This window comes from Mauremys mutica, chromosome 11 (genome assembly GCF_020497125.1).
Source record: "Mauremys mutica isolate MM-2020 ecotype Southern chromosome 11, ASM2049712v1, whole genome shotgun sequence".
NCBI classification, from domain to species: domain Eukaryota; kingdom Metazoa; phylum Chordata; order Testudines; family Geoemydidae; genus Mauremys; species Mauremys mutica.
The window spans coordinates 12,582,081-12,726,259 of record NC_059082.1 but is presented as its reverse complement, the minus strand read 5'-3'; the positions used below and the strand labels follow the sequence as shown (position 1 = coordinate 12,726,259).

The 144,179-nt window shown below is 46.0% G+C and overlaps 1 protein-coding gene and 1 long non-coding RNA gene across 7 annotated transcripts; one reads left to right on the top strand and one right to left on the bottom strand.

Moving 5' to 3' along the window:
* Positions 1–50,204: 50,204 nt before the first annotated feature.
* Positions 50,205–101,428, top strand: SV2B (synaptic vesicle glycoprotein 2B). Of its 6 annotated transcripts, none has more exons than XM_044980653.1 (13): positions 50,205–50,267; positions 58,952–59,841; positions 76,545–76,725; positions 78,903–79,054; positions 81,586–81,719; positions 82,683–82,772; positions 84,957–85,067; positions 85,938–86,026; positions 87,468–87,632; positions 94,022–94,155; positions 96,133–96,333; positions 97,831–97,990; positions 99,849–101,428. In XM_044980653.1, the coding sequence occupies exons 2-13, from the start codon at positions 59,319–59,321 to the stop codon at positions 100,030–100,032; spliced, it is 2,124 nt and encodes a 707-aa protein (XP_044836588.1). In that variant the 5' UTR covers positions 50,205–50,267; positions 58,952–59,318; the 3' UTR covers positions 100,033–101,428. The 6 variants fall into 6 exon arrangements, with proteins under 6 accessions (XP_044836588.1, XP_044836589.1, XP_044836593.1 ...); XM_044980654.1 differs by lacking the exon at positions 50,205–50,267 and adding an exon at positions 58,257–58,275; XM_044980657.1 differs by lacking the exons at positions 50,205–50,267; positions 58,952–59,841; positions 76,545–76,725; ... (1 more) ...; positions 81,586–81,719; positions 82,683–82,772 and adding exons at positions 84,307–84,413; positions 84,540–84,623.
* On the bottom strand, positions 81,737–84,133 carry LOC123344437. The gene is made up of 3 exons (XR_006572551.1): positions 84,060–84,133; positions 83,631–83,710; positions 81,737–83,049 (listed from the first exon to the last, which is right to left on the bottom strand). It is a non-coding gene; the product is annotated as an uncharacterized LOC123344437 (long non-coding RNA).
* Positions 101,429–144,179: the final 42,751 nt, after the last annotated feature.

The window sequence follows — 144,179 nt, the reverse complement described above, 5'->3', positions numbered from 1 at the left end:
TAATTATCTCTCTTTTGGTTGACATACTACGAGCAGGAGGTCACTCAGCTGCCACTTAACTTCTTTTGCTGCCTTTGTTTCTCCAGTATGTTTTCAGAGAGAGTTTGAGCTAACATGGTAGAGGGCAGGCACCAAGCTTGCTTTGTTGTGCAGCAAAGACATGGGAATAATAAATCTCCCAGGAGCGTGCTCAAAAGAGAAATCGCCAGAGTAGGAACATGGGTCTCAAAGGCGCGAGGGGTTAGCTAGGGTGGGGAGGAATGACACAGACCTTTGTCATTAACATTTCCTCCACTTTTACCTAAAAGAGCCTGAGCAGCATTAATGCTCATGCTGTGGCACTGTGCTTTGTTTGGATGATTTAGCCAGACCTCCAACCGTGTCCCTGTATCCCCAGCTGTGCCACCAGCTGTGCTCCTGAGTCCCTAGCGGTGCTGCTGGCAGTGATATTTTGAGGATACCTTCGTCTCCCCTTAGTTCAGGAGTAAATGGGCAGATCATCTGCCAAGAGCAGTTGTGTGGCTAACTGATTTTGAGTGGCTTTATAATAGTTTCTCTGGCTTACACTGCTAAATAGAAAGACCTCGGCCCCCCAACCTGCCCTCTTTGTGGGCCTCAAATTCCCTTTGATGTCACTGAACATAGAGAGTCCATGTGGAATGCGGAACCAGGTTCCCTGCAAGTACCATATGGCGTGAGAGAAAATGGGGCTGGCTTTGTCCTTGTCCCTGTGCGTTGCTCTTTGAGGTACCTGCATCCCGCTGGCAGTCATTAACACAGGCAGTGGCTTCACATTCCCACCGAGAGAGCATGTGTAAGTAGGAAACAATGGTGCTCACAGTGCAATGGAGGAGAATATCTCCTGGATTTTTATTTTCCAGGCAGCCTCCTTCCGAGTGGCATTAAAATGGAGTTATGAGGGCATCGCTGGGACTATCCAAGAGCTGGCTTTGGGAAAATATCAATTACAAAAGGTGCTGCACTTTCTGCGTGTGACTCATGCAGGATGTGGTGGAGCTGACACACAAACAGAATTAATGTGCTTCCAAGAATGAATGCGCTGGGGAAGTCGCAGGCACAGTGACATGTGAACAAAATGGCCCTCAGTGGGGCTGCGATAGATTGGCTTGCATAACATTGCTCTCCAGTCTAAAGGCCTCGCGACCTAGCCTTTTACTTATAATAGTAATAATCATCAGTTGACTTCTAAAGCGCCCCCACTCCAAAGCGATCAGTGCACTGTACAATGTAAGAAATGCAATTAAGCTAATGCAGTGCACACGGGAGAATAAAATGGAGCTTCACATGCAAATGTAATGCTCGGTTTCTAAATGAGTGGGTGCAAAAAACCGTATGGCCCTGATGTGCCTGGGGGCTCAACACACCTGGTGTGTCCAGTCACAGAAACTGCACCTGCAAACGACCGGAGCTGGATATAGTTTGCAGGCCCAGTCGTACTATTGGAGGCATTAAAAAAAAAAATTGGTGTCTGAGATTCAAATCAGATGAAACAAATAGAATGAGTCAGCTGCAAAATAAAGGACAAAAGAGAGAGAAAAACAATAAAAGGGAGTGGAGAGACAGGGTTTGCAGGTAAGGAGCTGGGAGAGGTCAAATTAATAATACCTGCTTTTATCAGCAGTAGATCTCAAAGCACTTCACAAAGGAGGGTAGTATCATTAACCCGATGTTACAGATGGGGAACTGTGGTGAAGTGACTGGCTCAAGGTTATGCAGCTGGCCAGGGGCCAACCCAGGTCTCCTGTGTTCCAGCCCAGGGCTCTATCCACTAGGCCACGCTGCCTGATGCAATAGAGAGGGGTGGCTTTAAGGCATTTTTTTAAAAACTAGGGCTTTGTGGTGAAACCCAGTCTGTGTGGACTGCTTGAGAAGTCTGTCTCCTCTCAAGCTCGTGTTCTGTGAGCAGCCCGTGACCTCCCTCTGGCTCTGTGAGGGCACAGGCAGTTCCTTCTGCACAGCCAGGAGCTAGCAGGGAGTCTGGGGGTGTGTTATTCCTCTGTCAAAACTTTTCCTTCTGTTACCTGACACTGGATCCGCTGCAGATCTCTTTCCACAAGAGGATGGGCTGGGACAGAGACAGGGGTGGGGAGGGAGGGAGTTCCACACACTAGCACCCCCATGGCACATGCCTGATCTCTTATGATAGTGGGATTCTAGGAGGCAGGTGGTGACTGACCAACGATACCTCTACTGATGAGGTTCCGAGGGGAGGCCAGCGTTGGTAATGAGTTCAAGTGCCGCATAGAGGCCTGTGCAGTTTTAAGCTCTGGGGAAAAGCTCTGGAGTTTCAATGTGGACAAGCATCCAAAACGTGGAGGCTTTCTCCTCAGCTTACATGGATCTTTTGGGTGTGGAGGCTTTCTCCTCAGCTTACATGGATCTTTTGGGTGCGGCGAGCTAGCTGTTGAAGGCAGATTCCCCCCCCCCCCAATGATGGATCGCAGCCCTTCCAGGCGCCATCCGGTCTGGCAGTGCCACAGGGTCAGCCCCTTCTTCAGTGCTGTTGGAGGCCATTTGGAGGGTACTTGCAGAATTGCTCCCCCTAACCCCAGAGCAATACAGTGAAGGTCTCCTTGCACGGATGCCCTAAGTGAGGACTGTTCTGTGCCCTGTCTCCCAATCAATAGAGCCGGTTGATGCCCCATGTTTGTCCCTTCCCTGGTCTCCTTATCACTTTCTCGCTCCCATCATCCCCATTTCTCTTGTCTTCCCTTTCACCAGGAGAAGGAACTTGTCTTCTGGTTGCCTGGCACCCCTGACAGTGGGCCTGGGTTCCTATGGCACAGCATCATCCAGCCACCCAGATTCTCCTTGCTCCGGGGACAGGCTCCTGGCTTGTGGGAGGCAGAAGGGGCTTTCAGCTGGACAGCTTACTCTGGAGCAACATGGCACACAAAAACAACAGCCTCTCTGATTGGGGCTTAGAGCCACCCCTGCAAAGATGGCTCCAGATGTGGTGGTGGCCAGCAGTACCAAATGTGAGACCTCCTGAGGTCTCTTCCAACCCTAATAGTCTCTGATTCTATGTGGAGGTGGAGGTAATAATAATGTGGTCGCCCAAATAAAGCAGCAAGGAAACATCCAGGATCCCATTTAAGTCTAGAGCCAAAATACGTGTCTGCATTATAGCAGTAAACATATTCCCCTGTGTAACCAAGAAGCTCGCCTAGAAAATCTTTAATGTTCAGGCAGTGGTCTGGTTACTTTATTACCCTGATTAAATTACACAAGCTTTTCCTTTCTCTCTCTGCCTGCCTTGAAATCTCTCTCTCTCTCTGCCTTTGCACACTCCCTCCCTCCCTCTCTCTTTCTTGCTGTGGGGGCAGTGATGCAGGTATGACACAGCCCTGTTCTCCCTCTGCTGGGATCCCCTCTGGTGCATCATTAACATGCACTGGCTGGCTGGACTGCATCATTGTTACAGGAGATTCCAGTGCAGTGCAGCCCTCATTCTTGGAACTCCGGAGCTGAACTGAGCACAGAGCAGCAGCAGAAGCAAATAACTTCACATTACAGGTAAGAGCAAGTCATTTCTCCTACAGTAGTAGAAACAGACAACAGACATTTTACAGGGAAAGCTAATGGCTGATGGGATCTCAATCCCCAGCATTAGTTAGCTGAGTGCCCAGCTAACATCTGAGTGCTGTCAAGAAACAGGGAAACCAAATAAAAGAAAAATGTCACTGAAAATAAGGAGGCTCAAGGGCAGGGGCTCAGCAGCCTGGCTGGGATGAAGTAACAGGAATCATAGGGTACTTTGTTATTTTAACTAGATCAGCAGTGTCAGAGCAGTCAAGACCAAAACAACAATTCAGCCTAACACCGTTTCCCTCCCTGGCTCTGTTTATCCTCGTCCGAGAGTGGGAATGAGCTGCAGTTTGTAGCTTTAGCTGTGTTGAAGGTGCTCAGGTTGAAGTGAGACAGGGTTATTTTAAAATACACGCCGATGGTGTGTGTCTGGGGAAAGCGGTGGGCTGTGGGGGTGTGCATGGGTGAGGTGTGTATAAATGCATATGCTTGGGGGGGGGTGTACAGATGTGTTTGTTTGCATCTGGATGAGTCGTGTGTGGGTGTGTAGGGTCCCCACCCTCCCCCGCCCCAGGCACAACACAGCAAACATGCATGTTAACTGTCCTTTTTAGATAATTCTGTCTACCTCAGGGTATCATAAACATAGCTGAAACTAAAATCAGCAGCTGGTCACTTCTGTCAGCAGAGAATAAAGGCAGCCACTGAGGGCAAGGTAAGGATTTTCAGTTTGAACTGTGGCTGTAATATATCTTGGCTTCTCTGCCGCACCTGATCTGGTTAAATAAACCTCTGTGTGTGTGTTTGCACACGTGTGTGTGTGTGTGTCTGTGCGTGCATGCACGTGTGCCTGGGGACAGGTGCTGTTCAGCAGAGATTTTCATTACATATGGAGACTGCAATAATACAATCCATTATACTGAGATCCCATAAAAACCGCAGGCATGAACTGGATCCATCGAAAGGCTCCTTGACATGTGTGCCCGTAGCTCTGACCAAACCAACAGACTGATTGTAGCAGAGCAGGGAGGAGGGGACCCGGACTGTAGCACTTTCTCCTGTGTGCAAAGGGGAACTCCAGGTGGGTTTTGATCAGGTGCTTTTCACACAACACCTGAATACGTGGGCTCAGAGGGCTTTCTTCCCATGGAAAGCCTAGGGAGAAATGAAAGGCAGGTAGGGAGTGAGTGATGTTCCTGGCAGGACTTTAAAATTGCTGCAAGCCATAACTATCCAGGCTCCTATTGCTTGTCATCTGCAAGAGGAGAGAGAGAAAGAGTTAATCCCATTGCTTGGCTGATCAGATTTAAATATACAATAGTGCTACATTGTTCACCTCCTGGTAAAAAGACCCAGCCACATGCCTGCTCCTCAGCTGGTAATTAACTCTACCATGTCTGCAAGAATTGCACATCAGGCTGCCAACTTATCCTGTCGGTCACTTGTAATCACAGCCAGGTCACCTCCTCCCACAGGATACATGGGCGGGGGCTTTGAGGAGAGGAGACTGCCTAGCATTTCCTCCAGAGTCTTCCATTGGGAGGAGCAGGGTCGCCCTCCACCCTTCAGTGGAAAAAGGAAAGTGTTTGCCCACAAGCCCTGCAGATCTGAGGATTCTCTACCATCCTGGGCCATCTGCAGGAGGACCTCCCTCCCCAGGCTGTAAATTTCCTAGGCTCCTGGTGGTGTGGGGAACACCAAGGGGCTTTGGGCTCTGCTGAGCAAAGGGCCATTGGGATGTGCCACTCTGTGGGTCACCTGGACCTACAAGAATGAAAGTTTCTTACAGCCTTCCCTGCATGGGAGGGTGGACAATGCCTTCCTTGTGCAGGGGTATTTGGAAATATAGGTTGCCCTGTGATGTGGGGTTTATGCATCAGCTTTGCCAGCGTCTCCTGCCTGGATCCTGTGTTATGCTGAGCATCCTCAACTCCCACAGAAGTTAGCAGGGGTGCAGAGGGTCCAGCAACTTGCAGGAATTGCTCAGCACCTCACAAAGTTGTGTACCAAGTGTCTGGCCCCCAGTTGCATTTCCCCAGGCTGGCTGGAGAGCGGTCCATTGCCAAAAGGAAAGATTGCATTTGTTTGGGATTTATCCACCCAGCACTGATGAATCTGTGTCATGCTTCTTTTCTACAGAAAGTTTTGGGGGGGAGGTCTTTCAGCCAGCAGACTGGGAGCAGATGCCAAAGACTGGGTTGCATTTCTCCAGACCTCTGACCATATAAGATGCCTCTTGTTTTTCTGAAAGGGCTGAAACACTGATTGTGGGTACCCTGGGAATGTTACCGGCGCATCACTGCTGTACAGACAGAAAGCCACCAGGCAATGAGGCGCTTATCTGGTTTGCCATTCAGCTCCCTCAGTTGGCAGAGGACGTTTTATTTGCACCCATCTGGGGTCTGTGACGTGCTGCAATGCAGAGGCCAACATCAGACAGATCTTTATTCAGGGAAGTGATCTGGAGAGATGGGGCATGCGATCATCAGTTCTCCCAGCAGGCTCTGATTTTGCACTCCTACTTGTAAGAGCACAGCAGGGTGCGGCCCCAAAAGCAGCCATGCACCCATCCCGTGTGTGCAAATGTACACAGCGTTTGTGTGCGCAACTGGCAGGTAGCTTGCATAAAATGTGAGCGCAGACACTTCCTGGGGTGCCGTAAACAACTGGGACAAAAGTGAGTGTGCAATATGCTATGGTAGGAGTGAGCATCTGTGTCAGGGCCTTTATTATCCCGGGGTCGTGAGCGTGTCTGCATACTTGAGTGGGGGACTGCCAGGAAGAGGCAGGAAGCTGGAGAAGGGATGTACACAGGTATGGAGATACGTGTTTACCTCTGTACATTCTGACACAAGAACGGAACGGAGAGCCAGAGCTGGGAGGAAGGGTGGAGGTTGGCAGGCAGAAGGGAGGGAGAGGTAAAGAAGTTTTAAACCCCCATCTCCCATGTGACTGTGGTAATCCTGCTGACTCCAAATAGCAAATCATGGGGTAAAATGGCACCTCTGAGCAATGGGTATCTGGAGTTAAAGGCAGAACGCACGGGCTGAAGGGGCTGTCTCTTATTTGATGTACAATAGCTAGTGCCGCTATTTAAGCTACCCTCATTCTCCATACCAAGTCTGAGAGACACAGACTCTCCCGCCGCTGCTCAGTGCTGGCAGTGAATAGTTTTCTGGCCGCGGTACAAAATCCCAGGACTGGGAACAGCCCTGACAGGGGAAGCCCAAGACTCCGCCTGGAGGATCCCCCTTCCCATATTGTCAATTCCCCAAATTAATTTTCCAGATCAGGAGCTGAGCCTTTGAAAAAGGTTTCGTCTGAAAAGATTATGGAATTACTCCCATGCTAATGAGCAGTTTAATGTTACGGCAGCTTAAAGTCCTGCAAGAAAAAAGGAGCCTTAGCAGTGAACTAAAGATACTATGAGAACAGGGAGCCTGGGGTGTCTGGGCAGGGGGGTGGAGGGGCATGCACTGAGTCACTGAAACACACAGTTTGCAGGGCCAGCCTTGACTTAAGCCCTTCACTGTATGGAGAAGAAACTCGGTGGAAAACTAAGCTGAAGAGCCCTACAGTAATATCTTCAGCAGCCCCTAATCTTATCCTCCTTTCTGCTGCAGGGACCGAAGGGGAAGGCAACCCACAGATTGATTCTTCTCCTCCAAAACGAGTGTACTCCAGCCAGCAGCAAGAGACAGCTCAATGCCTGGTCTCCTTTTTGGTCTGGGACTGCAGGGAAAAGCAGCTCCTTAACTGATCTTCCACTCCCAGGTCCTGACCCCGAGGTCTACTCAGTGCAGGCCCTGAGCTGGGTGGACAGCAGGAAGGCAAGGTGGCTTTACATCATTTTTGTGCTCTCCTGGTCTTGGAGTCAGAAGCGGGTCTACTTAGTCTGTTGATGCAATTTAGAACAGCCTCAGGGCTGCTCTAGCCTACATTGGCTCCAACAGCCCCCAATGGGGCATTGTGCCAGCAGGAGATTGCTGGAGCTCAGCAGCACGTTGGCATACCCTCCTCCGTGGCCACATCACCAAGACCCTTATTATGATGGAGCATGTGGGGGGGGATGGTGTAGAGTTGGCTTAGCTCCTTTGTCCCGCCACACTGGAACGAAGGGGGCAAGTGTGGGCCCCTGTCATAGGTCTCACCCCCACTTGGAGCTGTTGGGTTCACAAGATGGGGACCTGCATGGATCCTTCTAAACTTAAATCCTAGTTTAGATTTGGTAAAAGCTGCCACCACCCAATAATGTACGTGTATTGGGACACAGTCCTTCCCCAAAATCCTTGGGGATCCCAAGAGCCCCAAATCCATGGAGTTCTTACACCCAGGAGAAATAAACCATTCCCCCCTGCTTCCTCCCCCCTCCCTTTTCCTAGGAGAGATACCGGGATTTAACTACAGAGGGATGCCTTCCTTCTCCCTCCTCCCCTTTCCCTGAGAATTCACCCAAGAAAAGATCAACCAAGTCCTTAACAGAAAAGATTTATTAAAGAATAAAAAGAAAGTAACTCTCTCTGTAATACCAAAATGGAACAATACACAGGGTCTAAACTTATCAATCTCTGGAGAGAATCCCCCCCTCCTTTCTTTCTCAGTAAAAGCAAAGTAACAGCAAACAGAAATAAAGAATTTCCTTCAGCAAACACACAATTGCAAATGTAGAAATCAAATTATAAGACTAATCCGCCTTTCTAATTAATACTCACTATTGGATAGTAGGAACTACTCCAGGAGAACTTGGAGACATGACTGGCCTCTCTTAGATCCAAAAAGAGAACTCAGAGCCAACAAGGAACACAGACAAAGGCTTCCCTCCACAGAGATTTGAAATTATCCTGTCCCTTGATTGGTCCTCTGGTCAGGTGTTTCTCAGGTTACTGAGCTTGTTAACCCTTTCCAGGTAAAAGAGACCTTAACCCTGATCTGTTTATTTATGACAGCCCCCCTCTCCATAATGTGCACAGCACGCTATGCTGTAATTTCACATTGCCAGCGTGCCCCAGGAGCTAGCTTTCATCTTCTAGAGTAGACCATAACTACGGACTCCAAATACGCACCCTGAGGCCCCAACGAACAACCACTATGTGGCTTAGTCAGTTGCTTTCTCAGTAGGAATGCGCACATCTGGGGATTTCACTGCATCCGTCGTGCTGCCTTTGACATTCTGACAAGGGACCTGGTTCTGTTCTCGCTGACACTGGTTTTATTCCAGTGTGACTGGCCTGACTACAATGGGGTTCTCTGGATTTATTCTGGGGCAAGTGAGAACAGAATCAGCCCTCTGGGACTGAGTGGGGGAAATGTCGCTGTGCGAGATGAAAAGGAAGGGCCAGTCTATATTTAGGCGAGGGCTCTGTTCAGAGCGGGTAATCCTCTTTCCGTGAATTATCCAGCCTGGGGATTAGACCGCTTTAAACTCCTCACCAGGCCTCCCCCGCTCCAGGAGGCCACCATGGAATAGACTGGCTTTACGGACACATAGGGGGCAACAGATGGGAGGAGGATGGTGGAGGGAAGGCTGCTGCTGGCAGGCTTGTGCATCCCTCGAAGAGCTTGCTCCCGGCCCAGATGCGCAATGACACAGGAGTGACGTGCAATGCTACACGGAACGTCAAGGGGTGACCATTAAGAAAGAACGTGGAGCTTTCTAAAGGATTGTGGAGCTGAGTGCGGCAGCAGATAAAGGGAGGGATGACAGGCACAAAGCAGTATTCCTGCTTCCCTGTCACATGCCATTTCTTATGACGAGGGGAAGGGAAGCTCCCTGGGTTGCTTATCAGGTGCATTGCTCTCCATCTGGAAGCTGTTCCTGACCTGCCTTGCTCTGCCAGCATCTGACCTGCTTTGGCTGGCCATAGAAACTAAGCCCTGGGTCTGCAGGTCCGTCCCATCTGTCTTGAGTGGGGATGAATCACTATCAATATTAAATGATGGGTTTGGCAGCATGGGGGCAGGAAGGTGACACAGCCAGGGAAAAGATGGGGTCAGAAGGGCTGGGATGTGGTGTCAGGAGGACCAGATGGCATTAGGGAAAGAAAATCCTTCTCACCACAAGTTGTGTGATGGCTTCCTGTGCAATGAGCTGGTGGGTCTCAGTCTGGTGCCTAGTGAACAAATGTCAGCATAACAAAAAAGTGTCCCTTGTTGACTTTCCCACCACAAAGACTGAATGTGCCATAGAGAATAAACTCCCCTCCCCTCTAAGGGTGGGCTCCCCGGGTCAGAGTTTTGGTGGGGTGACAGGCGTGGGTGCACTGCCATTGCACGTGTTGTACGTGCCCTAGGGATACATGACTCGGTTCTCCAGGGCTATTAGGCCAGCTCCTTTTGCCAGCACTAAATTCACTTGAAACTGGAGATCCATTTCTGAAGCAGCAACAGGGCCACTCTTTGGAAGAGTCAGAGGCTATTGTTAGTTCCCCTGGGATTTATTTGAGCTGAGGCTCTGCCTCTGCTCCCCAGTTCTTAGGGTTCACTTTATATCCCCACCCCCACTGCCCTTTATTTATGTATTTATTCTGCCTCTCCTTTCACTCAGAAATGGCTAGACATTTATTATTCCCCTAGTTTCCCTCTGCATGTTCACCACTGGCCTCCGACGTTGCTACGATGTCGTTTCAGCCAGGAGTGAATTCTGATGACAACAAAAGCTAACTCTTGTCAGATCCTTGAGTGACAGGCTCTGGGTGCAGCTGCTGTCCCACAAACCCATCCTTAGAAATCCAGTGCCTGAGAGGGCTTCAGCTGCATCAGCGTTAAACTATGGGGAATGACACTGAGCTTTTCATGGGGAAGTTAATTCAGTCAAGGGGCACCATGGTTCATGCCTTTAAATTGTGTTTAACATACTCTCAGCTCTTTGTTTTACGTCCTCAGAAACTTAAATCTGGCATTTTTGGTCCTATTGTAGTTTCTCTTCCCCAAATTAAGGCAAATTTTGTGCCCTATCTTGGCACTCAGTATTTTGGTCCAACTCTTACTGAAGTCATCTGGATGATGTGAGATAAATAACTTCGGTGGGAGTTTGATTAGAGCAAGGAATCCATGCCTGGCCTCGTAAGTAGCTGTTGGAAGGGAAATACCTGTTTAACTCTCGCCTGAGACCCGGCTGGCAACATCAGTACTTGCTTTGCTTTGATTGACAGGTAGAGTCAGTGCTGCCAGTTATTGCTTTTTCGTGCTAGAGCCAGAATTAAACCAAAAAGCTCAGATGGAGCAGAGAGAAGAAAAGGCCACCGAGCGCAAACAGCCATTGCTTTTAATATCAGCTATTGTCTTTTTCTCTCTGTGTTGAGCATTATCAATTTCCTGTTTAAATTAAAGTCAACACATCTGTCACTTCAGCATCTCCGGCTGCCTGGCACCCTCCCTCCCCCACCTGCTCTCCCACTCTGTCTGCAGCCTCCCTATCCTCCACCTGCTTTGTTGCTGGGGTGGGTGTGTTTTTTTGTGGTGGCTGATGGACTCGTCCACTGCTGGTGCCTCCATTCCCTTTGCAGTGGGATGATCGGCTTGGCTCGCAGAGCATTTACTCCTAATCCCCAGCGTGTGACAGCGTAGTGACAAAGGCAGCTCTTCCAGGGGCTGCTGTGGGTGAGAGCAGTGGGGGAAATGATTGGCAAATGGCTGGTGATTCTGGGATGAAACATCTCCTAGTTCTGGTAAGAGATGTTTTTCCATTTGGTCCCCTTTCTGGGCATTTGGTTACAGTGAGATAGCGACGAGGGTTAAAGAGATAAACGGCGGAGAGGGGAGAAAGTTATGAAAGAGACGGACAAACAGCGGAGTCAGTATAATTTAGACAGAAGCTTTTCCAGGAGCAAATGTTTATTAGAGCAATTTATTTACTACTAGTGCATGGCTCCAGGTGGGTCAGATCATACGGTGATGAAGGCAGTTGAAGTACCTAGCCAGGTACAAGGGCAGTAGCTGACGTTATGTTTTCCCTCTGTGGATGTTTCTATGCGCCTTTTCCAATTAGGTCTGGTTATTAGATAGATCCCACAGCCGGACCTAAAAAGCACTCTCTGTCATGCAGTTCTGTGGGTGTAGCTTGTGGAATGCTCTGTTTCTATCCGATGCCTTTCATAGCACTGGCTTTGGAAAGTCATTCATGAATAGGTGTCTCTCAGCTGAGAAATAAAGCCCTTCAGCTTTCCTGTGTGCTAAACTTTCTCCTGGTCAGCGAAGTCTGCATTAGTCCCCGGCACTGGTCTCCCCAGTATTGCATGCGTTTAAAATAGAGAGAGAAGCAGTGAGGTAGTTGCAGACAAAAATGAGAGTCTAGTAGAACTGTGAGATATTCTGTGTCCCAGACATCTGCTTATGTTGAATTTGAAGGCATTGAGCTGGTTTAATTTATGAGGCTCTTGAGCTGATAGACAGCCTGGGCCAGATTACAGTGAAGCCAGCGCAGTTATGCCATGGGTGAACTTGGCCTCATTTGCTTAAAGAGGAACAGTGAGTAGTAACCTTAACAGCAGTCTGGCTGTGTTGGGTCAGCAAAGGTCTGTCCATAATATACCTCTAGTGGTAGGAGGGAAATGAAAAGTGTGATGATGCAGCTTCAATTATTCTGCTGATAGATGGGAAACGCTGACCCTCTTAGCATCTCTGGATCCCTTCCTAAAACTGGTGCCTTGGTCTGGGAGTTCCCGAGACTCTTTTGTGAGAGGGGCTAGCAAAAGCTTTCGGTTTGGTGATTCCAGGATGGGTTCCTTCTGTGTTTCTGAGATTAGGGTTAACAGAGATCTGCCTAGAGAAAACAACCAAACTGGTTTGCTCACAAAAATTAAATCACCATGTGCACAATAACCTCCCTCCATCACAGACATTCTTCTAATTGTTTCTACATACCGTGAAACTTGCACTAAGGAGGACCCCTGTTTTAAGTGCTAACTTTAGAGCCTCCCTATGGTTTCCAGCACAGTTACATTAAACTTTTAGTTAAAGACCCAGCTCTGCTAGGCAACTGACTTTTGTTGAGCCCGTGGGTGGTTGCTTCAGACGTATTTCAAAGTAACAGACTTTGTATCAAAGCCACCAATAAAAATAGCACTGGAACAACAGCTGAAGAACAAGCACTAAAAGTGGAAGGGTCTGCATGCCTCTTGCCATCCAGATACTGTACAATGAGGGGATAGCACAGTAACTCTAGATTGGGGTATTTGTGGGCCTTGGCTATTGCCTCTGTGATGCCACTGAACAAACGGAGAGACTGCAGAGCAAAGTTTCTAAGTGCTTTGTGTATGGCCCAGCGAGAACAGCCTTTGTTGCCTTTAATAAAACCACAAGGCTTGGTTTCTAAAGGAGCATAAATCTTTCTTTGCTATGTGTTTTTGGAAAGACACTGTCAAGTTAAAAAATAGAAATTTCTATCAATTAATTCCCGTGCCTAGTTAGATTATAAAAATGGAAGGAATGTAGAAATCCAATTCATTTTTAATTATCTATTGTGTGGGATTTGTTTACTTATGAAATTTCTCTCCACTTGAACTTTGAAAAGAGAGTGGTCAATTTCAATGGTTTTTTTGTCCCCTAGTAAATTTCACCTAAAGGTTTCTCCAATCCCCCAATGTTGCAATTTTTTGGGATTCCAGGTGCTGAACAGGAAGGTTAACTGCATTTTAAAAAAAAAAAACACCTTGCAGTTGTAAAATCAAAGCAAAAAAAAATCCTGGAAACATCCCTCTTCGTGTTAGAATTGATACGTGCTCAGAAGTGTAATTTGGGGCCAAATTTGACCTGACAATGAGTCTTTAACTCTTCAAGGTCTGCTCTTTTTCAGGGGGACAGTCAAATAAATGCTACAGTAGGGTGTGTGTGTGTGTGTGTGATTTGTAGCATCCCAAAGATATTTCCTTGATGGCAATGACATTATGTTTGGGGGACGTGTTCCTGTATACAGATGGGAACAGAACCTGATGTCTTCCAGATGCTTTAATGTCCAATCAGGACTCCTGTTTGAAGGTTGGTCTTTACTAAAGACCCAAATGGGATAAAATGGATGGATTTGTCCCCTTTTAAATATCTACCCATGATGATCAGCGATTGCACTCAGAAACGACCACTGCCATGGCAGAGTCTTGAACCTTCCCTATGAGATCAAGGCATCCTGAACAAAGAACACAGTAGAGTAAGTGGCTGGTCCAATGGAGGTCTGCGGTACTGTGCATTGATGCCATGGGATATTTAGCCCATCAAGAGGATGTAACTGAGAAACTGTAAAGAGAAACTTTCATAGAGGGGAAAACTTCCACATTTATTCAACATAAATATAAATCCAATCACCTCATGCCCGTCTCTCTCTCTCTTGCTCTTGCTTTTTTTTAATCACATCTGCTAAATTATCTCAAGCTATTTGTGTTTTAAACTAGGGCTTCCTCCCTCACAGCCCATCTGCTCAGCCTGTTTCTTCCTCCAGCAAAGTCACGATTCTATTATCATGTTCAATGACTGTGGAGGGCAATGCTGCAGGGATGGGACTGCAGCTTCACTTTGGGATGGGATAAAATGGGGAGGGGTGGGCGGAAAGGGGGTGAGCCATTAGTGAAAAGGGGGAGAGAAAAATACCAGAGCAGACGAGTCAGGAAGTGCTGGCCACAGAAAGATCCCTCATTGGTTTTTGTTGTATAAATGTTTCTTTTTGTCAATCTTGTCCTAGCATGAAAGTCACCTTTACACTCAAGGTACCAGAAAGCCTCCACTGGGTCTGATCCATTAGAGTTGACTTCAATGTGGGTTTTGCCTCCCTAGGGAATACAGGCTCAAGGCTGTTTTGTGTACCGGATAGGCCTGATTCTACTTTCATTGACATTATTGCTGTTATTATTATTTATTTGTATTATGGAGCACCTAGGAGCCCAGTCCTGGACCAGGACCGCATTGTGCCAGGCACTGTACAAGCACAGAACAAAATGACAGCCCCTATCCCAAAGACCTTATAATCTAAATATAAGGTGAGTAACAGATGGATATGGACAGGCAGACAATGGGGGTGCTGGAGATTTTTGACTTTGGCTCCTGCTGTGCTGCAGACCCAGCCAGTGCCGCTCATCGCCTCACCCACCCTAAGCCAACGAAACATAAGGCTCATCTGTGAGGGGGCCGCTTGTGTAGGGAAAACTCCTGGCGGGCCGGGCCGGTTTGTTTACCTGCCCCATCTGCAGGTTCGGCCAATCGCGGCTCCCACTGGCCGTGGTTCGCCGCTCCAGGCCAATGGGAGCTGCAGGAAGCAGCATGGGCCGAGGGACTGCTTCCAGCAGCTCCCATTGGCCTGGAGCAGTGAACTGTGGCCAGTGGGAACCGGGATCAGGTGGACCTGTAGATGTGGCAGGTAAACAAACTGGCCTGGCCCGCCAGGGGCTTTCCCTACACAAGCGGCGTCCCAAGTTTGGGAAACACTGGGCTAGGGGAAAGGTGGCTAGAGTGGTTGGACCTAGCAGAACCCTCCATAGCTAAGGACACCAAATAATTTCCATGGCAACATGCCATTTTCCAGCCCTGGGCTCTGCCTAAAGGTGATCTTTGGTTTTTTGCAAGATATGGGAGTTTGAGCAAAACCCCTTCAGCTGGTGTTGAATGCGGAGAGTATGGAAGAGACACAGGAACCAGCCCCTTGGCAATGGATTTTCTTTCTGACTCTTTGTGTGGACTGAATGTAGTTTTTGTTTGGCAGGATATTCCTGCTGCCAGTGGGAATTGAACCCATCTGCTGCAGCCAGACTCAGTGAACAACTGAACATAGTTCCTGCTTGGTGGTTTGGGCTTTTACAGCCAAATGGGAGCTGATGGATCACTCTTCCTGTCCTCCAGCCCCATGGCCACACATGCTCTCTGTTTACCCTCTCACATGCAAACACCCTGTCACGCGTATAACCAGAGACAGCATGCCTCAGATGAGGGGGATTTCTCCTGCCCTTTCTGACAGGTGGTCAGACTGCGGCAGATTGCCCAGTTTTCACTGCTTTAATGATTAAGACTTACAAGCCTCTGGCCTCCTGAAATCACATGTAACCTTTCCCAGAGTACCCTTCACCCACTTGCCCACCCCAGCAGCACCGTAACAAAATCACTGAATGGAACAGGGAGGCCAGTGGCCCTGGGATCTTTACGGAGTTCTTTACTGTACAACTCTCGGACTGAATTCCTGCAAAGGAATATGGGTTTTAAAAATGGAATGGGGTTATTTTTCTAGGGCACCATTGTCTGTTAGCTGCTGAGTTACTAGAGTGATGTGCCCAGTAGCACCATTGAAATGCCTAGGTAGACAGACAGGTAGGTCGATTCTGAGCGCAGTCACGTGAGCGTAAATCCAGTGAAGTAAGCAGAATTCCTCTGGATGTACATGAGGATGCTGAGACCAGCGTCTGGCCAGCGAAGTATGTAGCAATGTAACTGAAAAGAGAGGCTGTCCTCTGGGTGACGCACCTTTAATTGTAGCGGCGTCTCTCTGCCCTCATTGCAGGTGAGTTGGCTTTAGGTCGGCTTTGTGCCTTGCACTTGGGAGTCTGGATTTTTCTCATAACTGGGGACAGATTTTCCAAAGACCTCTGCACATCATGTGTGGGCGCTGCACACTTGGAAATCTAGCCCTGTGCCATCTCCTGCTGAAACTTAGATGGACACCGGAGAAGATCAGGCCTCACTGGGGAGGAAGTATTTGTCTCTAACTGTACCAGAACCAGGTACATTTGCAGCCCAAAGGCAACAGTTCTACATGTATTTTTAATTGGGTTGGTTCATCTCAGGAATCTGAAGTCTTTTAATTAAGATCCTTTTTAGATGGAATGTTAAATTATTGATACGCAGGCAGAGATTGAGGCATTCCAGTGACTTCTCTGCCTGATGTAAAGCTGCCCCTGCCAATTAGTCAAAGTTTCCAGGGACTCAAAGAGGGTTGCAGGGCCCTTTGCCTCTGAGTTACTGACCTGGCTGCAGCCCAGCATTGCTGTCTGAAGGCACTGTGTGAAAATAAGTGTGGTGTCTATTTCTATGGGGCAGGTGTCTACCTGCCGAACCCTCCCCCCTTGGTGCTCATTGGTTCTTGTGATGACAGTGGAGAGGCTAAGGAGGGTACTTCAAAGTCACATCTCACTCCAGAGCATGGGTTGTTGCCTGTTGCCTTCTCCAGGCGTGAGAATGGCAAATTGGAGCGGAGTGTTTCTAATGTGAGTAATGAGATCTTGCATTTATTATTTATTATGAATTATCAGTATGTGCACATAGGCCACTGTGCCATCTGGGTGCCCCATGATTGCATGTAAGACGGTTTCTTAGTTAGCGCCAATTATTACTAGTTATTTAATAAGGCCATGGAACCGGAGGCTTTCACCCCTAAGGATCCCAACCGTTATAGATGCAGCTATAACTGCAGACATCTCTGGGGTGGAAGGCAGCAGCAGTTTCAACAGCCCACAGTCACACTAAGAGATTAAGGCAGGAAGTGAAGGAGACCCCCAAAGCCAGTTGACACTGCAGAGGGAATGTAGGGAAGCAGGGTATAATGACCCAGGCTGGAATTTGGCCAGAATACTCGGGTTCTTGCAGAAAAGGCCAGGGGAACATTACTAACCAGAAGTCATTAGGACTGTGGTTTTTCATCTCAACTGAAAGAGGGTCCTATGGGCACTTTAGCTAAAGCAGCTGTGTTAAGTGATATATATTATTTTATTGCAAAACAAGCCTTCTTTGGAGGGCTAGGGCTGAGTGCACAACCCACTGGTGAGTTCCCCTCTGCGACGCTCCACAGAGAATGGGAGTCTGTTATAACCCCAGTTCCTGCCTCTTCAGTTCAGGCTGTAGCAGCTCATGCTTTTAGCTCTGAGGTCCCTTGTGTTTCGGGGAGGGTTTGGGATTGAGCGCTGGGCCTTTGTACAGCGTGATCTGTCAGCACAGCGCGCTGAGCACAGCAATTTCCCCGCAGTCTGAAGGGCAGAAAGTTAGAGTCACACCTGAGGGCGGCTGTGCGTCTGGAACCGTCCGGGAATCAGAAATGAGGTTGCTTCAAAGAGATGCTGGTTGAAACCTGCCTGGCTGAGGCATCAAACAGGCTGCTGTTCTGCTCTCCGCCATGGTGAGTGCGCAAATGAAAGGCGTGTTCATTGTATAGGGGAAGGATTCATTAGGGAGGTATAAGGAAAAGGCGGCTCTCTGTCTCTCCTCCCCCACCTGCGCAGCGCCAGGCAGCTGGTGCACTCTGTTTACAGCTGTGCTGCTGATTAAATATTGAAAGGCTTTGGTTGCTTTTGTGCAGAAGCCCAAGTCCAGATGAAAATGAGGCTGTTTGAGGACAAATCGGCCCTGGCAGAAGGGGCCTCTCCTCTCTCTGGATTTATATGACAGTATGGCTCCCACTGGGGCAGGTGCAAATAGCCATTTGGGTGCTTGTGTGAAGACTCAAATGGGAGTTGGGAGCCTGGAAGATTTTTGTTTGGTCACACCTGAGCTGACTGACAGCCTAGGGGGATGATGAATGTTGTAGGGTGGTGAGGCAGACGGGTGGACTGAGGGAGCAAACAGTATTTCAGAGGGACCCAGTGGCACTCAAAGGCTGCCCAGAGGTTAGTCATGACTGAGGCTAAGCCAGAAGGCCCAGGTTCAAGCAGCAGCCCCTCATAGGCTGATCTGGTGTCTGTATTCACCTTCCTGACCCACACAGCTCCAGTACACACCTCCAAGAGAGAGGCACAGGGTGAGGAATGGAGACAGAGGCAGAGAAACAGAGAGAGAGGATTTGCTGTGGGTTTAGCAGGTTAGAATGGGAGAGGAGGAGAGTCAGGAATAGGGTGGGGCTAGAGGAGGTGAGGAGGAGGAAGAAAGGACTGAGGCACACCTGTTGGGATTTTGGGCAGAGGGTCACTAGGGAACACAGGGACAGCACTGTGGAAAGGCTGCAGGCAAGCATGTTTCTGTATTTGAGAGACAGAGTGTGTGAGTGTGTCTGTGCGTGTGTGCACCCTCAAGGTAGAAGGTTCCTTTTCCTGGGCATCCGGAAGAGCATGGTGTGAGGGTGTGCACCTGGTAGCACGGGCGGCGCATGTTTATCCAGGGAGTAGTTACATACTTGATTTTAATGCTGCTGTATTCTGTAATTACTCTGGCTAGATTGGCATCCAGACATCTGGTAACAACTGGATGTTACCAAACAAACAACAGTGAATGGAAAGGTAGCCTGGCCACTAGAGATGGGAAACAACAAAAATAATGTCTGGGGATAGGATAAATAACCCAAAATTCATGTAGTGTATCCAAACCTGAGTGGGTGCCACCAGATTATGGAGAGGAATAGAGCTGGGAGACTGGTTCCTCTGGAAGGAAGAAATTTTTTAAGGAGTGAAGTTTATGTATTTCTTACAATGGACAGTTAGCTTGGGCAGCAATAATTTCCCCAGACTGCTTCATATGTGCATTGTTTTAGAATATAAATGGCATTGACAGTAATTTATCATTTGCCTATGTAATTTCAGTCAAGTCTGTTAAACCCAAGCTATTATCCCTTTGAGGTTGATGGTAAAATCTGATGGTGATGGGTGCTATAGAAATGCCTACACATAAATAAAATAAATAAATGAGCTATGTTATGTTTACACACCTGCAAAAGTCATCTAGATGGGGGCCAGCCTAGATTTCTAAGGTACAGTACTTTGATAGTATTTACTATAAAACACTCAATGCCCAGCATGGTGCTTAGAAGGCTTTCTGATGTTAGATGTTTACAATACAGTGGAAGAAGGTACCATTTTTATCTTGCTTGTTTAGAATGAAAGAAGGCATCTCCTGTGGGGAATTTGCTACTCACTACATGTTTTCTTTATTCTAGAGAACCAATTACAACCCCCTGAAAGAACTCTGGGCTTGATTTCAGAGATTATATTAATCAATTAACACTGTACCAGCCTCTAAGAATTTGTAAAGTGGTAATTGCTAGTTATCCATGATTAAAGGGACAATGCCATGATAGAAATGATGAAACCTTTTCAGTTGGTCTAAATCAAACCAATTTATACCAGCTGAGGTTCTGGCCCATGATCTACTTAAAATTAAATTACAAATCCATACCACGCTATCCCTTTTATTGTTAAAACCCAGAAGATCATTCAGAATATCAATCGCTTTTCACCATTTCTGCTTTATACTTTCCTCATTTTAGTGTACCTGGCCAGTTTCACTTTCTGTTTCTAGTCAGTTTCCATTTCCTGTTCTCTTGCACTAATTATCAAAAAGTCTTTGGCTTTCCAGTGCTGCAGCAGAAAGTTGATTTCCAATACGAAATACTTCCTGTCATATTTAAAAGTCAAACTATTGAAAGAGATTTCTTTTTCTATTATATTTTATTAAATCCTTTGTTTTTTAAAAAACAACCCAAAACAAAACCGACAACCCCAAAACCTCCCCCTGCACTAGAGCTGGTTGAATATTATGTGTGAAATACATGCTTTGACAGATTTTGCCATTTTTGTGGGGGTAATCATGTAAGAACTAATTCGATTTTCTCCTATATAGCTATAAAAGTACTCTAATTTGGGGACCAACTTTACAATGTCTGAGAACTTGGGAACAAGGCAGAAACACCATCACTTGACTGATATGATAGATCCTATTCTATTCTAGGACACTTCTGCTCGTTATTAGTTGAGAGAGATGAGACACTCCGCTTTGCCTTTTCCATAGCTGAAAGCACTGATAGCTACTAATGTTCCTTGCATGACAGTGTAGCCTAGTGGATGGAGGACCAGCGTGCTATTCAATAAACTTGTGTGCTAGTCCCAGCTCTGTCACTAGCCTGCTGGGTGATGTTGGATAAGTCATTTGAGCTTTCTTGGTCTCAGTTTTCCCAGCTGCACAGTGGGGATAGTTATATTTCCTTTGTAAAGTGCTTTGAAATCTTCTTGATGAAAAGCACTACATACAGGTTAGGTATTACTGTTTATACCCACAAGGCTACCAGACAGCCTAGGAATGAGATTTGAATCCATGTCCCCTGTAATGCAGTGTTTCCCAAACTTGGGACGCTGCTTGTGTAGGGAAAGCCCCTGGTGGGCCAGGCCAGTTTGTTTATCTGCCGCGTCTGCAGGTTCTGCCGATCGCGGCTCCCACTGGCTGTGGTTCGCTACTTCAGGCCAATGGGAGCTGCTCGAAGTGGCGCAGGCCGAGGGACGTACTGGCCGCCACTTCCAGCAGCTCCCATTGGCCTGGAGCAGCAAACCGTAGCCAGTGGGAGCCACGATCGGCCGGACCTGTGGACACGTCAGGTAAACAAACCAGCCCGGCCCACCAGGGGCTTTCCCTACACAAGAGGCATCCCAAGTTTGGGAAACACTGCTGTAAGGAAATGAAGAGTGCTAACCATTGATTCAGCACAATGCCTCTTTTAGCTCCAAACGGACAGCTAGCTGTGATACGTATTTGTCACGTGTTCTCAGATGGATACCTTCATTTTTACAGTGCAATTTGCCCACCATGTGTGTATCATCAGTAGAATGGGTTGAAATTTTTCACAAATAATTTTTTCCAGCTGGAAAATGTGATTCTGTCAACATCAACATTTTCTGTGCAACAAGGTTGACTGGGACACCACTTCTGACTTTTCCAATCAGGAGAACAGAATAAACAAACTGATTTTGAGTTGACATTTTGAAATTAGATGATGTTTTCATTTGGACTGTGGATTTGAAACAAAAACACCCCCTCATTTGGAAATGTTGGATGGTTTCATTTTGATGGAAAACATTGATATTTTTCCCTGGCCACATTTTGGATTCAAAACTTTTTGGAATTTTTCATTGTGTGAATTTTTTTGGTAGTTTGACTTTGCCATTCTGATTCAAAATGGAAACTACTTCTGAAATGACAAGGGGGATGAAAAATCCCATTTCCTGACCAATTCTAGTTATGTGCTTTCCCCAGAGGAACTGCAGTAGCAGAATCTCTTACCTGGTGAGAACGGACAGGGAAGGTTTTTTTTCCAATAAAAACAGCAATAGAATTTTAAGCCATATCTGAAACTGAGGTACAGGAAAGCCTCCTGAGAGGTCATTTCCGTGCTAATGGAGGTCAGGATGAGTTCTATTTGCAGGGCTGCCCAGGAACATTAGCAGAGTCTGACAAGAAACACAGTTTATCGACTTTCTAATTTGACCACACAGATCATGAAAGACCCACAGCTGCTGCCTGAACAAAGAGAGGTGTTCAGATCAAATGCTTATTGTGCTGCAGCAGTCAGTGAAGGCCTGGGTGAGAGGTCTGGGCTTTGTGTTATCTCCTCACCTTCACTCCACTCGGGCTCTCCCACAATCGGATTCAAAGCCCCACCATCCCCTCAGTGTCAGGGTGGATTATGGTTTTCAAAAGAGCTCAGAGCCAGTAATCCGAGTGCTCAGAGCCCAGATTCTCAAAAGAGGTCAGCCCCGTCATGCCTGCAGCATGCTCACCGACCCTGCTCATGGATGCTGCTGAGCCCTTCTGAAAATTCTGGCCACGATGCCATTGGTTGCATGGCCCTTGGCAGATGAGTCAGGGGGGCTGATCTCTGTTGGGCTGGTCACAGAGTCAATAAATGGAGGTGCTTGCCAGTCTTTGTAGATGGTCACATAACACACCAACACAGCGTGTGCAGTCACATCTCTTTCTAGTGTCTGGACCCAGAGACTATAAAAGCCTGCTGCTTACAGCTAAAAGGAACCTCTTTTAGCTCAAGTAGGTCTTATGTGCTGAAGTTCCCAGGTTCCATTTCTGCTGTGAAGCGTGGTGCCTGTAGGTGAATAGCCATAGCTTGTTACAACATGGGACTAAACCCCCTGTGGACCTCACATACTTGGGACTAGCTTAACAGGTGCATGGCCTGATTTTCCAAAGTGCTGATCGCCAGGCAGTAAATAGTGAAATCCGTGGGAACTACTGGATGCTCCACTCATATGGAAGTCAGGCCAGGAGTGCGTAATGCAGTGGCTTCGTGCATCTGATCCTGTCTCCCTCCAACAGATGACCCCACTTAAAGGAGTTATTTCAGGGCCGCCCAGAGGATACAGGGGGCCTGGGGTCTTCGGCAGCGGGGGTCCCCGGAGCGGAAGGACCCCCCACTGCCGAAGACCCGGAGCGGAAGAAGCTCCAGGGGCCTGGGCCCCGCGAGAGTTTTCCAGGGCCCCTGGAGCAAGTGAAGGACCCTGCTCCAGGGCCCCCGAAAAACTCTCGTGGGGGCCCGGGACAAATTGCCCCACTTGCCCCCCCCCCCAGAGCGGCCCTGAGTTCTTTAATGCAAACAATGGAGATCTGAGTTCTAGGACGTTAAGTACCACAGTGTCTGTAATATATGTGGCCACTTGTTTTTATATGAACTCACACTTAGCTCTGCATGTGGCCCTAGTTCTGACCTGCTCTCTCTCTCGCCATATATATATATATAACATCTGTGGTTTAATTTAGTTCTTGGCTTCAAAGCAGGTAGGTGGAGAAGGGGGAATGCGTTGTCAGAGGATTGCTATCAGGTTGACAAAATTAAAGTGCTGTGAATGCAGGAGAAGCTTTTGAAGCAATAGGTCAGAGCATGACTGTGTGTGTAGAACTGGGACTCTGTGCTAAGCAGGAAGGAGAATGATAATTCAGTCTGCCATTTATTGGCAACAGGGTGACTTTTCAGATTGGAGTAATAAATGCATTTGATACCTTTGAACTGGAGCAGAATGAGTACTTTCCCACTCCTGCCATCACACTGCCTAGTGCAGAGCCTGTAACTGCCAGCTGGAGGATTTCTCTCTTCTATCCAGAAGGGCTATAGGGGATAAAGGAGCAGTTTCCGTAATTAACTCCTGTGGTTGTTGCTGTGTTAATTAGTGGTGGAATCTAGGATGTTGGCAAAAAGGTGTTACAAATTTGGCCACAGATGCAGCCCAAAGCTAGAGAGGTTGTGGGTGAATTTCATTAGCAAAAATCAGCTAATAGATCAGTCCAAGCATGAGGTCTTTGAATAGGAAATACTGGGAAGGTTTTCTCTACTTGTCTGCATGACTTTCACGACAGTGGGTTTCCCTGCATAGCTTTGCTTTGTGTCCATCTGGCATGGTTTGCTGTCTCGTGAACCTGTCCTTCTGGTCATTCTGAGTCCACCATGTCCTATAACTCTAGAAGACCAAGCACAAGAGAGTGCTGAGTTTGTTTTTTCACGTTACTTTCTATTCAGCTAAAAGACTTCTTCTAGCAAGCCTTACTTGTAAAGCCACTGCTATGTCTCCATGATAATGAGATTCAGACATGTTTCACTGTTCATTTTCTAAATGTTCCAGGTAGCCAGATGTTTTCCTTGGGGGTGGGGCTTATAGAAAGTGCAAATGATTTGGACCCAGGTGCTGACGGCAAGATCACCTGTTTTGCAGAAGATAGAAAAGTGAAGAAAAGTAAATAAGGAACAAAATGAGCCAGACTCCAAAGGCAGCAGGCAACTTCTGTGACTGGGCCGACGCGGTTCAACGTCAAGAGATTTACAGTTGTCAATCTGAAAGCAAAGATTAAATCAGGGAAAAAGTGAACCTAATGCACCAGTTTTCTGCCCAGCTTCCTTATCTCGCTAGGTCCCTTTGTGTTATTTCTTTGTCCTTACTAGCATGTGCAACTCCTCCCCATTTAATACCATCTCTGAATTTCATCAGTGTCCTGGGCGCTTCCTTTCAGATAATTCACAAAGCTGTTAAAGGAGAAGAGATCAAACAGTGGGCTCTGAGTTACCCCAGCTGGCAGCTCACCCCACTCAGGACACGGCTTTATTCCATTACCCTTTGTTTATACCCTCTTAGTCAGTTTTCAGTCACAACGTAGTGTTCCTACTGAAGCTGAGTAAGCTTTGGTGAGACACTTCATTAACTACTTTACAAAAATCCAATAGTACCCCTGTGGTCATGTGACAGTGGCAGAGACTCCCAGAAAGAGTTGCTTTCTTTTGACATTAGCCAAAGAACGTGATTAGAATAAGGAAAAGACTATCACTAAGGATAATGCCACACTCTCTCTCCGGTTCAGTGGAGAACTTCTGCTTAGTAGCTTCCCCAGCTCCCTCCCTGCTACAGGGTTAGAGGAAAATGCTCCATATTGCATGGCAATAATCTGCTCTTTATAATGCCCTTCGCAAAATGCTGCTGCTTGCTCATGGAGCTGATGAGCATTTCATTTGAATTTCACTCAGCCCTGCTGGAGAGAGAAGACACCTGAATCCAATACCTTTGCTTTCCCAGGGCCTGTTCCACAGTCTGTTAAAGTCAATGCAAGTTTCCCATGGACTGTGATGGGCTCTGGGTCGAGCCCCTAACAATTGCTATGCCACACTGTGAAAAAGTTTAACCCTTCATCCTCCAGGTTTGCACGCCCATTCAAAATGCATGAGTAAGTGTAAAACAGGGATTTTGCAGTCTGAAGTGGAGGCTTGTCCAGCCAAAATAAAAAAAATCTGTTCAAAGGTCTGCAGGATTAGAAACTTTCTGAAGGAAGCTGTTCCCCTCCTGAGTCACTGACATTTGGAAAAATTACAGGTGGGCCTAGGGCTGAAGCTCTCCAGGTCACCAAATTAAAATGCCATCTGTGGTGGGATTCCACATGCATTAACCAATTCCGCACACGAGCAGTGAGATTTGTTCAGGGCAACTGAGCAATAAAAGCTTTTCCCATAGCACGAGGCAGGGCCTAAAATAAGCATCCCTTTTGAGGACACCTCGCTGCCTGCATCCTTCTTAAGAACTCATGCTTGGGAGAGACGCAGGTATCTTCTGAAGCAATATTCCCAACTGTCAAGGGTGGAGTGGATTAGATCCCCATTATGTCATTGCATCAGCCTGGTGATGACATGATAAATTAATAAGCAACACTTCTAATAATTAGCATCATCTGTGACCGAGTTTCTTCTGCATGCAGGAAGCTTCCTAAGAGGGGCTGAGTACTAGCAGTGATTCTTGTGGGGGCTCAGATCCTTGCTCAGCATTTGTTCCCCTCTGATTTGGCTTTGGGCTTTTGAGTGTACATCAAACAGCGGATCTGCTGCATTAAACATCACTGCGGCATTCAATTTAAGCACAGTTGCTCTTTCAGTAGGTCTTCTGTCCTCCAGTGTTTAAAGGAAAGAAGGTGGGGTGAAAAGGGGGCTAGGGTTGAGGCAACATTTAACCCTTTCTGCACCCTAGGGGCACGAAATATACAGAGAAGAAAGCGACCCCAGTGGGGCCCTATGGACTTGTGCTATATGTTGTGTTGTGTTTCATTCTAATCAAGTATGCAAGCATCTGACTGGCCCTGATCCTGTCCCAAGAATGCATATGGGAGGGCAAGGGCTGGCTGCTCCTGGAGCACCGAGAGCATTGCCATCTCTTAGATTTGCCCTGCAGAACAAACTCTTCCGCCTCATCGCACCTTAATATTGTGATGTCACATCATGATGCAAGGTCGCCATGATAATCCGTGGAGTTTCTCTGTCCCACAAGCCCACCTTGCAGGACTGACCTGTGAAACTTGAGACAGTCCTGCAAAATGTGGGACTTGTGACAAACGATCCTGCTTCTAAGATGCTAACATCATAATTGACTGTGATTTCACTTCTGATCCACTAACATTTCACAATGTCTATCCTTACCTGTATGCTGCCATTAGGTAACGGGAGTCATGTGTTTCCTCTAATTTTTTCCATCCCTGTGTGGAATAAATTTTGTTATGTGCACTGAGGTATGTGGGGATGTGCGCCACCAGTAGAAACAAAAAACCTAGACATAATATATATTAAAAAAAAATTACCATAGGGCAGTGTTTCCCAAACTTGGGACGCCGCTTGCATAGGGAAAGCCCCTGGTGGGCCGGGCTGGTTTGTTTACCTGCCGTGTCCGCAGGTCCGGCCGATTGCGGCTCCCACTAGCTGCGGTTTGCTGCTCCAGGCCAATGGGAGCTGCTGGAAGTGGCACGGGATGAAGGATGTACTGGCTGCCACTTCCAGCAGCTCCCATTGGCCTGGAGCAGTGAACCATGGCCAGTGGGAGCCGCGATCGGCCGAACCTGCGGACATGGCAGGTAAACAAACCAGGGGCTTTCCCTACACAAGCGGCATTCCAAGTGTGGGAAAAACTGTCTTAAAAAAGGCGCTCACTCACTCTTCAGCGCAGCAGCTGTGGAAGTCCTGAGCCAGGCTGTATCCCCTTTGCCCTGCTCTGTGGAGATGGGGTACAGGGGCAGGGGGAAGGGGACACCCTGACATCAGCAGCCTCCTCTCCCGCCTGCCCTCCCCCCACTCTGCACACCCAGCAGGAGGGTCCCGGGATGGAGCCACATGCGGGGAGGGGCACCTGAACACGCCCTGCTGGCCGTGCGCGCTCTGCTAATCAGCTGGGCGGCATTTGAATCTCTCCTGGGCAGCTACCCCAGCACGCAGTTTACAGGGAATGTTCTCTTCCTATCTCTCCCGCTGACTTATTCTGTGACCTTGAGCAAAACATTCCACCCAGAGATCAGCAACCTTTGGCATGCGGCCCATCAGAGTAAGCCCCCTGGCGGGCCGGGCTGGTTTGTTTACCTGCCGCGTCTGCAGGTTCGGCCAATTGCAGCCCCCACTGGTCGCGGTTCGCCGTCCCAAACCAACTGGAGCTGCGGGAAGCGGCGCGGGCCGAGGGATGTGCTGGCCATTGCTTCCTGCAGTCCCCATTGGCCTGGGACGGCGAACCGCGACCAGTGTATATGGTGCCCAGGTACTGCATGGACAGGTATTTTAGCTGGCCCATGCTGTGCTGATGGGTCTCTGCTAAATAAGCAAATTTGTCAGGGTTGTGCTGCTAACAGAATGAGCAGTTACTGAATCAGGCAAGTCACCCCTGCCTCCTTATGCAAAACATTTCTTGTTTGAAGTGCAGATGGAGCCAATTACAGTGTTTGTATTTATCCAGTGCTAGGGTGCCTGCCTTGCTCCCTATCTATATTTCATGACTCCCTGGGCTCCCTGAGGCTTGCGGAGCTGTGCTCTGCCTGCAGTGTCTTTGAATGGCTTCAGAACTGGAAGAGGAATGGTGGCTTAAGATTTCTGTAGGAAAGCCCATGGACAGGTGAAATATGTGGGGATCTCTCCCCTTCTTGCATTGGATTTTGCCCCCAGTGCTCAGGGCTGGATGTCGTTTGGCTCTGGACTGGTCTCTTAAAATCTGTCTGTATTCAGATATGCCTGGGTGACCGGCTGGTTCGCCCACCCCCAGGTCATTAGGAAGAGTCAGAAAACAAGCAGCTGTGCAGCACTGAATAGCAAATAAAAAATCCAGCGATTCAATGTCTTTCCCATCTTTTATTCATCTAGAGGTTAAATATGTAACAGGCCTATTGTTAGCTCACCTAGCCCAGCTGTCTAGCCAGTGAGAGGAGTATCCCAAAAGGACATTGAATAGCATCTTGTCCAGTCTGATTTTAAACCTCCCAAATGATGTGGTTTCTGTCATTTCCCATGGGATGCTGTTCTTCAGCTCAGTAGATCTCACTCTAAAGAGGCTTTTGCTGATAGCCTGCCTTTGAATCTCTTGCCTTCATTCCTACCTGTGATGCCCCCACCCACATCTTTGGTGGATCCCTGACTAGTATAAATGGATGTAGGTACACTGATTTCAATGGAGCTGCACCACCAGTTCAGGATCTGACCCCTACAGCACACTAAGGCCTGGTCTACACTTACAAAGTAGGTTGACGTAGCTACCAACCCCCGAGAGTCGTAGCTCTGACGACTAGCCCCCAGTTTAGATGCAGCTTGGTCACTGGAAGAATGCTTCTGCGGACTTAGCTACCGATGTCCGGGGTGGTGGAGTTCCTTCAGCAAACCCCTTCTATCACTGTAGACATGGTCTAAATAGCTCTCCTCCCTCCACCCCAAAATGCCAAGCAATCATATCTCATTAAAAGAGAAGCTCCCTGTCTCTTCCTGAACCCGCTTCTTCTGCTGGAGCAGATGATGGATTTTTCATCAAAGTTGTTCTTTTTGACAGAAAATGGCTTTTTCTGGGGATGATGAAATTCAATCCCTGCCTCCCCACGATTCCTGTTCAGAAAGCCCTGCAGGATGGCTCTTTCAGTGAAGCTAGAATTTGCTTCGCAGCCTCTATTGCTGAGGCCGAACAGCATCCATTGGCCTTGTGTCCTTGTGAGTTGCAGTAGGACGTTAGCGACACTCCAGATTCCAGTTCTGTCTATTCTCATACACCCACGTGAACATTCAGCTGCTTCAGTGGTAGCAGGCCAGACCACATCCAGCGTGCACTTACAAATGAATGTCCCTTCCACCTGTCCCACTCCCTGGATCCCTGAGACAGAGCCCTGGGAATTACCTGACTGAGTTGGGGCCACCCATGTATCACTCACTCATGTCTCTCCGGGTGGGGTCTGCTGAACTATTGAAAAGCCTTTGAGATCTGAGAGGATCAGAGCACAGGGTGATTTGGCTGCAGGCATTTCTTGGGTCATTAAGCAGTGACACTATCAAATGTTACTGTGCTACAGCTGTGTTTCATGTCACTAGAAAATAACTTCCACCACCAGTCTTTTGGAAATTAACCTCCAAACTTGCTGTGACTAGGAAAGCATTTGTCTCCGAGGGTCCAAGTTCTGCTCTTAAATGTCAGTGTAAATCGCTGCAATGTGCTGAGAATCCAGGGGCAGATAATGTCAGGCTGGAATAACTCTGCTGAAGTCAGGGGAGGGTCATCAGTGGAAAACTGGTGCCCAGGTGAGAAGTGGTGCATGTGAGAGAATTATCAAACCCAAGTGGGCCAAATTCTGGCAAGCTCAAACACATCTCCTTCAGACTGGCTCTGATTCCGACCCAGTCCTACTCCTATGGTCTCGTTTGCCTCCCATGTTTATAGTAAAGCACGTAACATCAGAGGCCAAGACAACATAAATTATATCGTCATTAGTAATAACAGAGACTGTGTTGTACTGCACTCGGTGATAGCTTGAAAGGACTCCACCTCCATGGTAATAAAACTAAATTGGTCCTTTATTAAGAGAAATATTTAGTTCTGAATGCTGCAACAGCTGCCAGCATTCCAGCCATGTGGTCACAGACTGAATTCCTTTTGCCTCCGCCAAACTTGTCCCTCTTGCAAATTGTGCTCCACCCTCCAAGTTACATGCAGATTGCTGCACTGACAAGGAAGGTGACAGTAGCTTCTGCTCCTCTCACTCAAGGAGGTGCTTGGAAAGAACCAGAATTTGACTCTCTCTAAGGGAAAATGATGCACAGAGCAGCAGTCAGAGCTCGTGTTCCAATACAGAAAATTAGCTGGTGGGATTTCAAGTCTCATTCCTAATGCTTCAGGAGCAGGTCAAGAGTGACATTGTATGTTGCAGCCTCCAGGACAGGTCAAGCCTGGTGCTAGTGAGACTGCTGTGTGTATAGTAAATCCTGCAGTGGTGTCCCAGAACAAACTGAGTTAGACACGGGTGTACAGACAATGATAGATACTGGAAGATGAAGCAGACCATTAAGCATGAAGGGCTGCAGTTATCTTCAGAAAGCTGTCCACCTCCCCACCCCCACATCCCAGTACTGTGGGGTAGAAAGCAACATGCACACACCATTCTTAGTCATGGGAAGCTTCCATGCTCCAGAGTTCATCTGCCCCTTAAATTCTTCAGAGGAGGCAGGGAATGGAAAACTTGACTGTTTCCCTTAGGAAATAAAAGGTCCTTCTAAAGATCCTATTTAAAAGCAAACAACCACCCACCAAATACATCTTGTTCCCATTTCCAGGAGCAGATCCACTCGTGTCTGAATAGATTCAGGCTGTACTTAGACCTCTTTCAGTGCTGGGCTGGCAAGGGCAGAAAACACAACTGCCATGTAAATCCCTGTAGGACACAACTATTTGTGCATAATGCAAATCCACCTGTGGGTCTCATCTGCACAAGAAAGGTAGACACTGAGCTACATAGTGACTACCAGGGTCCCCACCTCCATGTCTCCTAACGCCAGGCCCAAGAGTGAATTTAGTGCTGGTGCAAAGCACCAGATTTACAGCCATGGAGTATGATGTTTTCTATGGTGTAGCATGGGCAATGGTGGTGCCAGCTTCCCCCACATGCCAGCTCTGCCAATACCCCTTACCTATCTATATCAGGTGCTTATCTGGCCCTCTGTAGTATCTGAGAGCCTGACAACTTTTAATGTATTTACCCTTGGAACACCTCTAAGAGGTAGGGAAGTACCATTATCTTCATTGTAGAGAGGGGAAAGAAGGCACAGGGAGACTAAGTGACTTGCCCAATGTCACACAGGAAGTCTGTAGCAATGCAGGGAGTTAAACCCAAGTCTCCAAAGTCCTACCCTCAAGCCTTAACCCCTGGACTATCCTGCCTTCCTCTATGCTCCCTCATGCCCGGTAGGACCTGTGGCAGGGATGTTGCTAAGACAGCCGAAAGGGACCTGTTCCTGCCAATTGTGGCAAGGGGGTTTAGTACTTCTGGCTGCTTCTCTTCCAGAAACTGGAGTGAGACTCACCAGCTCATTTCAAATAGGTCATCAAACGGCCATCCCAGAGTAATGGCTTTTGCTCGCTATTGATCCGGATTAGATTAAAGGTGCTATATGTGTTATCAAGCCTGAGAGCCATTCTCCAGTTCCTTACATTACACCTTGACTGATGACTCCTGAAAATCATCGCTCCTCTGCTGGCTCTCTGTGATAGTACGCCATCCTTCCTTCTCAAATGTTACGCGTGTAGTCTGGCTTGAAGTATTCATTGTCCGCCTGAAATTCTCCAGTGAATCTCCCTGCCTTGTCACATCTGTGTCACTTATTAACATACTCTGCTGCTTGGCTGCTTTCTCACCCAGCATGCCTCCTGCCAGCACTGTCCTGTATTTATTTTATCTCAGCGCTATTGGGAATGTGACAAGTCATGTTTTTCTCTTCCTTCGCAGAAGTAAATGCCACTTATTCTGATATCGCTGTCTTGTGGTGTCCTTTCTGCCTCAATAGCTTCAGTTCAGTTACAGGGCATGCTAGAAAACCCCATGACAGCCATTCTGATGCTACTCTCCAACCTTCCTGTCAGAGCCACGCAGGGATTATCATACAGAATCAGACTAGTGAATTGAGTAGTCCAGGATCCTGTCTCCAACAGTGGCCAGTGCCAGCTGCTTAAGAGGCCGATGCAAGAAACCCCACCGCAGATAATTATGGAATAACCTTCCCCAAAGGAAAGTTTCTTCCTGACCCCCGTCGGTTAGTGGCTGGCTTATGTATTGAAGCATGAGGGTTTATTTTCCTTCTAAAAAAATAAATTACCCTAATTCAATGTAAATGTGGAAGTTCCCATTAGCCGTATAAATGTCCAATCCCTATTTTGAAGCCTCTCTGCCTCCATGATATTGGGTGGCAAGGCGTTCCACAGGTTAGTTATATTGTGTAAATAGGTATCTCCTTGTATCAGTTTTGAAATTGTTGCCTTTGAATGCTCTTGACTGTCCCCTTGTACTGTGAGGCAGTAAATAAGAGTGCCTGATTTTTCTTCTCTAGCCCATTCCTATTTTTTTTGATGTGACCATTAAGTTTCCTGTCATAGTGCCAGCAAGAACACAGAGATCCTGCCAGGGCCAAAGGGAATGGTGCTGACATTTCACTGACATACATTTGTTGCTCTGACTTGTCTCCCACTACCACCTGTTATGGGGTCCTTGGGTGCTCTGCTATTGCAGCTGCCTGGCCTCGGGTGCAATCTGCAGACGTGTACTTTTGGGGCATTGTGCAAAGATGCAGATGTACTTTTTTTCCCTGCCGAAAGGTTGCGAATCAGTTCGGGGTCTGAGTGACAAATGAAGATTAGGGCTGTACAAAATGGAAGGTCCCATGATCTCTGGCCGCCGCAAAGCTCCCAATGTGCTGAATGGCAGCAGTGAGAGTTGGGAGCAATCAGCATGTCCCAGCAGGCACTCGCTTCTTCAGGATCAGTCCTCAAGTGCCAGATACTGCCTGTGCTTATGTGGGTACACTGAGGAAGGTGGGAGACACTGGGAACTCTGTGCTCTTCCTTCCCTTTGCATACTGTAGCGGGGGTCACCAGAAGCAAGGTGTAGGTGCCTGGGAGGCCGAGCACATCCTGTGGAGCCAAACACCCCAAGAGGGAGAAGACATACCCGGTGCCTTCCTAAACAGCTTGCTGCCCAAAGCACCCTTCTAAAGGGAGGAGTACTTACTGATCCTGCTTCAGGCCTCGTTCTGCCGGCCTCAGTCGTGCACAGGGAATGGGCACGTTGGCACCTCTCCTACAGCCCATCATAGCCCTAAAGCGACAGAGAGCCAAAATGGCCTTGAGAAGCCAGGGGAGGTTTGATTCGAGAGTATAGAATCATAGAACTGGAAGGGACCTCGAGAGGTCATCTTGTCCAGTCCCCTGCACTCAAGGCAGGACTAAGTATTATCTAGACCATCCCTGGCAGGTGTTTGTCCAACCTGCTCTTAAAAATCCCCAATGATGGAGATTCCACCACCTCCCTAGGCAATTTATTCCAGTGCTTAACCACCCTGACAGTTAGGAAGTTTTTCCTAATGTCCAACCTAAACCTCCCTTGCTGCAGTTTAAGCCCATTGCTTCTTGTCCTATCCTCAGAGATTAAGAACAATTTTTCTCCCTCCTCCTTGTAACAACCTTTTATGTACTTGAAAACTGTTACAATGTCCCCTCTCAGTCTTCTCTTCTCCAGACTAAACAAACCCATTTTTTTCAATCCTCCTCCATAGGTCATGTTTTCTAGACCAGTGTTTCCCAAACTTGGGATGCTGCTTGTTTAGGGAAAGCCCCTGGCGGGCTGGGCCAGTTTGTTTACCTGCTGCGTCCACAGGTCTGGCCGATCGCAGCTCTCACTGGCCGCGGTTCGCTGCTCCACGCAAATGGGAGCTGCTGGAAGCGGCGGCCAGTAAGTCCCTCGGCCCGTGCCACTTCCAGCAGCTCCCATTGGCCTGGAGCAGTGAACTGCGGCCAGTGGGAGCCACAATCAGCCGGACCTGTGGAAGTGGCAGGTAAAGAAACCGGCCTGGCCCGCCAGGGGTTTTCCCTACACAAGCGACGTCCCAAGTTTGGGAAACACTGGTCTAGAAAACATGACCTATGGAAGAAGATTGTTCTAGACCTTTAATCATTTTTGTTGCTCTTCTCTGGACTTTCTCCAACTTGTCCATATCTTTCCTGAAATGTGGCACCCATAATTGGACATAATACTCCAGTTGAGGCCTAATCAGCACGGAGTAGAGCAGAAGAATTACTTCTCATGTCTTGCTTACAACACTCCTGCTAGTACATTCCAGAATGATGTTTGCTTTTTTTGCAACAGCATTACACTGTTGAGTCATATTTAGCTTGTGATCCACTATGACCCCCAGATCCCTTTCCGCAGTGCTCCTTCCTAGGTCGCCATTTCCCATTTTGTACCTGTGCAACTGACTGTTCCTTCCTAAGTGGAGTACTTTGCATTTGTCCTTATTGAATGTCATCCTATTTACTTCAGACCACTTCTCCAGTTTGTCCAGATCATTTTGTTCATCATTTTGTTTTCGAGCAGAATATTAACTCACAGGGGGTAGGGAGAGGATCCAGTTGTCTGAATGGGGCTGAGTGCAAATAACCAATGCCAGCCCACGATGCCCAGAATGCAAAGGAAGGAGAGACGCCTGCTTCAGTTGTAGAAGTGTGCAGGGAGAGGGAGTTGCCAGCTGCCAGTTACCTCCCCAGCAGTCACTTTCACTGAGCGGTTCTCTCAATCAGGCTAATTAAGATCGGAGCCCAGCTGCCTGCGTGTGAGCAAACCGAGCCTTCAGCCTGGTATGAAGGGCCCTCGGCCTAAAGAGCCCTGCTGCTTGTCATGCACCAGCAAGCTCTGAAGTGACAGTGGCAGCTGCGGCACAGGGAGGGAGCCAAGAACCCAGCTGAGCTAAGCAGGTGCCACTTCACCTCTTTCAACCCATTTGAAATGTGGAAGACGAGGGTTCTTGGCCCCTTGCAGGATCAGCTCCTCTGATTACAACTGTCTGCAGCTCTCTAGGTCCCAGTAAGGGCTTTATCCCTCTTCCATCCACCTCTAGTAAGACCATTATCCTGTAAAGGAATTTTGGTCTTATGACTCCACTGCAGGACGGAGCAGGACAGGAGGAGATTGAGCCCAGATGAGGGAAAATCCTTTATTTCAGTGTGTTTGTACTGAAATGAGCAATCAGAAATTAATCCAGGGGCTGTGCCCAGCTCTGCCACAGCTTCCCTGCACTCTGACTGGCTTTTTCAGACCTCTTCCATCTCTTTATGGCCGCCACAGACATGGCTGATTCAGCTGCTTTGCTTTACTCCCAATTACAAAATGCAAACATTAGTTTCACTCCCATCATGGCCCCTCCCAGTATATTTCATCATTAGACAATTTATCCTAAGAGTCATCATAAAGACTTGAGGGTACTTCCTTTGACTCAGTAGTAATCGTATCCCATGCTAATAAACTCACCACTCTCCTTATTACCATCGAAACAGGAAACACCCTCCACTCACCATCTCCATCTCCTTATAACTGGCTACTGAAGAGAATCACATCATGTAACCAAAGTGATGGATGGGTAGAAGATGGATGGATCTACCATAAACTGGCTCTGTCTCCTGCCCCAGAACACTGTACCTGGTTAGTTTATTACTAACTCTCACTCGGTTCCTTTTTGAAAGTCAGTCGCTTGGGCCTGTATGTTCATCATGCATTCTCCCAGCCCGTGGAGATTTTTTTGGGGTGTTTCCCTCACCCCCTTGGTTTACCTGAGCCTGGCTCAGGTGGGCCCAGGCCTGCCCCTCAACCTTAGACAGCACCCACTTCTTAAAGGAGCCCAAGGAGCCCATGGACACCGCCCAGGGAAACTCTGCCCAGATGCGTGAAGTGATAAGGGACTGGAATTTTATTGGCAACATTTTGAGCCAAATCTTGATTCCATCAAAGTCAATGATCAAACTCCATTGGGACAGGGTCTGGCCTTTATTTTAGTATTTATCAACCAGTATCTGCAAAGCGTTTATGGTGCAGATCTGTGAAAATCCTCTATCCAGCATAGATTATTATAAAGTAATGGGACAGTTCTTAAAGGGACCCTTCCATATATTTTTGCTGAAGATTTTAAAAATCTTCATTTTTTTACTCTCAGATTTTAATATTATACTAACTACATCTTACATTTATAGGACACCTTTTATCCCAGCATTTTACAAAGCATTTGATCTGAAGTTTAGTAGCAGTGATAGCCTACCAGCACACAGCAAGACTACACAGCAGTTTAGGACGGGAAGTGAAGAAGAATGCTGTATTCAATTGAAACAGGTGGGGCTATTTAAAGATCAGAATGTAAAGACCCAAAGTAGATTTTGGGAAGAGGTTTGGGGCTAATGCCCTTACCCTGAAAAAGTCTCACAGGATCTTCGGTAACCACTAAAGGCATTGTTTTACTTCTCATTGCAGTCAGCACAGCTCCTCCTAACACAGTGCAGAAAGTTGGCTCACTAGTGATTCTTTGGGAGGAGCTCCACCTTTTGATTCCACAACCCCTCTTCCTGCTATTCCCTTGGAGGTCACCCATGCAGGTACTCACAGAACTGGGCTTTGTGTATCTTGGGAGAGTTGATAGGACCAGCGCCGGAGATAGCAGTGTTGTGGTCTGTGAGGAGCTCAGAGTGAGCCCCTCCAGGCAGCAGTGAGCATGCAGCAAAAATTCCAAAGTTCACTCCAAGTTCAGATGAGGGAGACGTGAGCCAGTTCAAGTAAGATGAGAGCAGACCTTCATCTAAACCTCAACTCAGACCAAAACCTTCTGGGAGCTGGACAGGATTTAGCTGCTTTTTGTATTTGGTTTCACTGGTGTCCATCCGGTGGGTACAGATGAGTCGAGAAGAGGAAATGCTGGAATACCAGGACCAACGCTCTTGGTATTTCGGACGGTAACAGGGCCACTGCCTCCAGAGTGCCCACTCATGGTCCCTGCAGCATCCTTGCCTCAATTTCCTTTTCTTTAGGGCTCCTTGATAAATTCCACCCAGGCTTTTCTCTGGGCCAGTAATACCCTGGTTTATTAACATAGATCGCTCCAAATAAAGTCCTCAAAGTCCAAATGAAAGTTCATACATTCTCCCATCCCCACTTTTCATCAAGCCCTCTCAGTCTTTCCACCTGTTCTCTTTCAAGCCTCTCCCAGCCCCTCCTGCCTAGAGCCACTCCCAGCCCTGTCTAGAGGGAGTCTTTTCTCCCCTGGTGTCTCAAGGTCTCCCACAGGAGCCTTCCTATTCTCTGAAGGCCTCTATCTCACTACCCAGGCCTCTCCCTTATCTAACCTGAAAGCCTGATTGAGTCACATGACATTCTTTGTTTTCCCCACCAGGGGAGTGAGTTGGCTGTACTACAGGTGAGGTTGATACCTCTCTCCCTCTAAAGGGCCAACCACCCTGGGCTACTGAGTGGCTTGCAGAGACTCTGCTCCTGTGAGAGTGATTTCAGGGTCACAGTGGTCCTGATGAGCAGCATCTAAAGTCTTGAAAGCTGAATCTCTGAACTTGTCCATCGATTGTTAAGGCTTTTATGTTTCAGCTATTGACAGTATCTATCTGGTCCCCATCTGAGCACCTCATACTGTTTAATTACAACACCCCTAGGAGGTAAGGAAGTGCTATTGTCCCCATTTTACACATAGGAAACTGAGGCACAGAGAGACTAAGTGACTTGCCTAAGGTCCCACAGGCAGTCTGTGGCATAAGAAGGAACTGGAGCCATGTCTCCGTAGTCCTAGCCTGACATCTGTCCTTCCTCTCTGTCCTAAGTAGTTGATGCACATGCAGTAGTTTGTCCTGTAGAACACGGCTCACCTTGTTAGCCTTCTTATACTGAACAGAAGATTCACAAGTAAAGTATAAGCAAAAATAACCTGACTGCAACTCTCCCTGTACACGATACAGTAATAGCTAAATAGCTAAATTGCAGTCAGGTTATCCACACAAGGCCCCTCCCCACAAGCACTTTGGTAGGCAATAAATAATGGCTTCAGGTCAGATGCAAAGTATCAATAAATCTGCCTGGGCTTTGGTAGGGAATTCTGAGGATGTTCTATTTGCATACACATCAAGTCACTGTAGCATGTACTGCTGAATATATTGCAGCTATTCATTTCCAGAGCTGAAGCTTTCTCATCATTTATCTTAATGTCCAAGCTAGGCAGGAATTTACTAGATTGTATGGAGGCAAATGCATAGCCTTCTCACTGGAAATTTAAAATGTCTATTGAGTATTTATTGTGCCCTTCTAATGGCTCAAGACAATGTTATTTTCAAACTTCTGAGAGGATTGCATGGCAGACAGCACCTCATGCTGTGATCCCATCAGATGAGCTGAGCTAAATGGAGATGAACCCCATCAGTATATCCACCAGGTTGGTGATTCTAAACCTTTCTTCTTAGAGATTCTCTTGGGATGGATGACAGCTGGACATACCCTACCTTCCACTACTTACTTCCTCTCCCACAGACAATGTCCTTGTGTAACCCACACACCTTCTGGGTGTGGTGTTCTGGCCCATCTCATGGCACTGAGACCACTTAAAGAGAGATAAAATGAGCATCTCCTACAGCCTTACCTACAAGACAGCTGGCTTTTAGCTCATGCGGTAGAGGCTCACGTACTAAACTCCTGAGGTCCCAGGTTCAATCTCACCCACCGCCAACCAGTGTCTGTCAATGTTACACCTGCACATTAACTGCTGCCTTTCTCTCCTCACCTCAATGTCCACTCTCTCTCCTTCACCCTTCTTGTTGTGGTCCTACACCTTTCCTACCCTGGGGTGCTTTGTCTTGTTCTTTGTTCCCTGTTCCTTTGTGCCAACTTCTTCCTAGGTGGCTCCCTTCTTTCTTTCCCCCTTTTCCTGCCATCCTTTCCTCTTCCCACGTTGCCTATTCAAGAGCGGACTAGATGCTGCTCTGGAGGGAGGCTGTAGGGTGGAATGGATGGTGAGTTAAGATGTCTGTGCTTATGGTTGAGTGAGAGCCACAGGACCAGAGAGAAAGAATTTGGGCTGGCAGGATGCTGCCTATGCCAGCCAAATGAGCTGCTTTTATAACCAGCTGCCCTAAGAGCCACTATGGGAGCAGGGAGGGAATGCACGAAGCTGTTGAAGAGCCTTTGTCAAGCATGTTGTAGGCATGTCCTGTCACCTCCTGCTATCGCTGTGCAGTGTGCCGGGTGCCACCTGCCCAGCCAGCTACCCCAGAAGTGGCTGCATTTCCATGGCGCTGTATGTGTGTGTAGTTTGCTAAGCACTGTGGGCTCCTTTGAGTTGAAAGTTGACGTCTGAATGTAAAATGTGACTATAAAGAATACATCATTGTGAAAATAATAGCCGTGTAATGTTGCCTCGTGTGAGGCATTGGGTTATCTGCCAAGTCAATGCAGGAGCTTGTTCAGTACCCTGAGGTACCTTTAACTTGCCTACCCAGTCATGCGAATAAACATCCTACCTTTGTGAATTTCAACAAAGAGGTTGTGTCAGCCAGGCCTTTAGGGACTTATGCATGTGAGCCATGCAAGGTGCAATTCCCAGAGCCGCTTCCGCAGGCTCCGTTAGAAGGAAACTCACCATGTAGGTTTGTTTCTTTTGGAACTTGAACCCCAGCTGCAGTAATGTGTCTGATGCGCATGGTGAGTCTGACAACTAGATAATGGACTCTGCTTAGTGGCCATGTCTGCTGCAGAGTGTAGGTCCTACCAACCAGCACACTGTCCCGCAACAGCATCCTAACAGAAAGCACGGGCTGAATACTGATGAAATGGAAGCCACGGTCCAGCACTTTTCCTGCTAAGTAACCTTGGAGAGAGCCTTACAAGTGAATGCCTGTTAAAATATGCTGCTTCCTAGGTTTATACACCTGTATAGATAGAATGCATAATGGACTTTGATTGCTAACATGGGCACAAGGCAGCTGTAGTCAGTCGAAATGCTGCAATAGCGGTGGGGTTACATAAAAAAAGAAAGCTATTACATTTTAGGTCTAGAACCTAGCTTCTTATCTGATCTCATTCTTAGCATTGCAATAACTTTGCTTCCTGAGATTTTATTGTATAACAGCACTGAAGGGAAACTTAAAACAAGAATCCTGTGAGATAGCGTCATAGAAACATAAGGTTGGTTATGATTATTATGGGCCCAGGCACTTCTTGGAGTGAATTTGAATTCTGGGGCAGCTGGCTGGCTCTGTACATGTCACTGAAATTGGCAGCCTTTTCCTGAGACAGTGCCTGAAAAATTATTTTTGGTTATGAAATGTTTGTTCTCGATAGCAGGGAATAGTTGCTAACAGTGAGATCTCTTAGCCTGTAGAAACCTCCCTCAGTGACGGAGTCATTTACAGCAATTCCTGCTAGAGAATGCGCGAGAGGGAACAATCCTGCACTGGCCTCTGAAGAGGCACAGGATGACCACATAGATCTTTGCCCTTCTGTAGTGTCTATCAGCAGAAGTCATGTGCATATGTGTGGGTGGGTGAAGAGGGGAAGGGAAAGGTGACAACAATCCTATATAGTAGCTGAGGCCCCCAATTTTAAGTATAAGGAAGTAGCTCAGATACCACACTATGGTAACTCTTGGCAAATGATGACTTTAATGCTGCTCACCGTACACAACCCCCCCGCCCCCGCCACCATTCATGGTGGGTTACTGCCGAAAGGCCTGGGGGAAGAAGTGTGTCTGAGGGAGGGATTTGAATAAAGTAATGGAGGTTGCTAGGGACAAAAGGACAGGGAGGCAGTTTCAGGTATCAGTGCTGACCTAGCAGGAGGCAGAAAGATGGGAGAAGGATATGGAACGAGGAGTTCAGAAGTGTGGCATGGAAGGAGAGCAGGCAGTGGATGCAGGGAGCAGACACAGTGCACTGTAAAGAGAGGCAAAGGCTAACACTGATATCTGACTAGCAGGAGACAGCATAAATGGAAGTATTTTAATTAGGTATTTAATAAAGATACCTCATCAAATGTAAGTCCCTTCTGATAGAGGGTCATTTGGAAGCCTGCCCAGGGTTGCAAGAACCTCCATGGTAGACTGTCATTGGAATGGATCTATTCAATATTGTCATGTCTGAATGGATTTGTCAGTTAAGTGGCTCATTATTTTAATAACCCAGATTGAAAGGGTGGTGAAATAAGTCTGCCAATAAGGCAAGACGTTCATTGTTAAGAAGGAATGTTTGACACGGGCGGAACTTGCTGATTTGCAGACAGTTGGTTCAAAGGCTGCAATCTTACGGTCATATCGCCTTAGGCAGTAAACAGGTCAGAGCTCCTGAACCAATGAGGGTTGGGCTCGGTTAAGATTCCCAAGAGGAAACCTCCAAGGAATGCCCAGAGACTGGCCAGAAGAGAGACTGGTGATCCAGTAAGTGGCAGGATTCATTCTGAATCCGTGCATCAGCGTGACACTGGCTGGGTGCTCTGTTCTGCTACAAGTGCTGTCTTTTTATGAGCTGTAGAACTGCAACAGCCCTAACTCCTTGCCCTCCAAGAGATGAAGGATGTTACGGTGCTAGCCTAGGACTTGGGAGACACGGACTCATGGTCCTGCTCTGCTACAGACTTTCTGAGTGACCTTGGGTAAGTCACTTAGTTTCTGTGTGCCTCAGTTGCCCCTCTGTACAATGGGAGTGTAAACGGGCCGGACTCACCCCTGCGGCGCCTCCTGCTGGTGACTCTGGGAATTAGCTCTGTTCCAGCGCTGGAGCAAGCTCTGCAGGCTGGTGATCCACCTGTCTTCAGGCCCCCCGTGTCCCTCCCTGGACCCGGTGCCCTTTTATTGGGGGTGCTGCCCCCTGGCAGTAACCCCTATTCTCTCAGGGTTTCTCCTCTCCTCAGGGAACCCTCACCCTCTATCCCCACCTTGCCTCAGTATTTGGCTACTGCCAGTCATTGTCTAGCCCCACACTCTGGGGCAGACTGCAGTATCAGCCTACTCATCACTGGCAAGGAGGGTTTGGACCTGCTGCCTTGGCCTACCCCTGGGCTGCCCTCTGCAACCCCCAGTACCTGTTGGCCCATCGCTAGGCCGCAGCCTGGGGCTTTCTAGGCTGGAGCTCCCCAGCTCCTCAGCCTTTCCCCAGCCCTGCTTCACTCAGGTATCCAGTTTCTAGCTCCCTGCAGCCAGGCCCTTCTCTCTCTGAAGGCAGAGAGAGACTGTCTGGGCTTCTGGCCTCCAGCCTTTTATAGGGGCCAGCTGTGGTTCAGTTTGGGGCGTGGCCTCACCTGCAGCCACTTCCTCCATTAGCCCAGTCTTGAGAACCGCCGCTCTCAAGCCCTGCCAGGCCACTTTTAAACCCCTCTGGGCTGAAGCAGGGGGTCCCCCTGCTACAGGGAGTAATAGCAGTGCCCTAACTCATGGGGGTGTTGTGAGGATAAAGCCATTAGAAGATTGTGAGGTGCTCAGATAGGATGCAGGGGGTAGGGGTAGGAGGGCAGATAAGTAGTCAAGATACATTTAAAGACACCATGGCACTTTTCTCAGGATTAATGGCGTTAGTCTCAGTGGCCTGGACAAATACCAGTTCAGACAATTACATTCTGGTTATTTCTACATTTCTCCTGCATAAATTACTCTTCTCTTACCCCCCAAAAACTCTGGAAGGCCTCACCAGGCCTCATGCTGTGATTATCTCTCTGTCCTCCCTAATTCTGTTCTTTTCCCTTTCACCTCCTTCTTTTCCACTGAGGTCTTTTGGTTCTTGAAGTGCCTCTGCTCAGATTTATCAGCTGCTTTTATGCCGTCTGTTTCAATTCACGACACATATTCAGCTTCTCAATTTGACCTTTTAAGGCCTTTCTCCTGCATCCTAATGTGTAGTCTTATATAGCTTTGCATGACTCTAAGCCTGTGTCTTACCGTTACTACTGTTCAGTATTGTCCTAGCTCTATCTCACAAACACGCCCCTTCTTATTCTATGTCCTTACATTCAGAAAAGCTGTTTAGTCTTCAGAGAAGACTGATGATTGTTACTTGTTTCATCTGTTCGACGAGCACTGCACCAGCTTATCACGGGCACATGCCATCTTTAACTCGATTTTTAAAAGTATCCAGACTCTTAGAATATCAGATTAAAAATATAATATCTCCTTAGCAATCTGTGAAACTTTCTGTCATCCTGTTTCAAACAAACATGGAGAAGCAAAACTTAAACTCAGGCTGCAATTACTTCACCAGGAAAGTCACTGTCACATGCGGATGGTGTTTTAGTCAATCTGGCACATGTTTTAATGGAAAACTTACCCAATGCTCCGTGGGTGTAGGAGGCAAAGAAAACACACCAGACTATTGGGTTCCTGATGTACTGTACTTGTATGGATGGAAGGACATCAAGTAGATTAACCGTAACATTAAATGAAATACCTGATTTCTTAATTGTCTTTTGAATGCAGTTTACACAGCAGGGTATATCAGGCTTCAAGGAGAAACGGTATTGGTCCATTTTGTGTCTTTTGGATGCTTTCCTCCTAAAGGAGCCATGTTGCTAGGTTTTGCTTCTGAGTGGGACCATGCATCAAAGCATCAAGCAGAGTTTGATGACAACAGTATGTGTAGTACACAAGGGGCTGGATTCCGTGGCCTACTCTGTCCACTCTATTTGTGCCACTCAGGTGGTCCAATGTGGGTGATACTGGGTGGAAATGGCTAGTGGAGAAACTCTCAGCTGGTGTAGAGCTAGCAGGGGGTGTCAGGTTGGGGATGAGGGGTTGAAGCACAGGTATGGAGGAGCAGAGATCTTCCACTTCAATTCTTCATGGGTGTAATTTACAGCAGGACCCCAGCTGCTCTAATGTATATGAGGGCTGGGTGGTGGTGGATCTTGGAACCATAACTGGCTCCGTGAAGCCTTCACCACCCATTCCTTGCACCTGTGCTCGGCATGGGGAGGGTTGAGAATCCAGCCCAAAGTGTTAGCTTCATAGCAGATGCTCATACTCATAGGATATGCTGAGACACATGATACTGAAGCTCACATGCCATCAGTCATTCAAGGCCCTGGTGAATTGGAGATAAATGAAGTATGTGTGTGTGTCTGTCCATGTGCACTCGCATGCTTCTTGAAGCGTTATGGCTTTTTTAAAACATTTCATGTTACATATGTGAAACAATTGTGGAATAAATCCTGACTCCACAAACAGACAGCGCCGTCTCCAGGCAATCACAGTCTTGTTTTCAGACTGCCTCATCAGCACAATCTAAGAATTAACAACACCAGTATTAAGTTCTATATAGACTGAAAGATAAATCCCTTAAAGGTGATTTACATGATCATTAGGGATTCAAGTTATGAGGTATATTACAAAACCCTTAACTGTTTGTAGAAGCATTTGTTCTGAGCATACATCCTACCATGAAGCACTAAGTCCCTTTCATTGACCATATATTGCAATGCTTTATCAGCAATATATTGGTTATTTTTTCAAAAGCACCTAAGCAACTTAGGCGCATTAAAAGTCTAATGGACTTTCACCCCAAAGTCAGTTAGGTGCTTTTGAAAAATTCACCTTTTATGATTGTGGCAGGTGGGGCTACTCCATAGCACCCCCTGTGGGGCCAGGTATGGTAGAGCAGGTGTTCCCAAACTCAATCCACCGGTGGTGACTGTAAGCTTGGCGTCAGTCTACACCCAGACCAATAGTTAAACTTTGGCAGTCTGCTCCTTTAAATACACAAACAAAACAAAACTCGGAGGCCAATGCCTATCTGCAGTCCCCGACTAGGCCCCGGGATTCTGAGCTATCCCTGAGGAGCTCCTTCTCTGATCCAGTCTCACTCTGCCCTGAGAAGAAGCAGGCAAGCCTTCTTAACTGGCTCTTGGATGGTCAGTATTTCCTCCTGGCCCTTCTGGAGGACTGTCTTTTTGGTATCTGGTCTGAGTCTCTTTTCCTTGGGTTGGGAATATCAGGGTGCTGGTGCCTCCAGCAGGGGTCAGAGAAGGCCTAATACACCCCATCACAACAATGTTTAGACTCAACATGCGTTCCACTACATTTGCTCAAATTAAAGTCAGAGCTGTCCCATATGACGATACACCCCATTAAGAAAAAAAGTGATGACTTTCTATTGTTTCCTAAACAATATCAAGCAACTTGGATCAACTTGAAGCTTTGATGTTTCTTTTCTGTTTTTTTTTCCACATATTGTTTATTCATATCAAATTAAATTGCTTTGTATTTGCTCCTTATTGAACCACTTCTGCCACATGTTGCCACTGTGCAATATGAGTAAGGGCAGCAAAATAGACCAGCAAAATAGTAGGGCCAGAACCTCAGAGGGTATAAACTGGCATCATTTCATTGAAGTCAATGGACTTATCCCTGTTTATAGCAGCTGGAGATCAGACCCAGCCTTTCTTAGGATAGCTTACTTATCTGCCGGCCCCATGATTTATCCTTGTAGAAACTAGATTATGGTAATGAATTAATTCCAAGATTGCCTCATTAAACACAGGATGGGCACATACAAGAAAAAGTATAAAAATGTACCAAATAATAAATACAGATTATCCAACAACATGACAGTCCAAGCTCAATAAACCCTGCAGCAATACATTTTGAACTAAAATGTTTTCTCTAAATAATAAACTAAATTACCCGAGCTCTTTTTTCCCCTACATTTCTCAATATGCCATAGATACATCATTGACAATCTCCCACCAATCTGTAACATAGATGGAATGATTAAACTAGCACCATTCTGAAGCGATAAGAAACACAGCAGCATTTCAAAGCAAATCTCCAATCTTAAATTGGACAACGGTGTGTTACCCTACTTGGCCTATCTGTATCACAGGGTAGTAGTCATTAGGTGCTGTCTATGGTGCTGAAAACTATTCCTTGGCTAGAGGATATGAAGTCAATGACCTTCAAATGTCTCTCTTTTCTTATGAGTTGTGACTCACAGCTACTAATACAGAATCTGTGTTGCAGATAGCTTACTTAATAAGTTCCACTAGGGTCTTTTCTGGCTTGTACTACAGCATCCATCAAATAACAAAAAAGTTAATACAAAAAAGTCTCTTGGGTAACAAGTTTATGTTTATTATTTTAAATATAATGCTATGTTTTTAATTTAAACAACAGCAAAAGATACTTCCTTTACCCAGTTTTCAAAGGACTTACCTGTAAATATGAAATCTATGAAAGACCTCCATGTTATGGCCTTGATTTTTTAATCTAGCCTCCTATTTTGCAGTTTTGCTCCTGCAAATAATTGCCCCTGCTGTTAATTGTGAGTACAACGTATAGCATATCTAAGTATCTTCAAACCGTGTCTTATTGCACCTACAAATTCAGTAAACGTGTAAGCCCTAGGTACAATTATTATAGCCAGAATTATTTGTGGGTGTAATTTTATGACGATAAAACTGAAAGCAAACTCTTAATATAGGTCCCAGCTTGTAACACTCTTAGAGACAACTGCAAGAAAAGTATGTATCTGATTTGTGGGTGAATAATGTGTTGCTTCAAACCACTAGATTACAATTACGGTAAATGAGTACAGTTTTACTGCAGTGATACCCAGTTTGCACTTCTGCATGTGGCCTTTGAAGAATCTGTGCATGTGATGATTACTAATCCTGACTGCAAGCCGAGTGAGCGGAGCTCTGCTTAATGAGGTGGCTTGGGGAACATTGAGCCAATAGATGGATGGAGTGGATGCCTTTGCTTCATGTTTGTTCATTGCTTCATGTGGAATTGGGAGAATGAGCTGATGGCAGCGTTCCTCCCATGCGTCTTGGAGATACTGGAGGGAAACACTCCTTTATCTCCCTGAAGCCAGGAAAAATGAGCATTGGATGAGTAAAATAATCATGGCCAAAGGTCTTGACTTTGTATGACAAGATCTGTATTGTGTGAATATGTGATGAAGTTGTGACATGACATCAAGCCATATGCAATGCAAAATAAATGCCAGACCATCACAACATGGTTATTTTTTGGTTTTTAAAAATTCCTTTAATCGGTGACAAAGTAGCTTCCCACCTCCTACAGATCAAACCCAGTTGCATGAACAGTGCTGAGAAAGCTCATGTACCTGAGCTAGAAGTCAAATTTGGGGAAGTTCTGAACTGGATGCAAAGTTTGGGGGAGTTCAGACCTGGCATTTTGATGTGGGCCCATCTCTAGAAGGTCATGATTTCCTTTAGACTTCGATTCTGGCTAGAGCCAATGCAAGAAACTGCAGAACATAATCCCCTCTGGACCTAGTGGGGTTTGAGAGGGGGTCAAGAGAAATCTAAGGGAATTCTCTTTTTAAATGATATGCTATGCAATATCTGTCTCTATCTAACTATAAACTTCTGTCATGATACCTGATCAGGGAGCACCAGTGCTTCCAAACCATGGGACAGATCCTTAGCTGATTAAAATCAGCATGACTCCATTGTCTTCAACGAAGTTATGTTGATTTACACCAGCTGAGGATCTGGCTCAATGTCACTGTATCAGAAAATCCCAGGACCGCTGTTTCATTGGTGTCATGTGATCAGTTCATGTGATGATGTGGATGAAATATGGAACGAATGGCTGCAAACTCACAACAAAGAGATGGGATCTATTTAGAAAAAGCTAGGCATAATCCCCTCATGTTTTAAGCAATTTAGATGGGTTGCTTTCCCCCCCACTAGCTCCCTATAAACATATGTCATTGACATATGCACTAGTAAAATGTTGTGTGTCCTTGTATGGGTATTATTCCAGCTTGTTCTGGAGGTGAAATACAATTACAAAAGACAAGCAGGAGTTTGATTTTGAAGATGTAGTGAGGATTAAGGGTTCAGTTCTAATGAGGATGGGAGGGGAATATAATACTCAGATGTGACTTTAGAGCTCATGTTATTGCTAAGCTACAGGGATTGCTCTTTCTACTGTTTACGCATCAATAATTTCCCAAGAGCTTTCATTTTCCCCTTTACACTTCCTCACATGTCCAGTGACTTCCCTCCATACACCAAACATCCTGGCCTCCTTCACTCCAGTCTCTGATTCTTGCCCTCTAACTATTTGAGATGTACCCTTAGCCCTATCCTCCTTCCCTGTCTCCTAATTCCATTTTCCTCCACTCTCAGCCCATCAGAAGGCTACTAATTCCTCTTTCCCATCTGTTATTACATCCAGGCTGTCTCCAGATCTTGCCACTTTTCCCTCTGTATTTTGGCCAGGAATCCATCCTTGCCATCAGCCCATATGGCTGAAATCCTTGTCCATGCCCTGCCTAATCTCTCCCCTTCCTAACCTATTCCCTTCCAATCTATCTAGACTACCACTGTTAAAATCCTCTTCTTCGCCTGCTGCTCTGGACCATGTCACTTCCATCTTCAAAGCCTCTTCACTGGTTTCCTCCTGCCTTTTGCATCAAATTCATTCCTCTTATTCTCACCTTCCAGGCGCCACACAAAAGTATCCCCCTTTATATCTCTGCCCTTATATCTTGCTACCCTGCTCACTTTGTATCCTTTCCCCACGTTGCTCTATATGCCTTGGAAGCCCGTCCTTTCCTGCTGCACCAACAGTCTTTTCATTCGTATCCCCCCAGGAATCACACTTCTTCCATGAAGCCAATCAAGGAAGAAAAGTTGTTTCATTAACAACCAACTCCCTCCCCACCTCCCACCATAGTACTGATGTGTGATAAACCCACCTGAGTTTGATAAGGATAAAACTCCAAGACCTGGAGCCTTATGTGTGGTGATTATGGGGAACATTCAATGGGTGACTAACACAGCAAACTGATGCATAAATACCTTGGCTTGTATGATATGATTATTATTCAACTTGCATTAAATGAAAACAATTGTGTAGCAACACTATAGGGGGAGATAATCCAAGCTAACCTTGAGATCTGGATCCATGATAGGGGACCACAGATAACAATAGCTCATGCAGCTGTGAAGAATTCAGTGTTTTCATAGAGTCATAGGTTGTAAATCCAGAAGGGACCACTGTGATCATGTAGTCTGACCTCCTGCTGGAAGTGGCCCGGACCAAGGGACTTACTGGCTGCCGCTTCCAGCAGCACCCATTGGCCTGGAGCAGCGAACCGCGGCCAGTGGGAGCTGTGATTGGCTGGACCTGCGGATGGGGCAGGTAAACACACCGGCCTGGCCCTCCAGGGGCTTTCCCTACACAAGCAGCGACCCCTGTTTGATAAACCCTGCCATAAAACATCTGTGAATTTTCAGTGGTCACCTTGGTTTTCTCCTCCTAAGATCCTTTTACCCAAATGAGATAAGCAATTTTCCTCCTGGATAGTGCTCAGCTCTTTGGCAGATTTTGCACCTGTTGAGTTTTGTGCATGGGTCTGCAAAAGGTGGTCAAGGGAGTGTGGAGGAGGGATAGCTCAGTGGTTTAAGCATTGGCCTGCTAAACCTAAGGTTGTGAGTTTAATCCTTGAGATGGCCAAAAATCTGTCTGGGGATTAGTCCTGCCCTGAGTAGAGAGTTGGACTAGATGACCTTCTGAGGTCTGTTCCAACCCTGATATTCTAAGGTATGGTCTCATTTACATAGAGGGTATTGCCTTATTTACCCATCAGGAGGGAGTGCCATTCACCCTCATTTACATAGAGGGTATTGTCTTATTTACCCATCAGGAGGGAGTGCCATTCACTTACAACTAAATCAGTAGAGTGTAGGACTCCCTTTGTCTTTTGCTAGAGTACTTTTCTATTGCCAGCAGGCATAACTACTGTTCACAGAATAGCAATTATTATTGGACTCACCCAAACTCCCATTGCTCTCAAGGTAGCAGGGAGTAGGAGGACTGCAGAGGTGAGGCAGTCCCTGGGAGGGAGGATGTGATGCATATTTCTCTTAAGCAATGCCCTCCCCTTTGCTGACATAGGGATAGACGTTTATTCACTGCGGGCAGTAGAGGAAATGCACATAGCTTTCCATGGCTGGTACTAAAGAATGAATGAGGAAGCCGTGCTCAGAGCTGGATATGGATTAGGATTCAGTGAAGATTCATGGTTTTTGAGGCCAGATCAGCTTCAGATTTGGTGGTGCTGATACCTCCCAGGCTGTGCTTTCAAGAAATTGTTTCAAAATAGGATTTGAATCCAACTTCTTTTTTACCATACACACTCACATTTGAAGGGGTTGAGAGTCTAGGTTCCAGTTATGGGCCATCTTTAGCCAGAAAAATGAGTCAATCTGGTTTGTGGGCTTTGATGGTGGTGGGGGTTATCTTCCCAAAGGCAGAACCAGCCTTTCCTACAAACCGCCAGGTTTTTTCCCCACAAGTGCTGTGTTTGCACAAATTCTAGGGCTTTCTTTTAAAGCAAACCTGCCTGTTCAAAAGTCACCCTCAGATGTCCCAGTCAGAAAAGTAGAAAGGCTACACATATATCCTTAAAGGCCAGAAAAAAAAGTCTCCTCTGTACCCTACTCCCTTCAGTAAAGCCCCTTTTAGACTCAATCCTTACACAGGACCATATTCTGCCCTTAAATCCAGTTGTGCACCCCACAGTTTAGGAGGTTACATGGGTGGAGCTGAGGGCAGAGTCATGGCTACCTACAAAACAATGGACTTAGTGAGCAGAAAAGAAAATATCACAGTGCATACAAGAGGGTAAATAGTCTGTTTCTTTTTTTTCCAGCAAAATCAAAAAAATGGCCTGAAGCATTAAGGAAGTCTTCCGAAGATTACTGGGTTTCAAGTGAGATTAACAATAATAATCACTCAGAATATTAATTAATATATGTTAATTCTACTGTGCTTTCCTGTTCCCCGGGAAAAGGAGTTCATGAGAATTATGCAGCAGAGGTGTTTCCTCCCCAGCCTTGCCATTTCCCAAGGCCCCTCCTGAAATTAAGATGGTGCAGGTCATTAATCAGGTTTGGGCAGAAACGTTTTTACGTGAGTGAATAAAAATCCGTATGAAGTCATCAAATTCAGTAGAGAGAAAATAGAGAAGAGGAAAGCATGCTTCAGATACACATGCTGGTGCTGTGGTCTTCCAGGGTGGGCTGGCGCTTTCCTATACAGCATATGGAAGAGAACCCCTGAAACAGAGGTGAGAAGTATGTGAATTTAAGAGAGAGGAAGAGAGAATGGTGGAGTGAAGACTTTACCATCATGGGCTTGGGCTGGCTGCATTATTCCCAAGGGATGGAGTAAACCAGCTCTGCGAGTTGTTCCAATTAAACCTTTTTACCACACTGTCATGCATGCTGCGTGTGCCACATATTACAGAGAAAATGACTTCAGAGAGAGCTGACATTTTAATGGGTCTACTGAGTATGTCCCTCCAAAGAGAGAGGAAGGGTGCTCTTGTGGTTAAGCCATTGGATTGAGACTCGGGAGGTCTGGCTTCAATTTGCAGCTCTGGCACAGACTTTCTGTGTGACCCTGGGCAAACTGTTTAATCTCTCTGGGAACTTGTTCCCCTGCTGTGAAATTGGGACAATAGTGCTTCCTTTCTTCCCTTGGTTGTTTATCTTGTCTGGTTAGGCTGTAAACTCCTTTGGGTAGGGACTATCTCTTGCTATCTATGGACTTAGTGTCTATGTTCCCTCGCCCATCGTTACCATGGCATTTGAGCACTTCACACGCATGGGCGCCAGGTTGGTATAATTTTTGGTGGTGCCCAGAACAGGTCCAAGTCTCCCCCCACACATGGGAGCAGAGCCATGTCTCCAGGAAGGGGGACCTGGACGGCGGTAAGGAGGTTGAGGCTGGGGCTGGCAGTGGAGCCCCAGGTGGCAGCAGGGACCCCGGATGCCAGGCCGGCAGCAGAGCCCCAAACATTGGTGGAGCTAGGCCCACGTTGCTAAATATTGTTGGAGCACGGGCACCTTGGGCCCATATAACTCATGGTCTATGATCACAAGCTTCATAATGCATTTCTCCTCACAACGCTGCTGTGAGGTAGCAAAGTACTAATATCTCCATTTTTGCAATGGGGAGCTGAGGCACAGGGACACTAAGCCCCAGATCAAAGGTATTTTGGAGCCTAACACCCCTTGATTTCAATGCCTTTGAGGAGCTGGGTCTAAGTGAATTGCTCAAGTCACACAGGAGCAGAGAATTGAACCTGGTCCGCCCAGCCCTCAAGCTAATGCACCCAAGCTCTGGACCATCCTTCCTGTCACACGTACGTAGACCTACAGCACTCAGTCTCACTTAGGTCCCCTGCTACCACCCAATAATACTTCTCTAAATCCAGGCTCCCTGAAGTCCAGGATATTGTCCAATGGGAGATGTGGGTGCTCAGCATCTCTCAGAATCTGCTCCCGGGTTAATATAAAGGGATTCATTAATTGCATCCACATTAATATTCTCATTCAGGTTGGAACATCAGAAAAACATAACGGCACAGCTCCCCTTCTCCTAGTCAAGGAGAAGAATTTCCTCCCAGGCTTGTTTTACAACCTGTTCTGAAAAAGCAGCGTCCTTATGGCTGCTGTAGGATTTGGGCTCCTTCCCAATGCTGTCAGCAGAAAGCAGCTCTGGGGGCGGGGAAGGGGTGGATGCTTTGCTGAAGGAGCTGTCCTTCAGGCAGAATGCTAAACTGAGCTACCATCTGTTTCTGGGGATTATGCTGGTGCCTGCTAAAGATCCTATGACAGTATTTCTGAGTCCCTCTCCCTGCCCCTTAGCATCACCCTCCCTGCGTCCTATCTGGGAAAAGAAGGGAAATGGTCTGAATTTCTCCTCTCGGGTCTTGTCCCCCTCTCCAGAGTGTGCATGCGTGTGTACACACACACACACACACACACACACACGCGCGCGCGCTTTTCAGCTCCTCTCCTCCCAGGACAGAGAAATTACAGATCTCTTGTCTTTTCTTGTCCATTCTATTCTCATCCATGCTCTCCTGAATCTTTCTTCCCTGGCAATCTGCCAAGAGGGATTACCCCAAGACCTACCTTATTCCTCTAACCTATGGCTACATGATGAAGTGGGGAGGGAAGTGTCTGATCTTTGGTGAATAAGAGACTAGAGAAAACAGGACACCCCCAGAAAAGGTCCTACTACCATTTACTCAGCACAAGTTCTTATATATGTCACATTGATATAACATTTTAAGTTGCAGAGTACAAATTAGAAGGTACCTTGCTCACAGGATAAACAGGCAATATTTGGTCCCAGACGAAGTGGATGTGCAGTAATGTAGTGCAGAGTAAGTAGTATGTAGAGGAGGGGTAATTTTAGAGTAAATTATAGCATGCAGAGGCAGGATTTAATGAAGGATACGTTTTGTGTAGCGTCGGTATAATTGGATGGCACACAGTATTTGGTGGGGAGGGAACTGGAGTGTAAACACTAAATAGACTATACAGAGAGGGGTATTGTGCAGTATGTTTAGAGGGTAAGTAGTGTGTAGCAGAGGGGTGGTCACTGGAATGCAGATTCATCAGCCAGCAGGGGAGCTGGAGCAATTTTTACAGTGGGGGTGCTGAGAGCCATTGAACCAAACTGTAAACCCTGCATATAATGCAAACCACTTCAAACCAGGGGGTGTCGCATCACCCCCAGCTCCAGCACCGGAGGGAAAATAACATCCCAGGTACAAGGTCCCTAAGGCTCAATTTATTGTAAAAACCAGGTTCCAAAACAGGAGCAAATAAGCTCAAGCTACTAGTACTAACTCCCAGCCTCCTACGGCTTTCTCAACTCCCACCAGCTGGGAGGGGAGAGGACACCCCTTCCCCTTTCACAACCCTTCCTGGCTACTATGGAAAGACACCCCTTCCCCACGCGGGAGCTGCTCTATGCATTGTATGTGTCTGTGTTATTTCTTGGCAATCTCCAACTATCTGGCAAGTAAGTGGGGATTACCCTGTGGTTAGAGTTTTCCTCCCAAGCTGCCCTGGTGACCTTGCCAGGAAGGAGTGAGGGGGGTGGAGGCACCACCAAATAAATTCATAGGAAAAAATAAAGAAGATACATCCTGCTGAGTGGGTGGTGGGAGCCAGAAGAACCCAGACCTGTCCATCAAAACCTGTGAGCAGATTGACATTAAAGAAGGTAACCGGGGGGAGAAGGGGCATAAGTGGGGTAGCTAAGAGGGGTAATTGTAGCGTAAGTAGCATTTAAATGTGTGGTAGTGCCTAGATACTTGGGTGATGAGTACTATAGAAAAGCCTAAGGTAGAAGGCTAGATATGTTAGCTAGTAGCAAGGGGGTAATTGAAAGGTAAGGAATACAGAGTGTACAGAGGCAGAAGGTAATTCCAGGGTAAGTATCATGTAAGTACTGGGCAATTGCAGGGTAAGTTACTGGTAGCCATGTCCCAAGGAAAAGATAGAATTACCTGTAACTTTGCTTGGACGATGTGTCCGCTGCTGGGCATGAAAGACTCCCAGTGGCATAACTGAAGGGCTGCCCTGGTTAAGCTGAGAGCAGTCAATAAACCACTGAAATGACAACTACTCCTTCCCCCATGGAACAGTCTCATGGCTCAGCATCTCCTCCGGGGCAGAGTGAAACAAGAAGCTGCTGACAGGACTCCTGACAGGCAGCTGCTTAGAATACCGGGCGCTAGAGCCTGCACCCATTGAACCCAGTGGGGACTTTTGCTACTGATGTAAATGGGAGTAGGATTGGGTCCTCAGTGCACTGACACTTTGAGAGTAGATTAAATATACGATGCACCAGTATCTCCTCTCTCCTGACGTTTGTGGAAATCAGTAACTGGTCATGAAAGTGCCTGGCCAGTACCATGTGACAGAGGAGGATTCATAGGGAGAATACAGCCAACTGCTGGCTCACTACACATTCGAGCAGAGTAAAGTTGTTAGCAGAGTCCTGTGCAGGCTGCAGTGTGAGAGAAGCAGCAAGAGTGTGGGAGAGAGGACAACCTGCAGGCTGCAGGGAGAGAGAGTTTTCCCGGCTCCCAGGAGGGTGTGCAAGCTGCAGGGAGAGAGTGGAAGTTCCCTGCTTCAGAAGAGTGTGTGCTGCATTACTCCATGCCCCAGGAGAGGAGTGTGTGTGCGGCTAGAGTTAGTGAGTCTGTCTCAGGAATTGCTGGGTGTGACTGCAATCTGCGGAACAGCTGCAAAGTGAAAGCAAAGGCAGGGGCTGTTGTATAGCTGTTGAGTAAGATAATGATCCAGGTGCCACTGCCATTACCATCCAGATCGGACTCTGTGCAGCTGATAGCCCTGCATTCTGCAGAGTAAATATGAACTGAAAAGCTTTTTACCTGCCAAGGCCTGAATTATATGGTTCACGTTTCCACTTCAACAGCTGATGATATCACTAGAGCGGCATTAATTTCCTGCATTCCTTACAATGCCCTTGAGGTAAGTGGTGCCATACGGTAGGGAACAATCCTGACCTCGCAGGGTGACGGCCTGGATGCTCCTCTGTCTCCTGTGATTCTGGGTGACACACACAATCCTCAGCTCATGTGGCATCTTAGGAAAGGAGGAAATGATTTCCAGCTTTTTTGTTGTCAAATGTATCTATTTGTAATTTTAAGAAATTATAAATGACCAGTTATTGGTTTCTACGAATGTCAGGACAGAGAAGATACTGGGGCATCGTATATTTAATCTACTCCCAAGTTGCCAGTGCGCATTGAGGACCCAATCCTACTCCCATTTACATCAGTAGCAAAATTTACCGCTGAGTTCAATGGGTGCTGGTATAAAGGGCCAGCTTTTTAATGGTATTCAGGCATCTTGGGCCTGTTGCTGATTTGGTATGTTAAAGTCTGTTGCTGATCTGGACTCTTGAAAAGTTTGTTAATTATTCTAATTTCATTTACAAAGAAAGCTTTACAGTTCACCTTTACAACAATCAGCAGGAAGCAACGTCTTGTTTCCAGAAAAGAACGTGGCAACTGAAATGCTGCCCAGGTCACTTTCTTTGATTTGACAGGCTGAGACTTGAGGTCACTTTGAAACATAACCTGCCAACAAATGCCACTTGAACAATTCAACAGCAGGGTCTAATGTTCTTCCTGATTCTTTGTACCAGAACAGAGTGTTCCTGTTAAAAAACCCTTCCCCCTTCTTTTTCGAAGAAAATATTCTCAATGGAGCTAAATTCTCACTGCCTCGAAGAGAATAATATCCAGCATTGGAGTGAACCTTTGTATAATGGAAAAGGTTATTTCATAAGCGAGATGATTTTTTAAGACTCCAAAGGAGTCTGGGGATTTTTTTTAACCCACATTGGTGGCCCTTTAGCAATGAAACGCAAGATGTATAACCTGTGAAATGTCTCCCCTGGCTGTCAGTGTATTAACTTCTTTGCATATAAACACATCCAGAGTGGATGCAAAGGCTTCTCTTTACTGCAGCATTCTCTAGAGTTGCTTGATCTTTCTGACTTGATTGGCTTGCCTCTTTTTTTTTAATTGATTGGTTTTTCACAGTCCTGGAAAATGCCCCGGCTGCCTTTTAAACCTAATGGAAAATATGTGGGGTGACTCAGCAAAAGAAAGGGAATGTGCTTACTGCAGCGTCAAATGTCATGCGAGCTAAAGCAAAGATAGATTCTCTGACAGTGCCCACGGAGAGAGACTGACCCCACCACCACCCATAATGAGAAAGTGGCCTATGTGTATGCCATACATCTAACGAAACACACGGTGCAGACTGCACACCTTGGTTAGAAGGAGTAGAAAGACCGAGATCAGCATCCTGGCCTCTTTCATGCCAAAAGATTCTTATTTTCTCTATTCCTTGCACTGTGAGTGGCCACTATAAATGGCTGGATTGTGCCTGACCGGGAGTAGTGCAGAGCTGGTTGCACCTAAGGCAGCTCCCAGAAGAACTGTGCCATAGGGAGTTTTGTACCTGAGGATAGTGAAGCCGGCTCATCCCCAGCTTGGCTGATGAAGAAGGTGTGCAAGGCCATTCTCCCACCTCCTTCCCTCCTCCCTTTGGAGCAATGTACACCCTTGAAGGTACTAGCAGGGAGCATTCTGTGCACTCTGCCTCCCCTTGAGGTGGATGGGGTAGGCAGCCTCCCATCCCTCCCCACTTCCCTTCTACCCCCATGCTAGCGCAATCCCCTAAACAGCACTGAATCCTAGAAATGAAGGATGCTTGCAAACTTTAGGTCAGGTAGTGTATAACCCTGCTGGATGATCCACCACAGTGTACTCTCCAGCACCAAATCCAGCTTTTATCAGCACTTAATACAGACCAGCTGGTTTGTTGCAAGACAGAAGAGTCAAACCACTAGTTCAGGGGTCGGCAACCTTTCAGAAGTGTTGTGCCGAGTCTTCATTTATTCACTCTAAGTTAAGGTTTCGTGTGCCAGTAATATATTTTAATCTTTTTAGAAGGTCTCTTTCTATAAGTCTATAATTTATAACTAAACTATTGTTGTATGTAAAGTAAATAAGGTTTTTTAAATGTTTAAGAAGCTTCATTTAAAATTAAATTAAAATGCAGAGCCCCCCAGACTGGTGGCCAGGACCTGGGCAGTGTGTGTGAGTGCCACTGAAAATCAGCTCACGTGCCGCCTTTGGCACACATGCCATAGGTTGCCTACCCCTGCCCTAGTTCATCAGTGACCGGCTGAGGTGAGACTATTCTTGTGTCAGCAGGGACCAGTGGGTATAAACATACCTGTGCACTGGTGGAGACTCAGTTACAGGGGCCTTATTGGCACACCTACTGTGCCAGGAGGTTATACCTGCTGCCAGGAAGGCTTGTGTTGCCACTTATAGGGAAATCGTGGATCAAAGTTAATGTAGCTTTGAATGGAGATCTTGCTTGGCATACCACAAATATGGCAATTCTGTTGGAAACAGTAGTACTGTAACTGTCGTACTGTATATTGGGACCTGCCTCTTTCCGATTATGTGTGCATGACCAGCAAGCTGGTGCCTCCCACAGTTAGTAGGTTCCATAAGCAGGTTTGAAGAGTGACGCTCTAGATGAGCTAGAAAGCAGATCTGCTACAGGACACCAGAGCAAAAGCTGTTTTACTCTGCATGAAACCCCTGATTTGGCTGTAAACATAACACAACAGGAATCACGGGGCTTTGCATAAACACATGGAACTGCTTGGAGGATCCTCATTCGTGCTCAAGGGAACTCTTTTCAATATACTGTAGTAAGACCTTGCTCTACAAGCAGACTCTGTTTTAATCCAAATAATATTTTCGACGCTACTTGGCCCGTAATGCCTTTTTCTAGCGTGTGACATAAGTGGCTCCCATCAGACCATTTGACAATGTTGATTTTACTGCATTTCCTATCAGAATTGTGTGTACATAATTTCGGCTTTATGGCATTTGCTCAGTGCCCACATGATGTGAGTAATATTCTGAAGTGCGGAGTTTGCATTGTGATGTTGAATCTCACCTTTGCATGCCATACAAATGTATGTGTGTGCATGTGTGTACACACACACACACACACACACACACACAAAGTGTGCATAAGTGTATATATACATACACACACAAAATAATAGTGCTCACAGGTTACATATTATATAGATACGTCAGTTAATGGCTCATGTATATTTTACATATTTAGGTTACTACCTGAAAGCTTAAAATGAAAAACAATCTTATACCACATATGACCTCTAGCAGCTCTTATTGCATGATTGTACTGTATATTTATTTACTAATTGACACCTTTTCAAAAACCTTGTTTTCAGCTCTGTATAATAATGGGAAAAGGCACAAGAGAGCCGACTGGCTGAAATCCACTTGGAAAATAATTGACTACAGGTGTCAAAAATCCGAGGTTGTTTATAAAGGATTTGGCTTCACTCCATTTTTTCCGAAGAGGGTCATGATTCCATATTAACTTCATTTGTTGAGAAAACTTCTCCTCCAGTGGCTGCTCAAAATGGAATAAATGGGGCATGGGTGGGTGGGAGAAGAATTTCTCTCTGCATGCACTGCATCTGTCACGTCTTTTTGTCCAGATGGGGATACATTTAAAAAAAAATCTGTATAATAAAATGACATCTGTGATCTGGCTTAAAAAGAGAAAGCAAAGCTCCATTTTTCTTTCATTAAGATGTCACCGAGTGCCTAAATATCGTGAAGGCTGGGCTCCAAGTTGGCAGGCAGACATTCCTCTAGTGACTTAAAGGCATTGATCAATCAGCACCACTCAGTACCATGATGTCCTCTATGGAAACCAATGCTGCGGCCTTCTAGGAATGACATACTCTGATTCAAGACAGTGTCAGCCACAAGTTGGGACATCAGTAGGGTAATCATGGTCTCCAACCCATATGAAAGCCTTTACATGCCTCCCATTTAGAAGGTGCAATAACAATCTCTGAATGTTCCATCTCCTTTTTGCATCCTTCAGATAGAAAAGTGTGTGTTTGGAATGTTGTCTATTTCACTCACTGCCTTTCTCCTGTCAATTCAATATTGTCTCATTGCTGTTTCTCTCTCTTTCTCAGGGCTTGACCTTCATCAGCACAATGGATCAGGAAAAAGAGCAACCTGCCAAGTCTTCCTAGCTCCTGGTTGTACAAAGTTCCTGATCCCTCACATATCTCCAGTCAACAGTCCCAACTACACCTTCCCTCCTACTGAAAGAAGGAAGTCAACAAAGTCTAGCTCAAACCTGAAATGTTACCAAAAACCCTGTAAGAAACTCCCCCTGAAATTTTACAGTCAGCTCAGTGCACTGCACATCAGATTCCAGATCAGAGGGAAGTTATGTTTGTGTAGCTAGTAGCAGAGATTTCACAAATAAACAAACACACGTCTACATTCAAGATTATACACACCGCGCTACACTGTGTGTAGAAGTATAAACTCAAAATGGCTGATCGGTATAGAAACAATGCAAATCTGTATCAAGGGGCTAAGGACATAGCTAGAGAGGTGAACCAGGTGTCAGATGACTACCGGTATCAGGATGGCAACTATGCACCTTCAGATGGCTATTACCATGATGGGAATGAGCCAACCCAAGAAGAGGATGCCCAGAGCGATGCTACGGAAGGCCATGATGAGGATGATGAGGTCTACGAAGGAGAGTACCAGGGCATCCCTCACCCAGATGACATTAAGGGCAAACAGAAGAAGAAAGCCCCTGCCATGGCCGATGAGTTTAGAGACAAGGCTGAGCTCATAGCCGAGCGGATGGAGGATGAGGAGCAGCTTGCTCACCAGTATGAGAACATCATCGAGGAGTGTGGCCACGGGCGCTTCCAGTGGATGCTCTTCTTTGTTTTAGGCTTGGCACTGATGGCGGACGGGGTGGAGGTGTTTGTGGTTGGCTTTGTTCTGCCCAGTGCTGAGAAGGATATGTGCTTGTCCAGCTCAAACAAAGGGATGCTAGGTAAGTGCCACTGAACAGCCTTCCTTCAGACATTATGCAGCAGGGATGGATCCAAGCATAACTTATTCCATAGGGTGGGTTCATTCAGGATCCTTCCCATTTCCCTCATCCTGACTCCCTCTTGTGGGGCTGAGGATGGCTAGATGGAGCTGATTCCAGACCCTGTCCACGCCCTTCCATGTGCTGATGAGAATGGGGCTTCTCACGAGCAATATAACAGAAGCACGCCCATACTTAGCCGCTGAATGTATTCACAGCTCCTGTACTCACAGCCCAGGACACACCTGGCACCTGAACTTGAATTACATCCCCTGCCAGGCAGCCTAAGAGAGCAGGTTTATTTATACAAAAATATTAGGCTTATGTAAAGGACAAACATGCCTGGAGACATTCCCAATCCGAGCACCCAGGGAACTAGATTTCAACCCTTTTAGTAGCTCAACTGTAATGATAAGCTCACAAAGCAGTGTCTGATGGAGCCTAATGTAGATGAATCAGTTTAACTGTATATTAAACGAGGTTAAGTGGGTGAGCAGAACCTATGTCCCAGAGGATCATTTCTGTGTGTTTGCCTCCATCCCAGTTCATTTCTATCCACAGGAGGGTGAGCTTCCCTTAGACATTTTTTTTTTATGTACGAGAGTCTCCTATCTAATCAAATCTAATCTCATGCCCTTCACTGTGGTATCTGAGTGGCATATAAATGAGGGGGAAAGAGAAACTTTCTGATCAGGCTTGAAGAGGAATGGATAGATGAGAATGAGGAGAGACATAGGAAGGAAGACAAGAGACACAGGTCTTCTCTGCAGAGAAGAGCACTCTTGGGCATGGCTTGCTGCAACATTTTGTGGATGGAAAATTGTTTTTGACCATATGTTATTTTTTGTGGAAGTGTCTCCTTTCCTTGAGCACCTGGAAACCGAAAACCAAAGTAATGTTTTGGCCAAAAATGTTTGGCAGCTTTCAGTTGTTTTTTTTTATTAATAATCGTGATTATTATTTGTGAGTCTGAATTTTTTCAGTTGTCCAGGTTTGGGTTTTTTGACGAAGTCAGATTTTTCTGCAGAATTCTCCCCCGTTTTCTGATCAGCTCGACTTTTGGGCCACACTGAGGGGTGCATCAGAAAGGAAGCTACAGCTAGGCTATCAGGGAGCTGTGCAGAGAGACACAGCAAGGTTCCTTCAGATAGTAGGATCTGCAGAGAAGGCGGCTCTCACGCTGACAGTGGCAGAGCGTTCCAAAGGGTAATGAGGAGGCCAGTGCTAGATTAGGATAGAGAAATGGAAAGAGTTTCATTTAAACACCCTAAAGGACAGTCCAATCACAACTGAATGTCTCTGATTCCTTGCATCTTTCTTTCCTTTCCACTGTGAATACATTCCCAGTGTGATGATAGCAGAAATTCTGCAAAGTCTCAGTGAGCTTTATAGTTACCAGCTGGAGTCTGGAATCAGCATTAGTATAAATTGGAGGCATTTGTAACAGGTTTGAGCTGTCTCTCTCTCTCACCTTGGTGCTACTGAACAATGGAGCATCTAGCAGGTGCATTTCCTTTCCATCTGGTGATACAGCTTCAGGTTTTCACAGGTATCCCTTCCTCGGTGCTGCCCCTTATGCCTGCAACTCCATCCCTATCACATTCTTCTCTTCTAAATCTCTCCTAAAAACCTTATTTTCCCATGAAGTCTAGTCAATATTAATCAACCCTCAAACTGCATGCTTTGGTGGGAAGTCCAGCTTTTGTCCAGTCGGCTCAGTATGAACCTGTATTGTATTGTGTGTCTCTTTGAATTGAAAGCTCCTTGACTGATAGGATTCTTGCTTCCTCTGTGGTTGGTATGGTGCAAGTGGACTGAAAGGCCTATCTGAAATAACAACATGCTGATCTATAAGGGCTCAGTTCTGCCCACCAAAATCAATGGGAATTTCATCTGTGTAAGAAGTACAGGATATAGCTCTATCTGGTTTAACACTCATAGAACCAGGAAACTTTACACATCAACTAGCTTTTCATTTTCTCCATCCAGAGGCAGAGGTGGCTGCAGCTCAGTTCTATTCTTGGTGCCTGTGTAGGTCTCTTTTCTGATCATGTACCTTCCCTCCCATGCCTCAGTGTTCCCCAGCTGCTGAACTTAGGCCTCCACAGCAATTTGCAAGCTGCCACATTGTCTCCCCTGTTGCTGCTCTTCTCACCAATGTTCTTCTCTCTGTCCAGACTCCATGTCTCTTTGCCCAAAGTCCTAATGAGCAGAGAAGCTGTGCAGTCATTTCCCTTTGGACACCGGATTCTCAGCTGAAGCTGTTGGGTAATGTGTACTGGGTCAAAAGTAGCCTATGGAGGATTCCTCCTAAATCTGGGGAATGAATTTAATGTCCCACACGAGATTAAAGAGTCAACCTGTAACAACACCCACTTGGTTTCACTCCTGTCCTGTCCCCTTGGGCGTTAAACAAAGGTTTATTTATTTTGACTGAGGTTGAAGTTGAGTGGAATAGTTTGGATTAAATAACTTTTTCCTGAAAACTTTCACCCAAATAAGGTATAGACTTTCCCAGGCCCTAAGGAGTCCAGGCTTATCTGATAATGATAATTATCTGATAATGATACCCAGTCAGGCAACAATAAAGGAGGTTTACAAGACAAATGAAGCAACCATTGGAGTATCTGAATTGGGATGATTGGGTAGTGTGTGCATCCATAGTGGTGGTGGAGAAATCTCCCAGGCTTGTAGCGTATATCCTGGCCCGTGATCACAGCCAGTTTACCTCAACTGAAATTAACTTCAAAGCTTGAGTCAGATCCATCCCCCATGTGCCACTTTGGCAGTACAAAGGGAACAGACAGCTGCCCTTATAAGGACCTCTCTGGCTGGTGTAACTTAGCTCAGAGCCACCTTTCTCTCTCCAATCCTACCCCCAAGTCCTGCACTAATTGTGCATCAGCTGGATTTGGGGGCTGGGCATTTATTTCTTTATTTAGCTAATTAGTCTCAACCCACCCTCCGAAAGCTTTTTCAATTTTCTAGGGCCAAAATGTCAAAAGAGTTCAGGGTCAGATTTTCAGCAGCTCCCATTGGGAGGCTTCTGGCCAGATTTTCAGCATGTTGGGTGGTGAAAACCTTTGAACAACAGGCCATTTATTTTAAAAATCTGACCCTAGAAATGTCTATCTTGGTGGAGCTCAGTCTAACATGCACCAGAGTCAGAAGCACTGATATGTCGTCCCCCCCGCAAATATCTTTGAAGTATTACTGGCCCATCCAGAGCTAGAGAGTACCAGAAGTCTCATGAGGAAGCTTGTTCTTCTGTTTTTCCCAACCCAATACTTACCTGACTCAATGTTCACAGAGTGAGCTTTGGATAAGCAAGCTAACTTTTTGCACGTTTATCCAATTACTGCTTGTAGACCAGGTCAGGTTCATCTGTCTGCAATTTTTAATGAAGGGGGATGGCATTTTCCTCCTAGTTCCTTCTCAGTGGGAGTTCTCCTTAAGGTTAAAAGGGGACTTTTTAGAACTTGGATTTGCAGTTTTCCACATCTCTTTCCTAGTTGTTTTAGGAGTCAGATTTTGGAGCTTGTATTCAGAACTTGAGGCTGGTGCAGCTCAATGAAGAGCCGGATGGGGGAGGTGCAGAAAGTGGACTACACCAATGGGGTATTTCCCTACTGCTACTGGTTGATGTGGGCTAGAAAGAGGTTCTCAAATCAGTACATTTTTTTAAAATAAAAAATGGTTTGACTAATATAGTCTCAACTGTCGGTGTTTTCCCTCCTGCAGCAGGCTTAATGCATGTAGGAGGAGTCGGCTTGGATTCTAGGGCTCTGAGATAAATCGGTGTGAAAATAAATTGTTTTAGGAATGGCTTAGCAAACACTTAGCCTGCAGAGATGTGCGGGAGTATGAATAATGAATACTCAATGACACAAATACCCTCGGGCTCAGGAGGGTTCTGTGCCCTTAGCATAGGATTTCTCCTCTTCTGAGCACCCAGGAGGGCATGGCATGTTAGCGTAGGCACAACTGAGCTTAGCACCTGAAGGGGAGAACTATAAAGGTGCTAATGATGGATACAAAAAAATTAGCTTCCTCAGAACCTTTCCTCGCTCAACTTTCCTGGCCACACACCAACTGCTCAAAAAAGGAGACAGTAGTCAGACCTATTCAGGAAGCTCAGAGCTTCTGACACATGCTCATTTCCTTCTGGGTATTCCAGTTCTTTGATGTTCTAGGGGTTGTACTCTGGCAAATTAGTCTTGTTAATGTTCAAGGTTCAATTATACTTATAGACTGACTTGTCAGAATAATGGTAGCAATCAAAGAGCTCTTTTGGCTCAATGTGTGCCTAATGTGCAGTGATAATCTGCAAGAGTGTGTCTATGTGAAATGAGCGGAGGTTTTATTAGAGCGGGCATGATTTTCACTCAAATTACCATGGCCCCTGGGTCATTATATACGCATGAGTTACTATCCCTTACCTTTTCTACATACAAATAGAATCAGCACAAGGGTTCATATTTATTCTCTGGTGACTGTTCTAGTCGTATTTTCGATAAGGAAACATGATTAGGTCATTCCAGACAGAGCTAAGGTTGCTTCCAGGCAGCTGCTAATGTTTGCACCTATGAAAGTGACTCTCGTTCTCTTGGTCATGGGTGGAGGGGAATGGGCAAATGGAAAATGAATAGGAGAAATAATCAAACCATTTAAGAAAAGAAGAAAGACAAATTGCAAGAGCTAAAAGTGGTGCTGCGTAAACTGGTGAACTTTGGCTTTTGCCGAAAGAATGTTTTGCCTTTAAGTCCCAGTGTTTTGCATAGGTGCTGGAACTGGGGGTGTAGGGATGCTGCTGCACCCCCTGGCTTGAAGTGGTTTCCATTATATGCAGGGTTTACAATTTGGTTCAATGGCTGTCAGCACCCCCACTATACAAATTGTTCCAGCACCCCTGGTGTTTTGCATGTTTTTCCCCCTTCAGAAAAAGTGGGAAAATTACCAAAATTACAGTCAGCTCCAGTAAAAACTGCAACCAAACAAATGCCCATAGAGCTTCTTGAAATGTGAGAAATCCATGTGACACCTCTGAAATTTCATAAAACATTTCAATTTTGTGCTGAAAATAAACAGTTCTACTTCAGATGCAAATTAGCAGCTGTTTTAACCCCAGTTATTCCTAATGGTAAAGAACAAGTATTTGGGTTTTCCCTTGATGTGAAATGTTATTTCAAAGACGAGTGCTGGGGGAATTAAAAACCCACACCCACAGCAGTGAATATTTTAGCACATTGATGGCATTTATTTTTTAAATTTTGTGGGCAGAGAAGTTTGTTAATTTCTCACCGGGTTATTTCCACTTATTCATCAGACATTTCTGCTTTAGCTGAGTCTGATGCTATAATAAATAAAATAAATAATAATAATAATAAATAAATGTATTAAATCTACTGCAACAGACAAGAAAATTCCTGCCTTGTGACTGGCTGAAAACAGTTCTGTGATGAGTCAGTAAGTTTCTAGTCACTTGAGAAGTGAGCAATACTGGCACCTGGAGGAATATCAACCAATCAGATTATATCTTCCATGCATGCATATTGATTGGCGGTACTATGTGCATTCATTATTGCTATTACTAGCATCTTAGGGGGTTAATATTATCAGTTATTCACACAGGCCAGTAAGTGTATAAATACTATAAAAGATGCATAATAATATCTTTCACTTACATAGTTAGCACCTTTCCTATGAGGAGCTCAAATAGTTTAATCTTTGCAAATCCCCAGTGAAGTAGGCTTATTGTCATCACTGTACAGAAGAGGAAACTGAGACAAGGAGAAATTGAATGATTTGTATAAGGCTGCTGGCCGGGAAGTGGTGTGGGCCGAGGGATGTGCTGGCTGCCACTTCCCGCTGCCCCCATTGGCCTGAAGTAGCGAACTGTGGCCAGTGAGAGCTGCAATCGGCCGAACCTGCAGACATGGCAGGTAAACAAACCGGCCTGGCCCGCCAGGGTGCTTACCCTGGTGAGCCGCGTGCCAAAGGTTGCCAATCCCTGCTGTATAGTATAGGGTAAAAGCACACAAAAGACCAGATTTCATGGTCCGTGACACGTTTTTCATGGTCGTGAATTTGGTAGGGCCCTACCGATGGCCCGCCCTTTTCTGTGCCTTGGGCCTACAAGCCTAACCATGGCAGCCTATGACTTAGGCCATCACATGATTTATGAACATATCTCCATAAGTGTATTGTCCTGACAATGCTGCAAACAACCATGTTAGAGCACGATGCTCTTAACCAAGCCAGAAAACTCTGTACTGCTGTTTAAGCTTGTTGTGTAGCTGGACACTTAGAATCAGTGTTTTGGTGCCACTGTTCATGATTTTCACCCAAATCTGCTGCTCATGAATATTCTGTAATATATTTCTTGAGGTTTTCTGCAACATTTCTGCCTGCAAGTTCATTAGAATTGGCAGCCACGAAAGAGGCACAAACACTACCAATATTCCAGTCAGTGTTGGCCAATATTTTCTTTGCAGTATTTGCACCTCTGGTACTCTATCTAGCTGGAAAGGTAGAGCTTGGTGCAGTGTAATGATTGCCTCCTCATTTGTAAACACAGCAGTAATTTTCTCTGACGCGAGCCAAAATGAACAGCTTTTCATTTAATGGCAAAGGATTAATTTGGCTTCTTCTATTGAAGACTTCAGTTTAGCAGAGGGACTAGGTGTGAGGGAGAAGCGGGGGAACCAGATGGTGTTATGAATTTTAAATTGATGGACAAGACCCCTGGGGGTATTTTGAATGACACTGAGTGCAAACACCCACCCACTTTCTGTGCTGGCGGCACCCAGTGAAATATTCAGCGCGCATTTTCAATGGCATGTTGGAAGATTCTGTGGGTTCCTAAATCCACCTTTGCTTTGACTTTGCAGAATTCCCTCAGAATTCCCAGCAGCCACAAATCACTCACGGCTAGTTTATGTGTGTTCCCCCCTCCCTTTGAATAGGAAAATCCCATTGTTATTATTTTAAGTGTGGTGACTCATTTTTTAACTGGTAGGGTAAGTCATTTTAAATGGTAGGTGAGCTATCTCCAGTTCTGTTTATTCAACAAAGCAAATGCTATATGAACCAATGGGAATTTTCTTTCTGTATCATTTGATTGCCATTTTCCAGGGCAATGAGATCTATAGATAAAGCAGCAACTATCCTACAAGCAAAAGCACATAGGAAATATCAGGAACCGAAAAGGCCATCCGACCCAACATACCTACCTTTTGTTTGGCTATTTTATTCATATCTTCTGTTTGTTCAGTGTACCCTGCCCCCAAACTTCTGTAAGAGCAAATCTACTCCAGGGAATGTTACTCCTTTGCGTGAAATCATTCTGCCTGAGTTCCCTATTTATTCCCAGGTCCTTAGGACCATAGGTAAAATTTTCAAAAGCCCCTACTTGACTTAAGAGCCTGCATCTCATTGACTTCCAACGTCCCATTTTCAAAAGTGATTTTGCCCCATAGGAATCTAAGTCACTCTGGTAATTTTGAAAATTTTACCTTATATCTTTTGGTTTCTGAAACTAGGACAGTTTGTCTCTAACAACTTTGCTGGAATATTATAATAGTAATAATAAATTAATAAGCACTTAGCATAGCATAGTATTGTATCCATCCTTTCTTATTCATAGATTCATAGAGTTTAAGGCCAGAAGGGATCATTGTGATTGTCTTGCACAACACAGGTGATGGACTTTCTACAGAAGCCAAAAGAATTTCTTAATTTGGAAACTGATGATGGCACCTCAAAGTTTTCCTCTTTTTCAATGGGAACAAACCCAATGACTTTACATTTTCTGCATAGCTACAGCTGGTTGAATTATTCATAACCAAGAGTTTATTCTTTGAATTTCACCTTTTTCTTTTGACAAATATTTTCTGAGCAGATTGCATTCTTCTCACATGTATTCATTATTTTATATTAGTCACAGCATAATGGCTGCAAATAATGATTGTTCTCCAAATTGCTTGACAGCTGTTACATTTAATACCCAACATCTCTGCTTCTTTAGTTAGTTTTGCTTAGAATCATAGAATATCAGGGTTGGAAGGGACCTCAGGAGGTCATCTAGTCCAACCCCCTGCTCAAAGCAGGACCAATCCTCAAATGGCATCCTCAAGGATTGAACTCACAACCCTGGGTTTAGGTCACACAACATACTTCTGTCCCTGCTGGATGACCATAACTTTTGGAATTAGGTTTCTGGTGTGAACTTTCAAGTTTCCAAATTAAAAATTGGTTTCCAGTGAATAGCCTTTTATATTTTCATAACATTTGCTATTTCATTGGACATTCCTGACAGTAAATTTGTTCCCTAGAATATTCTATGAAGGGAAAAAACAGGAAGAACACAGTAGAAGGAACTTAGTTTCAAAATCTGATCAAATTATTTTGTCCAGTTCTGCTTATTATTTAGATTTCCAATACCTAATACAGGTGTTGGCAACCTTTGGCACACAGCTCGCCAGGGTAAGAGCCCTGGTGGGCTGGGCCATTTTGTGTACCTGCCGCATCCGCAAGTTCAGCCGATCGCGGCTCCCACTGGAAGCAGTTTGCCGCTCCATGCCACTGGGGGCTGCGGGAAGCTGCGGCCAACACATCCCTCGGCCCGCGCTGTTTTCCGTGGCCCCCATTGGCCTGGAGCGGTGAACCTGCGGACGCGGCAGATAAACAAACTGGCCTAGCCCGCCAGGGTGCTTACCCTGGCGAGCTGCGTGCCAAAGGTTGCCAACCCTGACCTAATATCATGCTTGTTTCCTTTTGGAGGTAATAGAATTGTTGCTGTGGGACCATGCTCACAATATTCCAGAAGGGATTTAACACACAATGGTTTTAGAAAGTAACAATATTACCTCTTTCATATCCCCTACGTCAATATCTAATTTGCCTTTTCGGCTGCAGTGGTATATGGACTGGGTCCATGATTTCCATTATCAGTAATCCCTAAATCCCTTTGGTGCACAGCACTCTGGATGACAGTCCCACTAGGCTGTCATTCCGCAGGCTGGTTTCTTCTGCACAGACTAATTAATGACTGTACCTTTGTTGAGGCTGATCATCATTTGCTCAGTCACCTAAGTAGCTGTGATTCCTTTGGATTTTGGCTGCTCTGATCCTTACTTGCTTTTCCTTCTGTTTTGTATCTTTTACAAAACTGGTGATCTTCTTTCCGTAGCCTCATCCAGATCATGTAGCCTTTCTGTAACTGGCCTCCTGCACAACTCCCCCAGAAGAAAAACATGGGGCACATTTTGGAAAAGAATAGTAAATGATGAATATCATTCATCGTTGTAGGATGTCCATCCAGGAAAATTGCTATTAGTACATTTTCTTTCCTTTACTTGTTCTGGCACTTACCGGTGGAGTATTTTAGTGCAGGTGCCTAAATGAAGGTTTTATGATGTTGGCTAGAGCATGTAGTCTTCACAAAAGGACACTCCCCCCAACTGTCCATCATAATAAATAATTCCCTTGATTTCATTTCAGCTGTGGAGTGGGTTGTACTGTAACTGACCACCAGTTCCTTAGAAACCAGTGAAGTGGTTTGCCTCTGATAGCCACTGAAGTGATGGCTGCAGTTCTTGATTGTTTGAAGGTTTTGGGGGCTGGCTTACCCATTGCCACTGCTTTACAAGACTCAATAAAAAAGTCTGAAACTAAAAAGAAGCCACTTCCACTGAGTTATGTTTTGCAACACTAATCAATAGCTTTAATGTACCTTACATAGAACTCATCTTAACAAATGCTGTATCACAGAGCAATAACCTTGGGGCCCACCTTTAGCTTGGGTTTCTGAGCTCAGAATCTGATCTGTTCTTCAGCTACAATAGCAGCTCCAGGCTCCTTCTTGGGCTGCTTCTTCATGTGCAGTTGTTGCCCCTTTAAATCCTCCCCCCTCCCCCATAAAGCTGCCAATCACTGACACCAGCCATGCAATTAATTCAAATCCTATCACTGATTAGAAATAACACTATCGGCCAAATCCTGCTCTGGCCCCAAACCAAGCAAAGATACACCTGTGAACAGATGTTTGCCCTTCTCTCCTTCCTGGAGCTAAGTACCTTCAACTTGGTCGGAGCAACTGCTGTTGCCGAAATTGACCTCTGTGCACTGGAGTTTGGAAACCAGGATTTGGCACAAGGAGGCCTGACTACAAGTCTCCTCTATTCCCTTAGATGATATCCTGAGGCACTAGGGCAATGAGCCTCAGTTCAGCCCTTGGGGAGCAAAGGATGCCAATACAGCGCACATGCACGATGTAGAGATTGTTGCAGACTGACAGTTTGCACCTGCAGTGTGTCTGTGGTCACCAGCTGTGGTGCACAAGGCACCTCAATATCTGCTTCTGCATCACACAGGCTAATACAGGATCAGCTCCTTTGTTAATAAAATAAGGAAATGAGTCCTGATGCTTTTGCAGATCTCTCTCAATATTATCACTCCTCTAACAAAGCTCTGAAGTCCACCCAGGTCTCTTGTTAGCAGAAAGAGAGGAAGCAGCATTTGCTTCAGTCCAAATGGCTGAGTCAGACAGTTTATCACAAAGGGGGACTTCCATAAAATATCCAGAGTATTGGAGCAGTTGCTCATTCACTCTGAGCTGGGCGGCTGCTGAATAACAAATACCCCCCAGGGCTGGGCACCTGGCTCCCACGCCCTCAGTCGGGATATTCAGTTATAATAATAATAGATCACTGGCTACAAGAAAGGAGTCTTGCAGGTTAGAATGCAGCAACCGCCTCCTGAGCAGATTCATTTTTGTTGCTGTTGTTTTTAAGAAGCTTTGGATGAACAGCTGCCAACCTGGATTTTCCCGGCAGAAAACAATTAACCCTGCCTGATCATTCATTTTTAATCTGGATGCAGGAACGTGGGCTTAGTGGTGCTGCATGAACATCCCTTATTCTGTTGGTCAGATTTATCAGCAGGATAGGTGACTGTGACACACCAGCCAACATGCCCAGGATGTGCAGCCACTTCCCTCTCCTGGATGGAATCAGAGCAGCTGCAGCTTGTGGGGTTAGTGCAGGGGTTGGCAACCTTTGGCACGCAGGTCGCTAGGGTAAGCACCGTGGTGGGCCGGGCCGGTTTGTTTACCTGCCCAGTCTGCAGGTTCGGCTGATTGCGGCTCCCACTGGCCACAGTTTGCTGTCCCAGACCAATGGGGGAAGCAGGAAGCGGTGGCCAGCACATCCCTTGTCCCGTGCTGCTTCCCGCCACCCCGATTGGCCTGGGACAGTGAACCACGGCCAGTGGGAGCTGCGATCGGCCGAACCTATGGACGCGGCAGGTAAACAAACTGGCCCAGCCCACCAGGGTGCTTACCCTGGTGAGCCGCGTGCCAAAGGTTGCCAACCCCTGGATTAGAGTGTCTCCCAGTGGCTAGTGTAAAAGTCCTAGCCCACATGGCAGCCCCTGGAGATTCGCCTTCATTATGATTTTGGGTATTGTATGTATTGCTGCGGTGTCTTCCAAATCTCTAATTTTAGGGAACGTGGCAGAGGCCTGTGTTTGTGGAGAGAGTGGCCCTGAGTTCCCATGCCATGTGCATGCACTTTTTCTGGCTGCCATGCTGTCTGTAGCCAAGATGGATGAGGTCATATCAATATATTTTATTGGACCAACTTTTGTTGATGAGAGAGACACGCTTTCGAGCTACACAGAGCTTTGCTTCGGGTCTGGGAAAGGTACTAAGAGTGTCACAGCTACATACAAGGTCCAACAGATAGTTTAGCATAAGTAGTTAGCACATACTCTAAGGCAGTGTTTCCCATACTTGGGACGCCGCTTGTGTAGGGAAAGCCCCTGGTGGGCCGGGCCACAAGTCTGGCCAATTGCGGCTGCCACTAGCTGCGGTTCGCTGCTCCAGGCCAATGGGAGTTGTGGGAACCTTCCCCTACACAAGCGGAGTCCCAAGTTTGGGAAACACTGCTCTAAAGGACCAGTCAAAGTGAAGTGGCCTGTTAGAATATGTGTTAACTGCTTATACTATTGCTTGTCTAACCAATCAACATGGATGGAATTTTGAATAGCAAATATGCTCAGCGAACTGTTTGTGATCAAGCCACAGAATGAAAAAGAATAATTGGAACAAAAAATGTTGAACAAATTCATACGATGAATACACGAAAGGAAATTATGATTAGGTCATGGAAACTCTGTGAACAGAGAAAGAAAACTAAATAATTTACTGTGAGTTAATCCCGCAGCTCTAGTTAGGGGATGTCAGTGTTTTCAGTCGTATGTACTTTCCCAAGATCTGATTAACATATGCCACACACAAAAATAGGCTATTTACAATCCAGAAGAATATTGGAGTTGACTGTGCCAGATGCTGCCCTTCATCAATCCTCTGCCGAATGGTTGAATGGTGCCTGCAGTCATCAGCTTAAGTCAAGTCATGTATGTATTGCAAGAATGTTCATTACTGTTCCCTGGTCTCCCACTGACAAGTTTTTTTGGACAGGAGGTTTTACACATCATAGGACCAGTTCCTGAGAAGCACCGGTAACTCTCAGTGGAGACAGGCTTTGACTCAGGGTGAGGGCTGAACCTTTAAAGGGTCAGAATTTTTCTTTAGCTTGGCCTATGAAAGGACACTTTTACCAGAACCTCTTTGGTCTAGAAACAGGGCTGTAAATCATAGAAATGTTGGGCTGGAAGGGACCTCAAGAGGTCATGCAGTCCAGCCCCCTGCGCTGAGGCAGGATTAGGTAGATCTAGACCATCTCTGACAGGCGTTTGTTTAACCTGTTCTTAAAAACCTCCAATGATGGAGATTCCACAACCTCCCTCGGTAACCTGTTCAAGTGCTTAGCTATTCTTCCAGTTACAAACTTTTTCCTAAAAGCCAACCTAAATCTCCCTTGCTGCAAACAAAGCCGATTGCTTCTAATCCTACCCTTGGTGGACATGGAGAATAATTAATCATTGTCCTCTTTATGAGAACCTTTTAGACATTTGCAGACTATTATGTCCCCCCTCAGCCTTCTCTTCTCTAGACTAACATAGTACACATTTCCCAAACATCTTCTCATTTTTTTGTTGCTCTCCTCTGGACTCTCTCCAATTTGTTGACATCCTTCTTAAAGTGTGGTGCTCAAAACTAGACACAGTACTCCAGCTGATGCCTCACCAGTGCTAAGTAGCATGGGACAATTACCTCCTGTCTTACACATGCCACTCCTAACACATCCCAGAATAACAGAATCTCACAGTATCAGCCCCCTGAGCCATATATAGGCACTTAAATGGGAACGGGCTGGTTGTTGGGGGGATTCTGAGCACCTTCATCTCTTTGTCTCCAGCAGGAGTTGTGGGTGCTTGCCCAGTGGAGTGTCTGACTTTGGGTCCCAGCTCACAGAGGTCCCAGGGAATCAAGAGGCTTGTCTCATGGAGCTTCATCTGGGATACCATCCACATGTTTATCTTATGAGCATCTCAGTGCCAATCTGTTTGCACATCACTCTTGGTGCAAGACGGGTTGGGCTGAGTTTCCCTCTAGATGTTTCACCAGTGGCTCAGTGATAGCAATGTTGCATCACAATTAAGGGAAATTAGTTTGCCTTTTCTGTTTTAAAATGTTACTGGCCGATGTAATCTGGACAATTTTATAGATAGAGAGATGGCAAACTGCAAAATCATGGCCATTCCCAGATTTACAGGTGGGACTGTTACTGCAGTGGCTGATCAAAGCACACCAGAGGTGGGTAGAGTGCTCTGGGAACCAAAAAGAATGTCTGCTGGAATTGAGGATGCTCATTGCTTGCTGAATTATTAACAGTGTCCAATCAGTAGCCTCCATTTTGGGGCTGATTTTTTAGTCCTGGTTGGTTGGTTGGTTGGGTTTTCTATCACTAATCTGTCAGTAGGATGAAGGTCAGTTCACCTTCCTTCACTTGGCCCTGGGTGTTCTGTCTCGCACTCCTGGGAGAAAATTAAAAAAGAGGAAGATAAACAGTTTGGTAACTTTGCAAATCCATTTTCTCCCATGGCCCACCGGGTCCTTGGGTTCTCACATGAAATTGCCAGTAAAACATACCATTCCTGATACTCCTAAACTATTCTGTGACTCAATAACTTGAAGATGACAACCCACTGGGGGGGAGCTTTGGGCCCCACGTCCAATTTATTAGCCATATAGCTGCTGATGCTGTAATGTTCTTCATGGAGGTGCTGCCTGGACACCACAGACTCAGCATGCTTACAGGTCCATCAGAACATATGATGAAAATCTACTTAGTCACCAGACATTTCACTCAGGACTGTTGGAGTTGCAGCAGCACAGTTACACAGCAGCAAATGAACTACTTGAAAGGCCACATCCTCAGCGAGTGTAAGTCAGTGGAATGACATTGATTTCAATGGAATAACACTGATTGATAGCAGATGACTACCTGACCCAAGTGTCTAGGCATGTCCACACCACCTCTGGGATTATTGAAAGAGACACTTGGGCAACTGTTCCTGGCTGATCACCTCCCGTATTGCATCTTCCATTGATTAAGAATTAATATAGGGAATTTGCTAATAGAGAAAGTTAAATCAAAGATCCGAAAGCTGGAAACCAGACCAAGCCATGACTTGTTGCGTTCACAGACTCTGTCCATTGGTTTCCTGCTGCTGGACTGACATCACCAAATGTTCTCTCCTTATAGCTAAACAAATCTAACTCTACCTGATCAATTTTTCCAGCCCCTCAGGCACTGATACGCACTGTATGTAATCAGATTTAAATGCTTAACATCTGATCCTGCTGTCCTTACATGAGCAAAATGCCTGCTGGCCTGAGTGGGCATTTTGCCAGCAAAAGGACTTCGGGATGGGGCCCTTAATCTGAATATTCTATTTCCTCGCTGAAATCAGTGGATCTTAAAAAAATGAGGTGGGGTTGGAACATGGATGAGTTGGTGGGACTTGATCTTAGCTCTTCATTTGGTCCCGTTGTTGGTAGTATCAGCAGAGTGGCCAAGGACTGAATGGGTCTTGGAGTCTGAATTGCCCTTCTTTCCAGGTGAGAGTTAAGAGGCACATGGTGCCTAGGATTGAGGATGCTACTGCACAGAATACCTGTTTCAGGGGTGAATCAATTCTTTCTTCTCAATCCAGCACTTTCAGCCAGCACTAAAACTTTCTTTTCAAAGAACCAGTGTTTGAAAGCTGAAGTCAGACAAATTCAAGTTAGAAATAAGACACACTTTTTTAACAGCCAGGATAATTAACCGTTGGAGCAAGCTGCCAAGGGAAGTGGTGGATTCTCCATCTCTCAAAGTCTTCAGATCAAGGCAAATATGCCTTAGTCAAACATATCGTTGGGATCAATACAGTAGTAACTAGCTGAAATTCTATGATCTGTTATTCAGGAGGTCAGACTAAATGATCTAATGGTCTCTTCTAGTCTCAGAAGTCTATGTCTCTATGAAATACAGAGAGGAAAGGAGATGATATACTTATAGGGGCACTCGGATGAAATATGTAACTTGCAAAGAAATTTTCCATTCCTTTAGCTCTCCCTCTGTCCTCTCCCGGTTGCCTGAGTTATCATCAACTGCCACACAGCACCCCTCCCTGTGCTCGCTCAGCACCAGTTGCACTGCGAGGGGTTAGTAGATGTAAGATGTCAGACTCCTGTTGTGCAGTTAGTGGCATACAGCAGGGACACGTGCATTCTAAGCTGCTTATGCCTGGCTCTGGCTGATGTGCCTGGGATGTGCTAGGGAAGAGATGGCTGTGGGCTTGGTCAAATGAGACAGCTCCTGAGGATTTTTGGGGGGGGGGAATGAGATCTCACTTGAAGCTGAGTAAATCGGGTGTTTGTTGTTACCTGGAATTGAGTCAGAGGAGAGTCTGAGAAAAATAACAACACTCAGTCCTAATATCAGCCCTGGGAGGCAGGCATCATTATCATGGTTGTACAGATGGACACACTGAGGCTGGGAGAAACTCAAGGACACAGGATGAATTGGTGGCAGAAGCACAAGTAGAATTCAGGCATTCCTGGCCTCTAGCCTCATGCTCAGACCACTCAGCCACACTGACTCCCTAGAAAGCAGTTCCTGGAAATAATAAACAGCCAGTTGCCTGAGGGGTTTATGTTTGAGAGCTGGGCCTACCCTGTTTGCAAAATATTATTATTCATAATGATCATTTTGTATCCTGAGAGCACCCACTATGTGCCGGAACTTTCCAAACAAATATGATTGCAGGTTCCTTCAGACTCATGGGACTTTGAAAGTCTAAGGGTTGGAAAAGCGACATAAGATGACTCCCTCTGAAGTAGCCTGAGGTACCATTTTAGATGTCACCAGTGGGCGTACTCCTCCTGAAAGCTGATGACTGACTTTACAGCTCCTAGAAATTTGATTCTCAGATGAGGATGTATGAGCCCATCACTAGCACTTGGTGAAGCAACTTTGGCCTGACTGGTATCTGGCAAAGGGTGCTGTTTCGCTCAAGTAGAAACTGAATGTGTCAGACACTGACAGGAATTCAGGCTGGTGAAGTATTTCAATAATTGCCTTGATTGGTGGCAGTTTGGGATTTGTGAGGAAGTGCTCGAAACGTTGGATATGTGTGCATTATCGACCTAATTGCCCTGTATTGCACATGTGAGAGGATGTCACTCAGCTCCCTGTCTTTCTTTCCTCTAGGGCTGATAGTCTACCTGGGAATGATGGTGGGAGCTGTCATTTGGGGTGGCCTGGCAGATAAACTGGGAAGGAAGAAATGCCTCATCATATCACTCGCAATCAACGCTGCCTTTGCATTCCTCTCCTCCTTCGTCCAAGGATATGGATTCTTCCTCTTCTGCCGCCTTATCTCCGGCCTCGGGTGGGTAACACTCTCTTTAGTTCCTCAGCTCCAGGCTGAGGTTTAAGATGGGAGAACCCTTTGTGCTAGATGAAACTGCACAATGATTTGGGATTGCCAGCTGAGAAAATGGAAGGATTGACTGGACAGGTTCTACACAGCATGTTTGTGTTCTAAATAAAATGTTCACATCACCCTGGAAGGATCTAGAGCAGGGGTGGCCAGCCTGAGCCTGAGAAGGAGCCAGCATTTACCAATATACATTGCCAAAAAGCCACAGTAACACATCAGCAACCCCTCAATCAGCTCCCCCCACCCCTGGCTCCCAGTGCTACCCACCCACCGGCAGCCCCACCGATCAGCGCCTCCCCCTCCCTCCCAGCACATCCCAATCAGCTGTTTCGTGGTGTGCAGGAGGCTCTGGGGAGAGGCGGGAAGAGTGAGGGCACGGCAGGCTCAGGGGAGGGGGCATGGAAGGGTGGAGTGGAGGCAGGGCCTGTGGCAGAGCCAGGGGTTGAGCAGTGAGCTCCCCCACACCCCTGGCACATTGGAAAGTTGGTGCCTGTAGCTCCAGCCCCAGAGTCGGTGCCCATAGAAGGAGCCGCATGTTAACTTCTGAAGAGCCGCATGTGGCTCCAGAGCCACAAGTTGGCCACCCCTGACCTAGAGCCAGCCAGGGAGAAGGCACTAGACAAGGGGGATTATATAATGTATTTTTCCTTAAACGAAACAATTTAATGCTTGGAAAATTGACTGTCAGATAGTCTGAGGTCTTAGCCAGAAAACAGGTGCATAAAAGGAAGCAACGGCATCCGTTCACCACTTCAGGATAAGATACCTCAAAGTTGACCTCAGAGAACTCAATCACTGAAATCTCAGTCTCCCTGCTGAAAGTGTGAACACGGGTGCAATGTAGTCTCTTGTCTATACTAGGACCTGTACTGAGATCTCTACCCATTTCATAGGCATGGAACAACAGTAAGTTGGTAACTTTCAGTCACGACTGACCTGCTCTGAATTTGAATAGGTGATTTAGAGGTGAAAGGATCTGTAGCTCTCCCAAGCCATACAGTCTCCCAAATTGCTGATACAATGGTATGGCTTGGCTTATACAAAGCATCAGGAAGACACTTTGGGCAAAGGCAGAATTCCAGAGCTCACTCTTTATAATTTTCCATGTTATTAATAAGGAGCGAGGGGAGGGCCCATACCCTCTCATTTATAGTCATTTGGAACTTTGCCTTTTAAAAGGGAAGCTTTTGTTCAGGAGAGAGAACTTGTATTAAACCTTTGACAAGAGGCTGCAGATTTCATTCCCAACTTATGCTAATTAAACCAGGAATGACTCCACTGATGTCAGTAAGGTTACACTGTGCCTGTGATAAGTGAATTTGGGCCCATGGCCAAGATTTTCAAAAGTGCCCAGTGATTTTCAATGCCTGGCTCGAGACACATTGAGAGGGACTGATTTTCACAAGGACTGAACACTGAATTTGTGCAACTCAGACCGTTTATGGTGTCTCTGTTTGGACACCCCCAAATGGAGGCACCTCAAATCATTTGAAAACATTGGCCCATTTTAAAATTGTTAATTCCAAAATGTTTTGTAGAACTTCAGAAACATTTCCAAAAGCTCATGCAATCCCAGCACTCCTTGGCTCCTTCCATCTCTGAGTCATGAGGCAGCTGAGCTACTCTGATGAGATGGTGCAGGGGATGGGGAAGGGGTATTGAAGAATGGGTCCTCCCTTGGGGTGGACTGGGTCAAATGTGGCTGGAGTCACTAGCAACCAAAGGCTGTTATTGCCTGTGCAGTCCTCCAGTTTCCTAGGGCACAAGCATCCAAATCACAAATGCTCTGCCGAGCATATCCATGTCCCCTCGAGGCCAGGTTAATTCACTTTGTTAAAATGGGAAAGCAAAATCAACTTCCTGCTCGTGACAAGCTTCCTGTGCATCCTTCATGTTTAAGAACAACCTGGGATGGGGAGCTTGATATTCTTCTTTCATGACTCCCTAAGTAGAGAGTCTGTGAATTCCCGTGAGTTCCAGAAAGAAAGGCTACCCTCCTACTACAGGGCTGTAACTCTAGAGACCTTTACTGTAAACGAATCCAAACCTATGAGGCTCCAGATGTGCTGGTGACACCTGTTTGGCAAAATCCTTTATTCTTCCCATGTGGTGTTTTCTCTCCTCAGCATCGGGGGATCCCTCCCCATCGTCTTTGCTTATTTCTCTGAATTCCTATCTCGTGAGAAGAGGGGGGAACACCTGAGTTGGCTTTGCATGTTCTGGATGATCGGTGGCATTTATGCCTCTGCAATGGCTTGGAGCATCATTCCACACTATGGTAACTGCTTTGTGCTTTCGGTTACAGATAACGTCACATCCACACCACCCCTGTGCACACAGATATAAGGACTTACAGTTAGTGCATGGCAAGCTGGACTGTACATCTACAGTGCACTAGCCTGCTGCAAACTAACTGCCTGCGTGGACTTTGCCACTGTGCACTACAAATTCCATAGTGCACTTCGACCTACTCCCGTTTCAAATTGGCGTCGATTAAAGTGCACTATGGAAATCTTCATGCCTGGTAGTGGGGCCCACATGGCCAGTTAGTGCTTGGCAGGCTAGTACGTTGTCAAATTACACCCCAGCTTGCTGTGCACTAACTGTTAGTATAGACTTGCCCTCTCTCATTAACAACACCGCCCCCCCCATCTGGTGGGCTATCGATTCTTAACATGATCTGTTGCAAGTTAGCCCTGCAGCTTCTGTGGTGTGTAAAACCAGAGTCAGACACGCTTGTACCAGCTGCAAGCAAACTCACCCCTGCCATCCTGGAACTTTCAAATCTCACCTGCCTTTTTAGATAATCAGTGGAATTCATCCTGCAAGTCAGGACATCCCTAGCAGGACAGGAAGGATTGTCTGGCTCTAGCATTATAGATGCTATTGTGATTGGGGCACCAGTGATAGAGAGAACTTGATTGATTGATACTTAGGTAGGGTGATGGCTCCTTTGTGATAAAAGCCTCTAATACAGCAGACCTTTGGTACTGCAGATTATAAATACTGGCCTCTCTCTATGAACGGTCAAACCCAGGACCACAAATCCCTGAATTTGGGGATAGTTTGACTCAGGTAACCTCATGGCTTGTGTCCATGTTGACTGCAGAGCTGAGCTAAGCAATTATCAATAAATTGTAACTCTGCTGAACACTAACATCGGGGCCAAGGGCAAAGCAGCACATTATTAAGGTCAGCACATCCCACCATGTCTTAGCCAGATACCAGTGTATTTGGGGTAATTTTTGGCTGTGAATATGTCTCCCTAAAACCTAAATTTGCTGGGATCACATCTGATTTCTACTGATTTTCCCACGGTGTTGAATATGGTAGAGGGAAAGGACTCTGAAATGTACATTACTACTATGAGGAACAAAAACCTGCATGTCACATGGTTTTCCTGGTCATTCATTTGCATCACCTAGGAAAACATCAGACTGTCAGTATCTATTGAGATAGATTAATTCCCCTAGTATCCAGTCTTGCCAGCTGTTTGCAAAATCCTGTTTGAGAAAAGTAGGACAGTCCAAAATGATCACGAAGAGGGACTATAATATCTATCCATCCACCCACCCATCCAAGCTAAAACTACCCTCTGTATTTAGAAACCTTCAAGTTTTGGCCAGAAACAGGCTGTTGGAACAGACATGTAAATTAGAGTGAAATGGTGTCAGGCTAGAGCACATACATTATTTGCAAACATGGTTTTAAAACCCAATCCTTTAAAGGGTAATATTTAAATTTTGCAGATGGTCAACATTGTCTATGTCACATGTTTGAGCATCTGAGTCCCGTGCTGTATGTTTTTTTCCTTTCCAGTATCCCTTTGTTCCATATTGTTTTGGAACTCAATTGAACGTGTGTAGCATTGTGGTTCATACAATTCTCATCTCTGCAAAAGCTGTAACTTGTTTATTTCACTATTATGAGCCAGAGTATATTATAAAGAAACATTTGAAACAAACATCCTCACTGAGATCTGACTGTGGGAAGGCAAACTGAGAAAGAAAGAAATTTGATTCATGATCTTTTTTGTGTGTCTTTGATTAAAGTTTGATTGATTGCACTCCCCAAAAACTTGCTTTGGTCAAGCTGCCATTTGAGTTTTAAAGTGTCTGTAGTGCTCTCAGCCTCCCTTGTGCCCTTTGTTTGGTGACTCTGTGGCCTGGGCAGAGCATGAGAGAGAGCCCAGAGTGAGGTGTAGCCTAAATGCAGCACTAGAAGCAAGGATCTCCTGAGTTTGAACCCCAGCTCAGATGCTGATTTTGTATGTTCTGGGGAAATCATTTTGCTTGCCTGCCCCTCTTCCTCCTCTGTAAAATGAGAACTAACACTTCCCTTACAGATTTGTTGTCAGGCTGTCTCGTAAGTGCTCTGGAAATCAGAAAAGGGCTACACATTAGAAATTCTCTGTAATGTTATGTAAGGAGGCCACAGAAGTGTAATAAAATATACCAGTGGATCCCATGTGACCCTTGCTAGGTTCTCTCTCATCCTTAGTTTCATTGCATAGCTCACTTGCAGCATGATTTCTAAACTTAAAGATAAAGGAAGATTTTTAAAAGGCAGGAACTTCTTAATAACCGATTCCATTGACTGTGCTGAGCACAAACCCATAGGCTGTTACCCATCTGACTGTCTGATGGAGTCCACAAAAGAATTTGTTACCAGGCATAATAAATCTTTCATCAGATGGGACTCTGTCAGCCTACCACCATCTTGCACAGAGCCCATACGGTCCAGTGAGTATCTGAGAGAGAAATCTGACTAGGTGGACAGAATTTTCACTCTGGCTTTTGTTGTTCATAGGCTGGGGTTTCAGCATGGGAACCAAGTACCACTTCCACAGCTGGAGGGTATTTGTAATCGTCTGTGTTCTGCCCTGTATCTCTTCACTGGTGGCACTTAAATTCATGCCGGAAAGTCCACGGTTTTTGCTAGAGGTAAGATGACTCATCTGAAAACTGTACTCCAATATCAATTAACAAAGGAGACCTGGTCTTCGCGTGTTTCTGGCTGTCTCTTCACTGCCCTCTCCCCAGCCCCCTGGCCACATACCCACATGTTGGCTTGCCAGTTTCATTTAAAACTTAAGAGACTCTCTGTATTAAGGTGCTAATCACAGAGTACTTTCATCGTATCACTTTTTAATGTTGACATCCGCATCGAACAACAAGCAAAATGCAGACACCTGAGATTCATAAACCCATCAAAGGGTTTGTGTACCTGATTAAAACACAAGCATGTACCCTTTGGGAATTTAAATAGTAGAGCTGAGCAGGAAGAGGAGTGAAGGGCAAGAAATAGACGCAGGATAAAATACATGGGGGGTTGGATCTCAGACCAGCAGAGGAAGTGTACTACTCACACAGCTGAAGGGACAGCATATAATTATTTATTGTTATCACCTTGCACTTATTGTACATAGCACCTTTTACCTGAGGCTCTCAAAGCAGCTGACATACACGGATTAAACCTCAGACCCCACCGTGATGTAGGTAAGTATTATTTATTCCCATTTTATAGATGGAACAACTGAGGCACATCGACTTGCCCAAGGTTAAACAGCAAGTTATTAGCAGAGCTGGGAAGAGAACCATGTCTCCTGACATACCCTCTGCTTAGCCTGGAGACAACACTTTGCCTAACTCCCACCTCCCAAATAATAATTATGGAGTGGTTTCCTTCTTCTACCACAAAACTACTGCACAGTCAGCAAATATAAACCTTGATGGTTCAGCCTTCTGCCCTCCGCTTCTCCCTCCTCAACACACGATGTGGCACGGCACTGCTCCGTTACACCTGGGCCTCCAAAGCTGGTTCTCTGTGTCATTTTTAAAACCACATGACTGGAGACCATAGTATTTAATGGCTGACTTGAGATGTTCTTCCCTTGGTGTTTCCAGATAGGTAAACATGATGAAGCCTGGATGATTCTCAAGCAAGTTCATGATACCAACATGCGGGCCAAGGGGGAGCCAGAGAGGGTGTTTACGGTGGGTGTGGTTTCCTTCTGGAAAGCAGTAATACTGTGGTAAAGGGGTCACTGGCTCATGGGAGCCTTCATATGCCAGGTGTTGGTTTGGAATCTGCTTTAGTAGGCACCAGAGCTGCCTTATTCTCCCCCTGTGGTTTCCAGCTTCTCACACACTATGTGACCTCCAGCAGCCAGGAAGGAGAATGGGAAATGATAAGGACTGCACACTTCAGGCCATACACCAGCCTTGTTTTGCGGTGCTCAATCCCAGGAAAGTCGGTGGGAGTTGTATATGCCTGGGGATAAAGCACAGTGGATAGCCCAGCGGCTTTCCAGTTATACTCAGACATCTAATTGCTCTGTTCTAGGAGCAAAGTAAATGAGAGGGACATTACTCATGTGGGAAATCCGGATGACTCCTTTCTTCATTCCAGCTTCTAATCAAACTCTGATTAAGCTCCATGTACTCCCTAATGAGCTTCCCAAATCCCATCTGCCTGGTAGCCTGCCTTTAATCTCTCCGGAGGAAAGTGAGGTGAATGATTATTACGCCCTGGGCCAATGCTCAGAGTGAAAAATTTGAACTGGGCAGAATCTAATTCAGTGAGTTTAGAGAAGGCGTGTGGTGGGGTTAATTGTAAATCGCAGTGAGTGTGTTGTAAACAGTAGTGCACCCGCTAGGGAATGCTCCTTGAATTAGGTTGTTATGTCAGAGAAGGCACATACCCTTAAAGACAGGAGGGAGGGAAGAAAAATTTGGCTGCAGAATTCAGCTTTATGGTGCAAAAAGCCCGATTAACTGGTAAGAGGAGTTATGGAGGAACACTGTCCATAATGAATGAGCCCATCAATAATACAAGAGATTAATTTACTGTACCTCCAAGTGTGCTAAGACTCCAGGGTCAGAAAATGGCTTAATGAGCCTGAGCTATTTCCAGGGCACAAGCTATTCGACTGCTGTGAAATAAAAAGGAAGAAAGGAAGTTGTCTGCTCCTCTAAAACTGGGGTGGTCAGTCATGCTGCAGATCTATAAGCTGTGGCAAACAGGACGCTGCATGTTTCAGATGCTCTCCCCTCTGCTGCATGCCCCTTATTAAGGAACTGTCCCCACCTCCCACCTTTAATATAGAGCAGCAGTCTCAATCCACACCAGCTTCTCTCCTACTTGCACTGGGATAAGCTGGGCACATTCATATTGTAATGTGAGACTGACCATCCTCAAGGATTTAGGGCCCTCTGAGCCAATGCTGCTCTTGGATTAAAACCATGTATTGTCTATCACTCCTGTGTCAAATCCACGTATACCTGCTCCTGCATCTGATGATCCTAAAGGCTCCTGTTTGGACTCAGTCAGTCAAACTATACTGCACTCATGAACACTTATTATTCCAGCTAATGATGTCATATTTGCTATATGTCATAATGGTCTGAAATATTGTACTTCAGATCTGGAGTTTGGCTGTTGAATCAAGATTTACTGAAACCTCCTGGCACAGACAGGCAATGAGCTCTCCTTGCCTTGTACTTTCCACGTGAAGTTATATTTTGCTAATTGGCCAGCAGGAGCCAGTCAGTCATGCACCAGCTGTTACTGGGACAATTCCCAGATCTGACATTTAAACAGTTCCTGTCAGGAGAACATAGACACTGTCTTATCGAGTTGGGTGAATCATTCATACTGAATGAATTATTCAGTGAATTTCACCTCTTTTTCTGCATGTGAACAGATTGTGATTTTCTTGAATATGTTCTTTACTCAAAATACTTTCTGTGACTGATTCCTAGGTTATAACCCATTCAGGAGCACTTACTTACAAGTATTCAATATTCAAAATTCAGGCTATTTTGATTGGACAAATTAGTCATATGGTATGTTTCTGTTCCCTGATTGGATGAGTTTTCTGATGCAAACATACACATTTATGCACTCAGAACTGACTTTCCACAAATGTTCTTCCATTGGCACTTAAAATGTGCTGTGTTAGAGAATGCTTTTGCCAGTTGCATTTGAGAAAAGAGAACATGAAAGCAGTTGAAGCAAGTTTGTTTAAAACTGTATTAACTATTCACTGAAAGTTTTAGCAGTAATTGTCAGCTCTAATTACCGGGCAGATTCTTAAAGGCATCAAGATCACATAGTGTATGTGTGTTAGCTTAACGTGTCCAGGGTCAATTGCTGAAACTTTGGTTTGTGTTTTTCAGGTCGCCCACATCAAAACTCCAAAGCAAATAGATGAGTTTATTGAAATCCAGAGCTCAACAGGGTCATGGTACCAGCGCTGGTTGGTCAGAATCATGACCACATTAAAACAGGTATGGAGCATGAGGACCGTCCCACAAGAGCTTTTGATGTGTTGAGATTCTGATTCACATTCACAACATCCCTCGGGTTACTATGTAGGATAAATGGGCCTGGGTTCTGGTAGCATTTGCTATACTCCTCCACCCCATCTCTTCTTAACCCAAGCCACCAACGAGTTCCTGAACTGATTAGCTTAACTGATATACTGTATATGGCTAAAGGAAGACCTCAAGGTCAGACCACAGCACACAAGTATCTGATTTCCCTTCCACTTGCATGAACACTCTGCTGGTCAAACCTAACAGAGAATACTATCCCCAGTGAATGAATTAAAATTCTGTCTGTTTAATGATGCTGTTTGCTAAGGCAGAGTCTCCAGGATTATAATATAAACATTTTGGCCAGCTATGGATTTCACACCTGCCATTCTACTGCCCACCACACCTGCCCAGAACTTCACAGCAGCTGTGGGGTTAAACCTAGATTCTTAGGCTCCAGAAGCACAAGCTCCTGCCACTTGAAGTAAAGAAGAATCTCCCTTAGTTGTTAGCAGTCTAGGTTCTATGAGACACAAGGAAGCAGCTCCAGATCCATTTAGTGGAGGGCAGTGTCACATGTACACACTAGCCAGCTCATTATAGATATGCTTATACTGAAGGATACTGGAGCAAAGCTTCACGAACATTGTCCCCTCAGGTCCTCATATGTATCTCATGAAATATAGTTTGGAACAAACACTGGGATCTAAACAGATCATCCATCTTCCTTAAATGAGCTCTCTTCATTGTTAATATTAAATTCATGACCTGGTCAGAAATGAATCTTTCAAGATCTCTGCTGGGATTTCTCTGTGTGACTGACCTCTTCCCATGGATTTGTAGGTCTGGGACAACCTGTTGTATTGCTTGACAGCCCAGTACAAGATGAATACACTGATTCTGGCTATGGTTTGGTTTTCAATGGCCTTTAGGTAAGTCACTTCTGTAACTTTCTCAAGAAACAGTAGCCATCTGAGGGCTTAGTTGTTGCAGTCAGGGTCCATCTACAATGAAATGTGCTCTCAGCTTTTGTGGGATTAACTGCATAGAAATAAATTGTTACGAAAATCAAATTTTGCCCCCTTGATCCTATTTTAAAGAGTCAGAGCCGTGGTCTGCTAAGTATCTATATTTTACTCAGTGATATAACTGCCCATAACAGAGAGTTTAATATACCTTGAACAAACCAGGCCATGGGGAAGAAGAATTGGTAGCCTTTTACTTCTAGGTCCCTTGTCTGAATCCTGTCTATATTAGTAGTGTCGAAAAGTAATTGCTACCAGCTGGCTGGCTGTTCATTGGTCTGTGTCAACTAAGTGGGTGGATCTCAGTCCACTTAAGAACAAATTAGTGTTCACACTATGGACACCACCCCCTGATCTGGTGATAAAGATGAGCAAATCGTTTATAATAAAAAAATGTCTTTCTGTTCATAGAACATCTGTGAATGGATCATGGCTTTCTTGAATACAACCATGATTCAAAAATATTAGAAAAAATGTTAGATGATTTTCTTAAGCTCTGTGGCATGTACTATGCTGTTTAATTGTGATTAGTCACATACAGCACATGGTGTAGTTTCTGATCCTTGTGCAGATTAATGTAATTTATGGTCGGGCTTCTGGTGTGAATGCTCGTGGGAAGTGAATTTACAATTCTCTTTTGCAGAGAATTAGGGAATGTGTGGTTAACCTTTGCTTTCCACAAGGAGCCATGCTAATGCAACGTGATTGCACTTGCTCCAGAAAGTGAATGCAAAAGAACCACAGACACAAAAAAGTGAATTTGTTAACAAAATTGGAATTCAATATATATAGAATATATTTACTGTATTTACTCATCTCTTGTTGGCACCAATGGTGCCTTCTTCATTGGCAACCTCAACTGATAATTCAAGGGCTGAGAATTCCCTAGAGACTGAACTACACCTCTACCCCAATATAACGCTGCCCTCGGGAGCCAAAAAATCATACCGCGTTATAGGTGAAACCACGTTATATCGAACTTGCTTTGATCCACCGGAGCGTGCAGCCCCGCCCCCTGGAGCGCTGCTTTACCACTTTATATCTGAATTTGTGTTATATCGGGTCGCGTTATATCGGGGTAGAGGTGTACCTGCTTGTCACTTAAGGCAGTTGGTCCCTCCAAGGCAGGTTTTGCCATTGCCCATGACATTCCTGTGCTGTGGATAAATGGAAGACTTTGCTCTCCAGTCTGTCAATCTGACACTTTTCCCCAGCACTAAATTTACCTAAAAGCACTGTCAGAGAACCAAAAATTAGAGCTGCTTACAAGTCAGATATTGTGCAGGGCCAACACCAAAATATGTGTAAACTTTATCCTGAACATACCCCTTTCCTCTCCTTGCTGCAGTTACTATGGCCTTACTGTCTGGTTCCCTGACATGATCCGATATCTCCAGAATGAGGAGTATGAATCCCGACTCAAAATCTTCCATCAGGAACATGTAACGCACGTCACCATAAACTTCACACTGGAAAACCAGATCCATAGGAATGGGGTATTTCTCAATATTAAGTAAGTGAATGTAACCTGATTTCCTTTATATCTGGGGGATGAGGGCATATGGTTCAATAAAACATGGCACATATCATTTCAGGAGAAAGAGATGAAATTTTCAAGCATTTGAATGCTCCCCAGGCTTTACCTCATACTAGTAAGGGGTAGCAGTGGATTGGACATTCTAGATCAGGGATCGGCAACCTTTGGCATGCAGCCCACCAGGGAAAGCCCCTGGCGGGCCGGGCCAGTTTGTTTACCTGCAGCGTCTGCAGTTTCGGCTGATTGCAGCTCCCACTGGCCGCGGTTCACTGTCCCCGGCCAATGGGGGCTGCGGGAAGCAGCACAGGCCAAGGGATGTATTGGCTGCCCTTCCCGCAGCCCACATTGGCCTGGAGCGGCGAACTGTGGCCAGTGGGAGCTGCGATCGGCCGAACCTGTGTGCCAGAGGTTGCTGATCCCTGTTCTAGATCATTACCAGTATGGGAATGTTGGTGATCACCAGTTCACGACTCTCTGAAGTTTTAGAATACAGCCAGTTTTTCAAACTAATCAGACAGTGCAAATTGGGTAATTACCTGGGCAAGTTGCCAGTTAAGCATGTTTACTGTTTGTACACACAGTTATCTGATTTAAGCATGCAGTTACAATAACTGCATGCAGAAATTAGACATGCATTTCTACTCAAAACACATACCGAACTTGTTTGAAATCTTGGCCATTAAGTTGCCATCCCGTAGCAAGGCAGTCTAGCATTTAGTGGTACTGTATAAATAGGGCCCTCAGCATCAGGTGTGTCTTATGGTCCCTTTCATGTCATGCTGTCAACTTCCTAGGAAATCTAATTGCTCTTGAGGCTGGGGCCAGTCTAAAGGAAGATTTAGGGCCAGGCAGAGAGGAATGACAGTCTAGTGGTTAACATTCTATCCTGTGACCCGTGAGACCCAAGTTAAAGTCCCTGATCTGCCACAGACTTCCCATATAACCTGGGGTGAGTCACTCAATCTCTCTTTGTCTCAGTTCCCTATCTGTACAATGGGAGCAATAGCACTGCCTTACCTCTTGGGATGATGTGAAGATAAATCCATTAAAAGATTGTGAGGAGCCCTTGAGGGCCATAGAAGTACCTCAGATAGACTGTGTCAGGTCCTACTTATGCCATCTGTAATTGCCATGCTTATAGTATTTGTGCCAGCAGTGCGTGTGGTCTGATCTCTTGGATACACTCCTGGGGAGACACGGTGCCACAAAGGGTATGGCCAGGGATGAGGAAAAGGTGGGCCCATGATCCTATCTCAATTCTTTACCATCAGGCTGGCAGCAACAAGGGTGTGCATAAGCACTTCTGGTCTGAAAACACACACGTGTGGATTTGAAACTCACTTTCAATGAATCCTCTTGCCTGTTACTGTGACATCTGTTTTCAGCATATATGTTTTGCCAGTTGAACTTAGTCATTTGAGAAAGATAAACCCCAAGCCCGCAGTAAAGCCATGCACACAGCCAATGCAACATTATGTAAATTAAGAGTGGAAGGAATATTTGTAGGACCCATCTTTTTGCATTATTCACCCAGCTAGGCAAAACCCTCATTTTGTGGGAAACACCACCTGCAAACCCATGGAGTATCAAGGGCCGCTTTCTACAGATCGTGTGCTCTTTCTACTCTGCTCTCTCTACACCCCACCCCATTTATCCACACCTACAGTCCTAAAGAAGTGTGTTTGAGGAATTCCTTTCCCAGAATTCGTCTCCTAACAGGCTCACATGTCCTCCTGATGGGACCTTCTTCATCTGGGACCAGTGCATGTGGAGTCAGAGCATGTGGGATTGCTCTCTTGGGCCTCTTTGGATCCAGAGGTGGCTTTCTTCTCTTTCCTTAGGACACACTGACATCTAGTGGTCCTGGGCAAGAAAGATTTGTTTCCTTTTTAAATATACTTTCCACTTTTGGTTCCTGAAAGCAAACACTTCTGTGCTCCCTTAAAGCTATTATTTACCATGGCCACCATTCTGCACCATCACAGTTGGTATGAGTTTTGCCATTGACTTTGTATCTGTCTCACAAATTTCTTCCACACCCACCCTTGCCAACTCAAAACAAAATATATTGGCCAGATCCTTAGTTAATGCTTTGAAGTCAATTTACACCCGCTGAAGATCTTTCCCTATGTAACTGTAAGACATGTATCCATCATCATTGGGATTAGTTTGTATGTGGTATCTCTTTTCCCTACCCTGGGTCTAGTTTTTCTTTTTGGTCTTTCTGGTTTGAAAGCTCTTTGGGGCTTGGGACTGTGTCGTCTTCTGCATCTGTACAGCATGGAGAATGTATTGAGCACTACCACAATATAAACAATGAAAATGATGGAGGGGCTGTGACGGGGCAACGTGCCACACCCCTGCCTTTTCCACAAACACTGGCTGCTCTGAGATCTTATTGCTTGGAAATGCCACTGTGTAGTTTATTTTCAGTTTTAATCCCTCCACCATACATAACAATGTCTCTACGCCATTACACGCTGTATCTCAACTTTCTAACTCCTTCTCCAAAGGCTGGGGAGATAAGGTGACTCTACTTCGAGGACCCCCTTTGTCGAGCTCTTGTAGCTTTCTGGTTGGTTTGTTTCTCTCTCTCATTGTCTCTTCCTCCCCGAGCACTCCTTCCTGTGCCCTTTTGTACAGCTTCCCTGTTAATGGCTAATTGGCTCATTGACTCACTAACTCCAGTCTGGCCTGGTAATCAGGTACACCTCTGTCCAATTAGGCCTTTTCTAGGGGAACCTAATTAGTACAAACAGTGACCAGGGTGCTGGCTCAAGTGCTAGCCCTCAGCACTCTGTTACAGGGACCATGTCCACCTGTCTAAATGGAAATTCACTCTGTCGCCTTCTAGGTGTTACAACATAAATTACTCACATAGGTCCAAATAGACTTAGACTCTCTAAAATTTCAGCTGCACATGTGCCTCCTGGGAGGAATACATTATGGACCCAGAGTCACCATCCTACAGTCACATTTTATTTTACTCCTAGTAGTTGAAAACTACATGGCATTCCCTATCGCTATTGTCTGTTTCCATTTGTCAAACATTGTTTTGGGTTACGTCCATGTGTTTCTAATGGAACTTGGCATCAGTGTGGCCTTTTCATGGCTGCTTCTTTGTTTATGCCCAATCATCCTGGGTGAGACCACTACTACAATAGGATGCAAGCCCTCCTCTTCCCTCCCCAAAATCCAGCCTAACAGGAAGTGTGTTCAGCAGTTAAAGTGCAGGGCATTCAGTTAGGACTCCTGTCTCTGCCACTGAGTAACTACATGACCTTGGATAAATCACTTCTTTCTCTTTTGCCTTCCAACTCCTCCAGCTTCCCTCTATTTAAATCGGAGATAATGTCGACTGACACTGCAGTGATGCTGTTGTGAAGCTTTGTTAATGGATGGCTGTAACATGTTTTGGATGAAAAATGCTACAGAAGGACCAGTTGATAGATTCATAGACTTTAAGGCCAGAAGGGACCATTATGATCATCTAGTCTGACCTCTTGCACGTTGCAGGCCACAGATCTCACCCACCCACTCCGGTAAAAGATCCATAACCTCTGGCTGAGTTACTGAAGTCCTAAAATAATGATTTAAAGACTTCAAGTTACAGAGAATCCACCATTTACACTAGTTTAAACCTGCAAGTGACCCGTGCCCCATGGTGCAGAAGAAGATGAAGCCCCTCCAGGATCTCTGCCAATCTGATCTGGGGGAAAATTCCTTCCTGACCTCAGATATGACAACCAGTTAGACCTGAACAGGTGGGCAAGGCCCAACAGCCAGAAACTTGGGACAGAATTATCTGTAATAACTCAGAGCCTTCCCCATCTAGTGTCCCATCACCGGCCATTGGAGAGATTTGCCACTAGCAGTCGCAGATCGGCTACATGCCATTGTAGGCAGTCCCACCATACCAGCCCCTCCACAAACTTATCAAGCTCAGTCTTGAAGCCAGTTGGGTTTTTTGCCCCCATTGCTCCTTTTGGAAGGCTGTTCCAGAACTTCACTCCTCTGATGGAGGAATCAAAATGGTTGTCGGTCTGGTCCATGGGAACTTACGACAAAACCCCGGGCAGATCCAAGGCTGTTCGGTAGCACAAAGAATTCCTTTAGACTATAATACAATAGAGCGTCTTTTGGCTCTGGCCAACGAAAGTAAATAGACTACACCCCAAATACTCCCCATCCCACAATCTTTTTTGTTTGTAAACTACTATGTGGGCACCGTTGCTGTATGTGAACTCTCATAATGCAAAATTCTAATATAGGATATGGCCCAAGGATGGGTGTGTGTGTGTGTGTGTACGCGTGCATGTGTGTACATGTATTAAATGTTCTTCCCTTTCAGCCCTCCCTGCATGTTGTCTTGCATTCCTGGTCCTGCTTTGCATGTGTACAGGGCGATGCTCTTCAGCGTTTGTGAAAGGAAATAAGCTTCATTTCCCATCTGCTGTAACCTGGAACGTTTCAGCCGCAGTTAATATAGTCAGGTATTCCTGGGTAGCACTTGGGAATAGCTTCCAAACTATTATCTCCCCACTGGGGAGCAGTCAGACACTGGATGGCAGGATTGGGACAGTGTCTTGGTGAAGGGACTGGGAGCTTGATCGTGCAAAGGGCTGATTATTCAGCTGAGGTGCTGAATGTCCTCAGCTCCTCTTGACTTCAGCGGGCATCCGGGGCACTTGGCACCTTGCAGGATTGAGCTCTGGGTGGGGATGTGACCAGACATACATCTCTGTGGGGAGAAAGGAGCCGTCAGCCATGTTATTAACCGTTAGCCCAGTCCCCGTTTGGTTCTTTCCTAGTGCAGTAACTCACTCAGAAGCTGCTCAGACTGTGTTTCAGTTCGGCCTGCATCGCATCGTGGTATGACTTATGGCTCCATTTTCCCATCAGCCCTTGGCAGTGAGTTAACCCCCCCCTCTGAACTGCTGTTCAGAAATCAAACTGCAGGGAGAGGGCTCTTTGAAGGCTTTGGAGAGTAAATGCCTCACAGGCTAATGCTGAGCAAATGCAAATCAGCCTCAGTTTTGCTGTAACCTCCGAGACCTTCTTTATGGAACACAGGGCTTGATTAGTCTTCATGTAATTTTTGAGCATTAATAATGTCTGTCTGAGGTCTCTTTTGAGAAGCATGTTGCATTAATTTAGTGGAGTAAAAACATCAAACTAGGCTCTCTTGCAAAAGCTCAATTAAATTAAGGTGATGGATCTTTTGTTCAAAGCCTTTTATCTAGTGCCTGCCCTGGTCTCATTAGCCTGGACAATAACACTTGCACTTACATACACACACTCTTTTGCAACTTCGAAGCGCTTCCTACATATTAATGAATAAATTTTCACAATGCCCCTGTGAGATACTGTAGGTAAGTAAGAGTAGTGTCACCCATCTAAGAAGTGGGTAGCAAATGTCAGGGCCTTGCAGGTTGGCTTCCCATGCAAGGAGAAATCAGCAGTGTGGAGCCTGAGCATATTCCTAGTTTAAATTGTTTTATTTACACTACACACAGTAGTCCTTGAACAAAGGCAGTCACAAACAACATGCAGGTGAATCTCTTCTTCCAAAAATCTAAGCCCAGCTCCAATGCCTCATTCCCAGGAAGCAATTCTGCTTGAATAATTGACTCTAACTGGAGAAATCAAGGCATGGAGTAAACTTGATTGCTGTTTGCAACAGCTCCACAGAAAGAAATTACATCACAATACTAACAACAATGCTGCTTTTCTTCAGTGCTCGCAAGCTAAGGAAAAGAACTCTGGAAACAATGTGTAACAGCGCCATCTGGTGATTCCCTCCATCATACTGTACAGATGGTGAAAATAAGGCACTGAGATGTCATCCAAGGCCACAGAGAGAAACAGTGGCAGAGATGGGACTGGAAATTAGGTGTTTGTGCCTCCGAGGCCTCATGCTTAGCCCAATAGAGCCAATGGCCTCTGATAAAGGATATTTTTTATTTATCCTTGGCAAGGGGACGTGAGGAAGAATGGGGAAAAGAGGCTCTGCCCAGGGACAGAGAGAGTGCTATGCGTTACTGTTGAGTGATACCTTCTCCAGCTGATCCAGCAGCAGTATTGACAGGATGTATATCCAGTCCTCCTTCACTGAAAGGGTGGATTGGTTTGATGTGAGGACTCTGAGGAGCGAAGCAGGTGCAGGGAGTCCTAGATGACCTGTGTCTACCAAAACAACCCCTTTCTTGCATTCACACAACACCTTTCCTCAGGAACCCCAGAAACCACCATTGTCACTCTGTGCGACCACATCATTTACACGTTAGGAGGTTATTGGAATGGTCACTGAGCGCTTTGTGCTTACTCACTGCTGCTTGGGTGGGGCTTCTTTTCCTGCATTGCAGGTTTGCTAAGATGAAATTCAAATATGTGACTTTTGAGGACATGCTGTTTGAGGAATGCTATTTTGAAGATGTGACATCCAGCGAGACCGTCTTCAAAAACTGCACCATTATAGCCACTGTCTTCTATAACACTGGTAAGGGGATTCCTGGCTTGGTCTAGCCCAAAGGTGGACAAACTACAGCCTGCGGGACCCTCCTGCCCGGCCCCTGAACTCCTGGCCCGGAAGGATTGCCCCCAGCCCCTCCCCTGCTGTTCCCCCTCCCCCACAGCCTCAGTGCTCTGGGTGGCAGGGCTGTGAGCTCCTGGAGCAGCGAAGCTGCAGAATCCAGTCTCACCCGGTGCTCTGTGCTGTGGCGATGGTGTGCCTGGCTCCAGCCGGGCAGTGCGGCTGTAGTGCTGCCAGCCACCAGTGCTCCAGGCAGCACAGTAAGGGGGCAGGGGGAGCAGGGGTTGGATAGAGGGCAGGAGAGTTCGGGGTGGTGGTCAGGGGGCGGGAGGGTGGATAGGGGTCGGGGCAGTCAGAGGGTGGGGAACGGGGTGTTGAATGGGGGCAGGGGTTCCGGGGAAGCAGTCAGGAATGAGCGGAGGGGTTGGATGGGGCAGCAGGGGGCAGTCATGGGCAGAGGTTCTGGAGGCAGTCAGGGGACAGGGAGAAGGGATAGTTGAATGGGGCAGGGATCCCGGGGAGGCCATCAGGATTGAGGGGGGGCGGTTGGATGGGTTGGCAGGGGGCAATCAGGGGCAGGGGTCCTGGGGGCAGTCATGGGACAGGGAGAAGGGGTGGTTGGATGGGGCAGGAGTCCCGGGGGGGCCCATCAGGGAACAGGGGGGTTCGATGGGGCAGGAGTCCTGAGGGGGCCAGATAGGGGGTGGAGGCTGGGCCACGACCCCCTCCCCTAACGAGCCCACCATACAATTTCCGAAACCTGATGCGGCCCTCAGGCCAAAAAGTTTGCCCGCCCCGGTCTAGCATGTGGAACAATGTGCATGTCTGAGTTGTGGTGAACTCTTTGTAGTGGGGCTTTAGAAGTGCGTGTGTTGTGCTGTGACAGTGATCAGGGAATAAGAAGGGGGAAGTCAAACAAGAGACCAGCTGTGGTGTTCGCTCTATGACTACGGTGAACTTCTGTAGAGCCAGGTCTACATACTACACTTGCCTTAAAATGTAAGGTGAACTAGAATTTTCCCATCTTTCAAGACCTAAGTACCAGCCCATGCACATATGTGTCTGAGTCACAAAATTTACATTAAGATCAGGATTTTGCCAGAGATTAAGACTGCTTCCATCTACAGCTTCCGTCTCATCTTTAATTTCAGGTAGCTCCTGGTGAGGGACTTAGGGCAGATCAGACAGCTATATTCCCAGCCTTCCTTATTTGTGCTGCTCATGGTGTCATTGCAGCAGAAATCCAAAAAAAATGAATTCATACCTTGGCAAGTTAAAGTAATAGAGGAACTGATTAAACAAGTTTGGCTTAAAATAGTCATTTTTCAGCCCATAGCCAGCTTCTGATTTGGGATCTCAAGCAGCTTAACTAATTTCATTCATTCATTTATTAATTTTAAAAGAGCTTTTCACTTCCCCTTTAACTGAAAATAAACCAGTGGACGATGAAAATTGCAGCCTGTGGCACCAGCTCCTGGGCTATTGCTCATCACTGGTTGAAATGCCAAGCAATTAGGGCCAAATTATGGCTGCTCCAGCATGGGTGCGTTAAAATGGTGCTCCTCTTCCCTTTAGTGCAGAAGGCAGGCATAATGCTGTAGCCAGCACTCCCCAAGCACTGGAGGGTAGGGAGATGATAGACACTGAAGAAGCCAGATGAGGCAGTTTGAGTGTACGTGCACGACCCCGTTCCCTGCATATCAGTGAATACAAGAAGGTGCACAGGCTTATATTTGTTCTATATGTGTTGCCTACAGTGGCCTTTCACATAGTATGCCTGCTTCTGGCTACTCAGGCATGATGCCTCCAGCTACCTCCACTCAGGCAGGGAACACCTTTCCACGCCGGTGTGCCTCCATCTAAACTGAGCTCAGAATGTACCCTTATTCCCAGTTGCTATTGCTGCTACACTGAGGGTCCAATCTTTGCCTCTTGCCTTCTCAGATCTTTATGAAGACAAATTCATCGAGAGCAGGTTTATAAATGTCACCTTCCTGCACCAGAAGGAGGGATGTCACCTGGACTTCGAGCAGGAAAACGACTTCCTAATTTATCTCGTCAGTTTCCTGGGTAGTTTGTCCGTGTTGCCTGGCAACATCATCTCAGCACTACTCATGGACAAAATAGGAAGGATAAAGATGATTGGTGAGTGAAGATGGTCAACTGACACATCAACCGCTGGGTGCGTGGATGACCCTGGGCATAATAAAGGGATATTGGGAATACAAAGGTCCCTCTGTTTCTGTGTGCACAAATGAAAAATGGTCCAGCTAAGCATGTGATGAGTCACTCCAATACCAAATAAAGCAGAGGAGTTGATGGTTCAGTGGGTAGGAGACTAGATGAGGACTTGGGGCATCTAGGTCCTATTTCATAGATTCCTAGATTCTAAGGCCAGAAGGGACCATTCTGATCATCTAGTCCAGTGTTTCTCAACTGGGGCTGCCGCTTGTTTAGGGAAAGCCCCTGGTGGGCCGGGCTGGTTTGTTTACCTGCCGCGTCCGATCACGGGTCCCACTGGCTGTGGTTCACTGCTCCAGGCCAATGGGGGCGGCGGGAAGCACATCCCTCAGCCTGCGCTGCTTCCAGCCGCCCCCATTGGCCTGGAGCTGCGAACCACGGCCAATGGGAGCTGTGATCAGCCAGACCTGCAGCAGGTAAACAAACCGGCCTGGCCTGTCAGGGGTTTTTCCTACACAAGCGGCAGCCCTAGTTTGAGAGACACTGATCTAGTTGGACCTCCTGTGTTACACAACACAGGCCATAGAAATGTATGACTCTGCAACTGACCCACTGTAATAGCTTGCACAAGTCACTCCCCCTCTCTGTGTATCTCTACTCCCACCTTTTATGTATTTTGTTTATTTAGACTGTCAGCTCTTCATGGCAAGGGTTGTCTCTTGCCCTGAGTTTGTCCAGTACCTAGCATAATGGGGCTCTGGTCTTAGCTGGGACCTCTAGGCACAGTTACTTGGTTTTGGTTTTCCTGACAGGAAATAGAAACATTGGAAAATCATCCCAAGGGGAATTTCCCAGCTAGCTCTTGCAAATATTAACAGTGTAGACCCTATATCAGTGAGCCTGAATTGACGCTAATGAACCATGAATGTTCTCATTTTCTCTCTTGGGCTTGTGCACAAAATGTGTCAGGCAGTCGAATAACATCTTAACTGTATAAAGCACTTGGGGTATCCCTTAATGATAGACTGCAAATTAATCCTGAGACTACGGATGAACCAGGTGATTTGAATGCAATATAACCCGCCCTAACGCCTCACCCAAAACTCAAACCATTTTTCAGCTTCAGCAACCTCCAGACAACTCTTCCCATTCATCGATGTTCATGTTTAATTGCCTCTGCTCATCCTGGATCCAGCTGGAACTCTGCAATACCACACGAGAGAGCCCGTGTGTGTGGTATCTGCAGGGTGAAACTATTGGTGACATCAGCCTTGTACCAAGAGATTTCCAGCCTGTTTCCTGGCCCCAAAGAGCTAGACAGCATCGTTTGGATGTTGTGGAGATCACTCATCTCTAGGGAGAAAATCCATCATCTGAAGACTCTTCTTATTAATGGTGGATTTGGCTGCCCAGAGATGCCAAGAGAATGATGCCAAGCTTTTCTCCTTACTTCCACGGCAGGTGGCTCAATGCTGATTTCTGCAGTATGCTGCTTCTTTCTGTTCTTCGGCAATAGTGAATCGGCGATGATTGGCCTGCAGTGTCTGTTCTGTGGGGCCAACATTGCTGCCTGGAATGCCCTGGATGTGATCACCGTGGAGCTCTATCCCACCAGTAAAAGGTAACTATGCTCAGAATATTCTTCTCTTTGATTTTTATTCTCTGACTTCAGGCACAGCCACTCTCATTTTAAGACCCCATTAGGGAGTTAACACATGTGTGATGGAAGGGTTTTTTTAAAAACGTAAATCTCAGGGGTCCTACTACTCCTGTGGCTACCTTTGAGCTGCACAAGTATTCAGAAGTAGAAGTGGGCAAACAACTGATTTTTTGGTTTGGTGGCAGTTCTGGGGGGGAAGGAGGGGAGGAAAAATCAGAAAACCCCCAAACAGTTTGGGTCTAAATGAATCTAAAGGTTTTCAGAACTGAGTGAATCAAAGAAAAGCCCATTTTGGGTCTGTTCTGGGGGAGGCAGGGAGGATTTGAAAGTGGGTCTCCTACATCTCTAGTAAGTGCCTCATCCACTGGGCTAAAGGTGATGTGGAGATGCAGATCGGGGGTGGGGATGGGGGTGGTAGCAACACCACCTCCTCCTTCCTCTGGCTGTTTTGTGAATGGCCAAAACAATCTGTGTCAAATTCACAAATATTTTCCAGTTGACCCAAACTGCATTTTCTATCCAATAAACTGTTTTCCGAAAAACTTTGCCCAGCTCTATTCACAAGCTCTATTCTACATGTAATATAACTTGTGTACATGATATTGCACAGGCAAGCGTAAATTACACACAGACAGAACTTGTATATGAAGACTCTGTCAATTGCATGCTTGTGATTAGAGGACAGGTTGAAGCCCCTTTGAAAATGTGTCCTCCAGTCTCTTGTCACAGTGTACCACTCCTGATTATTTTAGCTTCCAGTTCTAGCAGACAACCCGTAAAGATGTGGATCTGGGAAATGAGGCACCGTATTCAGGTTTTCAGGAGTGAGTTTCTGAGAGAAGAGCCTGTCTACATCAGGATAGTGACAAGTCTCTTCTGCCCTTTTCAATCTAGTGATGACAGCTATGAGGGAGGTACTGGGACTGCGCTGTGACAGCAATGGGCTCAGCTGCTGGGTGAATCAGGGTGTGTGGGAGCACTCTGTGACTCTCCAGTGGCCACCCACTCTAACCAGCACTTGGAGTGGCTTTGACAAGCTCTAGAGTAAGCCATGTTCATTGCTTTATGTCCACAACAAAATATTACCCATGACGTGAACTCAGTGCTTTATTTGTAATGAATGAGGTGCCAGCGCTCAAGCAATTAGGTGCCGGGACTCAAGCAACTTTTTTACTTTCATAAGCGATGCAGCAAGCCCAGAGGTGCCGGGGCTCTGAAGTGCCGAACCCAGAGGGGCCGGGGCTCAGCTGGGGCATAAATTAAGCACTCTGTGAAGCCCAAGAGATGGTAGTGTGGAAATAAATAAGGCCTGCCAAATACACCCTGCCTTTGCCCTCCCAGAAAGCTCAGGGGCATTCATTCCGTCTGGCTCCAGTTACTTGCCGGGAGCATAGACTCCACATATCAGATCAGACTGTTGGTCTACTCAGCCTGCCATCCTGATGCCAGCAGTGGTCAGTATGTGATTTTTCAAAGGAAATCAGACACTCCACGACATGCACCTGAGCAAATGTTCAAGTCTGCACTTGTGGGGATGGGGAAATTCTTTGTTGACGATTGCAGGCGAACAGTATGTGCTCTGATGCATGAGGTTTCATCAACTTCCATAGCTCAAATCAGGCTTCATTAAGAGCGTAACCATTACCACACTGGATGCCGGCAGTACCCGCTGCATCAGCCTATAATTAGAATAAGAGCTGCTAGTATTAGAGGAGTTATACAATGACCCAACTCTCCTTTAGCGATGGTGGAACCAACCAAATAACCTGCAGTCCTGTCTGACTCCTAATCATCCCTTTCTGCTCTTCCTCTCCTGCAGATCAACAGCCTTTGGCATCCTCAATGGTCTCTGCAAGTTTGGTGCCATCCTGGGGAACTCTATCTTTGCTTCCTTTGTCGGGATAACCAAAGTGGTTCCCATCCTTCTGGCCTCCTCTGTGCTGGTTGCAGGAGGCCTGCTAGCCCTGAGGCTACCAGAGACTCGAGAACAGGTCCTGATGTGAGCAATTGGGCAGCAGGGAAATGAAGAAGAGCTACAAAAAAGAGCCATGTCTAGAAAAATCAAAACGTCCATTTATCCTTTGCGGCTGATACCTCAGCTATGGGGGCGGGGGGGGAACAACCCCTAATTTAAGACCACTTCCCATCCATGATTGGCTCTTTGCAACCAGGGTACATACACACTGCAGAACTTTGCTCATTTGCTTTAGATCCAAACCACACTAGGGAGAAACTGAGGATCTGTCCTTCCCACGCATGCATGGGCATAACTGACACAAAATATTAACAGGAGCATTGTGTGTGCAGGCATCAAAGGGGAGAACAGATTCAAACCCTTATATGCCCTGGATGAATTGCAAGAAAACATCTGCATTTCCAAGCTGTTTCAGGCAATTAGCACAAGCTGTCCTGGCTTGCAAAAGAACTGGAAGATAGTTAACAAACCAACTCTGCTGAGGTTAGGTCTAGCTTTGGGGTCAAGATTTCCAAACATGACTAGTGATATGGAATATCTTGATTTTGGGGGGCCCAAGCTGAGACACCTTTCGGGGGCCTGATTTTTAGAGGATAAGTGCTCAGTGCTTTCTGAAAATCAGACCCTTTATATTGTCTCTAGCTGGGGCACCCAGAATCACTAGTCATGTTCTTGATCTGGGATTTTTGTTTAAATAAAAAATATATGCTATTTCAATTTCTAATTTTAAATCTCTATATTGTTCTCATCAAGAAGAATCTGAATCTAAAACAAAACTAAAAGCCAGTCCCTCTAATCCAAGACATCCAGAGCAATCCCTAGGAAGAGACATGTCATTCTTGTCCAGTCAACAGTTCTTTAATGGTGTTGATTTTAGATATTTCTATAATAGGGATTTTTTTTCTGCCTAGTTCTGTTTAAGAGAAATTGGCATGATGTTGGGGATTCTGCAAACCAAATGTGTATATATTATGCAGTGTAAATAGGGGACAATTTTTGTTTAAAGTCTAGAGTATGGTAACTACTAGAATTTACCAGCATTTTAGCCATATTAGTTAAGGAAAATGATGTTTGAGTTTCCTATAGATTTGGGTCTTATTGAAGCACTGTAAGCACAATTATTTATAGCCTTGTAACCTGATGTCTAGAGAATGCACTTAGCAAACTTTCATTGTACAGTAAATTTAATTGTCTGATAAGTGGAATAATTAAGTTTTAAATCCTGTAAAGATCGTTCTTGGAATTCCTATATTCCTCATATGACATGACTTTGGCTTTGCCACACAACTAGACACAAAGTGATACAGTAGAATCTCAGAGTTTTGAACACCAGAGTTACAAACTGACTGGTCAACCATATACCTCATTTGGAACCGGAAGTACACGATCAGGCAGCAGAGACAAAAAAAATGCAACTACTGTACAGTACAGTACTGTTGTTAAACGTAAACTATTAAAAAAAGGGAAAGTTTAAAAGAGAGATTTGACAAGGTAAGGGCATGTTTCATTTAAATTAAGATGGTTAAAAGCATCATTTTTCTTCTGTATAGCAAAGTTTCAAAGCTGTATTAAGTCAACATTGAGTTGTAAACGTTTGAAAGGCCAACATAATGTTGTATTCAGAGTTACGAACATTTCAGAGTTATGGACAATGTCCATTCCCGAGGTGTTCGTAACTCTGAGGTTCTACTATGCATGTTCAGTTGCATTTTTGGATCTATTTTTGGAAGCAAGAATGAAAGGCAAAAAAATAAACAAACAATCTTCCACTGCTCATGACAATATAGATAATGCTAATCAGACCATTAGCAGGTGCAGAGGCTGGCTGACATCTAATGGGAACCGATGAGTCATGGGAAATTTGTGTCACTATGACAGTTGGTGACATAAAAAGCTGTTTGGTACCATTGCTATTGTCAGGTTTGATGGAGAAGTGGTACAGTGCAAAGGAAAACCAAGGTTCCCATTTGTGCTTTTAAAAATCACTGGTTCACGTTTGAATCCAAGCTGAAATTTGACAAAATCCACAGGGATTTCCCCTTTGCGCAACACGGCAGCAGTGAAATGAGTTATAATGGCACAGTTATAATGCAATAATGCATCTTACTATACAGAAACTACTAGGGATGATCACTAATTTGGCCAGCAGATCACTAGAAACTCACATGCTGATTGGATTCTGGAGTTATGTGGATCACTTGCTCTTTCTTTCTCCTTTTTTTCTGATCCACCCACTGAGTTGAACTGCTCTGTCCACGTCCTCCCTCTCCTCTTTCATGACCTCCAAAAGCCATATTGATCTCCCCTGCTGGGTTCCCTGCCTTTAAGGCTAGGAAAGAGGCCACTCTGAATCCCCTATGCCTGGGGTTAAAGACTTTAAAGTCTAACTCTTCCGCTGCACAGAGGCAGTTATATATAAGCAGTAACTCACATTAATATTGTTCTCTAATAGCTGCGGGATTCATTCATGGCACCACTGTAAGGAGTATATTTTCTACAGTAGAAGTATTCAGAGTATATGTAAATCATGGGAAGCAAATGTTTCTGTGACTTCTTGCCCCTGACACTGAATCTCCATTGGGTTCCACTGTTCTGTGGTCATCTCAAACAAGGAAATTGCAATAAGTAATTGTGAAGCTCCCAGGTTACAACTGGCTATGGATTTTTCAGATTTAGGTTGAATCTTATGAAAGTGACAAAATCATGAGCTGCTGTAATAATTCTAGGCTTCTTATGCCTCATGTCTTCAATTTATGGATAGCTTTTGAGTTTGAACCCTTCTCTACTAGTCTTCAAAAGGGCTAGGTCCAGCTTTCTTCATGCACATCACACGGTCCCTCGGAAAGGCTGAAGCTAATGCTGCTATGTCCTTTTAAATATGGCAGCAGTACTTTGCTGCTTGTGAGGATTGTGTCCCAGAAAGCAGTGTTCCCTAAAAGACATCCTATCCTTTCCCACTGCTGGAGGTATTGTAGAATCATAGAATATCAGGGTTGGAAGGGACCTCAGGAGGTCATCTAGTCCAACCCCCTGCTCAAAGCAGGACCAACCCCAACTAAATCATTCCAGACACGGCTTTGACAAGCCTGACCTTAAATATGTATTTCAGCACTGAAGAGATCACAGACTTCCTTGTGATTAAACCACAAGCAGGGTGACTCACTCCATTTGTCCCGGTGTATTTGGGGAGAATGTTTCATGTTCTGGGCAATTGTGTTGCATCACTCTGTGATGTAGAGGTCATCTTCAGCTATTTTACTAAGCATTGTTAGTCAGATAAGTGTGTAGTGGTGGGACATTCCTAAGTACTAACCTGACCTGATTGTGTTCTTCACTGACTTTGTATAATGACTGCAGCCACAGTGTTTATGTTGAAAAACCCACCAATTCGCTTCTCAAGAGGTGGAAACTGAGATCTTCAGTTATTGGAAATAGGGAAGTAGGAGATGGTCACTGAAACTTGAGAAGCCTTTCTTCTTCCAGGGATTAATCTTTCCCAGAGTCTGCATGGTGGAAGTTTGGATTCCAGAGGTTTATGGGGACAAAGTACTAAGCAGTAGACAGTGGGTATCAGGCTTACATTAGCCAGGGGCATCAGCTAGATGATATAATATGCCTGTTGCATCTCTAATGTGAAGGAGGGAGGGATTGCTCAGTGGTTTGAGCATTAGCCTGCTAACCCCAGGGTTGTGAGTTCAATCCTTGAGGGGGCCACTTAGGGATCTGGGGCAAAAATCAGTACTTGGTCCTGCTAGTGAAGGCAGGGGGCTGAACTCAATGACCTTCCAAAGCCCCTTCCAATTCTAGGAGATGGGTATATCTCCTATTAGTATTATAATGAATCAATCACTCAGAGGTGCACACAGGGCCGGCTCCAGAGCCCAGCAGGGCAAGCACCCACCTGGGGCGGCCCTTTCCCCGGGGGGCGGCAGGCTGGGCCGGCGGACCTGCGCAGTCATGCCTGCGGGAGGTCCACCGGAGCCCCGGGAGCAGCGGACCTGCCGCAGGCATGACTGCGGACGGTTCGCTGGTCCCGCGGCTCGGCTGGACCTTCCGCCGGACCTGCGAAACGTCCGCTGCTGCAGGAGGTCCAGCCGAGCCGCGCGACCAGCGGACCCTCCGCAGTCATGCCCGCGGGAGGTCCGCTGCTCCCGCGGCTCGGGGGCGCCTCCCGGGCATGACTGCTTGGGGCGGCCAAATTTGTAGAGCCGCCCCTGGGTGCACAGGATGCATCTTGATGGATGGTACAGTTCTTGTCTGTGAACTTTGGACAAGGAGTTCACCGGCCCAGTTCTAACATGAGAGCTTAGACATACATTGCATCTGATAGCTAATATCACAATGTCTGAGAAGGGATGATACAGTGCTAGGGATATAACAAAGACTGTAGCATGGGGGAATAAAGCCCAGCTTGTTCTTATTACAGAGATCTGTCAAATCCCTAAATACACCCTCAGCACATCCTGTTTTTTGTTCACCTGCAGCCCAATTAGCTCCCTGTAAAGCTGCACCCAATCATCCAGTGATTTTATCCTCACCCTACTGTAGGGATCAGCAACCTTTGGCACATGGCCCATCAGGGAAAGCCCCTGGCCAGTTTGTTTACCTGCAGCGTCCACAGGTTCGGACGATCGCAGCTCCCACTGGCCGCAGTTTGCCATCCCAAGCCATTTAGAGCTGTCTAAACTTGTGTGCATTGTATGTTTCTCTGTAAATAATATCCAGTGTGGTACATTTAATGGAATGTTTCATGTAGATGTTCTCTCAGCTGACTCTGTATGTGTGAAATGGCCAATTCCATTTCCTTGGTTTCTTTTCTTTCTTTTTTAAATTTTTTTGGTTTGATCCGTGTCTGACTGTCACTGGAAAATGGAGTCATTGCAATGGACTTTGTTTTTGTTCTGTCACATTAAAATCTGGAAGAAATAAAACAATTCTTGCTGTGTCCATGCTTCAATGTATAGCTCGCCTTCTTCTACTGGGGCTGTAGCGGCTGACCTTTCACCTCAAAAATAAGGGTCTTCATTTGATGTAGGATACCTGTATCCTCCCTGCCAATCCCAACTTGATTAAGTCTCATTCCTACCACTGTTTTGTCAGGCCTCATACTTTCTAATGTACTGTACAGGAAACCTCTCATCTTGAAAGCAACCGACAGAGAGGGCACCCAACAAAAACAATGACCTCCAGACACAGCTAAATTGTGTCTTCTTGTAAGAAAAGACCTCATAAATGAACGTTTCTCTTTATAAGCTAGTACCACTGTCACCGTGCCTCAGTGGGTCACAACGGAGAATACCAAATTCAAGACAAACTGCTGAGAAACAGGGCAGGATACACACCAAAACTGGTGGTTATTCTCCCATTAGATATACCAAACCAGCAACACAAGTAACCTTCTGTCTCACTGCACTGGCTAACAAGAAGTCAGAAAAGCATTAGGTCCTTAGGCATTCCAGTCCTGGATTCAACACTCAAACACTAGACTTAAAGATGAGTGGTTGTTTAAAAACAATGTCATCCAAACAAAAGGCTTCTTCTGATCCAAAAGGACCAGCCACGTATCCAGGTCAATATACAACTCAGATCTTACCCAATAATCACACTGTTGCCAATCCTTTAGTATTTAAAATCTAAAGGTTTATTTATAGAAAGAAAGAAAGAAAGAAAGATGAGTGTTAAAATTGGTTAAAGGAATCAGATATGTGCCACAATTGCAAAGTTCTTGGACCAGGCTTGTAGCAGTGATGGAATAAACTGCTGGCTTGCTAAGTCTCTGGTTGCTTCCAAATCACTGGAAGGTCCTCAGTCCCTTGGTTAGAATGCTCCCATTAGTGTAAATCCATAGTCCAGAGGTCTGAGCAGGAAAGAGGCAAAATGGAGATATTTTCAGGGCCTTCTATAGCTTCTCTCGGGTGAAGGGAAACCCATCATTCTCACTGTGGAAAATTACAGGTAGCAAGATGGTGTTTGGGGTCACATGGCAAGTCACATGTCCATGCCTGATTTCGCTTAGTCACAGCAGAAGACATTACCTATATTCCAGATGGAATGTTCACAGGAAAGTTCATTAAGTGTCGATATCCCATGGTCCACTGTGAGTTAAGTGTTCCTTGATGAGCCATTTAACTTGAATAGTACCTTCAAGATGTGCAGGCTAAATACCTTGTGGGTGCTACTCAGGAGCAAACATTTGAAAAACAGGTACAGAGCCAATACTCGTAACTTCAAATACAAAAATAATACATGCATATAAATAGCACAATCATATTCAGCAAATCATAACTTTTCAATTGACACCTTACTTGACCCACTTTATACAAGATTTGTTGCAATTATATAACAGTGGTAGCAACAATGATCTACATGGTCATATTTTAATCAGCTAACGTCACAACCACCAATCTAAAACAAAGCTAACACACCTCAATATTGCCATGGAGTCATCCATATTTCCACCTGTAATTATATGTAGACATGGTTTAGGACATGCAGATATCTAAATACTCAACTGTGCTTGCAAATCAGGTATGTAGATATCTAAGTGACACTTTCAGACTCAGTGGGTTTCTGTGCAAAAAAGGAGGCCGGATTGACAGACAGGAGGACACAGAGTTGTAGACAGACTAACACATGGTATATATGTGTACACAAACCCTGAAGCCATGTACATTTATTATTCATCACAGAGCTCCATAACTAGATGTACTTGCCCTAAGGAGCTTACAATCGAATTAAAAGAACATGTGCTACATGGGACGACAATTATGCACAAGGCAGCACGGAGATATCATCCACATAGAGATCAGAGCAGGGAGTTTGAAAAATAAGATTTGAGCTATATCTACTATATAGGACGGGGTGCCGGGCCTGCTGCACAAAGTTCAGTTCTGGACATAGACTTCAGTGAAGTTCAGAGGGGCTTGGACCCAGGGTTTGACTTTGAACCATCTCTGATGTGGTGCTAATTAATTTAGTGTTGCTGAAAGATGCTACACTGAGTGCTTACGTTCTCTAGCTACAGAACAGATGCAATAGGGTGACCAGATGAGATGAAGAAAATATCAGGACACATTTGGGGGAGGGCTGCCGGTGGAGGAAAAAAAAAAAAAGCCGAGTGCTGCCGGGACGTCTGGTCACCCTAAGGTGCAACAATCTAAAGCGAATCAGAGAAACATTCAAGGGCAAAGAAACATAGCACCTTGCAACTGGAAGAAATGAAACAAAGAGGCAGCTCCGGCTCCATTGGCAAGACAACTTTCCTAATCTGGGGTTTACCCAGGCGCCTCAGTCTCCCGGTGGACTGCGGTTCTATGAAGTGAACCAAAGCAAGCATTTTTCTAAGTGAGCGGTTAGGGACTGAACTAAGCCGGTCTCCGCTGGGAGGCACCCTCGGTATATCGTACAATAACTGTGCCTGCAGGAAGGGTGCAGAGTTACAGAACCAACATTTTATAAGCCCCTTCTGTGTATTCTGTATTTATGCAGGGGATTGTGCATTAGCAGCCACCATCAAAATCATTTGCTTAGCAGAGGCATGTCTTTAAATAAAGGCCAAAGAGATTTGCACTGGAAGCCTTGGAGATGCTTTAAAGTGGTCCTTACTGCGGGCTATTTGACATTCTGCATAAGGAAAAAATCTCAGTAAGTAGGAAAATCCCATATTTGAATCTGTAGACAGATTTGACGCAGGTTCTGTACATATTGCTACCATCATCTGACCTTCTCCGGCTTCTCACTTAGTGGCTGGAAAATGCCTACTATTTTAAAACAGGCTGAGATGCTCAGTAATCACCAAGAAATGACACAAATGTCTCAGATGTTTTCCCTGTGGTGCCTCACCCAAAGTGTGACTGTTACAGAAGCTTTGGAGAAAGAAATAGCAGTGAAATTGAATCATTTTCACCAACTATGAAAATCGGGGGTAGGTCTAAACCGTATACCTGAACTGTGAGGTGGTTTGAAACTGGAAACTAAATCTGGCTCAAGATTATTGGGAAGCAGTCCCTTTTTTATTAGTGGCCTCAGATCTTAACACCCCTCTAATATGGAACTTTCAAAGTTGAGACCAGCTTCCAAACTTTGCAATTTTGAGTTTCTTTCTGTTTAAAAAGCTGGAAAGGGGGAATGATTGGCTCAGAGAATTGGCAATAGGAGACAGAGTCCTTGATTTTGAAGTTGTTGGCTGAAACTGAGCCCAATTTGGTAGCAAAAAAAATCCTTGCCATGTGATGACTGTTCAGAGGTCTATAGGAAATGAGTTTGTATTTCTCAGTGCAGTTCCTAGTGGGCAGGTGTCTATCACAAAAGAAGAACTGATCAAGTGATTTGCAACAGAAGCAATTTTCCTGCCACCTTCAATGCACAGAGTGGATTTACAGCACATTATAATACTAATATTTATATAGCAGTTTACCGTACATTTTTAAAGCACAGTGTAAAAATTAACCAACTACTACTTACATCTCAAAAGTTATAATTCAACTGGAGAACAGTTTATTCTGTAGCACCTGCTTGGCCTGTTATAGTAAATAAAGACCATATATATTTGTACACACATACACGAGCTAAACTATAACAGACTTTAATTCCATTTTGTGTCTGCTGATTTTCTCTCAAATTCTTCCCCATCTAGCCTCTGAAATAACTTCTCTTTGGTACCACTAGATGGCAGCACATACACACACACTAGACTGCTGGCCTACCAGCAAAGATCAGAGAAAAGTCTTCTTATGTATATTGTGGTAGCTCCCAAGACCTCTAGTCATGGGACAGGACCTCATTGTACTAGGCACTGTACAAACAGAAGAAAAAGTCAGAAATATGCCAATATCATTTAACGTGGAAGGATGGAATTAGGAGGGAACAAAAGTCTCAGGGGATAGTCTCTCCCCTACAGGCTGAGGCCTTGTCTACACTACAGGACTATTTCGAATCTACTTAAGTCGAATTTGTGGATTCGACCTTATGAAGTCGAATTTGTGTATCCATACTAAATACACAAATTCGAACTTCTGAGTCCACATTCACGGGGCCAGCGTCGACTTTGGAAGCGGTGCACTGTGGGAAGCTATCCCACAGTTCCCGCACTCCCCGCTGCCCATTGGAATGCTGGGTAGAGCTCGCAATGCCTGCTGGGTGAAAAAATGTGTCGAGGGCGGTTTTGGGTAACTGTCATCATTCAACCGTCACTCACAACAGCCCTCCCTCACTGAAAGCGCCGGCGGGAAATCTGATCGCGCCCTTCTCTGGTCGGTTACAGCGCGGACGCCACAGCACTGCGAGCATGGAGCCCGCTGCGATCATCGCTGCACTTATGGCCGTTGTCAACTCCTCGCACCTTATCGTCCACCTCTTCCACAGCCAGCTGATGAGAAATCGGGCGAGGAGGCTCCGGCAGCGCAGTGAGGAGAGTGGCGCAGGCCTCTCACAAAGCAGGGTACGCCGCACCGTGGAGATCATGGTGGCAATGGGTCAAGTTCATGGTGTGGAACGGCGATTCTGGGCCCGGGAAACAAGCACGGAGTGGTGGGACCGCATAGTGCTGCAGGTCTGGGACGAATCACAGTGGCTGCGAAACTTCAGGATGCGTAAGCGTACTTTCCTTGAACTCTGTGACTTGCTGTCCCCTGCCCTGAAGCGCCAGGACACCCGGATGCGAGCAGCCCTGACTGTGCAGAAGCGAGTGGCCATAGCCCTCTGGAAACTTGCCACGCCAGACAGCTACCGGTCAGTAGCGAACCACTTTGGCGTGGGCAAATCTACCGTGGGGGTTGCTGTGATTGAAGTAGCCCACGCAATCGTTGAGCAACTACTCTCCAAGGTAGTGAACCTGGGAAACGTTCAGGTCATCATAGATGGCTTCGCCGCGATGGGATTCCCAAACTGCGGTGGGGCTATAGATGGGACTCACATCCCTATCCTGGCACCAGCCCACCAGGCCAGCGAGTACATTAACCGAAAGGGCTACTTTTCAATGGTGCTGCAAGGACTGGTGGACCATAGGGGACGTTTTACCAACATCAACGTCGGGTGGGCGGGCAAGGTTCATGACGCGCGTGTGTTCAGGAGCTCTGGTCTCTTTAGACGCCTCCAGGCAGGAACTTTCTTCCCGGACCACAAAATAACGGTTGGGGATGTGCAGATGCCTACAGTGATCCTCGGGGACCCAGCCTACCCGCTAATGCCCTGGCTCATGAAGCCCTATACAGGCGCCCTGGACAGAGAGAAGGAACTCTTCAACTACTGGCTGAGCAAGTGCAGAATGGTGGTGGAGTGTGCTTTCGGACGTCTCAAGGGGAGATGGCGGAGCTTACTCACTCGCTCGGACATCAGCGAAAAGAATATCCCCGTAGTTATTGCTGCTTGCTGTGTGCTCCACAATCTCTGTGAGAGCAAGGGCGAGACCTTTTTGGCCGCTTGGGAGGTTGAGGCAAATCGCCTGGCTGCTGTTTACGATCAGCCAGACACCCGTGCTGAGAGAATATCCCAGCGGGAAGCGATATGCATCAGGGAGGCTTTGAAAGTGAGTTTCCTCGCAGAGCAGGGTAACCTGTGACTGTCCACTTGATTTTAAGAGAGCCTGATCATAAACCAAGTTTCCCCCACTTCCGAAGGACGTTTTAAAACTAAGGACATGTTTTAGTAATTAATAATAAATCTTTCGTTGACTTTGCATTTCTGTTTCCTGGTTGAAACATGGAAGCATTCTGTGCTGGGAAAGGTGTGCACTGATGGGTGGGTTTGCAGGAAGGGGCGAGGGGTGCCGTCTTTGGATAGGGGTTAACATGACGGCTGTGGGTTTGGGCGTTGGAAGGGGTGAGGGGTGTGGGGGAAGGGTGAGTATCTGCCCCTGGATGAGGTCTCTTTTTGGGGCTCAGGGCACCGGGGAGGATCGTGACTACGGTCCAAGTGCACGTGAAGGGAAGCCTGCCTTTACATTCGGGGACGGCAGGCACCAGGACCCTGAACAAGCATACACATCAAGGAAAGACCCGGGGCAGCATACACCACACAGACTGTCTCTGGTGCCTAGTGACTGCAGTCTGTGTGTGCCCTGCAGTTGACCCTGCACCCAAGTCTGTAGCATGGCACTGTGGGCTATGCACTGAAATTACAATCCGCCCCCCCCCCACACACACACAACAACAGAAAGTCTTCTGACACCAGAAACGTGACGGAAACAGTCAGTAACACCAAACCGCTTTTAGTAATGTAGTACACAGTGGGGGGTTTGAACTTGGAGTTGGGACTGGTTGATGCTGTAAGGAAAGAGCTTGTACAAATTTACAGCGCGAGAGTTGTCTCGAACATTATCGGTGTGCTGCGGTGCAGGGACAGTTCTCACGGCCCCTACCGCCCCTCCTTCTTGTAACTTTGGGTGAGGGGGGGACAGGACTTCCTGGCGTTGGAGGGCGGTTGCAGATGCACTGCAGGGGGGCTCTCTCCTCCTGCCTGCGGTCTTGCAGAACATCTACAAGGCGCCGGAGCGTGTCCGTTTGCTCCCTCATTAGACCAAGCAGCGTTTGAGTCGCCTGCTGGTCTTCCTGCCGCCACCTATCCTCCCGTTGACACAGGCTCTCCCTCGACTGTCTCTGCTCTCGCCTCCGCTCTGGAGCTGGCCATCAGTTCCTGGAACATGTCGTCCCTAGTCTTTTTCTTTCGGCGTCTAATCTGAGCCAGCCTCTGCGAGGGGGATGCCGGGGCAGTCCGGGAAGGAGCCGAAGCTGTGTGATGCGAAAAAGTAGGTGATTTCCTTGAACAAATACATGTTTGCCAACAGTAAACACAGTCTAGTCAGTTTCAGTTAAGAAGACCAAAGAGGGAACCAAGTCTCATGAGATCTCAGAACTAGTCCGAGATTTCGGAATACGCTCTCATTGGCAGCGCCATTGCACTGGATGCACAAGCGAGGAAAGACAGCTGCATCCCTCTTGCACAAAGTCCTGGTAAGCCTTACAGTACAGAGTGCTTATCAGTTAGTGCTTAGCTGTGCTCTCCTGCTGGAGGCAATGTGCAAAGCAGAAAAGATGACCGTTTTGCGGCCCCTCCCGCCAGTGCACGGGAAAGATCACTGTATGCTTTTCCTCTGTGGCCTCCAACACGTGGCTGTTAAGCGAGGGTCATTCTTATGCAAAGTAAAAGTCTGTTAAGCGAGGGTCATTCTTATGCAAAGTAAAAGTCTGTTAAGCGAGGGTCATTCTTATGCAAAGTAAAAGTCTACCATTCACAATAGTAACAGTACACTAATTCCACTAATTAGATGCAGCACTTCCACAACGACATCACCCTGAGGCGTGTCAGGCGGACTGAGAGAGAGCGGATGCTAACAGAAGCCCTGCACAGACCAGGACCATACGCTGCCATGCTCGTCGAGGCGATGGTCCCCCTTTACCTGAGGATGGCCTGGCGCGGAAGAGTGTGCTTCAACGGAGCACCCAACAAGGCACCTCTACCAAGGAAACTCCTGCTGAGGCTTTTCCAGCTGCTCTCTGAGAGCTTTTTTGAACTGTCCCCAGAGGACTATTGCTCCATTCCTGTATGTGTAGACCTGCTGTTTGTATAGCTCCTATATGTGTAGACCTGCTGTTTGTATAGTTTCATATTTAAAAATTTTTGTATAGTATAGTATAGTATAATTTTTGTATAGTATTTCTATTTTTTCTATTTTTTATATAGTATTTCTATTTTTGATATATATCCCTGTTTCTTAAAAAAATAAATGTTTCCCTGTTTGTAGCACTTACCGCCTGATCCTTCCCCTGATTCCGAGTCCGGGTTAACGGGCGGGGACGGTTGGTAGGGGATCTCTGTGAGGGTGATGAAGAGATCCTGGCTGTCAGGGAAAGCGGGAGTGGATTCGATGTCGCCTGCGCCGTCCTCAAAAGACCCTTCCTCATCTTCCCCATCGGCGAACAGGCAGGAGGAACTGTCCCGGTACACTATTCCGTCCTCGGAGTCCACCGTCACTGGTGGGGCAGTGGTGGCAGACCCACCTAGAATGTCATGCAGTGCCTCGTAGAAGCGGCATGTCTGGGGCTGGGCTCCGGAGCGTCCGTTTGCCGCTCTGACTTTTTGATACCCTTGTCTTAGGTCCTTCACTTTCACGCGGCACTGCATCGCATCCCGGCTGTATCCTTTCTCTTTCATGGCTTTAGAGACCTTCTCGAAGGTCTTCGCGTTCCGCTTGTTGGAGCGCAGCTCCGAGAGCACAGACTCCTCGCCCCACACAGCGATCAGATCCTGGACTTCCCGGTCACTCCATGCTGGGGACCTCTTTCTATTCTGGGATTGCCCGGACTCCTCTGCTGGAGAGCTCTGCATCGTTGCAGGTGCTGCGGAGCTCGCCCCGATGTGCAACCAGAACGTCAGATTCAAACCGCCCAGACAGGAAAATGAATTCAAATTTTCGCGGGTCATTTCCTGTGTGGCTGGCCAGAGAATCCAAGCTCGGACTGCTGTCCAGAGCGTCAACAGAGTGGTGCACTGTGGGATAGCTCCCGGAGTTGCTAAGTTCGATTAGCATCCACACCTAGCCTAATTCGAGCTAGCCATGTCGAATTTAGCGTTACTCCACCTGCCGGGGTGGAGTACCAAATTCGAACTAAAGAGCCCTCTAGTTCGAATTAAATGGCTTCCTGGTGTGGACGGTTGAGCGGTTAGTTCGAATTAACACTGATAAATTCGAATTAAAGTCCTAGTGTAGACCAGGCCTGAGAAGGGTAACCTGTTGGTGGAGTTAATACTGCTGTTCCTATGCTGCCTCCTGGATTAGCAGAGGAGTTCTGTCCATTTCTCTATGATTATTCTCTTTAACTGATTCATCTCTTTTCCTCAAACCCCCATCTTGGCAGGAGGAGTGACACTCTCCCACCCACCACAAAGGATGTGTGTGGGGGTGCATGTGCACAGAGAAGTAGGTTGTGGGAGGGAAATAATGGGACTTGCAGCCATACTAAGTGGCATAACAGAAGCAGAAGGACTCAGCCCAGGAGGCCAGATCATGCCCTATGGATCTCATCCTCCCTATACAGCTTGCCCTGTCTCCGAACCCCCGTCATGTCCTTGGTCTCATGGTGAAATTGCCAATGACAGTATTAACTCATGAGCAGATTTCCTCCATGCTTTCGAATGTCTGCTTAACGTCCCCTTAAGGGAGAGCTCCAGGAGGTAATACCCACTGGGTAAGCCATGTTGTCCCCAGCTCACAAGAGGAAGAGACCTCATTGGGCAGGAGCAGCTCAGAAGCTCAGAGACTCCTAGTAGATAACCAAGGTCAGAAGCCCTGAGAACCACCCACAGCTCAAGGGATCAGTGGTATTTGATTAGGTGAATATCCTGCTTCTTCCTTGCTGGCCCCACCTCTACCCTGATGGAAGAATTTGCTGGGAAGTCCAGAGGGGAATCTCACAGAGCTTTCTCCATCTTGCCTTCTCCTAGGTTTTCCTGTGGGATGCACAGGATCTGCCTAAGGAATTTTTGGCTTTTGAGGGGTGATTTTTCTTTCAGTGCCCACATAATTTTCTCTCTTCAGCCAAGGTGTCTCCATTGGTTCAGTAACCACTGGAGATCCCTATCAAAGTTGTGCTTGTAAATGCAACAAGCTGATCTGCAGCTCTGAGCAACAATCCAAACACAATAACAAATTCCATTTGCCAAGACATCCCCATGGGCTGTTTGGGCAAGGCAAAAGAATTGAATGTGCTTTCACAGCTCTGTCAGCTCAGCAAGTACGGCTCTAAGTTCCCTTGGGTCGAGTCAGTAGCAATGCTGAGTCGGAAGCTGCCACGCAATCATTGTTCTTGACTATGACTGAGGTTGAAAGAGATAGAGCTGTTTCTAAACACAGTGCTTTTCTATGGCCCTTTCATCTACCACCTGCGTTTCTCCTCTCCCATTAGAAAGGAGAGTTACATAAACTACCAACAAAACAGGAGTTTTATTTCACAACCGCACAACTCCATGTAACCTGAGCTGCTCCTAATCTTCTGCCTGCGACAACACAGTCTTGTTATTGTGACTTTCCCTATCTTGGCCAACATACCCGGGATTGAAGTGGGGACCTCCAGAGCTTTAAAAACACAAACAAACAAGAAGCACAAGCTGCTACAATTGGAGCTAAAGAGCCACTGATTGCTAGCTAAAGGCTGTAACAGATGCATATACCCTGCAGACTGGGCCCAGAGTAGGAGCTGTAACACGCATACCAATGTGTTAGAGCAGCGGGTCTCAAACTGTGGGTCGGGACCCCAAAGTGGGTCACGACCCTGTTTTAATGGGGTTGCCAGGGCTGGTGTTAGACTTGCTGGGGCCCGGGGCCAAAGCCAGAGCCCCACCACCCGGGACCAAAGCTGAAGAGTGAGGGCATCAGACCTGGGTGGTGGGGCTCAGGTTACAGGCCCCAGGCCTGGGGCTGAAGCCCTGGGCTTTGCCTCCGCCCCAGCCCAGGGTGGCGGGGCTCAGGCTTTGGTTCCTCCTCCTGGGGTCATGTAGTAATTTTTGTTGTCCGAAGCGGGTCGCGGTGCAATGAAGTTTGAGAGCCCCTGTCTGATATGAGTGTGATGGCTACAGGTTTAACATTCACTAACTTTTGGCCCCATATTTAAATCTTGTCACAATAACGGTCTTTTTAAAAAAATGAAACGCAGCCGACATGGAAATCTTTGACATTATCTTTAAAACAAATTTCAATGTAAGCAGGATTTTTATTCAAATGGGGCCCAATCCTACATCTACTGAAATAAAAAAAAAATTCTATGAGCTTTAATTGGCTCTGGATCAGGCCCAGCTTCCACAGCTCCTGCCCTACTGTTGCAACCGCAAACAAAGGTATTAGGCTACTTCCTGCAATGACTATAAAGGGAAACGGACTAGATACAAAAGTGAAACCGACCAGTCTAATTTGACTGACAAAGCCCTGTTAAATGCAAAGAGGAAATAACCAGCATGCATGGTGCAAAGTAAATTTGGTTTAAAAAATTCTTTGTTTGAATAATCTAGTAGAAGGAGGGAGATTTTTAAACCAATCTGTCTCTCTGTCTATCTATAAGGTACCTGTCATCTGGGTATTTAAGTGCTGATGCCAACAGATGAATTTTATACTGACTGTCTCTTCTTGAGATTCAAAAGACTGGGTTTTCCTGGAAATATTTTTGTTTCACAACAAAGGAGTGAAGCAGACATCCAGTCAATATACAGTATCCAAACAGAATTGACTTGAAAGAGAATTGGCCACATTCCTCCATAGTGTAACCCCAGTAAAGTGAAGGGAGTTATGCCAGGGATGAAATTGCCCAATATTTTTCATGAGGCGTCAACTGTTCTCTATGACAAACCGCCTCAGGCAGGACAACTACTGGAGCAGGTTCAAAGGGGCCTGTGTGAATTCAGAAAGAGCCGATAATATTTCTCCAGAGGGAGCTCGTTCTTAACTTTGAAATCTTTTCCTTCACGCTGAGAAGCGAATCTTGCACTTGGCTTTCAAAATCTTCAAGTGCTGAATTTAGCACTTTTCATGCTTTTTATTCCAAGTTCACAACAAGCGGAATAAAAAACCTTTGAAAACTTCCTAGCAGCACCTTTCCCTCTCACAACCCCATTCTCAACAATCTGCTCCACAACAACCAACAATGTATTGACAGGACACAGTTATGTCACTCTATACAAATATCGATATATCACCAAGAAACAGGGCAACCTTTTGGCAATCTTATTTTGGCCATATACAAACAGATCTGAATGCAGTTCCCTGTCTGGCACAGACTCCCTGTGTAACCTTGGACAAGTCACTTAATTTATCCGTGCCTCAGTTTCCCTTCTATAGAAAGGAAATAATAAGGCTCTCTTTGCCTGGCTTGTCTCTTAGGGCACGGATTTTCTCTTGCTGTGTGCATGTGTAGTGTTTAGCATAATGGGGTCCCAATTTCCGTTGCCACCTCCACATATTGCTAGAATACAAATAAATAATATCAATAATAATAATAATAATAATAATAATAAAAGTGCATAGATACTACAATATTGGGCACTCTGCAAACACTGACAATAGACAGACAGACATTTATAGTTTTCTTTTAGTTTTGACATGTTTATATTTGGCCTTTTAGTCTGACCCTCTTACCTTTCTAGAATTTACCTCTGATCTCAGCCTGTCCTTCCTCCAGTTCAGCTGTAATTTCTGTCCTATCTTTTGCCATCTCTGTATAACTGAAATCCCCAGCAGGTGTCGTTGGCACATGTTGGTTTCTTCCTGGCTACCATGTAAATAATTGACCAAAACCTTGTCTATTCTCAGTGCTAGCAGTTTGCTTCCACTTTGGTGACAGCTTTTCCCTTCCCCTAAAAGGTTTCCTAGTGCCTAATCAATGTAATCCCTCGCATACAGCCAGCCCAGGATTGGGGATGCAGAGGTGAGCCCAGCACACCTCCCTGCCATCCTGAGCTGTCTCCTTGCTCCTCAGCCATAGCCAAGGGGCTGGCTCAAAGTTTTTCAGCTATTTATTTATTGGATTTTCTTTACCTGGGAGCCTCAATGATTAATTTAAAAGCCTGCTCCCCTTCAGTGCCTCATTCTAATCAGCCCATACTACCCCTGCTCACTCTGTCTCAGCGCCCACTGTGCTCAATAATATGGTGATGTGACTTGCAGACATTACAGGTCCCAACATGCTCCATCTTGATCCATTCAGGCGTGGGGAGGGTCCCCAGGTTCCATCCCTGAATGTTCACAGTTGCTCAAGAACTCCAGACACTCCCAGGAGATAAGGCCTCTGATGTGAAACATCATTCTGACCTATCGACCTGTAACACCATCTACGCATCCCGAAAGCAAAAGGTAGCCCTGGCAGAAGCAGCACAAGCTTCCCCCGCTCTGCCCTACCAATGTGTGTCAGTCACCTCCACTCAAGACGACCATCTGGTGCTCTATGGTTCTTCAGTGCCACCTCTACTGAGACGGTCAGTGAGTGGCATTGTTGTGCTGGGACCCTGTTGAGCCCAGTTGTTGAGCTTGGAGCACTTAATGCCTACCTGTCCTCTAGGAACCATGCTGAAGTCACCAGCCAGCCTTCAGATAGGAGCAGATTTCAAGCACTAATGATCTCAGCTACATTCAATCCAATGATTACTAAGTGAAAGTCTCTATACTCTGTTAGTAGTTCTCTGAGCCACTCAGTCCCCCAGACATAAGCCCACTATCCTGTGCAGAATAATGTTTAAAAAATCATAGAAAAAAGAGAGAAATGATCTAATTAGGTCATCTAGTCTAGCCCACCGGCTCATACAGGTTTGGTCCTTTACTGTCAATTTAACGTTTGTTCAAGATAAACAGAAATGAAGTGAGAAAATAGATTCCTGCCTGATGGCAAATCAAAGCCCCTTTGTGTCTAACACAGCGGAGAAATTGATCAAGACGAGTTCATGCTGAAGTGGAGTTTACCTCTGAATCATTGCCAAGGTCATTGCAACCTTCGGTTATCTACTGTGGAGGGAAAATTTACCTGGGATGAACTTTGTAGCTGGGGTTTCCACAGAGAAGGAATTCAAGGACAAAAGGGGTACGGACTATAAGTACTTTTTGAAATCTTCACTGCAGTAAATCCATGATATCTGGTGTTCAAATCAGCGTTTTTGAAGCTACTATTTCTCATTGTCCTTCTACTTTGATCCCAGAGTAAAATCATTGTGTGGAATTTTTGACATCACAGTCAGCTCTGCAGAAACCAATAGAGAGTATAAACATAATCATAATGCTTGGTGTAGATCAGGGATCGGCAACCTTTGGCACGCGGCCCATCAGGGAAATCCGCCGATGGGCCGGGACGGTTTGTTTACCTGCAGCGTCCGCAGGTTCGGCCGATCACAGCTCCCACTGGCTGCGATTCACCGTTCCAGGCCAATGGGGGCTGCAGGAAGCGGCGGCCAGCACATCCCTCAGCCTGCACCGCTTCCTGCAGCCCCCATTGGCCTGGAATGGCAAACCGTGGCCAGTGGGAGCTGCGATCGGCCGAACCTGTGGACGCTACAGGTAAACAAATCATCCCGGCCCACCAGCAGATTTCCCTGATGGGCCGCAGGCCAAAGGTTGCCGATCCCTGGACTAGAACATGCTTTTTGAATGAAAGCTCAAGCACACAGCAGAGAGAGGAGTGATGATGAGATTTACAGACTAGCTGTCCTTTAAAACCAACGATTCATCCCTGATTAAGGTTATTAAGCAGTGAACAAAATATCCAAGTCTCAGACAATATGAAGCAAAATTACAATGTCATAAAACTACTAATTACCAGCCTCACAACTTACGCTATTAGCCAAGAATAATTATTACCCACAAGGAAAGCATGGACCTTTCAGGGAGATAGCATCTTAAATCACAGCAAACTGTAATTTAAATTGAAAGTGCAGAAAAGCCCATAATGGCCCAGCTTGCTGCTATCTGGCCAGGTGGTATCATTACACTATAGTAAAACACAGCCTCAATCACTAAACTAAATACTTGCAGCCCAACACGCCTCAGTTCCATTTTCTCCTTGTCAGATTGTGTAATTGATATTTGCATCGGTGGTACCAAAACAAAAAATATGAAGGTGTTGATAACTTTGCAGTTGCCATCTCTTAAACCTTTCAAGAGGTTGTAGGGACTGGATGGCAGTGAAGGCCTGATGCTTTCATAGTGGGATGTATAGTAATTCACCTCTGTGCCACCTACTCACACCCAACCCCCACCTGTACTGAGTGATTGTTCCTGTACCTGCAGGCTGTAGTTGGGAGCTGAACTTTTGATCCAAAGTATGTAAAAGTTTCACCCTCCACAATTATGGAGCTGAGTCTGGTTCTCTTGGATCACTCTTCTCTTTCTGCTGTTTCCAAAGGAACGCTTCTGTAGCCAACTAGCGGTATAGAATACACAGTGTCTGCAGGGTGGAACAATTGCCAGGATCTTTGTTGAAGCACTGATGACTGTAATCATTGCTGGTCCTTGACCTGTGCCTTCTGAGCCCATGCAAGGATGGAGCATAGTGGAGGGCTTTGCAAATCTCCTGAATTAGGCGGTCATTGACAATAAGACTGATTTCCCTTTTCCACAACTAACATCAAGTAACATGCAGTAACTTTTATTCGAGTGCCACTCATTCACATGCAGACAATCTAGGCAAACTGCCCCTCAGCCATATCTCAGAGCCTAGCTTCAGAGGTGCCTGAAATGCCAAGGGCTTTAATCTTCTCCATTGCAAGTTTTGCTTTCATGAATGGTAATGGGGCTGGTTGGCTGGTGAGATGCAAATGTCCCACAGAAATAATTTTATTTCTAAAGACTTGACAACCAGGACTTGGATATTTAAGTTGCACTACAGAAACAAAAATGAGAATCCATTTGTTGAGAGAGTCTTCCTCTCAGGTGCCACATAATTGTTATCCGTTCCACCTCCAAAGTGACTCACATCAGCCTGGTGACATTTGTCACAATGAAGGCAGTTATTAATAGGCTGCATATTTATGAGGCTCCTTTACAATGCAAATTGCACTTCTCATTGAGCTGCCTTCATACCAGCTTTTTGGCCACTTTATCTGCATATTCCTGACATCTCACCCCTGCATGGCATGAATTTCCTAAGAGGAAGAAGGGGGGGGAAAAACCAACCTCAACTGGTCCTCCCCAGAGCTCAAAGTCTGAGGCAGCCAAAAACAAAAAAAAAAACAAAAAATTACTCAACTGGAGCAGAGTTGCAGAGCACACACTGTTCTAGTAAGAATGCAAACAAACAAGTATCCACAGGATAATGTAGAGTTATTATTAATGCAGTGAACAGGATGAGTCCCACAGAATGGCTAATATATTGGGCACTATTTTTCATTCCATCCTTACTACAGGGGAAGTCACTGATGCTCATGTCACCGATATACATCCCTTTGTCCATCTATCGTCCACCTAGCCACTTGTTTAGCCATTGATCTGTCTGCTCTCTATTTAAATGCTGGGAATGGAAATAAGATTCAGTTCAGTTCTATCCAAGTAAAACTTGGACTCTCCAAAAAGACCAGAAGGGTTGTCTATCAGGAGAATGTTGCTAGCCCTCCATAATGGGGGGGAAGTCCAGAGCAAGCAGACAGATCATCCAACATGCACTATAAGTGACAAGAATCAGGCTCATCCTGACCTCCAGCAGTAAGAAATTCCATAGATGTGAGCCCTCCACTGAGAATGCTTCACCTCCACTATCTACGACAGCTCTGTCCTCACTCCATAGAGGGAGAAGCAGTCTCTGATGGTCTATGGTGAAGTAGTATTTTCTTCATGTCATGCTTAGAAGGAGATAGGTATCTTCATGATGTACCAGCTGCATGGCCTTCATGGTCTACCCTGGGTAGAAAACAGTGCATTAGTCTAGTCAAGAGGTGACAAAAGCATGGAACATCATGGGTAGGTTCCTCATCCAACATGACCTGGAGGCTGAATTATGCCATGAAAACCGTCATAGATATCCTTATCATAGAGAATGAGGTCATAACTCCTACCAGTTCCTCAGATGCTTTTCTCCTTCTACTAATATCACCTCCATCATACTCTGGTTGACTTGAACCACACAGGTTACAATTTCCTTCGATACTATGACCTTCTGTACTAGATACAAAAAGGTTGTTGATTTGGGTGCCATTGGCTTATTGATGGCATTCTCGACTATAGCACCACATCAGTTCCACCTTGCAACTTTACATAAACAAGTTGAATAAGAGAGAAGGATGGATTGAGCCAAGAAAGACTCTAGATGCAAGAGTCCTTGGGAAAGAGAAGCAGCACCTGGCAAGGACTTTCTTGGGACTATCAGAGAAGAATGAGTAAGGCCAGGTTCGTACAAGTCTGTCCACATCTGCAAGGTCTCATAGATGGTTCAGCTACATCAATGTTTCCCAAACTTGGGATGCCGCTTGTGTAGGGAAAGCCCCTGGAAGCGGCGGCCAACACGTCCCTCAGCCCATGCCACTTCTAGCAGATCCCATTGGCCTGGAGCAGTGAACCATGGCCAGTGGGAGCCGCGATTGGCTGGACCTGCGGACGCAGCAGGTAAACAAAGCAGCCCGGCTCGCCAGGGGCTTTCCCTATACAAGCAGAGTCCCAACTTTGGGAAACACTGAGCTACATAGTCTTTATATCAAAGGCAACCCTCACCCCCAAATCATCAAGCAGTATTAGCATGAACACTGAAGCTTTGTCCATCACTGCAAACAGCACCACCTCCATGCAGTGTCTGAGCATGAACTCTGATTGGAAGGGAGGTCTAAAATATTGACAAAGGTCAAATATTCCCGAAGGAGCATTTGGAGACTAGGCTTTCCTTGGTGAGATTGTTAACGTCAAATGATGGTTTTTGAGCATGCTCTGGACTGTTGAACATTTCAGTGCAGGTTGTAGAATGATCTCACTAAGAAAGGAATTGACAATGTTGGTGAGAATTTGCAAGATTTAAGTGGTCCCTGTGCCTTGTCCTGGCCCTCTTCATGGGGAAGAATTTCATCCTAGACCTTTCAGTAATTATGAGTGGCATGAATACACTTTGCAGGTTGTGACATGGACTGACTTTATTCCAGTTCCTCTGCTTGTTCTATGGGGTCATGCTCCAACTCTCTCCGCTCCGATTTCCTCAGATTGTGCAGATTTTCCTCTGGAATGTCTGACGTGAGTTCTTCACAACAGGAAGCAGTTTGACATGCATCTGACGAAGTGGGTATTCACCCATGAAAACTTATGCTCCAATACGTCTGTTAGTCTATAAGGTGCCACAGGACTCTCTGTTGCTTTTTACAGATCCAGACTAACACGGCTACCCCTCTGATACCAGAGTAATATCTTGCTGACTTCAGATCTGCCACAATCTTCTGTTTGACTTTTGTTGCCAGGACCTGTATCTCTTTTTGAATTGTTTTTCCAAGGTAGCGGTGTGTGTACATTTCTTGGGTGGTGACTCTTCTTAGATGCTCCTGGAGTACAGCATCAAATTCAGCCATCAGCTCCACAATTTTAAGGAAGTTTCCATTGTTTGGCACATACAGCTGATCTGAAGTGCCACACAGTGCTAGGTTTTGGGTAGCAAGCATTCTCACAATGGCAATGAGCCTTTTCAGAACATTTTACCAGTAAAGAGACTCTGATGCAATCTTCTCTTGATGCTGATCATCTGTGATGGCCTTTAACCTTAATCTCAACTCAAGCTCTTTCCACCTATGGAATGCTCTCTGGTGATTTTGCTGCCTTCTCATGGCATGCCAGATTTCTAGTCAGATTTTTCCAGTCCTTTGTTCTTGCAGAACCCAATGTGGCTGGAACATTAGACTGGAAGAGTTTGCAACAAAAACAGTATTCGGCATTCTGGGTTTTTGAGTACATAAGCCATGGCCTCTCCACTTTGTCACCACTGGGGATTTCACGCCAGTAATGTGTTGGATGGAAACTTCTATTGTCATTGTCTTTGGGGAACATGAAGCTTTTCACTTGCTGTGGCCCATGCAGTACAAGGAAGTCCCTCAGGCTACTGCTCAAGTGGGTCCACAGTCCTGGATCATCTAGACTTAAGGAACTAAACTCAGCAGCAGCTGTTTCTTGCACATTCACCACACTCTGCTCTGATCTACACTTTTCTTCAGGAATGTGCATAGTTACATCCATTTGAGATGGAGATATGGATGCTGCAGTAGCTGCCAGGTCACCTGCATTCTGACTAACTAGAAGATCAGGCATTTCCTCACCACTCACATCCTCACTGGGACCGGAAGGCTCATCATGAACATTTGTGTCTATGCATCTCAGGAGAGTTCCTTCCTGCTTAGATAGAAAAGCCTCCTTTGCTTTCTTTCTTTTTCTGAATGCTTCCCCAGAGGGGTGTCTTCGTCTTTCACTCATGACTGCTGTTCTGTGCCAGCTATAGTGGCTCTCAACACTCAGTTGAAGGGGACAAATAAGCAGGCTGGTAGCAGGGCCTGAGTGAGGGAAGATATCAGCGTCTTAAGGGGCTAACTGGCTCCTACTACTTCAGTTGACTGCCTGTTCTCCTCAAGTGGGTTCAGGGAAGCAGCAGGAAACAGGAAGCTCCCTGAGAAGCTGGTGTTAATCAGTCCAGGCTCCTGGGGGTGCCAGAGAGGTACATAGAGGCTCCTCCTCCTCTCTCTCCCTGAAGCTCCTGCTGCTTTCTGTTATTCCCTCTCCCCTTTTCTCCTGCCCGCCTGTTATGTCTCGTGCCCTCCTTTCTCTAGCACAGCACTCTCCCATCTCTGTGCATTCAGAGCAGAGAGAATACATGTGCACCAGCAGCAGACACAATTTTCTACACTCTGGGTCCTAGTGATGCCTCCCCCCACCCCCCAGGCACCTGAGGCGGCCGCCTCAGTTCACCTCATGGTAAGGCCAGCCCTGGAGAGGACACCCTACTGAAATATACAGACGCATCATGGGTTTTAAGACAGCCACAACTAACTGCTATTTTAATGCTTCTATAACTGGTTTGAAGTCTTCATAAATGTATTCCACAGTGTTCCTCTGATTTTGAAGGCAAATCAATCCCCCCTTACTTCAGTGGAGCAATGTTTGTGAGTGTCAAAACCTTGGAGTCACTTACGCTAGGTCGTCCCTGACTGTTATGAACAATTTTATTGGATGTAAATTTCTGTCTACACACTAGGGGATCTGGTGCTACTCCAGGTCCCAAAAGCACCACTAGTTTGTGCTTCTGTGCTTTTCTTTAAACGAGCTTAATTCTAATTGAAGTCAATGGGACTTAAGTGCATGCTTAAGTGCTTTGCTGAAGAAGGATGGATTGAAGCATGTGCTAAAAAGTTAAGCATGTGTGTAAGGGGTCTGCTGAATCAGGGCCTATGTATCTAAGAGAAATAGAGAGTTACAGAGCAGCTGGCAGTGCTGCCTGCGTATCAGTGAGGTTTCTATCCAGTGACCAGGTGAAGGAGAGGAATTAGAAGAGGGAAAAATTGGATTAAATTAAGGGGAGGAAAGGAGACAAATAGCTGCTCATTGAGTAGTGGACATTTGCAGAGTGACACATTCGCTCGCTTTGATGGAGAGGCATCTGTTCTATATGGATGTTTTCTTCCTTCATGAGCTTCATTCTATCTTTGGTTAAGAATGATGGCTTAATAGAAAGCCCATCAGAACAATCATCATTCCGTTCATACTCCATAAGCAAGGAGAGCAGAGGCTCCTGGTCTTCTGATTTATGTCAGTTTCAAAACCAGCCCAGAAAATCCCTTATTATAGAAAGACAGAGAGAAAGAGAGCATGCATGGACACAGACAAAACCTGTCATTGCCAGACATAACAATGGGAGTTTATTGAACAGATAATAAGCTTGCCTTGTTTTCCATTTGCTCTTCATCTCAGAGATGAAGCTAAGGCATCTGCAGCCAGTGTCAATTAAAATGACTTATGATTTGGACCTGCTTTGTTATAGATTGTGGGGTGCTCTCTTTCTTTCTTTGTCTTTTTCTTTCACTTCATGTAGGTCTAGAAGTCAGCATGGTTTGGAGGTTAGGGTACGGAGATTTCTGGGAGTCAGAAATCTTGGGTTCTATGGCTGGCTCTGGGACTGATTTGCTACGGGATCTTTGTCAAGTCATTGAACCTCTGTCTGAAAGTCAATTTTCTATCAGTATAATGGGGCTAGTGATGTTACTCACTGTTCTAAAATGCTTTAAAGAGAACACAGGGAAGGCTCATGTATGGCTCTGTGTGGTTGGGCTGGGGGTTCTAATTGTTTGTTAAACATGAAAGTGTTAACTGCTATGTGGAATGCAAGAGCCTTTGGATTGGTTTGATCAGAGACATAAGCTAGTCCTGAAATAACGGAACAAACCTGGAAATAGATCTAACAACTGGCTAGGACAGTAAAGTGGAGTCAACCAATCGTAATCATTCTCCAAGCCAAAGACTGGATTAACAGCCTTTAACAATCAGACCAGGACCCTTCCAATCAGGAAATGCAAACCATAGCTGGTCTAGTGGTCAAGCCATGATCCTACAATTTCTGCTAGCCTAGTCGTCCCGGGGTAGTGGTGGTCTCACCTGTGGCCTCAATTACTCCTGTGTGCTCTGAGAGGTTCTGTCCCGACTGAAAAGCAGGGGGGGAAGAGGCAAAGTAGGGGGACCCAGACCCACCCACTCCTCTGGTCCCAAGCCAGGGCCCTAGGGGTTCATCAAAGCATCCAATCCAGTTACTAAATTGCCCCAAATTAGGATTTACCCTGGGTCACTGTCTACCAATCTAGAGCTCTTCAGCTTGGGGCATGGTAACTGGCTTAGAAGACCTTCCTCAGTCTCTTAATGTCCTGTTCAAATGATCCCTTTTAGGGGTTTCAGCCCCCAGAAAAGGAGGAAATCCAAATCCCTGCTGATAGAGCAGCCTTCATGAAGCTGTAGCCCTCTCCTGCCACCATTCTCAGCAGCAACCTTGCTTCCTGGTACAACATACAACTCTTCCCCACTTCCCCTAGACTACCAATGTCCTTTTAAACTGTTCCTCCACTGGGAACATGCCCCGCTGAGGGACAAGGCCTCCCTAGCCTGGTGTTGCTCTACTCCTAGCCCTGGTTCAGTGTGGGACCTGTAGACCTCATCACACCCTTCCAATGAATAAGAGAGGAAGTGTTCAGAAGGCCGGACTCCCATTTGTGCATGTCAGCCTCTCCTGAAACATTTCCCCTGGCATTTTATCTCAGTGCTTGTGCCTCTGACTAGAGGTGTAAAAATGAGGGTGCAAACTGAACCCACGAAAAGGGAAGCTGAGCCTTGGCCTGGTTGAAAATAGAAAGTGTATCCTAAATTTGGTGGGAAAAGGAACCATTTTTAAGTGGGCACAAGTACTGGGGAGTGTGAGAGAGGTCTGGTTGATTCAATGCCTGTTCTTACTTTTCCTGGCTGCCAGAATTATTATATGGTAGAAACTAAAAGGTGACTCCGTTTGACCCCTGAAATCGACCCAAACTTCCCCCTCAATGAGTCAGGATTTTTTAAACTATAGGCAGTAAGCGTGCGGTGAAGCCTCTGGTCTCTGTCCTTTGAGCTTTGTCTTAGGAGGTTGAGCAACGATTCCAACAGAAGAAGGTAGAGGTGCATGGCTAAGTTCCTGAGCAGAAAATAGGAGAAGATGAAAATATTCCCTGGCATTGGCCACAGAAAAACACAAACAAACAACACACATAAGGAAACCACCAAGTGACAGGAATGCACCACAGAAGATGTCGACACTGCAGTCCTGGGGCGAGGCTGCAGCTTGTGCAGACGTACCTGAGCTACCTTTGTTCTAGCTAGCTCGGATACTGGAGCAGGGAAGCCATGGCAGCACAGGCCTTCAGCTGTATGAGCCTGCTGCAACCCTAGAGAAGTATGTAGGTGGGTAGTCCACACTGAAGCTTCTGCTGTATTGGCTATTTGCACTAGCTCAGCTATGTCTACCTAAGCGGCAAACCCACCCGTGATGGCAGTGCAGACCAGGGGCGGCTCCAGGCCCCAGCACGCCAAGTGCGTGCTTGGGGTGGCATGCCGCGGGGGGCGCTCTGCTGGTTGCCGGGAGGGCGGCAGGCAGCTCCGGTGGACCTCCCACAGACGTGCCTGCGGAGGGTCCGCTGGTCCCGCGGCTTCGGTGGAGCATCCGCAGGCACGCGTGCAGGAGGTCCACTGGAGCCGCGGGACCAGTAGACCCTCTGCAGGCACCTCTGTGGGAGGTCCACCGGAGCCGCGGGACCAGCGGACCCTCCGCAGGCACGTCTGCGGGAGGTCCACCGGAGCCGCTGCTTGGGGCGGCGAAATGGCTAGAGCCGCCCCTAGTGCAGACACAATCAGAAACACGATCAGAGGATGGACCAAGCTTACACAAACATCTGTGCATATTCTGCTTACTAAATAGCAAATACAATAGTGTCTTTAGATGTTTAAAGGCCTCTCTGTAGTACTGTCCTGATCTCTCCTCCTTTCCCTGGATAGGAACATAATTTTTTTTATCTCTCTCTCTCTCTCACACACACACACACACACTTCATGCTTTGCTCTGGCAGGAATATTTTAGCCTTCACATGATACAAAAGCCAATTAAAGGAAATCAGTAAGAGTCAGGCTTGTGAAGGCAAAGATCCAGCAAAAGGAAAATAAATGAGCAATGAATGTTTATGCTAATGGATGCTGAAAAGGCTATGTTTTAAACACTAATTTATTACCACTGAGACTGGCAATGGGATTCAGATGCAGGAAAACATTATTTGGTCTAAAGCTCCAGAGTCAGTGCATTTTCATGCTGACACTTCCATTCTGCTGGTTGAAGGCCCAGGTTATATATAAATCAGTTCAAATGGACAGTGTGTATCAGCCAGAGCAGATGGGCTGTTCAACTGCTACTTAGAAAATTGGAGCCTGGGAGCAGAGTTAATACCAATGTTAATATTAGTTAAAGCAATGGTCTGACCTTTTTGTTTTCCTGATTATTTTTGTATAATTTGTTTGGAAGGTAGCAAAATCAAATCAGTTCTTAGCAGACAGTAGATGAGTCCTGTCAGGGAAGGTCTGTGCACAGGATTGTGTTCAAAACTGAAGTACTCTAACTAAATATAATCACATTAAAATCTGATGTCAAAAGTAAACAAATGAACTGCAGCAAAAGGTCTAACAAGCTCCAATGGCTGGCAGTTGTAGTTAGGCAAATTCAGACTGGGAATCAGGTACACGTTTTTAACATCGAGGGCAATTATCCATTGGAGCAACCTACTAAATGTTGGGGTGGATTCTCCATCACTGGCCATTTTCAATAAAAATTGGATTTATTTTTTTTAAAAAAAAAGAGATGCCCTAATTCAAACAGAAATTAAACCAGGGAAGTCCTGTGAGTTATGCAGGATGTCAGACCAGATGACAACAGTGGTCCATTCTGGCCTTGTAATTTATGACTCTGTGATCTTCTGCGATCAGACAACCATGAGAAAGAGACTGTTTGAACTGATACTATTAATTATTATTTGTAATATTAGCATTACTATTACAGTAGTGCCTGGAGACCAACTGATTTTGGGGCTTTGTTGTGCTAGAGACAGGGCCAGCTCCAGGCACCAGCTAAAGAAGCAGGTGCTTGGGGTGGCCAATACCAAGGGGCGGCACATCTGGCCGCTATAGGGGTGGCACGTCTGGGTCTTCGGTGGCAATTCGGCGGTGGGTCCCTCAGTCCCTCTTGGAGGGAAGGACGCGCCACTGAATTGCCGCCGAAGAGTGGAGCGGTGCGATCGCGCTGCCGCCTTTTTTATTTTTGCTGCTTGGGGCAGCAGAAAACCTGGAGCTGGCCCTGGCTAGAGAGACACAATACCAACATGAGTAAAGACAGTCCATTCTCCAGAGAATGTATCATCTACATAGACAAGAAAAACAAGGGGTCAGGGGAAAAGGATATAACCTAAAAACCGTCTGATTTTTTGCAGGCTTGTTTCTTTGTGTTAAGTCCTGCAGACTGGAATCGTATGTGGAAACATGCTCTAAGAGTGTCCACCTTAGGCCTCTGTCATATAATCAGTTTAGTTCAAATTACATCTGTTACATTGTTACGGACACACAACATCAAAACCAAGTACCACCTATAGAGTATTTGGAATTAGGTTATTAATACTTATTTGTATTACTCTGGGGCATAGGAACCCTCGTTGAGGATCTGGACCCTCACTGTGCCGCTACGGGCTGCACAAAAGGTGGGTCTCTGCCCCAGAAAGCCAACAGATGGATTCAGACAGATAGATGGTGGGTGACAAGGAAACAATGAGACAATTTTGGTCAGCACAATTGGCAGTGATCTCACTTCTCAGCACACGTTTGGGCATAACTCTGCCATTATCAAAGGCAATGGCAAAGTTCCAGTTGACTTAAGTGGGATCAGTATCTGGCCCATCAGTCATACTATATGTGTTAGATAGATCTATATTTTAGAGCAGTTCCGTGGTTGAGATACCAGATTGGTAGCATCTAGCAGCTGTTTGGTTCACTTTGGGAAGAGCGTCTGAGTCTCAGTCTAGTTCAAAAGCCACAGTCACAGCTGATACCCTTGTTGACAGGCCAGGAACTCTATGGGCATGGGGACCAGATTAACCCAACTCTCACCTTTAGACATTATTCCTGCAGAACACGTGGAAGGCACATATGATGAAGGGACATATGGCCAGTACCTACCTACCTGTGCTGTGGATTACACATATTTCCATTGCTGTCCGTCTGGTTCTTTATACACAGTATGAGCAATAATATAGTTACAGGATACCCTTAAAGAGATGGTTTCCATCCCAAACAGACAATAACTGAAACACCCACCCTCATAATTACTCATTATAGTGAAATATAGCCAAGTGCTTAGTTCATCTCTAAGCTCTGCCTTCCTCAACAGAGAATCATCATCGTCATAAGATTTTCCCAGTGGATAAAATCCTAATGCAGTTAGTTGCATTCAGATGGCTCACTGGGATCAAGCATGGGCTGTTGTCTCTTCGATATACAATTTTCCCGTAGCTATTTAACATCAATTAAGTGGAGCGCCAGACCAGATGCTTAATTATCCTAAATGGATTTTGCTAAATGGTTATCAACTTTCCTCCTCTTCTCTTCCTGTCATTATGCCCCTTTAAAAGTTGGTGGATGGATGGATGGTTATTTTGCAAGTGGGACCCATAGGAAGGGCATTTTAAGGTTGATTTTTTTTTCTTTTTGCATGTGTTTGCTGTTAGGGTTTACTCACGAGAAGAGATTTTTCTGATAGGAAATTTCCTTTGGCACAGACAAATTTCCTTTGTGTTCATTACCCCCCCTGTCTATATGAAATGTGCATCTATCTGCCCCCATCAACATAGATCTGAGAACCCCCCGCTCCCCAAACACATAGCCTCGTAGCTAGGTGTAAATCACATATTTCGGTTTGGGGCTAGTGTATGCATGTGTCTGAAGAACTTATTGAAAGCAAAGTTAAAGAAATAAATTTTGCATTTAGTTTTGCACACAGAGAAGTGATTATTAGTCCTTATCTCTAGTTTAGGTTCAGCTGCTTGGAAAGTTGTGTCTCCTGCAATCTGAACTTTCCCCTATTACCAGTTTCATTGTTCAGATGGTGCTAGCTGTCTTGGGTAGGGTTTCCAACTTTTTATTGCACAAAACTGAGCACCCTTGCCCCACCCTTCCCCGAGGCCCGCTCCTGCCCTGCTCCTTCTCTGACACCCCCCCCCACTCCATCCTTCCATCACTCGCTCTCCCACACCATCACTCACTTTCACTGGGCTGGGGCAGGGGGTTGGGATGCAGGAGGGGGACCGGGGTATGGGCTTCAGCCAGGTGGTGCTTACCTCAGGCGGCTCTCGGAAACAACCAGCATGTCTGGCTCCTAGGTGGATGCACCAGGGGGCTCTGCATGCTGCCCGCGCCCACAAGGGCCGCCCCTGCAGCTCCCATTGGCTGAGGTTCCCACTCAGTGGGAGCTGCGCATCCGGCGCTCAGAGTGCACCACACACAGAGCCTCCTTGGCCGCCCCTGTGCCTAGGAGCCGGACATAGTGGCTGCTTCTGGGAGCCACACGGAGCCAGAGCAGGCAGGGAACCTGCCTTAGCCCTGTTGTGCCACCACCTGGACTTTTAGCAGCCCGGTTAGCACCACCATGATCCATTTTCGACTGGGGGTTCTGATCAAAAAGCAGATGCCTGGCAACCCTAGTCTTGGAAGGTCATGATCATGGAGGGAGAAGCAGTTTGTCAGGCAGCTGGGGCCCATCTCATAGAAGACTTTGATGATATCAGGACAGCCACTTTGAACTGTGGTCTGTACTCCACAGGGAGTCAGTGCAGAGAGAGGAGCACCAGGATGATGTGTTCATAATGATCTGTGTTGCCAGCTGGTGGGTTGCTGCATTCTGTGCCAATTGGTGCTTTCCCAAGGTGAGTGGCTTTGTTCCTGCATGATGCAAAAAATCTGTGTTAATACAAGGCTATGGCTAGGGGTGCACGAACAATTTGTATAGTGGGGGTGCTGAGTGCCATTGAACCAAACTGTAAACCCTGTATATAATGGAATCCACTTCAAGCTAGGGGGTGTGGCAGCACCCCCTACACTTCTAGTTCCAGCACCTATGGCAATGGCTGACCAATCAAACCCTTTCAACATCAGGAAATTCAGGGTTAAATCTAAAAGGTCAACCATAAGTTTGACCCTATATTTGTCTGCCTTGTGTTCACCAGGTACGTATGCACATCTGTCTGCTGATCTATTGTGCCTGAACTTGTACAGGGCATTCAGCATCTTGCAGGATTGGGCCCTTAAAGAGGTATGTGCACCTGACAAACAACATTTGGTGCCTGTTAGAGAGCCTTAGCAGAACAGGACTAAGCACTTAGGTAGAGAATATGCAGGAGATTGCAAAGAGGAGAGGAGTCACTTTTTCCACCACATATCCTACTTAATTAGCTGGAAATGAGTGTTCAGAAGTCTCCAGAGGAAGAAGCCAAAAGCCTTTTCTTTTCCATTCACATCAGACATTCATCAATGGGACTTTGATCTTATGGCTCTCAACTAAACTGGCTTATAGAAAAGATCAGTGCGCAACTCTGCAAATAAGTATCTGTTTTCCAAGCGCCATGTCCTGCTGTCCTTATTAGGGATACTTGTAAATAAATACAATTGCCAAACTAAGTAGGTTGACCCCATTTTCAGTTCTCAGTCACTCTGATCTATCTGGGTCATTTGGAAATTCAGTTTTCCCATCTCACTTCTGTAAAAGCAGGATGAATTTTAACTTGGAGGAAGATTATTTTATTTTTACATGTCCTAGCTCTTCATTCTTTCTTTTTTATTTGCAGCATCCAGGGCAAGCATGTTACAGTAACTAGTTTTCACAGACCCTTTAGATTTGGGAGGAAATCTACAGTTTTGCTTGGGGACAGTGGTTGACCTTTGAAATGATATACAAATGTTTTTAAATGGTTTGTCTGTTGTTCTTTCTGCTGGAGAATGGCTCTCTCCCCCCAGCCACTAGTGAGCATTCTATAGAGATCTCTCAGTCCATTTGTTCTGGTTCCAGACTCTTACAAGCATTTCACTGGATTCCACCATTTGTTCTTGTTAAATTTCTCCTAATTTATTCCTTCTGTGTGGCAGGTATGTTGAATGAAAAGTGAAGTCAGACTCTCACTTTGAGATTATAAAATAAATACCAGAGTCCTGGGAACAAAATAGATCTTTAGTTATCTGTTTGCCGGACGCTGAGAATGGGCGACAGGGGATGGATCACTTGATGATTACCTGTTCTGTTCATTCCCTCTGGGGCACCTGGCCTTGTCAGAAGACAGGATACTGGGCTAGATGGACCTTTGGTCTGACTCAGTATGGCCGTTCTTCTGTTATCACAAAATAAACAAAATGGCCTTTTATGTTAGGCTTCTATTTATGTGTGTGTTTGAATGTTGTGCTTTGGAGTATAGGAGGATGGGCAAAAAAATCTTGTCACACGTGGTGTAAGTTTCTTTCACAAAGCTGTACCAGTGCACCTCAATCCTGCCTTGTAAATCCTCAGCTATTCTAGCTCTGAATTCTCTGTATAAATATGCCAAAACCCTTAAGACATTTTTTGGTGTCTTTGTGATGTGGCCAGATGGAGACTTAATGGGACACCAGATTAAATTAATATATAATCAGGTTTATTATGCCTGAGGACTAACCAAGAGTAGGACCCCATTGTGCTATAGGCACTGCACAAACACCAAGTAGTATTTTCTCTTTTAAGCAACACCGGGCTTTGAATCCAGCTGCCTGGATGTGAAAGGTGTCACCATTATTGTGAGTATTTCTTGCTCACTTGGACATGAAAGCCCTTTTGAGTCTCGATGACCTCTCTGCTCCAGCAGTACATTAGTCTAGTCCAGCTAGCCCCTCACTCTCATTTTTTCCACTTTTTCCTTCTCCCATGCTGTAATCTTTGAAAACTTCTCCAACTATGGAAAAATTACAGAGCAACTAAAGAAAAACCCAAACCCTGGAAATCTGCCACGTTGGGAACTTTTCAAAAGTTACAGAGTGGCAAAGTTACTGCATTCACAGTTTCAGCTGGGATGCCTGGGACTGAATGAGCTATGGTGTGCGAGTCCCTCTCCTTCTCCGACAGGTCAGAGTTGAGGCACATGAGTGAGGTGGTCTTGAGGAAGATCATGATGAATGATAGCTTTCCTGCAGTACCCACCTGTTGCCTAGTGGCTGCGTGAGCCAGGTCCTTTGACCACCCTCATACCTTCTCTTGGAGACCCACCCAGGGCCGCCCAGAGGATTCCGGGGGCCTGGGTTCTTCGGCAGCGGGGGGGCCCTTCCGTTCCGGGACCCGCCGCCGAAGTGCCCTGAAGACCTGCGGTGGGGGCCCCCCCGCCGCCGAAGTGCCCTGAAGACCTGCGGTGGGGGCCCCCCCGCCGCCGAAGCGGGACCCGCCGCCGAAGTGCAGCCCGGTCTTCGGCGGTAATTTGGCGGCAGGGGGGGTCCCCACCGCGGGTCTTCGGGGCACTTCGGCAGCGGGTCCCTGAACGGAAGGGCCCCCCGCCGCCGAATTACCGCCGAAGACCGAGCTGAACTTCGGCAGCGGGTCCTGCTTCGGTGGTAATTCGCTGGCAGGGGGTCCTTCCGCCCCGGAGTGGAAGGACCCCCCGCCGGTGAAGACCAGGAGCAGAAGAAGCTCCTGGGTCTGGCCCCGCAAGAGTTTTCCGGCCCCCCCGGAGCGAGTGAAGGACCCCGCTCCAGGGGCCTCGAAAAACTCTCGTGGGGGCCCCTGTGGGTCCCGGGTCCTGGGGCAAATTACCCCCCTCCTCTAGGCGGCCCTGGACCCACCTGTTCTCAGGAGATTTCATTGTGGCCTTATGGAGAGACAGCATTTCTATAGAATGCTGCCCTGTTCCATGTCCAGGCATCCCATCGTCCTCCTCATATTTGCAATTCTAAGCTGTGTTAAAAGTTAGTTCCTGAACCCAGACTCGGAGATGTGTTTCCTGCTAAACCTGCTATATACACATGCCCAGATAAAAGCTCTTAAATAGGTACTTATAGAACTACTCACAGAAGAGAGAGCCAGCACCCCAGCTTCTAGCCTCAGACAATAGGGCTGCTCCACCAATGGAGTGGAAAAGCTTTCTGCAGGCACTTTACCACAATGGACTATCTATTCTTGTTAAATGTACAAAGCCTCTTCAAGCTGCCAAATGGTGCTTTCTTTTCCCTTCCTTCTCCAACAAAAGCACTTAATGAGTTTGATTTTACTCTGAAAGTGCCTCCTTGCCACTGAATAAAACTGCAGGGGAATGATTGAACTGCCGGGGAAAAGTTTATTTTCTCTTCATTTTCATCATTCTTTCCCTCCCTTCATCATCATCTTAGCTTTAGGGTCTGCAGGGCTAATTGTCCAAGTGTAGTGACCTCACCATGGGTCATTGGCAGGGTTTGAATTACAGACCCGCAGCACCAAGGCACAGGCTCCTGCCACCACTCATTTATGTAGGATTATACAAAGTCTGAAAGGGCTACAGTTTACTCGGTGCCGCCTCAACTAAGGGGGCTGGATTTGATGACTTCTCAAGATCCCTTCCAGCTCTATATTTCTATGATTCTATAAGGCAAATAAAATTAAACCACCCACAGAACACCAAACTCTCCTCCTCTTCCATCTGATTTTGCTCTGAAGCCCACCTCAGCAGAAATCTGCATAATTAGATGTCTTCTCTTCGTCTTCTGCTATCCCTCGATGCGAGGATGCTGTCTGCCAAGAGGGTTCGTTGGTGATAACTCAACATTGAAAAGAAATGTTTCTGCAATATTCACCATGCTGCAGTCAGAAGCATTTTGTAAATTAAAAGTTCAAGCTCCGTGTTTTCAGCATGCATTTCAGAAGTGACTTTTGTTCCATTGCTAAACCCCAGTGTAGCACATAAGCTCCAAATCATCACAACGCATCGCATTTCTGGGCAGCTGGTTTTGGGGAAAAGGGAGACAGAAAAGGAGTGAGTTATGCAGCCTTCCTTATCAGATTTGGGGTCGGGGAGGAATTTTCCTCCGGGGCAGATTGGCAGAGGCCCTGGAGGTTTTTCGCCTTCCTCTGCAGCATGGGGCATGGGTCACTTGCTGGAGGATTCTCTGCAGCTTGAGGTCTTCAAACCACAATTTGAAGACTTCAATAACTCCGACATAGGTTAGGGGTTTGTTACAGAAGGGGATGGGTGAGATTCTGTGGCCTTCATTGTGCAGGAGGTCGGACTAGATGATCATAATGGTCCCTTCTGACCTTAAAGTCTATGAGTCTCCACCCCATTTAAAGCAGTCCCACATATCTTGCTTAACTGCTCTAAATTGTCCCTCTGCTCGGTCATGCTGACTAATGAGCAGTGGGACCATTACTTTCATTTTAAACTAGATTCAAACTCAAGTCTCCGTGACTAAAAAAACCCTAATGCCTTTATCAAGGACTGTGAGTAGTGCAATAAAATAAAGTGTCTGAGGGAAAGGGGCAATTTTTAAGCTGTCAGATGGGAATACTCTGGACATGTGCTGTACACATGCTTCCTGGTGATATTAATTATTAGTATTTTTATTATTATGACTACTAAGCACTTATACAGAGTTTTTCATCTTCAAAGCACTTTGTGAGCATTTAGCTAATTAATTAAAGCAAATTTCATGCAAACGGTTCCATTTCCATCTAGGTTTACAATCAGTTCCTTCTTTATGGAGAAATTATATTGCATATAAAATAAGAAGTCAGCCATAGCTCAGAGCAGTAGTTTGAGAAGAGCAGCAGGAGGCAGGAAGGAGTGATGCCATTGCAGCTGTCACCCCCATACTGGAGTCCTAGCTACAGCTACTTGCTTATTGCTCAGGGCAGTTTTCTCAGCATCGAGAGCAGTTATGATAGTGCCTTGCATGAGACACCCAAGGGAAAGGCTCCTTGTGCACTGCTCTCTTCATGCAATCTGTTCCTTGGCAACTGGAATGAGAAAATGAGCAACCGAGAGGAATAAGGAACTGAAGGGTGTGATGCTGCAAGACCTGATGTAATAGGGTACCATTTTAAATGGGGTCTCCTCAACACAGATTGCAGTCACACCAGATGGCATTTGGACATCTAACCTGGTCAAGAGTCAGGTACGTAGACGTTTCAATTACGCGAATCTTGTCTCAGATAACTGTGGTGGACAATTGTACCTAAAATGACTTTTGTGAGTAAATTGTAGGCCAGATTGTGAATTCCTCGCTCCCACAGCTAAGCAGTTACACACAAGGATAGTCCTGTTGAAAGTAATGGGGATGGTCATGAAAGTAACTGCTCACCAACGCGGTTCACAATCGAGCTGCGGGTGTGTGCAAAAAGAGAGGCTGGGTTTAAAATCTGCCACCCAGTGTATTACTTTCCTAGGCACAGGAGGAAAAGCCACATGTGGATTGTCACTTGGCAAACATTCGTTTTAAGTAGATAATGTAGGGTGACCAGACAGCAACTGTGAAAAACTGGGACATGGGGTAGGGGGTAATAGGCACGGATATAAGACAAAGCCCCAAATATCGGGACTGTCCCTATAAAATCAGGACATCTGGTCACTCTAAGATAATGCAAAGGAAAAGTGATTTAAGTAGTGATTTTTTCCCCCCTCCATGCCTGGTTACCTTCCTACCTCCATGGGATTCAAATTTCTCATTGTCAGTTTTCAGCTCTGTGCTACCTTTCTGTTCTAAAGATTGAATTGAGTGTGATACAGTCACTGAAGAGAGATTGAGCCATCTGGTTCAGACCTAGGCATGCGCTTCTGCATCATGCTGGCATGCTTCAAGGCAGCTTACGGAAACGCTCGGCACATTTTCGATTTGTCAGATTGCTCACATTCCCCATCCCAATACATAGTCTTGCTTGGATTTTCCTTTGCATTTGACTCCATTAAACATCAGCTGCTAAGAAACAGACATTTCTTTGCAAATGAAGATGCTGTGTCCTCATAGGCTGCTAAAAACAACCTGCAAATTGCTCCTGTTTCAGAAAGGTCCGGGGGATGTGTAGCAATGGACCCTCAATCCAGACACCTCTGACCTTTGTTGAAAGCTGGCTCGAGAAGCCCTGCCTGGCCCATTCATTTCTTGCCCTGTATGGTAAGACTGCCAGTGGTGCTGGTGGCTTTTCTGTGATGGACACTAGTCCAGTGGAAACTGGACAGAGGCCCATCCCATTCATTTCACATAGGCTTTTGAACAGACATCAGCTGGAAACAACTTTCAATGACTGACCCCATCCCGTACAGGGCATCAGTGTTACAGTCACGCACGTGTAGCCTCCTTTGAAAATGTGACCTGTACCAGTCACTCAGTCATCTCTATTCCACTGCCACCTAGGCTATGTCTACACTTGAAACTCGGCTTGTGATTCCCGTCCACATAGACATACTCTGCTAGCTCTCACTGAGCTGGCATGTTAAAAAGAGTAGTGTCGCTACTGTAGCATGGGCAGCAGCGAGTGATGGCATGGGCCAGCCGCCCTGAGTACCTACCACGGGGACCAGGCAGGTTTGTGCTTGGGGCAGCTAGTCCACGCCACACTTGCAGCCGGCTCAGTGAGAGAGAGGTGAGCTGGGAATCACGGCCCTCGCTCCACGTGCGGACGGAGCCTTATACAACCTCACCACATGGGAGCAGCCTGGCAAAACAGATGACCTCAAAGGCCTTTCTTCGGGGGTTATTTTTATTGATGTGAGCTGCCAATAGGTTGTTACATTTTCACAGCCATTGTTACTGGGCATCATTTCCTGAGCAGGGAAACTGTCAAGTACATTTGCATGGTTTAATTTCAATGGCTGATTTTTTTTTAAACTCTTATCCTCTCCGAATATTGAAAATTAACTTTCCCCCTACATTTGGAAGAGGCTGATTTTTACATCCCCTGAAAATAATATTGACACTACAAACAACACAGCTCCCTTTATTCTCCATTTTTTTAGTTTCTTCCTCGTATGAGCGCTTGGCTACCCTGCTTTGGGGGAAAGGGGTTGTTAGTTAATTTGCTCTCGGTTACCTGAATAAGTTCCCCCTCACCTCCCTATTTCTTGGTACCAGAATGAAGAAAAAAATTAAAAAGAAGAAATTGTATTTAGAATCCGGTGTATATGCCCCACCAGATTATAATAATTATTAAATTAGGGGAAGGACTTAATTACTTGGGAGTGTTGCCTTTCAAATCAGGTACAGGTGCAGGAGCAGGTGATTGGACTTTATGTCTTCATTAATTGACTGAGTGTAATGAAACATCAGCAGTGTATGTTAGCTATAATGTAACACTGACCTCATGGTTAAGTAACATAATAGAGATACACAGCAGCAAATGATGGTTTATCATGGATATACTATCACAGACAGAATGCTGGAGCTCTGAAGCTGTGCTAACAGGTATCCAGGGTAGCATTTGGGCCTATTTCCTTGGAAGACATGTCAAACAAGAGATTATTCCACATATGCAACATTCAGAATATGTAACCCCAGTAGCAGAGTGGGGTTACTGGTGCAGATGAGAACTGTTTTGCTGGCCCAGACAAACTAGATCACTCTCCCTGCCGGTCTGCAGGTGCCACTAAGCCTGCAAAGGCCTCTTCACTAAAGACCTTGCTCTTTTCAATACAGTCAGTCACACACTTTGCTCTCTTAACAACAACCTAACAGCTGTCTGCCCTCATCCCATTCCAATCCTATTCATACTGCTGCTGCTGTGCGAAGTGTTTCTCTAACCATCTCCTTTTGTCAGTCCAAACATAGGCTCTTTCAGCCACTGGGTCTGTTAAGAAGAAAAACAAGAATCACTGGCTGTGTGTGTGTGTGTGTGTGTGTGTAAAATTCATTCTTAAAACAGCAGCAAATCCCTCCCTCCCCAGCTCCCAGTGCCTCAAACTGGCAGAACATTGTTAATTAATTCTAATGAACATCAGACAGCCAGAGCTTCTCTCACGCTGCGCAGGGACAGGGGTTACTTTTATCTCCATCATTTCCCTTCCTTGATCAGATTTTCCCCAAGCTAAATTAAATCTCTGTTCTCTGTTTCAATCGATTTTCCCCCCTCTTGCTCTCTTTTTTAAAAAGTGAAATAAGTTTACATAAATGTAAAAGGAACAAGACAAGTTCTCTGAACAGCCCTGTTCACTGTCTAATGTGACCCAGTAGCTGTAAATCAATTGCAGTGTGGCTTAATTTATATTTCCATAACTCAGTCAATCCCTCCATGCAAACTAGGGTTTGTTTTTAATATTTCCTATCACCAGGTGTCTGGGGAGCTGGACAGATCTGCCTGGCACTTCAGAGCTGGGGAACCCACAATTCGTCTCATGTAAGAGACAGGAAGGCCCTAATTTATATCATAGCAACCAATGAGCATTCTCCATGTTCACTATTGATGGGTTTATGCAGCTTCTCTTTCTCAATACCAATAAATAAAATCCACAATGGAACTGAGGGACTGATAGTTAGATGTGGACTTTTAGAGAACACAGGACACAAGGAAAGAGAAGAAATGATCTATATACAGGATTTGTTACACCTGCAGGCACAATCTCTGTGCCTCTTGGTTCTCATTACAAACTGATAGGGGCCTCTCTCTCTCTCTGTGTACATATATACACAGTATATTCTCAATATAGAAAGGCTGTGACTCATGCCATTGGGACAGCAAATCTATGAGAACAGCCATGTGTCTGACTCCGGTATTATGAGAGACCTTTGGGAGAAGACAGGAACTGGCTTGAAAGGCGGTGGCACTTTTTGCTGTGAAAAGCATTTCTCTGTGCATCTGAAAACCCAAGAAGAATTTGTCCGTGTAGATGAGCAAGAAGGAAGCAAATAGCAAAATGATTCAATTATAGATGGAGCTTTGTGTTTAGTGATCAAGGCTCCGATTAGTATCTGTAGGCAATAAAACTACTTTATATCATGTCTTTCATACTGAAGACACTAGAATGCCCCTTTCTCCCCACCCCACACACAGACCCCAGAATGCCCTTCTAACCTCACGTATACTCCAACAACCTTCCACCACAATTACTCCTGACAGCCCCTCCCCACACATCCCAGCAGCCCTGACTCACATCCCGCTCTCTGCAGACTTCACCACCTCAGCCTCATGTGCCATCGCTTCAACATCCAGGTCTCCAACCCCACCACCTTCTGACTTCTCCCATTTTCCCCACAACTCACCCTGCCACCTCCCAACGTTCTCACTCACCCCCAACCCCTCACTGCATAGCCCACCAACAACTCACCCCCAGTGCACCACCTCTGGGACCTTTCTGTCCACTCCCCAGGGCCCCCAGGCTAGGATAACTTCTACCCATCCAGCCACCTAGCTCCGCTCATTCCCGTTGCCTGTCCTGCATTGCTCTGCAATGCTCAGATTTGGCCCTGAGGCCCATCCATCGTGATGGAGGGGTGGCTGGGATAAATTGGAGTGAGTGGCATTGTGACTGGGCACATGGGGTTGCAGCAACACTCAGTTTTGGTTTTGCTTTTTCCTGGTGGTCGAGGGGCCCCCATGAGATGGGGATGTTGTGCAAGTGCACATTGGTTCATCTGGGCCTGATCCTGGGCTCATTTTTCCAGATCATTGATATTCAGATGTACTAATGCCATGTTGGGTGTTAATGTGCTACAGAGTGTGCCTCTCTGCCCCTTGCCCTGAGGTCACCAAAGAAATGCTTAGTTAGGTAGCCTATTATCAGGCATTCTTAAAAGATGTCCCAAATACATCCATCTCTTCTCACGTACCACTTGTACTGCAAATAGTTGTGCCCATTCTAGGACTTCATTACTTATTCTACTCGTCCATTATACTTTGAATATTCAGTGCAGACACAAACATTGAAAGCTGTGTCTGTGACTTATTATTTCTCCAGGACTCTGCTGCACATAGAAGGTCACTTAGGACATTGCTTCTAAAGATCTTGCATTTGGTGTTTTTAACTAATCACCTTGGACTTCTATACTATATTGAATTTTTAAAATACAGCACTTGGGGTACGGATGGTCATGTTCCCCACACGTTCTAAGGGTGATCAATAACCTAATAACTATTGTGATTTCTTAGATCACTCATACTTCCATTCATTCATATCATTCTCTCTCAGCATTTCTTAAAATATTCTGGGCTATTTTGTGGTAAAGAATTGGAAAACTACAATTGTGCTTAGCCTGGTCAGGTTCTCTCTTAGCAAAGTACAGTCAGACTCTATTAATATAAACCATACTTAAGCTAAAGAAAAACTGATGTCTACACAGAACCTAAATAAAATTACATTTACAGACCAGGCCTTACTCAAATAAATACCTGTTTATCTCACAGTCTTATTGATATTAACTAATTAAACAATTAATTAATTACATTAAGATAAATAAATAGTAGAGTTGGTCCCAAGCCATGGAGTTCAGATCTGAATCCAAAGTTTGGTGGAGCTTGCTTTTGCTGTTCCATTTTAGCCTATTATAAAGAGGCCAAGGTGGATAAATTGAAATCTGGATCTGGGCTACCTTGAGATTCAGGGTTATGCAGTTCTCCAGGCTTCCAGTGTAGACCCCTAACTTCTGATAGTAAACATCATCCATTTCAACATGAGTGATTGGGACCACTTCTATCAGCCAGTCCTCACTCCATAAGCATCTGCTGAAGGTCTTAAAATCTTGCAAAGTAAAGCCAGGAGCTGGAGGATGGACTAACAAGTTGTTCTCTAGCCATAACAATCTTGAATCTGCTGATTGTACCCAATAATTCTAAAATCAATGGTGCTATTTCATGCTGTGCACTAAAATTAGTGCCTACAGAACTCCTCTTCAATAAATCCAAAGGTTATAGAAGAACTCAGGTCACCATTGGCGAAGGGAAAGTTAAATGTCTTGGACAAAGAGAACGCTCAGAGGTGATGCAAGATGGCCAGTGATGGAATGATGCTGGGCTACTGATACAGCATATCCAGTTATACAGGGTAATGGTTGGCTCTATGTAATGAAGAGGTAACATTGTAAAAAGCCACCAGTGATCACTGTGTAAAGACCACTAGAAACTCTTCATATTAAAACAAATCAAAGTTAATATTCTCACCCAACATAAGCAGCCTCATGAACCCACAGCTTCTTGGAATTCCACTCCCATATTTCTTTGTATTGATTTAGCAAATTCATTCTCACTCGTTTTATTAAACTGAAATATAAATCCAGCACCAACTTCTGCTCTACCTCAGTCAGTTCAAAAATTACATTTAGGGATGATGAAATGAATGTGTGAAATAAGAGGACCTAGTAAACAACAAAGAGGGTGTGAATGCCACACAAGGGATAGCCAAGGTACAAATATAGCTGCATGCATCAGACTGTGTTATATGGGAAATAATCAATGGGATTATGATGGCAACACACCCCTCATTGTTTTCCTAACCATACACACACTTACAGTCAGAACAGAGGGGAATTTTCCTAGGGATAGAGGAACTAGTTCAGATGAAGCAACAATGTCTCCTCCCTCCTCATACACACCCTGAATCTTCACCCAAAACTCAGAATATTTTCATAAATTTCAAGAAGTTTGATTAATGGTGCCTATCTTAGTAGTACTGATTGTTCTGGTGGTGGTGTTTTACATGGGTGCTTGTCTACTAGGAACTAGATTGAAAACCACAGTTTCACTTCACATGGGCCACTGAACATTCTTCACACGTACAAACCTGTTTGCTGGACCATTATTTGAGACAGGCTAACCATTTGCTCAGCACTGTATAGGATACCAACATAAAAACAGCCTCTTCTTCTGGGAGCTCAAGTGATAATGCATAAGGCTGAGTTTGAACCAATGGCCTATTTTGAAGGGTTTAGTAATCCAATCCCTCTCTAGCAAGGCTATAAATTTCATAAATCTAATCATTAAAAAAAATTGGAAACATTGTATGAGCAGCTTGAAATTTTTACAGAAATGTCTTATTTCCTCTTTTCAACAGATTTGCCCATAGTTTGGCCTAATTACTTCTGGATTAGTTTTTTTGATTTAATAAAAACCTCTCTCTCTGCTATATTCTATTGGATGGTTAAAAAACACTATAGGAAAGTTAACGTTTTCTATTAAATTTTTCTAACGTTCTACCCTGTAAAGAAAT

Bases quoted from the DNA above. Each gene is read 5' to 3' on its own strand.
- SV2B (XM_044980653.1), top strand. From the start codon at position 59,319: ATGGCTGATCGGTATAGAAACAATGCAAATCTGTATCAAGGGGCTAAG. The intron at 86,027-87,467 runs GTAAGTCACTTC...TCCTTGCTGCAG, and splicing joins TGGTTTTCAATGGCCTTTAG to TTACTATGGCCTTACTGTCT. The intron at 87,633-94,021 runs GTAAGTGAATGT...CCTGCATTGCAG, and splicing joins GGGGTATTTCTCAATATTAA to GTTTGCTAAGATGAAATTCA.